This window comes from Diadema antillarum, unplaced genomic scaffold (genome assembly GCF_040938485.1).
Source record: "Diadema antillarum isolate AM-2024a unplaced genomic scaffold, OU_Dant_1.0 seq00000766_RagTag, whole genome shotgun sequence".
NCBI classification, from domain to species: domain Eukaryota; kingdom Metazoa; phylum Echinodermata; class Echinoidea; order Diadematoida; family Diadematidae; genus Diadema; species Diadema antillarum.
Window position 1 is genome coordinate 313,701 of NW_027271656.1, and position 144,179 is coordinate 457,879.

General features: G+C 38.7%; 4 protein-coding genes across 4 annotated transcripts; 1 reads left to right on the forward strand and 3 right to left on the reverse strand.

Moving 5' to 3' along the window:
* Positions 1-20,153: 20,153 nt before the first annotated feature.
* LOC139738734 (exportin-7-like) lies at positions 20,154-59,860 on the reverse strand. The gene is made up of 27 exons (XM_071649375.1): positions 59,842-59,860; positions 57,221-57,364; positions 54,505-54,598; positions 53,701-53,771; positions 52,893-52,988; positions 51,930-51,995; positions 50,602-50,745; positions 49,727-49,853; positions 48,031-48,104; positions 45,352-45,471; positions 44,523-44,669; positions 38,408-38,644; positions 37,531-37,654; positions 33,369-33,474; positions 32,101-32,236; positions 31,566-31,639; positions 30,580-30,724; positions 29,845-30,075; positions 29,243-29,331; positions 28,144-28,334; positions 27,220-27,274; positions 26,528-26,687; positions 25,434-25,572; positions 24,409-24,581; positions 23,455-23,553; positions 22,536-22,663; positions 20,154-21,496 (listed from the first exon to the last, which is right to left on the reverse strand). Exons 1-27 carry the CDS (start codon positions 59,857-59,859, stop codon positions 21,367-21,369), a joined length of 3,318 nt encoding a protein of 1,105 aa, XP_071505476.1. The 5' UTR covers position 59,860; the 3' UTR covers positions 20,154-21,366.
* Positions 59,861-69,430: 9,570 nt separating this feature from the next.
* On the forward strand, positions 69,431-87,891 carry LOC139738736 (mitochondrial proton/calcium exchanger protein-like). The gene is made up of 15 exons (XM_071649376.1): positions 69,431-69,672; positions 71,728-71,827; positions 72,897-73,431; positions 74,258-74,401; positions 75,942-76,085; positions 76,813-77,016; positions 79,161-79,280; positions 80,136-80,267; positions 80,716-80,877; positions 81,927-82,028; positions 82,660-82,785; positions 83,350-83,436; positions 84,296-84,489; positions 85,337-85,478; positions 86,399-87,891. Exons 1-15 carry the CDS (start codon positions 69,486-69,488, stop codon positions 86,576-86,578), a joined length of 2,559 nt encoding a protein of 852 aa, XP_071505477.1. The 5' UTR covers positions 69,431-69,485; the 3' UTR covers positions 86,579-87,891.
* A 14,419-nt stretch (positions 87,892-102,310) lies between these two features.
* Positions 102,311-116,664, reverse strand: LOC139738718 (uncharacterized). Its single transcript, XM_071649354.1, has 8 exons — positions 116,407-116,664; positions 115,191-115,364; positions 113,352-113,745; positions 111,990-112,078; positions 107,729-107,861; positions 104,725-104,911; positions 103,263-103,370; positions 102,311-102,502 (listed from the first exon to the last, which is right to left on the reverse strand). Exons 1-8 carry the CDS (start codon positions 116,495-116,497, stop codon positions 102,311-102,313), a joined length of 1,368 nt encoding a protein of 455 aa, XP_071505455.1. The 5' UTR covers positions 116,498-116,664.
* Positions 116,665-124,337: 7,673 nt separating this feature from the next.
* Positions 124,338-141,229, reverse strand: LOC139738719 (uncharacterized). The gene is made up of 8 exons (XM_071649355.1): positions 141,022-141,229; positions 139,503-139,627; positions 138,488-138,687; positions 136,388-137,689; positions 135,608-135,813; positions 134,977-135,033; positions 128,992-129,079; positions 124,338-127,992 (listed from the first exon to the last, which is right to left on the reverse strand). The coding sequence occupies exons 1-8, from the start codon at positions 141,139-141,141 to the stop codon at positions 125,258-125,260; spliced, it is 4,833 nt and encodes a 1,610-aa protein (XP_071505456.1). The 5' UTR covers positions 141,142-141,229; the 3' UTR covers positions 124,338-125,257.
* Between the last annotated feature and the right edge of the window lie 2,950 nt (positions 141,230-144,179).

Genomic DNA, 144,179 nt, shown 5'->3' on the forward strand with positions numbered 1-144,179 from the left:
CTGCTAATTTCTGGCGCAAAAAGTTACAAATTTATTAACATACTTTTCAAAAAAATTTTGGTGGCCAGAGGCGGGCCACCAAATTTGCCTTTTTTTGAAATTTGGTGGCCCGACTTTCATTTTTGGTGGCCCTGGGCCACCGGGCCACCGTTAGTGTCGAGCCCTGGATACAAACAGATAACAATTGTTCAATGAACAACATATTATGCGTCACAGATTACAGATAACATGAAAATAAAAATAACAACTGCTATATTCATAGTACATCTTACATATCTCATTCAATTCATTAATTCAAATAAATTGTATCTATCATTACATCTCTCTATACGCAAGGCTTCAGTTCAGAAAAGATGAGGCAAACAAAAGAGAAAGAGAAAGAGAAATCTATAAAGAAATGTATTTTTTTATCTATTCCTTAATATTATGATCCTGCTATTTTCCTTGCCTTCACGTCCCACTCTAGAAAACAACTTGCATTCTCTATCTCTTTAGGAACCAGAATATATGAAAATTAATTCATACAAAATGATGTGGCTTTACTACTTCCAGATCTTGAGAAGATGTGTAATGTTTTCATTGCTCTTGCCCCCTGGGAGTACAGCCATAATTATTGAGCCCACTCCAATCTTGTCATCAATTCAGGTGTGCAATTTTGGTTTCACATTCCACTGTCACTGTAAACAACATAATTAAATCTTTATCTGCACAACATCAAAATTCCAGAGAAAAAAATAATATCAGCAATTTACAGAGATTGGAATTATTGCCGCCCATGTATCATTTAAAGAATGGCTCACAATGGTTTCCTTTTAGTCTTTGGCTAGGATGAGCTAAGGGGAAAAAAAAATTAATCAACCATGATATTAGGTGATCAGGGAGATAAAATTGCTATCATAGCCCCCTACAGCACTGTAATTTATTGTTAATAAACATGAGATAAGATATGCCATTAACCAGTGGATCTCTCATAAAATTGATTTCTGTAGACTTTGTCATTTAATGTGAGTCATAACATGAGTTCTTCTTTCCTGCGCTCGCACCATGAGGAATTGAACGACTGTGACACAATCGTATCCGCGCAATTACCCCCCGAGGGCAATAACACCCCCAGCTAAATATTGGTTAATGGTCAGGTTAAAGTAAAGATTAGGGTTAGGGTTAGGGTTATGAATAGGTTCAGGATTAGGATTAGGATTAGGGCCACGGGGAGGGTCCAGGGATATTGCCCAGGGGGTAATTGCCCTAGACCCGTCACAATAGTTAAGACAGTGATCCTTAATCTGAAGCATAGCTAACCTTGAAGATAAGTTCTATGGGGCGGCAAGTGTAGCATGGTCAATTTCATTACAAAATCCCTCATTTCGTCGATGAAATGATCAATTTGAAATCAGTCATATCGTTGACGAAATTTTGTCAATGAATTGATCATTTCGATGACAAAATTTTGTCAATGAATTGATCATTTCGATGACAAAATTTTGTCAATGAATTGATCATTTCGTCAGTGAAATGACAGCTTTATTGAAGAAATGGACATTCCATACATGAAATCAAATATGTAACACTTGGCGTCCCATAGACCTTATCCTTGAAGTTACAGATCACCGTCTGAATAACATACAGTAACTAATATCAACTCTATTAAAGCTACGTCACTTTCCATCGATCAGAAGGGGAGGGGGGAGGGGGGAGGAGGGAGGAGATGGAGAGAAACTAACCGGTGCCATCTGGCAAGGAGGTGACGTACGTCGGCAGCATCTTGATCTTGGCTTCTTCGTTTGTGCTCCTCTTCAGACCCTTGTTCATCTCCCCTTCCAGCCTCTGCATCAGGTCATACTGAAGCTCTCGACTCAAGTGGAATCTCCTCAAGAGAGACTCGACCTCCTGATTGTGAAATGTGATGATGATACACACATTAAGCCTTTCAGGACCACCAGAATGAAACCCCACTGACTAGGTATATCAACCTGCTGCTAACTGGAGTGAAAGAGTTATACATCCATGTGAGAATTCTTTCATCAGCAAACTTTATGAAGGGTTGGCCATATCGTACCCTGCCTGAAAACAGGCTTGTCAATAGGAGTGGCTGAACTTTTTGAAGGAATCAAGACCCAAATATACAAATGTGGCTTGATTGACAGCAGCAATATTGATAGTGGCAGAAGGTATCAGTGAAAGTTTGTAGAAAATCAGACAATCACCTCAAAAGTTATGAATTTTCAAAGTTTTGGTGCCGTCATCAGTGGATAAGGAGACTACTACAGTTCATGACATCATGAAAGATAACAATATGAAGAAAAAAACATGGAAAATTAACATATTTTCATTTTTAGCACAATAAAAGAGCACTTACTTTCTTTTCAGGAAGAAGACAAAATATCATCCATATCAGTAACAAGTCAATGAAAAATATTATTTTCATGAATAATGACATTTTGTGGAATTTTCCTTATATATTCTATTGTTGTCAATGATGACATTGACATGAACTGTAGAAATATCCATATCCAGCAATGACTACACCGAAACTGAAAGGTTTGTATCTTTTGAATAGATTACCTGATTTTCCTCAAACTTTCACTGATCCGTATTCTAATGATATTGCCAATTTTACTCAAGCCACATTTAAATTGTGGTTTTGGTTCCATTCAAAACATAGCTGTAGATGTCAAGGCACTTACAACGAAGCTTACAGAATCTTGCCAAGCTTTTCATCATCACTCAGTAATCTATCCGAACTTCATTCAGTTGTCAAGTAAGCCAACCTACTCAGGTGTAGTCAACATGCCTAATTCCAACATGAATGCCATGTTGACTCCATAAGGATTAGGATAATATGGTAATCTCTGTTCATGTACAATTAATTTTAAGATATTCATGCCAATAAAACAAAGCACAATACAGGTTGATGGTAATATAAAATGAGAGGAATTTATCTTCATTTGTAATATAAAAGAGCAAATCAATGAGAAGATCTTAATAAAACAAAGCACAATACAGGTTGATGGTAATATAAAGTGGGAGGAATTTATTTTCATTTATAAGATAAAAGAACAAATCAAAAAGAAGATTTATAAGCACACAGCAGACATTTAATGAATATCTAGATGCACTCCTTCAGAGTACAAGGCTAATGGAAGATTTCAAAGTTTCACAATCTCTGAAGTTTTGGATTGACTTGGTTTTGCAATCTCACTTTGATTATATATATAAAAGAAAAAAATAAATTAAACATTCCACAAAATTTACTTTTCTAGCATAATGAAAGAGCACTTGACTAACCACTTTCAGAAAGTAGGGGGAATAATTGCTACTCTTATCCATATGTCCTTATCAAGTTGATGGAATGTGAAATTTTCATGAAAGATTAATTTTTGTGGAATCCCTTTATATTTTCTTTATATGGATTAATATCCACGCATAAATCATAACCTCAGGTAGTCGCCTCATCCAGCGGATCCAACACCAAAACTTTAAAAATTCATAACTTTTGCATCGATTGTCCGATTTTCCTGAAACTTTCACTGATGTTTTATGTTGCTGCTTTCACTCAATCAACATTTCTCTTTGGGTTTTGGTTTCCTTTAATCTAGAGAGACACCTTTCAGACCAAAGACATGATGTACCATACCCACTGACATTTTTTTCAGGTGTGAAAGGACCAACAGAGTTTGAAATCTTTCTTGGCACTGAACTACACCGGTACTGGGATTTTGGTCTTATATAACTAATCCGACCAGAGTAGTTAATAATTAATATAAGCCGCCTTGGCTAAAAGCTGATAAGCAAGAATGCACAGAAATCAAGTTTACCTGCTCTGTAAAATCTGGTTTTGATAATGGAATCAGAATACAATTGTGTAATATGTATGAGCACTGTGTCTTATAAAATTATTTGCCAAGTAATCACTCTATATTTAGTGCCTTCATTATGCATAGTAATGTCGTTGTTACTTAATTACTCACATACTAAGGTTACAAACGAGCTAAATGATCAGCTGTCCTGAGCATGTCTTTAAATTCATTTATCACTTTGAGATTGAAATCATGATACTACTGTAAAAGTCATTATTTGCATGTAATTTTTCATGCCCGGCAGGGTATGATGATTTTCACATGTTTTTGATTCTGCACTGTCAAAACATTATAGTGAGACATATCAATGTGCTGTCAATACATGCTATCAATTATTATCATTACACATGCTTTTATTTTTGCACAAGTTTCTGAAAGCGCAAAATGCGCAAAAATTTCAACATTGTAAAAATTACCACTTTTACAGTACATGCATTTGCATAACAAACAACCATTTATCTCTGTCTGTTTCTGAGCTATGTTTCCTTTGAGTCATGGCTGTCACCACTCACTGGAAATGCTCATTTAGGATTGCTCCTTAGTCTGATTATCCCCAAATATATGTGGATTCCGTGAATATCATCGAAATATTCAGAGCATAGCACACAATAGTGAAGCTTTGAGGAAAATTAACATTCCATCCAAAAAGTTACGAATTTTTAAAGTTTGGGTTGACACCCCATGTGCCATCATCACTGGATAAAAACACTAAAACAAAAACAAAAATCATGATGTTACAGTAGGGTAGATATTCATAACATACAAGAGAAATATGAAGATGATTTAACATATTTCCATTTTGCAGTGCAAAAATAAGCATTGACTTACTCTTTCAAAAGGCAGGGGAAATGATATCATGTTAGTAACAATTCGAATGATACATTCTTTTTGGCAAAAAATGAATATAAGTTTAAAGGGATGATACATAGTATTCGTTGAGATGAGTATTAGTTTTGCGAGACACTAAGAAACCACTTAAAATGGAATGTTACAAAGCTCACAATTCTATGAGCTATTCAAAGTTTATGGGGTAAAAATTAGTTTATGACATGTAGCTGAGATATCCATAAACAAAGTAAAACATCCAAGCAATCCTAATGAAAGATGGGTCCCATCTTTTATCAGAACCTTTTTGGTTTGGACATCTCAGCCATTTCAAAACCACTTTTCATCAAATACACTTTGGATACCTCTTAGAATTACAAGCTCTTTCCTATAAATTTCATTAAACGTTTCTCATATTATCTCACAAAAAATAGAAAAACTGAAGCCCCATCTCGACCAAAACTATACCATCCATTTAACTTTTGAAGAGATCATCTGATTAAAACCTTCACTTGTGTGTGTTACACATATTCAAGGATTCCACTTGTAGTAAATGACATCAACTTCACTTTAAATGTCTACTCACTTAAAACAAGAACCAGTACACACAAACACACACACACACACACACACACACACACACACAAACACACACAAACACACACATACTCACAAAGAGGTGGTTTACATACTAGAAATCTTCTGAACAAATCAGTGAATGGCAGTTACTGTATTCCTTCAAGCTCTAGAAAAAAATGTTATATGAACTGTGACAAAAAAAGAGAAAATTGAATAAAAGAAGTTTTACACACAATATTAATTGATCTAAAAGCCCCTGCAAGTGATCAAGGTTCTACTAGAAATGTAAAGGTTCATAGCAAATTCTGATCGTGTGAGGGACAGTGCAATTTTATGTCTTTATTGAGAGATTAAACACACAGTCATTCCTATCAAAAGTCCCAATACTTCTCAATATATGTGATATCTATTCAAATTCTACTGCATGCAGCAGTGATTCCTGCAGGTGATTTCTGAATAAATCAAATGAGTTCAATTTTCCTTGCTCATTGCTAAAGTGAGCCTAGTAGACCATGGTATGAATATCAAATGCCATCCAGGACAAGTGTGCCCTTATCTAATTCCCTGATGTTGATTGACGTTTTGTAGTCCTAGCCAAGTTGGCACATAGTATGAAAGAAATCCTACCTTGTGTAATGTTCAATGGTATGTAGCATCATGAAAGAAAACACTACTAAACACAAGCACAATATGCCCCTCCCATCCCAGCCCCAAGCCCCCCCCCCCAAAAAAAAAAATAACACAAATAGACAAACAATAACAAAAATTTTTTGCATGCTTGATTGCTCTGAATTCATGCATCAGCACCTCACTACAAACATTAACATTTGCAAATAATATCCCACTTCAGCAAGAGGCAATATGAAGAGCATAATTGTGAGCAGGCCTAGCCAAGCCTCGTTTGAATGAGTTATGAGCTATAGTTGTCAAAGATACCCTTGGGCATTAGTCTTCCCCCCCCCCCCCCTCACTTTACAGAGGGGAAAAAAATGGAAAGCTCACTCACTTTGCTCAACATCAAATGCTTTGGGGTTAGGTAATCAGAATCTGATTGCAAAATATATGTATTGTAGTATGAGTCTTGTGAATTTCTTCAAATAGGCCTATACACAGAGTCGACCTCATACGGGAAAACACGTCAGAGGAAAGGGGAGTACTAAAGACCTTTTAAAACAGGTACTGCAATAATCAAACATCAGTGGGGCACAAAGTTGTTCATTTATTTACAGCTTCTGCATATTCAAAAGAGCTGATCTGATTGATGTAAAAACACCAGTGTCTTGTGTGTGTTGCATGTAAATTTGTAATTGTGCCACATGCAGTTTTTCATAATTGTATGGATCAACCCTCCCTTACACAAATCTTTTGATAATACGATCAATCAATCATAAAATAAAATAACTAGATCAACAGCATACACATAGCATTAACTAAATGTGTTGACATTTCTGAAAATTATAAAGCAAGGTTGTAAAAATAGGCACGCAAATATCATGCCAAATTTACTCTCCAAGACATGGAAAATGTGCCTTGAATTTGACTGTGTGGATGTTTTGATTCCAGTGACCAGGAAAAAAGTGATGATGTACCACAGGTATTTATTAGAGAATTCACCGTTATGAGGCTGGCTAAAAAAAATAAATAAATGAATACTAGACCTAGTACCGTAAGAAAAAAAAAAGCCCATCCATGTATACTCGTGATTGTTAGGGTTGAAAACAAAACTAGTAAGGAAATAAAAAACAGGACTCACAGAAAGCTGGTTTAATTCAAACAAGAGGAAAAGCAACATCACACTAAGTCACTGGAAGACTTTAGAGATGTTTTTCTTTAGCTAATTCTGAAGAGATTCTATAGAGAACAAGACAGAAGAAAATCATAGCTGGGTAAATCAATCTGACATTCTGTCCAGCTGTAGGGAACGACCACGTGTGCATAATTTACGCCGAGGGGCGAGTGTAAACAAGGTTGCGTCCAAAGTCCTAAAAGGAAAGAAGAAACAGCATGAATTGTACAATACTGATTGAACACGTACGCCGCGCTGGACAGAGCAATGCAAATGGCACATCAACACTGTTCAAAGTCAAAATACAGAAACGAGATTTGCGGTTCTTTTTGGTCTTGAGTGAACTTTAAAACCAGTTATCCTTACCTTTGAAAAACACTCGCCAGGCATGATGTGCAGATTTCTAGGCAGGCAGATAAGAATACTACCGGTCACACAGTATGCAAAACAGAGTCGGCCGAGGGAGCTCCAGTGAGGTGTTTATCACGCGATCACGGCAGGGAAACAATGAATGGAACTCCAGCCCGTTGCGCATTGGTGCTCAAGATGCCAGATAGATATAGGGGCCACCTCAGCCTAGCTCCGCTCGAACTCCGATTCCAGCTCCGGTTATCTTGATCGCTACTGTTGTTCGACTGTCAATAGTTCGTGTAGGCAGCAGAGAGGGACATGAGGGGCGTTTCTGATAGACGATACAACATGGTGTTTGAGCCCTCAAAACTTTACTGTAGCCTATACCTGGGATCAGTTTCATCTGGGAGGTAAACTCCCTGGTTTCATGAAAGTCTAAACGAGACTTTTCGCTCATAAGACACATTTGTAAGAAACTTTATGAAATTGATTTTATTTCTCTTTGAAAGTCTCTCTTTATAGCTGCATATACAAATGGGCGACTTTGGCCACTCTGAAATTTTGTGTGATGACTTTATGAAATATACCCCAATTCCCAGGTGTGAAAGGGTTAGTCTTACAGTGGGGAGCCTACTCGTTCATTCCACCGTCTATTTTGAGCTGATCAAGTTTGGTTCTTTTGAAGCGAAAAAAAAGAAGTAAAGATGAAGAAATTATGATGTGGTAAAACGACAAGGGAGAGATCATGTAGGAATAACTGTTATTACGAAGAAAATCAATTATTACTATTGGCATTGTTATTTTTTTCCATGCACACACACACATACCCTCCACCTCATTTCCTCCTCTGTACCCCTTTGTTGTGTATGTACAGAAACAAACGAAAAAACAAACAGCACACATCAAGTTGATAATCCAAGCACTATAAATCCCGGATTTTCCACGCAAGATCACATTCGTGCTTATTCAAACTAACGGAATTCTTTTGTCGAATTGTTCTTTTTCTGTCGTGGCTACTATACTAAAACACTATCCATTCAGAGCTTATTTACGTCGATGTTGGACAATTTGTCAACGTTCAGTGGTTAACGATCATTGATTAATTCGTGGACAGGTGGAAACGGGCAATGATAGGGAGCAGCTAAGGGCGGGTCGGTGGGCTCGTCAGGTTTCCAGCTCGCGGAACGCACGTGAAGACTGACTCCTCCGTAAACTTTTGTCCAATCACGAGCCGGCAATTAACAGAGAAAAGAGGGTGTGCAGCGAAGCGTCACACGTGGTGTAGAAATTGAAAAGAGAATTGTCCGAGCGCAACGCGAACATCGAAGTGTGTTTAGCCTGGAATGGTACATGGCAGAGCATTCAACATTTTGCTAAGATAAATTAGAGTAATGCATGTTTACAACATTGTCTTCCCTCGTCGGGCATTATTTTGTGTAATGGTGTACTACGACAGCGTAAACAATGAATGTCACCTGCCGTCAATTCAACATTTTTTCGTTGTGTTTGTAAATAGTAGCGTAGATGTGTCTCTTGAGCTCGTTTTGCTGACAAAACCATCCAGATCCAAATCCCGAATTAATAGATACATGTACTTTACTCCCTCTCTCTGTTTCTTTGTTTCACTCTCTCCCTCTCCGTCTCTATGTGAATTCATTCAAAGGTTTGAGAGTTCATCCTAAACCGTAACTCCGTCCCAATTTCATCTCAACGTGATGTGCCAAAATAGCGGATGAGGAAACTCCATCAACACGAGGAGAGATACCTTCTCGATAAACGTCAGCAAACGCGTGGCTATAAGAATGTTCCGTGCCGCAAGAATGTTGACTCTCATGTACGCCAATCCCTCTCTCATAACATGTCTATAGGTGAGTTATCCTCCTTGGCTCGATGCCATGCATTATGGTATGTACTCGAGGTGGAAGTTATTCCTTTGTGCGTGTGTGGTGTGTGTGTGTGTGTGTGTGTGTGTGTACGCGTTTTGTTCCTTCAGTTTATCTGTGCATATATTGAAAACTATTTCACTTTCGTTATCTTAGCAACCATTGCAATGTATCGCTATATACTGTTAGTTTTTTTTTTTGCTATTATTGTTTTCTCTGTACAATTGTATGCATTGATTTTGTCACTTAAGAAAGTGAGATTTATGTTTGTGTTATATATTGTGGAAAAAACGAATAAATATGAACTTGAACTTGAACTTGAACTTGAACTATCAAAAAAAAAAACATGAATTGCAAGATACAAGTCATGTAAGTAATATCGCCCGAGGTTGTTAAAAAAAAACCCTGCTTATTAATGTAGTACCTTACAGTATACTGGTAGTTTACAGTTTATGTTCTTGTACACAGGTAATTGAATCCCCTTTAGCACTCTCATCTATATTTTGATGAAAATATTGTTATTGGTTTGTCATTATGGACTTCATTTTATGATGGAGAAATGAGATGAAAATTCCTTAATTGCCTGAATGATTAATTGTCCGATAGGTCTGACATAGAAAAAAAAAACTTCTACACTACATGGTCATTCTGAACATCGTCTGTCTCGTTTAAATCATAACTAAATGCATGGAAAATGACACGTCTTGTTCAAGGTTCAAAGTTCTGATTCATAAATATAAGCTTGTCAAGTTTTTATTTTACGTTATCAGGGTATGATTGTCCTCTATTTCCCTGCACACTAAATACTCACTGCCAATGTTATTAATGTCGAATACAAAACGTCGGTGTGATCACTTACACCAAATACGCAAATAGAACATCCCTTGCATATTATATACCAAGTTGCAGAATGCTCATTCGCCCTCCCTGCCGTAAGATCATACCCGTAGATACCCATAGCGGCTTCTGAGAGTGCGGAGATATTTTTAAAGGGAAACTCCACCAAGTCCCCACGTTGACTTACAGCGTATCATTTATTCAGTAAATATAGATTGGTAAGATTTAACTAAAATCAGAAAGAAACTTGTTTTATTGAAACAGTGATATTGTGATAACAATTACAATATCATCAGCTCACAACTTTCAGATTGGTGTGTATATAGATTTGTGTCAGAATTTTTTCTTAGTTAAGACAAGGAGGTGTACCTCCTTGGTTAAGAAAGGACTAGTACAGGCCTGACTGATAGCAATGATAAGAGTGATCAGAATTTTAGCATATCATGCGGTATGACAACATCTCGGAAAGTTAGGCATTTCCCCCTCACCAATACCGAAGGCTACATTTTATTTTTCAGATCATCGTTATAATAGTTTTCCATTAACGCTCGGTTGAAAATTCTGAGAATGATATCTTCCATTTTTTTTTTTTTTTAAATTGATTAGTGCGTTTAGAAAGACGTCATTGCAAACACTTGAAGGTAATGGTGTTGCGCCGAACCTCTGAAATCTATCGTTGATGACTTGTGTTGTCGTTTGAGTCTTCAATCTGTATAAGCCAGCTCTATCTTCTTAAGACTGTCTTGGTGTGTAGATTTTCCTATATCCCTGAAACAGATTGGAAATATCAAAAGTGTATGCTCCTGCACCAATGAGAGGGGCGGAACCAGGAATTCTGTAAAGGGGGGGGGGGGGCGCAACCAATATTTCTGGTGCCACTTCCTGGTCTCACTTCATTTTTTCTTTTTATTTCTTTTGTTTTTAATGATAAATAAAGGGGGCGTGCGCCGGTTGCGCCTCCCTTGGTTTTACTGAGATACAGTAAACTCCGCAAGAATAGGAGCCCTGGGACTGTGGGAAAGTTCTTCGACTCAAGCGATACACCCCCCCCCCCCCCCTCCCTCGCGAGAATCTAAAGCGCAGTGATATGTTCCATTTTTATGCCTCCGCCACGTAGTGGTGCCGGAGGCATTGTTTTGGGGTTATCCGTCCGTCCGTAATCAATTTTGTGGACAGAGTAACTAAAAAACCTTCTGAGGTATCCTAATGAAACTTGGCATGCATGTGTATAATGGAGTGAAGTTGTGCCCATCAACTTTTGGGTTTACATGCTCAAGGTCAAAGGTCAAAGGTCAAGGTCAAATGCTCAAAGTTTCACCATTTCCCCCGTATCTGTGCAATGCCTGAAGATATTTCATTGAAACTTAGTTTATATACATGTATGTACTACCCAATTAAGATTCTCCGGTGAGAGTTTCAGGTCACGAGGTCAAAGGTCGAAGGTGAAAGGTCAAGTGAAAATGTTGAAATTTTACTTTTTTTCTCCATATCTTGGAAATTGTTCAAGGTATCTTCATGGAACATAATGTACATGCACGGACTGACTGGCAGTGATTATATAGGGAATTTGGGGGTCATTAGGTCAAAGATCAGGGGGTCAAAGGTCAAGATTAAGATCAACTCTTCCAACTTTGACTTTTCCCCTCATATTCATGCAATACCTGCAGGATTTTTTTTAATTGTTGTATCATGTATTACCTAATAGAGCTTCTCTGGGAAGTCTTTTTGCCAAAAAGGTCAAAGGTCAAAGATCAAGTGAAGGTGCTGAACTTTTCTTCTTCCTCGATATCTCGGAAGTAGCTCAAGTTGTCTTGCAACTTAGTACATCTTTATGCATATTCTGCCTGACAGTGACTCTCTTATGAATTTTAGGGTCTTATGGTCAAAGGTCAAGGGTCAAGGGCCACGTGAAAATAGTAACAATTTACTATTCAATATAGAACTTGCACTTCTTCTCCATACCTTGAAAATTACTCTATGCATAAACTTATAAAAGGGTCAAAGTCAAGTAGATGTCCTCAAATCCTCAAATACATGCTCTCTCATTCATCCAATTAAACCTACATTGTAGGTCAAGGAAGGGGTACATTTAACACATTTGTGACAAACATGTCATTTTAATATTTTGCCAGTTATGTGAAACTGTCATCAGACATTCTCCACAAGTGCTATAAACCTATTAGGAGAATCATGCATCATGGCGGAGGCATAGCAGTCACCATAGCGACATTTCTAGTTTTTTTTATACACTCTTGTACTTTTTTCTGACTTATTCGCACCGGACTCACTAGCAAGCAATGTAGGCGTCAACGGCTGTTTGGGCATGTTTCATATGTTCTTGTTGATGTAAATTGAATATCGATTTTGTTCTGAAATTGTTTATACTTCCCACAAGGTTACATTGATTGGTCGTTAGACAGAAATAAACTACGACATGTAGGGAACTAACATAGGCCCACTATACAAATACCAGCTAACGCAGATGTACCTTCATCTGCGCGCGTACGTTTGTTCTCATTTTGTTTCATTTCCGCTGTAAAACATCAACATATTCCATACAATGACTGTTTTACATAATATAAAGCTCATGAAAAATATATCAAACGGAGGGAAGCTTATTGTCAGTAGTGGCAATGATTGTCATTTCTCTTGAAAAACAAAAAACAAAACAAAAACAAAAACAAAACAAAACAAAACTTCTAATAAGGTTTTATGCAACATGGCCCTGGTGTTCCATGGGGCCCTGTCTTTCAAGAAAATCATTTCACACAAAATGCAGGGACTGGTGATGTTAGGATGAAAATATAAGACAATCAATCATTGCTGTGCTGCTAGTTTCGACCGTGGGCCTTAGAACCCAAAGAGGTTTCCAGTATTCATAACCCACAATGCAGCCACCATCACCGACTTCGTCGTTTTCATGATTAAAATCAGAGAATGACATATGCAGACACCGTGCAAAGAAACACAGATTCACCAGTTAATGTTATGGATTCATTCTATAAGCATCATTTATTTACATCGAGGCACACGACACACATCACATTAAAACTCCTTTAGCTGCCGTCGGGACTGATGTGCACGTGCAGAAAACGAAAGAGAGCGCATCTGAGTGTTAGTTGTGTCTGCGGCGCTCCATTTCCTGCGCGTTGCGTTGTTGAGCTGGCGTCACCACTGGCCACACTGTCCCGAAATTGACACATGATGGTCATACGAATATGGAATTTTCAATTTCACACAAAGTTTGTCCCGGACATGGTTACAGCTAATCAAGAGACGAAGCAAATACGATTCCTACAGAAGGTCAGATGATGGCACCCAAACCACACTAGAAGGCTGCATGAAGATCTAATTCTTCATTAGGCCGGCCTGTAAATCCCGGGTATAAAATGAACCTTTGCAGAGACTCCTACCCAAAGCACCTTCTAATCGGGAGGTTCTCCCGCCTGAAACCCCTAGCAAACGGGAGACTCCAATTTGATGTGCGCGAAGCGCGAAGTTCCTTGTGGCCGGGTTCCAGGGCCCATGAACTGCCCTGGAAGCTCTAGGGTTCTAGATGCTCTCTCGTGCTATCTAAGGCTTATTTTTCGACATACAATGATATTAAGTAAGAAATCATTTCAAGCGGGAGACACAGAGCCAGGGCGGGAGAAATTAACTCTCAAGCGGGAGAACGGGAGATTTTGCCAAAAAGGGATTTCGGCGGGAGATCTCCCGTCGAAAACGGGAGAGTTGGAGTCTCTGCCTTTGCAAGATCTTTGGGTGGTTGTTGTTGTTGTTGCTGCTGCTGCTGCTGTTGCTGTCGTTGTTCTTGTTGTTCTTGTTGTCGTCGTTGTCTTGCTAAGATTTTTCCGCCGATCATGAACTAACTGCCGAAGCCTGAGAATCTCAAGATGGATTAAGGTGCACTCACGATTTAAAGGAAGTTATATGATCAGAGTCGAATTTGGAAATTTCCTTCATCGTGTGTCCATCTTTACTCAATTTCGGGATAATGTGACGCCTGGAGTAAAGGCTGGCATTATACTGTCCCGAAGTTGACACAAGATAGCCATACGAACATGAAATTTTCAATTTCGCGCAAAGTTGGCCCCGAACTTGATTACAAGCCGATCAAAAGCCAAAAGCAAGTACGATCTATTGTTAGCAGCCTGAGAAACTCCACCCGCAGTTACCCGATGGTTTGAAGATGCCCTCACGAATAACCCGATGTTTACACAATTTGAGCCAAATTGGAACATTTCCTTTATCGTGTGTCCATCTTTGCTAAACTTGAGACAGTGTGACGCCAGCCATAAATTTGCGGGAAATTTGCAGGAAGACTCAGCAACTTGTTTGACTCACGCGATTAAATTCTTCCGTATCACAATAGTGTGAAAGGGACTGGATTTTTTTTTTTTTTCCCATCGACTCAGCAACTTCGACTGAGCCAAAACGTTTGTACATAATAAATGCGTGGGGACTTTGTTTTGTGGGGGGAGGGGGGCTTAATCATACAATTTTTGACTCTTGCAGGACCTATCATATCATTTTCAAATGGTAGAACTCATGGATGAAAACAAAGGAATCGGTATGACCAAGGAGGTATGAAAGACCTTGGTATGACCTGCTACAACATACACACATGCAGACATATAACATACACACACACACACCACTGGCGGATCCAGAGGGAGGTGTACTGGGCACGCACCCCCTCCATATATTTTTTTTACAAAAGAAATAAAAAGAAAAAACAGGGGAGCATGCAACCCCCTTTAATTTTGTAAAGGTGCCTCCCCTTAAAGATAATATAAAGTTTTGGTACCTCAAAAGTTTCCCTGAGTTTCCTTGTCTTAGTTTGTGTTTTACTTTTCATATAACTAACACTGTGAGACTTGCTCGCCCCAAAGTGCTCTCATGTCTTAGTAATCATGCAAAAATGGTTTCGTACAATACGTGTATATTGATTGTTGCGGTACCGCGTCGAGTCAAACTAACGGCTCTTTCGAATTTTTCATAGCCCGTTCTGCTCTGGTACGAAACCATTATTGCATGATTACTAAGACATGAGAGCACTTTGGGGCGAGTAAGTCTTACAGTGTTAGTTATATGAAAGGTACTTTAACCTGAAACACAAACTAAGACAAGGAAACTCAGGGAAACTTTTGAGGTACCAAAACTTTATATTATCTTTAACAAAATTCCTGGATGCATGCCTGCACACACAAACACACACACATGCAAACACACACACATGCAAACACACACACACACACACACACACACACACACACACACACACAAACCCACTCATTCGATAAGTTGAAAAATAGCATGCTCTATTTTCACAAAACACGCTCTAAGAATCAGCACCAGAAACATTTTCTGCAAAAGGCAACTGTTCCTCCATATTTTATTCATATTCTTTTCACAAATATTTGTACAAATATTCCTACAAATCAAAGTATCAAACTCCTTACCAATGTCCCTCTAGCTTTATTTTTCCATGAGAGCGATTAAGACATGGTTTGAATCCTGCATGATAAGTAAACAACACATTGCATTATTACTCCTTTTCTAGTTTTCTGTACAAAGAGACTTACTGTGATAGAAATGATAACCGCTCTGCTATCAGAAGATATCCCTCACACGGTCACACAGAAGCAGTCAACAAAGATGTAGTGGAAAATGAACATATACAAGCAATACAGACATTTTCTCTTCTTCATTCCTTCTTACACAACATCATTCCAGTCGATCTTCAATTACTTGTTACTCTCCGCAATCAAATGTCATTCATCGCAAGAAAAAACCGCCTACAATCGGATTGAACCAGAAATAATGATCATTGGCAAAAAGAGGCTAACATGTTGGTTTTTCAGTGATACGCTTATGTCACAGATTACATCATTCTGATTCAAAAACTTGCCCTCTACACCAAAGATTAAGTATTGAGAGTGAAATGTTTTTATGAGCAAGATCACATTTTGATTAAAATGAAGATATGACACCAATCTGCATTCTTCTTTTCAGAAGAGGTTAATGACCACAGAGATGGGGGGGGGGGGAAGGAGTGGGGAGACACCAACCCCTCCCTCCCTTCATGCAAGATTGTGTTAATGTTGTGTGTGAGTGTGTGTGTGTGCGTGTGTGTGTGTGTATGCGTGAGAGAGTTTGATTTTACATGTATTACAGAAAATGAGTCCTTCATGAATCACCCCCCCCCCCCCACCCCCCTTTCAGTCATGACACACATATGACCCAATATTGGCTGTGAGAGTGGACAAAATGCTCTCCTCTTTTTCAGCTGAAATAATCCAGGCCCTCATTACACTGCGTCAGCTGTTATCGTGTGGTTACAAGCCTCAAACATACATGTATCTTCTGGTGACAAAGAAAACCTGCTAACTTTCCCTTTCTAAAAAGTACATTGTACACCTTGTATGCCAAGTATTAAGGCTGCAAAGTTCACACCACTTTAAAAAAAAAGAAAAAAAGAAAAGAAAACATGTCCTGATCTTCAAGCCACATGCATATTCTGTTCAGGGCATATTGAGACACCTATGCCAGAGGTGGTAATCTTAGCTTACGTGGCCTTCAGTTGTTTTGTTTTGTTTTCATTGTTACCATGGGTCTTTCCATTTTACTCAGAGGCCCTGTGTGTTTTCAGTCTAAATTTATTTCTCTCATAGTAGTGTTTTCTACAAAGTTTGGAAGTAAATCACAGAATAATGTACAACAGAAAGCATCCATGGATGTTTTTCTCTGCTTTCTGAGCTCATGGTAACTAAAACATCTAGTGAGACACCTTATACGCCATGTGGTTCGGTTTCTTAAAAAATACCAGCAGGGCTGCCCTGCAAGACTGATGAACACTGCATATCAGACTTGGCTACAGGATCGGTCTTCACCTATTTAACCCCTATCACAAGAAGGACCCACTGAGAATAAGAATATTACACATACACCACTGGTGTTCAAAATTTAGAGGGCCAATCACGAACTGATATTCTGGACAACTGCTACACACACATGCATAAACAAACACATTGGTGTTCAATGTCAAAGTGCTGTAGTGACACTGACATGCTGGAAAAGGTACGGCGATCTTGGCATTTTACTGTATCATTCTTACCGTGACATAACTGGACACGACATGATCTATTTTGACTTTCATCCTGATTTCTTTCGACTTACTCTTTCCTCTCTTGACTCCTTTTAGTTGGGGCTGGCCATTAGAATGGCAAACAAGATTTCGATATGCAATTGCAGGACATAAGTATGCATAAAACTAATTTTCTCTGAATTAAATTTTCATCACATGTAGTGTCAAAATTGAACATTTTCATCTGGTCTAGCTTATAGAGTAGATCATGTCAAAACTGGAACAGCCCTCTGTACCCTCTGATCTGTTACAGATTTGCCCAATAGTTTCACATTGCTTCAATTAAGGCTTTCACTTCTTTCCCCACAAAGTTCAACTTGTGCAAGATGCCTGTAAACCTCTTTCAAGATTGGAATTTTGATGTTCTGAAGTCAAAAACGCACCCCTCCCTTTAAAAGCAATGGGAATCAACCTGGTGGCATGTAAGTCTGAATCCAATCTACTAAATGAAATGAGAAACACAATTCTGATACTGCTACACATGAAGAGACATGAATCATTATCCCTGCTTTTTGATTCCAGTTAAAATCTTCATGCCTTCTCTTCCATTACTGACAACATATTTTGGTGAGGAAAGTTCAAGTGTCTCCCTTTAACAGGGAAGAGGCTGCATCGTTACTCGGCATTTGTTTGATGCACAGAGGAAGCGAAGTTTTGAAACACAACATGATGCTGAGGGGCCCCATCTACAGAACCAAGAGAATACTTGAATGTTTGTCGGGAAATGTGACTAAAGCAAGTGATGATGGCAGAGTTGGTTAGTACATGAGCTTCGCTACAGCTTTAACGATAACAATACGTGACTGCCCAGCTAAAAACCCACAAAAAGTAGGCCAAGAAGAATTTCCACATTTCTACTAGTTTAACAGAGTAGGCTCTAAGCTTTTAATGATCTATAACTTGAAACTGGACCATTCTAACCCATTCCAAAGATTGATTGAAATAAGAGTGTTAGGAGGTGCAGTTTCATACAAAGGGAGAAAAGGGGATTTTCAGCGAAGGGTTATTCAGGCATGTTGTGCAGAAATGTCGATGAAAACATATTCTATTTCGCGGCAAAAAGCAGCACCTGTCCGAAAAACTATGGTCCCGATGTCATTTTCGTTTTAAGCCGCCTAATGTTGACAGTAGGTGGAAAAAAATTACTCTCCCAGGTATGACAAACTTGTACAATTTGAGTTGGTCACCCCAAATGACACTTTTGGTCTAATACAGAGTCTTAATCTGCAACTTTTTGTGGCTTTTGAGGCGGGCGGTCACAAGTTAAAACCACAGTGAATTCTCTTTTTAGACACACTAGCATAGGCAGTGTCACATCACACCAAACTACGAGGCGTAATTCTGATCAGCCCTCGTTATCACCACCATCTCTTTAAAACTCATCAAAACACTACCGAGTCAAAGTAGCCCCACAAAAGCTCCTTACTCTGGTGTTTTGTAAATACCTGTGCGTGAGAGGAAAACATCCAAACCAGAGTGTCAGCAAATTTTCATTTATCTCTAGGTAACAGCCCCTAGGCAGACAGCATGATCTGTCAAGCCACCAGGGATAATTCCCATGAATCATTTGAATGATTCTAGCTTGAAATATATCTCATGGAGCATGTCATGGCTAAACACTGTTGTTTTTCAGTTGTTTTCATGTGTGCATAGCACATGAAAGAATCTCTACCAAGTGATGTAATGACACTGTCGAACCAGACAAAATCATTTTAAACGGCACAAGACCTCTACGGCTTAATCCATTTACACCTTCAGAGAAGTTTGTGTAAAAGAGTGAATCACACCTACAGAAGAAGCACTCTATGCATTTTAGTAAAAATCCAAGTTGTACCTTTTGACTCCCCATCAGATTAGTCTGCGGCTACTTTGAAACGAATAGGCTACAGCATTCAGTATCAGTACGAGGTCATGCAAAGTTTCTTCAATTTTTTCTTCTTTTTTTTTTGCGTTGAATAATTGCAGCATGCAAGATGATGATGATGACAATAAATGCATATAATTTCAAAAGCTCCAGCATGCAAACGGCCAAGTTAGAAGTAACCAGCTTGACGTGAGCTGAAAAAAAAAACTTCACTCCTCTATCATTTTCTACAAAAGAAGACAAAGCAGGTTCTGAAGGAAGATTTAGGCAAGCAGCATTCTCTATGATGAGAATATTGGCAATTAGTAATAGTCAAAACTACCAATTAACACCATCTGTGACCGAGCAAGACCTTCAACATGCCTGTGCCGGCTCTCTGCGTTCTCACTTTCAGTTCCTTGCTATGTTAAGATCCTTTGAGTACAGTCAACTCTGTGAAAGTCAATGGTGCACAAATTGAGTAATCAGCTAGAAGTCGCTGAAAAAGGAAAGTCATTCTTAGCCTTACGTGTCCTATTCCTCTGCAGAAGTCAAATGTCGCTTAAGTTGATACGTTTACCTCAGTCCTGACACAATTGATTTACGCGGAGTTGACTGTACGTGTAAAAAACATCTGTATGCAACAAATAAAAACACACCGTCCTCCAAAAACCCTTTCCTCCTCCAAACTATGTACAGGGCCTTTATAGAACATAATGGTCACTGGTTACATGATACGACAGGTTGTTGAAATAAGTTCCTCTCCAGGAGCAAATCTTTTATTCCTTGTTCCCGAGCCCCAACAATGAACTGAAATATGATGGCTGCTACCTCAATACTCAACCTATTCATGGCAAACAAAAATCATAGTCACTCCCAAAACACGTCTTGGCCGCAGTGTTTCTGTTTGGACTTTGTGACATGATGCAACACTAGGAACACCGATGAGGCACACTCCGTGTTATTTGTTCAGTTACACTGAATCAATGCAAACCTCAATCAGTTACGCCAAATCTCATTGAATAAACTACAAATACCTATGTAAACAAGAACCAACAAACCACCCTATTTACCATACTTGCATAATTTGTTTAGAATACTAGATTGATGACGACAGCAGCTGTTGAATGCTTTGTAGGTAATATCGAAGACGCACGGAGGATATGCACAACCCCCTTACAAATCAATATACTACGTTTGACCATAATGTTCATGTATGAAAGCTCTGAGTGTGCTTAGAATGGAGCAGATATCAAACAATGGGGATTCATCGCTTCCTATTTCCTTGTGCAAAATTCGGTTATCAACGACAGCTGCACTATCAGAGGGACTGTCAAAATATATCCCACACAATGGCATCGATAAACTCTTCCATTCCCCCTTAAGGCTTAAGACAACCTATCAATTAAACTGCATTGACCTGTCGATTATCATTATTTTTGAAACACAGTCAACCTTGCGTAAGTCGACCTTGCATAAGTTGAATAATCGCCCAAGTCGAAGGCCTTTTCAAGTCCTCAATGTGGATTCTGTTTATATTCTATTGATCTTGACACCTCATAAGTCAAATTTTCTCCAGGATGAAGCTATTTCTTCAGTCCAAATAGATTAAACTTAGGCAAGGTTGACTGTACTCAACTTCCATAACGTATTCAGATTTCTGGTCGACTTGAAAAACACTAGGTGCCTGATGACCTCAGCACCTGCTGCAAGTTCAACAAAGCTAGAAGTGAATATGTGCCATCAGAATTGTAATTGATTACTGCAAAATAATCATTAAAAAAAAAAATGACCATATCAAGCAATGCATAAATAGATATCCACTTATGAAGTGATTGCTAAGCTGAAATATCCATAAATTGAGTCCATTCCCCACACATATTGTTCTGTTTACCTTTCCACCAATCTGATACTTACCAAGTTGATATAGATTGCTACAGTTTCCCTGACCTCAACAACCTTTCTCTAAATGCCATTGTTTACAGTATGCGCTATCTCAAGAAACCCGAGCTTTCCTTTTTCTTTCTGTTCAACACATGAAACACAAACACACACAGAATGCTTACATATGCCCGGTATACCTACAGTGTAACATCCCCTGTTTCACAAGGATACATGCGTACGTATATACTCACTCTCCAAATAGCATATATTACTCTCATTTGATGGTACATCCAGAAGTTTGATAGGAGCAAGCCCTGAAATCATACTCTCACACGCTCTCTCTCTCGCACCAGTCCGATAAATTCCCTTCAGTGTTAACTCATCATATCCACTGAGACTGTTGAGTTGCCCGCTGTGCTCCCGTTCCCGTTGCTTCCCGACGTGTGCGACGTTCTCAGGGAGTCGTTCACATCTCTCCTGAATACCGACAGATTCTGAGTGAACCTGTGGAGTCAAAGAAAATTCAAGAAATAACACAATGTCATACATTCTTGGACACTTTTGCCTTTGTATACTAATAAGAAGTGCTCAACACTACAACATGCATTTCGTTGAGATGGGATTCAAACATTTGGGTCATTTGATTCCAAACAAGATGTAGCGGTCACAGAAACTACTGGTGTTTGCCAACCTTTTCATGTGTATCATTTTGACAAGATATATTTCACTGTAAGTACATTTTACTAGTAATGCATACATAATCAACTGGTATCAATTGAACAATCACTTGTAACTAAATGCAACAGTTGCAGAGCATCTCAGTAAAAAAAGTACTAGTGGCCTTTCTACTCAGAGCTAATTCATACTAAAAACTAGAAATGCCGCTATGGCGACTGGTATGCCTCTGCCATAATGCATGGTTCTTTTAATAGGTCTATAGTACAATGTCTTGACAATGTGTGATGACAGTTTCACATAACTGGCAAAATATTTAAAATGACAGGTTTGTCACAAATGTGCTGAATGTTCACTTTCCTTGAACTAGGTTTACTTGGATGGATGGCTATACTGCCTAAGAGTGCAGGTATTTGGGGATATGAGGATTTTTACTTGTCTTTTGACCCTTTTATAAATCTATGCACTGAGTAACTTTCAAGGTATGAAGAAAAAGTGTAATTTCAGTATTAAATAGTAAAATTTTTGCATTTAAACTTGGCCTTTGACCCTAGACCTTTGACCCTATGACCCTAAAATTCCTGAGAGAATCACTGGGACGGACGTAAGGACGGACAACCCGAAAACATAATGCCTCTAGCTACACTTCGTGGCGGAGGCATAAAAACTACAAAATAGTAAATGACTTCAGATGAGATGTCTGTTGTCATAATCTTTTCTTGCACTCTTCCCTACCAAAATTTTATTTCATTTTTAATTCTTTTTTTTCCAGCTTGAGCAAAACACACAAACTTAACACAAAAGGGCAAGCTGTCTACACATCACATGGGACATAAAAAGTGAAGTATGCACATGTGTCTTGTCTCACCTATCCCTGTTTTTCGTCCTGAGGTTCCTCTCGATACCGTCCATGAGGTTCTTGAAGCACAGCAGCATGTCTTGCTGCTTCTCAGGGGGCTGGGCACTGATCACCGACTGCTGGAATTCTTGGAAATACTGGAAGACACACAAACAAAATATACATCATTGGACAACCTTATGAAATAGATTTTTTTTTTTTTTAAATCATCATTGAGCAGCAACAATGGTATTATAATCTATACACCTTTGAATAGAAAGTTGTCAAGATTATACAGGTCAGACTGTTTCCAAGCTTTTGTTTTTGACAAGAATTCATTCCATGCCTCTGGTGGCATTGGTTAAGGCTGATCAGTCTAGTATTTGCATTGTGGGCTAACTGATGCAAATTCCAGACACACAGGAGGAGGTAAAGTGAAAAAGGTCCATTGTAGTATTCTAAATACAAGATTTATGGTAAGTGTTACTATATCATTCATAACCTGTGTTCCACAGAGCAATGCTTTATTTTCTCTTTTACAAATGTGGGAAGTCCTCCCCTCCTCCCCCTCATAAAAACAAAGCACCTACAAGAATAATATCTGATTTGTTTATTTTGAGCAGGGTGTTCAAATGGCAAACACAACACACCAGTCAGCACAAGCTAGTACAGGTGTAAGAAAAAGATATAAAAAGAGTGAATCAATGACTACTTTTGTTATTTTTATCTCTCCGAAATCTTACAACAAATTAGAAATGTCTCAACATTCATGTAAAATGTAACATTCCTTTTTTAAATCCTAAACTGTTTTTTTTTGTGCCCAATGTGCATTACCAGAGTAATCATTCTTCAATCATGAGTGAATTTGAAACCTTTTCCATGAAATGTATGTTGACACATTTAAAGTATGATTGTATCCTTCAATCTGCAAGAAATACTGATTCCTTACGTCTTCATTGAGAAGGATGAGTCCAAGGAGTGGTCGTGACATGGACCACTGATTCCTACACTCCTCAAACATGATGATGTTCAGTACTGTTGACAGCATCTGGTAAAAAAAGAGAAGTCATGGTGTTAATTACTTGTTTCTACAAAGTTGTCTTATTATTTCTGGGGGAAAAAAAGGTAAACATACCTAAATGATAATTCATTGATATTACTTACTGACAACGGTAGATCAGTCCCGATAATGTGAAATACAGTGGACTCCCTTTATAATGAAAGCCTCAGGACTAGCAGTTTCCTTTAATTATATCTATTTTTTTTATAACAAACAACTGAACAGTAAAAAACAGAGAGCAGATACTGTTTCAGAATAAATTTTTACTTTGTTGTAACAGGAATTTTGTTATAAACGTATTCATTATAAAGGAAGTGCCATGTATTGAACTTTTTTTTTTCACTGTTGTATACAGAAAGGAATTTTTAAACTTGTGTGAGTGTATAGCTAATAACAAGTAATTCATTAGGGTTCATGCACTGCAACAGGAATATGCTGCCTGCAACGGTAAAATCAACTTCATATCACTGATGCCAAAATTTGTAAACACACAATACAAGCATACAAACGTTTCAGTAATTCCTAACAGATATTCCGTTGAGGTAAAAATGTCATATTTGAGTTCATTTTTTGTTTTTTTCAGGGGAAAAGATGGGGTACTGTAAAAGTGGATATTTTTGCGCCACTAATTTTTCGCGCTTGGCAGGTTAAGAAGAGTTTTGCGTGTTTTTAGTTCCGCGGAATCAAGACATCAACTACTGGAACATATGGCAAGCAAAAATATTCACGTGCTTTTATTTTTGCGCTAGCTTTTGGTTACGCGAAATGTGCGAAAATGTCAACACCGCAAAAATTTCCACTTTTACAGTAATCTTTTGTTGCTGTCACTCTGGGGCTGCTGACCTGTCTCAGGAGGTCCCTTGGTACGTCCAGGAGGTTACTAAAGTTCTTGCTGTCGCCGCCGCTCTTGTGCCAGCTGTTGGTGACCCCCGGCTTCCCCCCTTTGGTCAGCTGCTTGAAGAGGAAGGTCACGATGTGATCCAGGATGGCGCAGCAGCTGGTGCACACCATGGTATCTACAAACAAACAGACCAATACATAGATCCCATTGTAACTCTCCCGTTGATCACGCAAAAGGAGTCGCACAGGCCTTCCAGAGAGAAAACACTCGGGGATACAGCCTTCTCCTCGGCTGCTACACGTTTGCCGAGGTCACCACCAATCCAATTTCGGAATTGTGACTACCTTGATACTTTCAAATCTAAAATTAAGTTCTACCATTTCCAGCAACTTTGTGAAATAGAAAAACACTCTGAGAGTGCAAACCTCAGCCAAGCAGCTCATTTCTACCATGGATCTTGTTCTTCAATAGAGATCAGTGATTTCCACTCATACATGCATGCTGAAAATTGCCCAATTTCCCCAATATAGAAGCCTTTTGTCTATTTCATCAGCTTCGCCCAAGCAGAACACATGCCTTAGGGTGCGTATGCAAACCTCAAATACACATTAATTTCTTCATGTTTTGCACAATAAAATGAGAATTATCCTTGATTCCTCTCAAATTTCTTACATTACTTAAAGTGAATCAAAAAAAATCCCTAAAGGAACAAAGATGACTAACGATCATTTTAAACTCCTGTGTTTTTGTGATCTACTGTGTATGCTGAATATTTCGTGAGTCAGGTCCTATTCGCGAAATTAAAGACACACAAAAATATTGACTCTGATCCCGATGTGAATGTGACGTACGCGGGTACCCTTCTCCGTTCAGTGCAGGACTCCACGATCGCGAATTTAACCACTCGCGAAATCGTCGGGAATTCCCGATTCGCGAAAATTCAGACTCGCGAAATACAGGGTGTATAAAGTAAATCATGCTTTGCACAAAGAGGCTAATACCCCTCAGTGACTTGGTGCAGACTGACCTAGCGCTGTGAGGCCTTCAGACACTGAGGAGAGGACGTGGAGGAAGACTTGTGGTTCCAGACTGCTGATAAAGCCCATGTGGTCTTGGGCCAGGCACTCCAGAAGCACATAGTAGGACCCACTCAGCTTGGGGTAGTCCTGGGTGGTGACAATGGCATACGGTGAGAGATAATGTATATTATTCATTTACTTAATACTATTCAGTCATATTTAAACAGCGTAGTCCCGTCAGCTTATCAACTGATTCCCAGGGGAGCCCTATGTACAAATGCATGATAAAACACTAGAATACGATAGACTTCATAAAAATCACAAGCAAGTATAGCACACAAAACAATACAAGCATAAAAAGATAATATATAGTTACAAGACTATTATACAGAAATCAACATACAGTAGATAAAATGAAATATTTAAAAAAAACCATAAACATACAAACTGTGTAATAACCCTTTTGTGCGAACAACATTTATTTCATTTGGTGAAATAGAGTGGTGGACAGCACTGGAATAGCAAAACTAAACATTTGCCTTTCTGCAGTTTATGTAATGAAAGACATGTTATCAATGACAGACTGAAAATAAGTCATTCTTCATGCATGGTATATATCATGAGCATCTTGGAAATAGATAGGCTTATGGCAAAACACAGTTGTCGTACCTCTCACTATTCACACAGCAGAGAAATTAAAACATGCCCAAAATGTAGCAATGGATAAGCCTCCCTTCTAAGCAAGATTGGAACATGGAGACCAGAACAAAGAAGTGGAAATACAAGACATCACACAAATTTTCATTGCAAGAACAGTAAGATAAGGAAATGCCTTTCAAAAATAATGTGAATTTTGGCATTACAGAAAAGAGGCTAAATTCTTTTATAACAGTACCAGGACAATACTAGACTTTGACTACATTATTAACCCTATTATGTGATTTGAGTGCTGATTGGCTACGAAAAGCCCACAGCATTGTACACACTGTCCAAAGTTCCTGACACAAAAAGAGTTAAGAAGCTGCTGCTTATCCCTTAACTTGTGATCTTATATCGCAGAGCTGTATCACTGCAGAAGCGCTTTTCATTCCATTGGACTCACCAGCAGATTGCTGAGAGGAATAGACAAGAGCAGTTTGACAAACATCTGCAGAGCTTCATCGAGGGCGCTGTCACCGTAGAGACGGAATACGCCGAAGTTGACATAGCTGCCAGAGAGGGCAGCCTTGAGCATTGAGAAACACACAGCAATGCCCTTCAGCGTGAGGGGTGTGTTAAGGAATCCGAAGATTTTAATGACAGCAGTAAGTAAACAGTGTCTTTCACTATCCTAAAACACATAAATGCTTGGTTTTGTTCTTGCTTTAGTTTGTTTGTTCGTTTGTTTGTTTGTTTGTTTGTTTTTGAAAATAAGGTTTAGGAAACTTTATCACAATATTAAATAATCCCTTTTTTGTGTGTCAACAGACAGAACATCAATGAAAAAAAATTGAGCCTGTGGACTAGATTAATACACACATACAATATATATTTTGTGCACAGTCACTGTCTTGAAGATTCACTATATTGCACATTTCATTGTTCAAGCAATAACAGCATCATGTCACAATGATTTTTGACAAGTCACTCACAGAATTTTATTTTCTGAATTTGATTATCTGTTGATATGTTATTTCATTTTCTTTTTTCTTCTTTAAAGTTAACATGCACTCATAACAAACATGGTTTATCCATTATTCTCCAAGTCTTCTTGGCTTGATAACTACTTCCATTCCTGTTTCTGGTAAAGGATATTTCATCTGATAGATCTGGTCCTTTGGAATGTCATGAAGAGTAAGTAATCTTGAACCTGTTGATGGAAAAAAAAAAATGCAGAAAGACAGTGTAAGTAGAGCCATGGACTCCTTTAGGAACAAACATCACACATCACATTCTTAATTTTATGTACAAATTACACCTACTCAGTTAGAAACACTACAGATATATGATCCATAATGATTTATACATGTAACTAAAAGAAGATTTATATCACATGAGTGATATTACTCCTGTTTGCATCCTGGTCATTATCCACATGTCATATCCACACGCATGTATGAACCTGTTTGACACAATATACACTTCTTTACACAAAGTCTTCCCACTGTAGAAATATTGCCCATTTTACTGGTTTTTAGCTGTCTGGAAAAGCATCTACAAATGATATCCATCACCCAAAGTTTGTCTTATTTCGTGGATGTGGACCTGTGTGGAAAGTTGACTGGCAAGGTACACCCAGAGATGTCCACTTCTTGACATAAAACAACAACAACAAAACAAAACAGATGGAATATCCTAAAAAATCAGATTTTTGACAAGAAATCAGATTTTCATGAGACCTTGATACTCCCACTAGCATGCTGGCCCTGGGCCAGTAAAATGTCAGCAGAAGAAATCTTTCCCTGGAAAGAACGGGCAAACAAAATGTTGGTAATTCATCAACATTAGTAAGAAAATTGTAAAACATCCACATATTTCCCCGCCCACTTACACTCGTCATTCAACATTTTGTAAGCGTTTTCTGCAGTGTTCCGCAGTTTGTACTGGCTTCATTTTGTTTTTTCCTTTTACTCGAGAGATGAAAAGTTGTACTTTCAAAAGGCGATTTTGTATCACTGTATTTCACTCCTTTATCATGCTAAACACTAAAAAATCGTATTGGTTGATATCTCTGCATACCATATGCAACCATCATCTTGCTGGTCTCCCTGAAGAGGAGGATGCCGTTTGGCGAGGACACGTCAAACTGGAGTCTCTGCGAGCGGTTCTGCACCAGCTCGGCCATCAGCTTGAGGAGGGGCGTGGTCACGGAGGGGTCGTGATACCAGAGCTCTATGGCACTCAGGAGGACGGGTGTGTAGGCGGGGTAGCTGATCGGAGGACGGTATGGTTAAGGATGATGACTTTGTCATAGCAACAAGAGTTTAACCCCGGAAGCCCCTAGACTGTCCATGGCCGTCCCTCTTCAAAAATCACTTAAATGCCAGCAGATTTCCTTATATGTGAATTTGTGTGTAGTGTGTGAAAATGTGTGTCTTCTGTTGCCTGTGTGATTTCATCTCTGTATCATCCTACTTTGCAGGTTAACATCCATAAATACACAATGCCTTTGCCCACACCGATGTGAAATAGTGTGAAATTGACTGCTACCTTTAACAAGTGGACACTAACATTGTAAGAAACCTCAAGTTCAAAAGGGTAATATATATCATATCAACACTAATAAGGAGGAAAAAAAGTAGGCCCCGTTTTATGGAAAGATAGAATCGATTTTAAATTTCCTTACCACACAGGCTGCCATAGACTTACAGTTGAAATCAACTATATAGTCAATTTTAACTCTTCATAAAACAGGGCCTAGACAAACTGAACAAAATTGTTTTTTTTTTTTAATGGAATCAGTATTACCACAAAATTGGCATTAAATCTTGCCCATTCTGAGAGTAGAGGCACTCATTTGCCGGGTAAGGAAGGGAAGCAGGGAAACATGTTGTACACAGTATGTCATTGTGACTTGAACATTATGTCACCTTTTCCAAGCATTTACATCATGAATCTCCTGTAGATGTGAAAAAATGCACAACTTGTCATAAAATTAGCTACCTACCATGATAAAACTTATTTGTGGGAACTTCCGGATATGTTTTTTTTTTTTTTGCATCATCTAAATGTTTTGGCATTTTTTTACTAGGGTGAGCTGGTGACTATAGAAAAAAAAAATGGGTGTTATGAAGAGTCACATTTTAGCATCTACATGCAGGAAATTGTGAAAGGATACATCCAGTCAAAGAGCATCATGTAGCTTGTCTTTGTGTTGAAAGCAAAGGCAATACCTCTGATATCTCGGGCCAGCCCAATCAACGTCCTCTGAATGACAAAATTTAGAAGGAGAAAAAAAAGATTGAATAATAAAGGAGATGCATTATGAAACAGACAATGAAGTGATTTACATTTATCTCTTTCAGTGTACAAAATTTCCAAAATAAAATCAATTTCCTATCCATTATTCGATTCAACTCTACCTTAAAAATGAGATACTACAAACAAACTTAAGTTCGAATAGCTATTCACATAGCTCACAAAGACAATGAAATAAGAAGTAAAGTGGAATGATTAAGTACCTTATCGAAAGAATAGCCTACTCCAACACAAAGACAAGTATGTAGTAACACAGACACAACATAACTACAAACTGCTTTAACAGTCACAAATGTCTCGAAGAATACTTTTATTTTAAAAGCTAGTTTGTCAAATTTCTTGTTTTGTAACTGCCAACTATGAAAGGGCTTTCCACATGTATCAAAATGCAAATAAATTTAGGAAATGAAAGGGCACGATTCCCATATAATTTTAATCACAGCAATGGCGACTGTCTCTCACCTTTGTCTCTGCTTCGTTCCAGACCCCAGAGCCAGTCTTCGCATTGTTCAGCTGGTTGCCAACATACTGGAAGGCCGTGGTCAGTGGCATCATGAATGTCTCGAACCGTTCCTCATCCTCTCCAAGGTCTACTAGCAACAGTCTGCCCAGGGCGGTGTAGAACGTGGACCGACACCTCATGTCGTGCACCGACAACGTCCCGTTCGCCCCGAGGAACGGAAAATGGTCACTCTGTTCACAGACGAAGTAGGAAAGAAGAGAGAGTGATTAAATTTGAATTAGCTGGAACCATATCACGCATTTAGTAATGAGATGCACATTGTAAAATCAAAACGACAGTGGACTCTGTACTGTCATCCAAGGCTGTGTTCAGGCACTCAAAAAGTGAAGGGAATCAAACCAAACCAATGTGTACCATACCATATCAAGCCAGGTTGAAAGAGTTCGAGTGCTCTGTGGAGAAAGCGTACCTCATGAGCTATTTTTGGACTCCAGTTACAGGGGTCACGTTTTGTAGGAACCAACATATTCACCTCGTGTGCCTACGGCACGCTACATACAGGTGTCTTTGTATTGTGATGGAGTAAGTGTTACATGAATTCTTCTCTCGCCAACTTCTGGTGCAGTAGTATGGTATCCTTTCGGAAGGGGTTCACTTTTGGCTCGATATGGTATGGTACGCTTTAGGAGAGTGCTCAAATCCACCATAAGATTCCCTCTTGCTCAAAGACTCACCGTGTGATTTGCCAGCATGAATTGAACGGCTTCCAATTTGACCAGCTTCCTCACGCTGCTGTAGCCCACTGAGAGGTCGTTGAGCAGCTGCAATGTCTTGGATATGATGGGTTCGCTTCTCCCCCAGTACTTCAGGTTTGTGATGCTGGATGAGTAGAGGGCAAAACACAAACCTTGCTAACGCTCATCCGCTAGATATTACCACCTCACTGACAATTATACCACATTTATCCTTGTCCCATACATCGATAATGCCATCAAACTTTGCCAAACGAGCAAATTATAAACTCAAAGGAACTACATAATGTTAGCGCTATATGTACCTGTAACACTTGAAGGAGAGGCATAACAAAGTTAAGTCTGAAAACCCTAACCCATATCCCCCAGACTCAGCACAGCCAAAAAGTCCAGCCTGATTAGAGTTCAGAGGCATTATCAAATGAAACTTAATGCAGCACTATTTTGTTGCAATACTTAGCATATTCTAATTCATATACAATTCTATATGTAATTTCCAATGAACTACCATCTCATAATTGACTGACACCCCTTTTTTACTTAATGCTGTCAAGAGTAATACTGTGTATGTGACAGCTGATTTCACTACATAAATTTGGTATCATAACATTGCCTATCAAGTATCCTTGTTTCTTACTTCTTGTATGTAAACTTCATGCATGCAGGCACATACACCACAACTTACAAACTAATTTAAGCCCAAAATCTAACAGATGAATGGCCTTATATCACTATTTTCCTGTTACAACGTTGGCACCAGTGCATTAACTCACATAAAACAGATATCTGAGGTTCAGTCAAAATTCCATCCTAATCATTTCCTAAATGATCGGCTGCCTAACATAGAATTTTATCAAATTATTTTGAATGATTCTAGCTGATTTGGTGTGGTTTACCACACTTAACAAGTAACTGAAGTCGCTAAAAAGAACATACAAATTGTAACAGGAAGTAGATGGCTTACTCACATTTTGCCAATGAATACACTCAACACCATAGACTCATCCTGAAGACCAAGCACCTGGGACAGAGTTCTGTACAGCTGTTGAAGAAAAGATGGTAAATATTCACTCTTTGACTTCTTCTTATCACACCCTCAAAACACTGACACCCCATCCTCCCTCCTTCACCACATTTACATGGCAAATTAAAAAAAAAAATAAAATAAAAATTGCATTATACTTTTGCCAATATCACAAAAAATATCTTTCTTTCATCACAAATTTGCACAAAACATACTGAGAATATATTTAGAAATAAAGAATAAGGAGCTACACTGTGTTTTCCTTCTTTTTTCAAAGGAGTTTTCAAAAAGGAATGGACACATCACACTTTCAGAGTTTCTGCATGAAAGGAGCTGCTGGACGTGAATATTTTTGATTAAAGTATCATGGGATACCACAATCTGCACCAGCTCAACTTGGACCTACGCCAGCTGCAACTTATGCTACAGTAAACATGCTTCTTCTGCCATCTAAGATGGCATGGTAGGCTGGAACTCACCTTGGATGACTTCTGAATCTGGTGGCCGAGATAGATCTTGGTGAATTGCTCGAAGAAGCTCAGCATGGCAATATCCAGCTTCTCACAGCCACCGTGGGACAGTTTGGCATCGGTCAAGTTCATTAGCTGGAGAACTCTGCGGCGAGAGTAATTGCGTACAGGGCATGGAATGACCAAACACAACTCTGGTAGGGGTCACTCAGCAGGCACAACTCACACACACACATACACACACAGTCTGTTCTTTTGCCTAACGCTCTGACCATGCTGAACAAATTCATATGTACAAAATAAAACTTACAGAGTTATAAACTATGGTATTAAAAACAAAAGGGAGACCTACACTTTAATAGGTCTTCAGTGGTTACCATTTTGATAAGAAATCAAATGCAGTGTGTGTGAATTTTCATCCCCTCAAAAAAAAAAAAAAAATGACAATTATCGTAAAAGCTGTATTGATATTCAAATGTATACAGTATACCTTCAAATATTCAGACTATTTCCTACTTTTCTTAATAAAAACTTTGATAGCTATATCATTCATCATCATACCAGCAATTACACAAATCTGCAGTCTGGGTTGCTTTTTGCAGCCTTTTTTTATCATTTATCGTTTATATCATTATCATTCTAAAAACAGAGGTCACTACTAAACCAAATAATTTTTTAATGATCATACAACTAAAATGTAATCTATAATACAACCAAATGTACATATATGAGCAGAGCAAAAACTTGAATGACAAATATTTGTAACAGATCTATCTGTACATTTTTTTAACAGCATCCTATATCCATATATCGTATATGCGAAGTTTAAGTTTAATTAATGCAGGTGACATGGTAATTGAGTGTTGAAATAATTGGCAATGGAAAACAAATTTATCATCAATAAATGTTAAAAGGTCTATCACCATTCCACCAGTACCAGCATTTGAAGATAAAAACAAAACTCCACAGTACTAAGAAAAAGAATGCTGAAACTAGTTGCATGACAACCAGGTTGCATAATGATATCCCATGTCTATCGCCTTTTCATGAATACGATGTAACACATTGTTCTTTACTTTTCAAATCAAATATTAATAACATGAAATGGACCTAGATCTTATCTTTCTGTTTCTGTTTGTTCTGCCTAACAGCTGGCTGGTTGCAGGAAAAAAAGAAAAGAATGAAAAATGGTACCCAGGACCCTTTCTCCAGTATCGCTTTGATGTACTCTCCATAACAACATTACTGTTAAAACAAGCATACTTGCATTTAGTTACCTGCAGACTAATTCCCCATCAAGCCCATCGTGTTCATCAGCACTTGTGAAAGAGACCCGACCACCGATCACTGCACCAATGATATACACCAGCCAAGTCAACCGACCTGTCCCCGCGGATACAAGAGACCACAGAGGGATGCAGTGAACAACAAACAAGAATCAAGAAAGGGGGGCAACGAGAACTAAGATAAAATGGCGACAGATGGGGTAGAAACAAAAAAAACATATGGTGTACAAAAATAAAGGAAGGGGGTGAGGATGAAATGGAGAGGGAGCAATACTCAGGTGTGAGAAACAGTCATCATAATATGGTAGGATGGAAATAGAAGCAGTGAGGGATGGGTAAAGGAAAGAATAGCATCATGCAAAAGATTTTCAATTGTAGAGGAAATTGAATGAGGTAAGGGGTATTGAGGTATCAGCGAACAGCATAAGCTCACAGCCAGATCATGTCAGACACACATGAGGAAACGAAAATGGAAGGGGGGTAGATAACATGCAGCAGACAAGAAATCAAGAGGATATTGGACGACGGACAAAGATTGGAAAGAGGGCAAAGTGAAGACAAGATGATAAAGCAAAGAGGGGAAGTGGTGTTGGGAAGGATTAAACAAAAGAGTACGAGATGAGGTTATACTTGGTTCAATGCACTCTACTTGCAAAGACAGTGACATCTGAAATTAAAACCATCCAGCATAAAGAGTTCACCTTGACTGGTCAAAAAATATCTTCGACAGCTCTTTCTATGGGTTACTTTAAAGAAACAGGATGATCTATCACTGTTGTGAATACCGAGTACCATATTGCATGCGCATCAAAGACAAGCAGAAGCAGCTATGAACCTAAAAGATGTTCAACATTTATTTGTCTGAAATGATTATCTTGCCAATGTTATAACATCTAAAAATGGGGCTTGTGCTTTCTATTCTGGCTGAATCTTCTGAAGATTCTGCTTGATCAAAAACTCAGAATCTCCTTTGATTCAATTTTACTCCATTGGCTTATGATTGGAATTCACTGTCAGAAAAACACAATTCTGGCATACGAAATAGGGACACAGAAACAAAACAAAATTTATGTTGGAAGAATTGGATTGTCCCAGGAAACCTTTTTAATCAATAAAAACGTTACATTTAAACATAACATTAATATTGCTGCCAGAGAACTCTAAAAAATAGAAAATGCATTCAAACATTCGCATTTAAGACTCTGCATACTTGCTAACCAAAATGATCTGAATCTTGTTTGCATGGATTTGACAATAGATGCCAGCATATCATGTACAACATGCTGATCCTACAGTACAGTGCTTTCTGATTTCATGTTTAAACAGCTGGCATTCCCATAGCAGAGGTCCCCTGTAAGCAAAAGCATATCCCAGCAATTTTAGTATCAATTTCACCACACCCAGGCACCCTTTCTGTCTATTTTCTACATTTTGCCACACGTTTTTCTTTTCCCCATGCCTGTGGGACATTTAACACATCTTCATAAGGAAAAGACCTATATAAAAAAAAAAATAATTAAGGTTATTTCAAATGGATGCCAATCTTTACTGTGAAACTCTCATGAGTAGATGAGTACAATATATATTCTGCGATGTATTATATTGGTAATCATTCAACAATAACTGTTATGTATTTGACACTTTAAGATGTACACAATGCTTATGACATCTCTAAGAATGGGTGGAATGGCTGCCAGTGCATTTACTTCACAATCACATCTAGGTCATATTCAATGCAGTTGTTTCATACAGGTACTGTAAACGTGGAAATTTTCGCGGTACATTAATTTTCGCGGATTTCGCGCTACGTTCGGCTAGCGCGAATTCAAAAACGCGCGAATATATCTTCACAATTTTCTATGCACATTTTGAACGGCCTGTATTGTGTGCGCTTCGTCGATGATACAGCTACGTAGTACAGACATGTTTACGTATATAGCTGTATCATCGCACGCACCGCACGCACCGAGCCCATGGCCGATTGGACGAGTGTGCTACATCCCCGCGACTACAGTACTAGTACTAGTACTACAGTACATGTATCGAGTAAAATACACATGTACTACGTAGTTGAGCGCTTGTACTCGCACTCGCGGCGCTCACTACGTCGCTTATCGTACGCTGGCATCGCTGGATGAAAACAGAGACTGTGTATTAACCCGCTGCGGAGCGCGAATTTAAGAACCCGCGAATATGTTTTCGAGCCGCTCAGCGCGAAAAATTAATTGCGCGAAAACATTGACGTTTACAGTAAACAGTGAGTGATAACTAGTATTCATAATCAAATTATGAATAATGAGCAGAACATTCTCTCTCTCCCCTTTCGTTTTTATTTTTAGTTTTAGGTTGAGGCTTTGCAAGAAAGAAACCAACACTTAGCAGTGTTGATCACGTAAGTTTTATATCCTTGTGCAAGAATCAAATTCACAATGAAATGAAAAGTGAGCAACAAATGCCTGAATATATAAGGGACACTAAATGGGTAACCGATGAAAAGACTTTAACACTTGAGTAGCATAATCATACATTTGTATCATTAGTAAGTGTGAAAAGATATTCAGTACACCATTTCCTATCTAAGACTTCCATAATTGGAACTGGCAAGCATACAACAACTGACAAGTGAGACCAATATCGAAAACGTCACGAAAGAAGATTTATGCATTTTCTATATTTTGTTTCGTTTCTTTGTTTTTTGTAGCGGAACAAGCGAATTGTTGCCAGTGGAAACCCAAGTTCCTGTTGGCATAATTCATCTTCAATGACTTTGAAATTAACACACTAATGGAACCTACGACACATGCTCAAGTCTTCAATTAGACCTAACTGCATCCCTTTGAATGAACAAAGAGAATACACACATACGTACGATGGAAAAAAAATATCATGAGAGAAGATATATGCATTTTATGTTATCCACGTGGCAATAACTGATCTATCATGTGATGTAAATGTTTTAGACCAATTAATATGATGTGTGAGCGTGTGGGGGGTGTATGTGTGCAACAGTTCCTCGTGGAACTTCCAAGAGTTACAATCATGGTGTCAGATTATAATCATATTACCATACAATGTACAACCTGCTAATGAAGCTAGATGAATACGAACCAAACCATTTGTATGCTGGACACCGACAATAACGTAAAATCTTTACTCTTAGGTTACATTTCCTAAAATGAGTTGCAAACAGTCATTCTTCCCGTATCAAGCTATCCTCTATCCAATAGAACCTTTACTTTCCAAAGTTTTTGATTTCTTGATTTGTTTTCTGTTTGTTTGTTATAGTTTTTAAAAGTGGGTAGAGGACTTAGCATGGGATCTGAGATCTATGCCATGGAAGCTACACCACGTCGTTTACTAATGAACACACTGACTGACATGCCGTTGAAAGACCCGGTAGCATAGGGGAATATGGGCGGTATGATCGAATTGATCTTCATTCGTTGCCTACCCGCAGCACTTTCGAAAACTGCACATCGTGCCCATCAGCGAATATGTACTTCGAAATGTACGCCCAGTGGTAACGGTCCACTCCAGTGAACAGTCTTTGGCTGTGTGTGTGTGTGCTCACGCAACGCTGCACGCTGGCACTGGCCAACAGTCCCTGACCAGTAAACATCACTGTCCGACCAGTAACTATTTCAGGAATGGACCAGTAATGCATGGAAAAACTGGGCACCTACTGGTCCGACAGACAGGTTGGACCAGTAGACAAAAATGGGATAGTGTGCAGCCTGTTAGCGAATATGTACTTTGAAATGTTCCCTCATCATTAATGGTTGATTCCAGTCAAGATTCTTAGGCTGTAACAGATCAATGATAAAGCCGTACACAATTTTTGTTACAGGGTTTCTCAAATATAATCGAGCCGGGCCAGTCTCCCCACTCCGTAGTATCCCCATGCTACCAGGTCTTCAGGTTTACCTAATCTACTGATTTAAAAAAAAAGGGGGGCGAAAGAGACACCATGTAAGCTGGACCAGGCAACCAATTGGCATGGCTTGACCACTCTTCATTCTTTGAGCCCCATGTCGTACACGAGTCATTCTGCTCATTACAAAAGCATGCATGTGCTACGTCCCTTCTACGTCAAACAATAAGGGAAAAAAAAAGGAAGAAAGAAAAGAAACGATCTAGGAACAAACTTGCTTACCTTCTTGGATGGCCATATCAACACTGGAGGGCAAGGTCTTCTGATACTCCTGCGCTGACTGGTCAAAGAGCTGAATGAGAAGCGCACACGTCTTCTCATACTCACACCGACCTATCGTTGAAAGCTGCATTTGTAACAAAAGAAATACCCAATGCATCTTAATATGTAGATTTCACATGACTTTTTTTAGGGGAAAAGGAACACAATGCGACTCATCACAATCAGACACGAGTCTCTACATCCTGAATTTTTTATGTTTGCAGCTGGTTTTTTGGTTAAGCATACCACTACTACCTTCTGATTGGAAAGTACAAAAAAAGTGCCAAGTAAATGATAATGACATTAATGTGAAACATATCCAATAGAGATCTGCCTGGGCATTCTTAGTTTACACAGTTACAAGTGTTATAAAATTATTAAAACGTTACAAAAATGGAGGATGACAAATGGTGAAAGATGTTTTACAAATAACATATCGCACGGCAGACGATGGACTAAAATCGGTCGTAACAGCTCACTCCAGTATTTAACTTTAGCGAGCTATAAGCATTGCATCATTCAACACCACAATGTAGACTGATATGCTTCTGCCTACATTGTCGTTTCTAACCATGAGAGTTCATGCGTATAACATAGCTACCATGACAACATCACAAAATTACAGCCACTGACACTTGACCTCATGACCGGCAATATCATCAATTCATCATTTCTACACACATCAGTTTATTTCAATTACTCAAGTCATTCACTTGTTTCGAGAACAAGAATCAATCACGCACAGATTAAAAGAAAACCATCCGATTCACGTAATGCTGTAGGCACTACTACTCTGCCAAAGCTAAAAACAAAGTAATAAGTTTTCTCTTAGGAGTACCTGCTCCAACTGCTGTTGCACCATCCCAGTGTCATCCAGGGGATCTTCGAGCCCATCCCGAATCACCATGGTTACTGAGTCTAGACGAGATGTGATGTAGGCCTTGGAGACCTCCGGCGTGTAGACTTCCAGGAGGTGCGGCTCCGTGGCTTTGACATAGGGTACCGACGCCACCATCCGTTGCCATAGCGTCAGTAGGTAGTGAATACTGTTGGGTGCAAACTGCCACACTGGGGCCTAAAAGAAGATGGGAAGTGACAACTTAGACAACTTTAAAGATAATAAAAAGTTTTGGTACCTCAAAAGTGTCCTTGAATTTCCTTGCCTTAGTTTGTGTTTCAGGTTAAAGTACCTTTCATATAACTAACACTGTGAGACTTACTCGCCCCAAAGTGCTCTCATGTCTTAGTAATCATGCAATTAACTGCGACCAGCAGCCCCATACGCATAGCGACCAGCAGTCCCATACGCATAGCGTAATCGGGCTTCGCATTGTAGCATTCAGGATCATGACAGATTTAGTATCGCAGGGTAAATGTCAACTTCAAATCCCATAAATTCTTCAATTTGAAGACTTACCAATTAAGTTGAAGTATTGAAAACAGGCTTCGGGCAACGTTTGGTTCTGCCTATAGTCCCTTTCTGTTCGAATTGATGACTGAATGTGACTCGGTCGACAGGACCTTAGGAGAGCTACATACAGTACACTGAATACTACAGCCAGTGCCTGCGAACACATCATATGCAGTCCGCACACAAATTTCAAATCCATGAACGGATAAGATGTTTGTGTGCGCATGCGCTGGCCATAGTATCCAGTGTATGTAGCTCTCCCAAGGTCCTCTCGACCGAGTCACATTCAGTCATCAATTCGAACAGAAAGGGACTATTGGCAGAACCAAACGTTGTTCGAAGCCTGTTTTCAATACTTCAACTTAATTGGTAAGTCTTCAAATCGAAGAAATTTTTGGATTTTAAGTTGACATTTACCCGCGATACTAAATCTGTCATGATCCTGAATGCTACAATGCGAAGCCCCATTACGCTCTGCGTATGGGGCTGCTGGTCGCAGTTAGCTATGCGTACAATGGGCTGCACGCTGCTGGTCGCAGTCAGTGGTTTCGTACAATATTTATCGACGCTGGTCAGCGTCGGCTCTGGTACGAAACCATTACTGCATGATTACTAAGACATTTTTTTTTTTTCAATTCAATTCGTTTATTTCCATTTCAATCACAATAAAACAACATGAAGCATTCGGTGTTACAGATGAACATAAACAACAATGACATGTAAAAGAAACCACAACAACATCAGAATTACAGTCATGAATTCCAGAATACAAAAGGCAACAAGTAAAATGGAAAATGGTGTACACATAAAAAGCCAATAAGGCCTGTAGGCGCGCATACACCGTTGTTACAAATCATGTAGAATTGGAATCAAAGTTGTTTTCAAAAATCATAAATCAGTTTTATACAGAAGATACACAAACGAACATCAGACACAAAAAAACAACAAAAAACGAAATGAACATAGAAAGAATTGTTAGATACATCAATGCTATCTTAATAAAAAGATAAAAGATGTCTTTTATACTGCTTCTTGAATAAATTATTATGTTGCTTATTATAATTATCTGGGTTAATAATTGCATTCCAAAAAACTGGTCCTGTATGACGAAGAGTTTGTTTTAATTTCGTACTACGACATTTCCATTGATGAACTTTATTGCAGCTCTGTGTGTTATGAGTGTGTATATTTGAATTTAATGTAAACATATTAATGATGTAAGGAGAGAGTGTATCTGTGTGGAAGCGTTGCATGAAAGAAATTATTTGAAGTTTATTTATATCGTGCAGCTTAAGTGTATTCAATCGTTTAAATAACTGAGAAGTGTGAGCTAAATATGGAGATTTTGTAACATTACGAATTGCTTTCTTTTGTAATTTGAATAACTTATCAAGTCTGGAATTAAAAGTGTTTCCCCATACGACATTACAATACAACAAATGAGGCAATATAAAAGAATTGTAAAGAGAAAATAAAACAAAAGATGGCAATTCAAACTTCAAACGATTTAAAACACCTACAAACTGCGCAACTTTTCTGCATACATTTTCTATGTGTTCACGCCAGTCAATATTTTCATCCAGAATAATACCTAAAAACTGAACTGATTTACATCGAGTTATTGGCTTTCCATATATTTTTATGTCATTTGTGAATTGCACATTTCCCTTCTTCTTATGAAATAACATATAATTAGTTTTATCTACATTTAATGACAGTTTGTTGCACTGAAACCATTTCACAATTTTAAACACATTTTTATTCACAATATCATATAAAATATCTATATTACTATGTGAAGCAAGAATAGTGGTGTCATCAGCATACAAAATGAAATCAAAATCAGGGCAAGAATTAACAATATCATTGATATAAAGCAAAAAAAGCAAAGGACCTAAAATCGACCCCTGTGGGACCCCGGTGCAAATCGTTTTAAAATCAGAAGAAACAGAATCAAAAACAGTATATTGCATTCTACCAGAGAGATAAGACTTAAACCACTTCAAACAAATACCTCTGATACCATAATACTCTAATTTCTTTAATAAAATAAAATGGGAAAGAGAATCGAAAGCCTTTGAAAGATCCATAAATATTCCTATTACATTTTTATTAACATTTATTTCATTGATTATTCGGTCTTGTATTTCAGTAATAGCCATTTCAGTTGAAAAACATTTTCGGAAACCATACTGACTCGGATATAAAACATTTTTGGACAATAAAAACTTATAAAATCTATTATACATTACTCTTTCGAGGATTTTAGAAAAACAAGGTAGAATTGAAATGGGTCGATAATTACTAAAAACTGCTATAAATTGGAAAATGATCTGTCATATCAGTCAAAAAAATTCCAGAATGAATAGATTTATTTACAACATTTGTCATTATATTATCTATAAGAGAAGCAGAGTTTCCTTGAATACGGGTAGGCTTATCTACTAATGGATACACACCGGCTGAAAACAACAAATTAACAAAATCACTTACATAAGAAATATTATACGCATTAAGTATGTTGATATTGAAATCTCCCATAATAAATACAGATTTATCTTTAATAAATTCATGATTTAAAAATGTTTCAAAATAAGCAATAAATGATTGCACATTACATTTCGGCTGACGGTACAAAACTTGAACAATATTATGCTTACAAATTCCAGATAATAATTCAATACAAAGAGATTCAAGCCCTTCACATTTTTGCATTGGTTTACAGACTCTATATTTCAAATCTTTCCTGATGAACATTGCAACGCCCCCTCCTCTACCTGAAGACCTGTCAGAATGTATAAAATCATACCCGTCAATATCAAAAGAAAGCGGCAAGCCAGGAGATATCCATGTTTCAGATATGCCTATTATAGAAAAAGAAAAATCAAGGCACGCAAGAAAACCGCAAACTTTATCAAAGTTGCGTAATAAACTTCGTGCATTTATATGTATAAAACTTAAATTTACATCTACTTTATTTACTTTAACATTAAATTCAGCATCAGTTACATAATCTACACTTCTTACATCATAAATCAAATTATCATCACCATCATATAAGTTAAACTGAAATCTGCTTCCCAGATTGAGATAATCCGTTTCCTTTTCTGCGTGCTTATCGAAATTTACAAACTCCTCATCGCTGACGCCAAAAAATGGTAAATTATTAAATGAATTATAATTTTCTACATAACCAGTACTTGTTTCGTCAGAGCCAAAAAAATCAGATTGTAATGTACTTACTGAGTGTGACATACAGAAACAATACCTCAAAACGTTAGAACAAACAACATCAACAACAGACGAAGATCAATATATCAAAATTGTAATCACTGAAACAGAGCAAAAAGACAACAGAGCATGTACATATAAATGTGAAAAAATAATCATCAAATTGTCACAATGTAGTTTAGCAAAACAAAGAGAAAGCTATCAAAAATTGACCAATGACAAATCGCAATATATCACTTGGCATGTACTTTTTTTTAGTGTAATTCATAATTTGACCAATTCGTCCCTGCCCCTAATCACCTTCTTCACTGACTTCCCATTTGTGGCGGGCAAGAGTACGACAATGCGCCCGTCTGAGGCCCAAGCCTCCTTCACTTTCGTGTGTTTTTTCGCGTCCCACAGTAGCTGCTGGTTCTGTGCCGTGAGTGCCTCGTCGATCCCCATGCCTGTGCCCGCAAGCTTCTTCCGTGCGCGCAGCACTGCCGTTCGTGTTTTGTACGAGTGGAACTTGGCGATGATGACACGCGGACGTGCCCTTGGTTTAGCGCCATCTGCGGTGGACGATGAAGATTTGGCACCAGGCTGAGTGTGTCTCGGAGCGATTCGGTGAGATCGGTCCAAGTCGGTCACAGACAAAGGCACCTTCAGTCGCTGGGATACCAAATTGCAGATGAGATCGTCGGTGCTTTCATTGTTGCCCTCAGGAACACCGTAGAACTTCAGGCAATTTCGTCTAGAGTATTGTTCCATTTCGTTGATGGAGAGCTGGAGGTTGTGGATGGAATCTGCCTGCGAAGCGAGCTGGCTATTCAGGCAATCAATCTCACTTGCCTTGGCCTGAATGGCGACTTCGTTCTCCATTGTGGCACTTTCACTCTTCTCCAGCCTCGTCATTATTTCCACATTGCGTTTCTCTAAGCTCGCTAATCGGTCAGCAAATTTCCCCAATTGTTTGTTGATTCCCTTTTCAAGGGCCTTTTCAATGGCTTCAAAGAATGCATCGCTTTGCAAGTACTCTTGCATGGCATGTACAGCGATAGCCTCTATGTTGGCTTGGGATCTAGTCGAAGCCATGTTAGGCGATGTTCCAAGAAGAAGAATACAAAATATTTCAAGATATGATGATGAAGAAGCAGATAATCAGACAAGCAGAGGGTCAGTCAAAATAACAATAAGTGAAATGTGTGGGTTTCATTCTGCGTCATTGCAAATTTGGTAATCACGGTAATTCACAAGTATCATATTTCACGCCGACCGTTACCACAACATGTCCAAGATGATACATTTCGCGAAGAGATCGACCGATGTTTACCACATAGTTCAAACATGAGAGGGAATGATTCAATAAGGAATAAAATATTGCAGCAATGATACAGTACCTTCTCTAGATAATCAACCTTGGAACAGAAAATGGTCGTAGTATATAGTTCAAGTGTGGGATGAGAAGTGGACGTACGCTGCGCCAGGTGGGACTACGGGGTGGCACAAATCATAGTGGTCACTCTCTGGATCCGCTTGAACGTGCAAGTATTTTTCACAAAGTCGGCATTTCCTCCATGGAATGTTTGGTTCTTTCGTCAAAAAATAACACTGCACTATGATATACAACACTTGTGAAGAAAATGAAGAAATGGACTTGGCAAAAATAGCTGTATTATGATCAGTAAAATGGTCAGCTCTCTATGACGTCCGACATGAAAGCACTTTGGGGCGAGTAATTCTCACAGACAACGTACTTTAACCCGAAACACAAACCAAGACAAGGAAATTCAGGGAAGCTTTTGAGGTACCAAAACTTTTTATTATCTTTAAAGTTTATGAATATATTTGTGCAATTAACATACATTGTAAATACGTATTCATAATAAAAGCCTCATTACATAATGGGAAATTGAAATTTCCCGTTACTTCAAAAGGAGCCAACTCACATTTGTAGGAAGTACTGTATACGGCATGTATTTTGAGGAGTTTATATTTTTCTTGCGCTTTGCCAGTTGGGTGCTATTCATCAATTTTGAAACATGAAAAAAAAATTGCTCTCATCCCAACATGAATGTGAACATGTACAACTCTCCTGCCATTGCTGTACTCCACGATTGCATATTTTAACCATTAACAAAATTGTTAGGAAGTCCCAATTTGCGGAAAATTGGATTTGCTAGATATATAGCATCATATCGTCTGTTGAGAATGATAAGGGCGTTAAGTTGCCACAAAACCCATAGTGTTCAAGACCACTTAACGCCCTTCTCATTCTCAACAGACGATATGACAGTTTAATTGAAGACCAGACTGTCATGAGCAGACTCACCTGCAAACTTGATACAGTGAACTTTGCAATGAGGGCTATGACTTCTGTGTAGTCATCCACCTTTACCAGTTCTCCCAGTTGATAGTTTGACTTTAATCTCGCCAATAACCGACAGAATTCATGGTAGTTGCTTGCTTCTGAAAGACCCTGAGGGGATAAAACAGAGGAGAATGGAAATGTGTTACAATTCTGTAATTATTCTGTTTTGTTTTTGCTATTCTCTTGATATATACAACAGACTTGAGCTTGAAGAAGAAAAAGAGTAATTTGGTTTTAACTGTTAGATGGTGGAGTACACCATCCCACTACAAATCCATCCAAAGAGGAAAATTTCCATGGCGGTTTCATCACTTGTCTGAGATCAGCAAATCACATAATAAATGTGCTGTACCATCATGATCTCACAGGATTGAGCAAAGCAAAACATGCCCCAAGAATTGGATTATGATCAATGCCATGCAACCACTTCTGAAGATGCCAAAGCATGCCAAATGATGGGTGTGCTACAATGATCTTCCTCTTCTCATCCGAGAGAGCCAGTGGATGTAATGTTATGTGGTGCATGGATTTTACGTATGGGAGACTGCCCTGGAGAGTTCTAGATTCAAACAATTATAGCTTACCTTGAAAAAACTAATGATTTATGACCCATCTGCTTTGAAGAAAAAATAACTCACTTTTTAATTATTGAAGTTTGATTTGTGCCACTGGAGCTCCAAACATATAGAATGGGCTTGGTTCTATTAGTCCCAAAATCCACCGACAAATCTCAAATGTATCAGATCACACACATACACACACAGACAGACACACAAACACTATATCTCACCTGTGGGTTCTCCAAAATCCCTCTGACCCCACTAACTAGCTGTGACAAGAACTTTGCCCTCTCTGAATTGTTGAAAAGCGATCTCCTCACAGACGCTATCTGGACAAGACATGAGAGTGCCTGCAAATGAAACAATGATGTTGGAAACACCAAAAAGATTCATAAAACTCACACACAAAAAAGACAGTATCATCTCGTTGCGGTCACTCAAAAACTCAAAATATACTATGTCACAAAAAACTGTATTGTGCGCTTATTTCACATTCCTCCAACCCTGCATAGTTAAACCAGGGCCCCGTTTTATCAAGATAAAGTCAAAGTCGAATGTGAAATCAATAACTTTGATCGACTTAAAATCCGCTATAACTTTCAATCGACTATAAGTTTCCGTTTTACGAAGAGACTTAATAGTCGATTATAGTCATAGCTGATCACCATGATTTATCATTGATTTAGTCAAAATAAAAAACACAGGACGAGGCTGGTTTCCGGTACTGTCTGCTTAAAAATAATACAATACATAAAGCAAAAAAAAAAAAACACACAAAAGAAAACAAAAACAAAACGAATGTACATGATTGTTTGCCGGAAGCGTAGTCGGCTAGTGCGCCGCAATAGTGCTACAGCCGCTGCAATTAAGTACACTGTATCTTTGCAACAGAACCGCAAAATACGCTGTTTTGCCTCGTATTGACGAAAGTAGGTCGATAGATCTAGCACACCTTGAGCTCAACAAAAATCTGTGTACATGCGAACCGTGAAGATCCTGCATTACATAGGGTCTTTGATAATACTACATTATCTAGTATTCATTGATGTATGACATGGATAATCTGACACAGAGGATTTCTGCAGTGGGACTGAATGTGAAGGTCGTGTATGCATTGTTTCAAGTCTTGTGTGTTAAGATTATGGAAACTTGTGAGAGTGTGGTGACTAGGGTTTTTTTTTAACATCTACAGCAGAGATCGGCTTTGTAAAGAATAGATCGCGAGTCTATATGTCGAAATTCTAGACCTAGTGGTCTAACAGTGTATGGTAAGTACAAACGATCCGCTGTAACGTTAGGCCTAACTGTAACTGGTTAATAGATAGATGATAGATCTTAATGTTGTACTCCTTGTACTATAGAATTAAACACTTTATTTTTTGTATAGGTCAACTAAACTATCAATTAGTATCTATTGACAAACTAGCTCTACATAGTAGGCCAACACACGTCAGAAATCACTGGTTTCCTCGCATATTCTTTGGCAAAATATGCATCGCACACAGACGCAGTTCCAGCGCTCGGTTACTTGCCCTTGCTGGCGACGGCTTGATGGGCAGGCGGGCTGAGGCGCCGGGCGTGCAGGGTGGGATTGAGACTGCTGTAGATTCTAGGTGTTTGCGTGCAGCAGTCGCGCAAGCAATGCATGCCAATCGTGAATTTCATGCAAGGAAAAGACCATAACTAGATGAAACAAACGTAACTAAATGTTAGAGAAAGTGAGCAGTTAACATACAAACATTTGTGACAAATCCCCAGCTAGACTAGGAAAGTGTGACTGTCATCTTTCTTCTGCAAAATGTCTTACAATTGAGTCTACCTAAACTGTCTCTACTTATAGTTGATTTTTTTTATCAACTATAAAGTTATGGATTTGGAGCAGTTGTGAAAACTTATAGTCGATTCGGGAGGAAGATAAAGTTGATTTTAACTTTAGGTCTCTTGATAAAACGGACTTATAGTTGATTTGGAAGTTAATAGTTGATTTATGGACTTATAGTTGATTTGGGAGATTAATCATTGATTTTCTGGACTTAAAATGAACTTTATCTTTTGATAAAACGGGGCCCAGAAGGGACAACTCTGTTGAATGGCAGCTCAGTGTCCCTGGTATGGTGCACGAATATGTGGTAAGTGTCAGAATCCCAGAATTCCAAAGCCTTAATCAACAAGCGCTCATCAGAAAGCAAACGTAGTCTCTCTACATTGTATGCTGTGATTCACTTCAAATCTGTTATCATGCTTATCCATCTCCCCAATCCCACCGTTACTGCCCTCTCTTTACACAGTTCTGATTGAAAATTGTAATTGACAAACAAAAACACGTGTTGCTCTTTTTCATTGCAACTTATCGACAAATTACCCTTCAATGACCTAAATAAGAACTGACAATTCACTGTTTTAGCAGCAGCCATGACAAAAAGTGATTGGCATTACATATTCTTATTTGCATCAAAAAGGGGAAATTTGTCAATCACTTGCAACAAAAACAACTTGATACAAGAATTCATTAATTTGAATTGATACACGGTATTTGCTGCTTTGAGGATTAGAACCAGCACTGGCTGTCGGGAGAAATCTCATTAGTCTAGTAGATACAACACCTGTCCAGTAATAAGGAGATCACTGACTGGATTCCAAACTGAGTATGCACGCCCATGTTTTGTTTTGTTTTGTTTTTTTGCCATGGCTACCACTATAACACTGCATAATAGGTACTTATTTATGCTGATAAATGGCAATATGTCAATCAGCTGCAAGTGTTTGCTTTTCTCTGCTGTCTCAAAACCATTCATGATGTCTTCAAGTTGTGCAAGAGGACACAATACAAATGACACAAGTTCCCCCGTATTTCTCTTGGGGTGAACGCCATGCCTGTGCGTTCTACTTAATCATGGACGTCAACTTACTGTGGGAGACAATGAAGATGGCAGTGCTTTGTAGAGATCAAAGAAGAGATGTACTGTACTGAAGTCGAGGAAAGCTGTGAAGAGTAAAAAGAAACAGGTATCATAAATGCAATCAGCATGTTTCAGTCATTCTTTCAGGGCTGTCAAATTTCAGAGGTCACTTAAAGACAGAAAGCGATATGCTCACAGTGATATACCTGTAACAGTATGCCATGAATAAGAGTAATCTCAAAATATGCATTTGTGGATATACATTTCACTTCACTCCAATGTTACTACCACACTAAAATTCATATCATTCATAACTGTGGTGTCAAATTTCAGTTTTGAGAAAACACATACATGCTTTGGTGACTTGCATACAGACGTGGTTCAGGGAGTATGTACCAGCAAATTTAATTCTGGGCCAAACAATTTGAACCAACATCCATGAATCATAAAATTTAGCAGAGTATCATACAATTATGAAGGTCTTGCGAGCGCAGATGCACAACGGAAATTAAAAATGTACCATCGATCCTATCTAAAAAGAAAAGAAAGATTCTGAGAGTAGAACAATTTCGAACAGAATGATAACCCTTGAAACTGTCAACAGTGTTAACTATGTTGAAACTCGATAAACACCTACAAAACAGAAATTTTGTCCAAATTATTCACAAACTAAATGACCTGGAAATGTTTGGATTCACAGGTGGTCCTATCCATTGCTGCCCATCGAGGTACACTTAAAACCATGAGTAGCACCAGTAAGCCAATATGTGCATAGAAGCGTACGCTCATCAAAGATGGTTGACTCCAGCCAAGATTCTTCAGCTGTGTACATACTTTATACTTACACAGAAATCAGTGACAATGCTATACGCAATTTGTTATGGGGATTTTCGAATATATCTGAGCAGTGCCAGCCTTCCCACACCATGGTATCCCCACGCTACAGAGTCTTCAATAATTTTGCCTTATCAGGCAGACATCATTTCATGTTTCTCTGATGAAACAATGAGGAAAATTTTTTTTTTGCTATTATATTCAACATACTAAGAATGTTGCAGTAGGATTGGTCAAGAGCTGATCACGTGATGAAGCGTAGTTTTGCCCATCACATCACCTGAGAAGAAAAGTTCGTTACACTCTAAGTTGATAGTCCCTTTTGTTTCACTGATCTCCACACAGTCCACACAGTCCTAACGCGAGATGAGTACGCGTGAAATAAAAGTGCGTTGCACTGTGGACTATTATGTGACCTAGGTCACTTGATACAATTTGTAGTACACAGTGCAACGCACTTTCACTTCGGTGCCGCGCGGTGCGCGCAACAAATTCATTGTTTTGTCATATACGCGCACACGTAGCCTAAGCCCTATGGAAACCTGAAGACAGCTAAAACGGTTTCAGATGTGGAATAAAATGGGAATTTCTAGGACCCTAGATGTGGAATATAAAGCAAATAATCAACTTTTAGCTTCAGGCAATGAGACAAACTATCACTTCCTTGGCGATCTGAATGTGTACGCTATCTTTCCTCAGCTGCGCTTCGGAAAGATAGCTACATCCAGATCGCCTCGGAAGTGATAGCTTGTCCAATCACCTTCACCAACGTTGATTATTTGCTTAATATCAGTACTGCCATGGACATTTCTTTTACTATCAGAACCATTCATTTGCTTGCCATGTTTGCGGTTCTAATGGCACTATTCACCTGAACGCCAGCCTGTTGGAATTTGCACTGTGCCCAGGTCGTCTGATGACTCGTCTGTTAGCGTCCCGATGAAGTCAAAGATCAGGCAATTTTTAGCCAGTTGGAGGAGTTGGTTGATCACTTGTTGCTGCAAAGAGTATGGAGAAATACATAACTGTTGCTGGCTTTTGTGTTTTCTGCAGTCAGTAATCATACGTACAACAGGGGAAATACCAACACTCCATTCCCATTTCTTTGTCAATTCTGAGATTTTGCAACATGACATTGCAACTGTGAATGTACATTGCTTCGTGCAATATGAAAAATTGAAACTGACACAGGAAACATTCAACACAGAATCAGGACTGACAAAATATAATCTTTTAAATCATATTACCATCTCCGCATGATCCCTGTTGCATTTACACTGTGTATTGGGACTGCATTTCATGAGAAAGATATTTGTTGGTTATAATGTGTATATGCAAAGTGAAATGATTGCATGAAATAAAATTAGTAAGGGGTCGTCAGAGAGCAAGGACCTCTGCCAAGGCTGTACATGTAATGTAATTTAGGCAATATTTCTATATCTGTCGTTTAAGAACAATAATACTGAAGTTTATCATTCATCCATTCTGGAATCCAGATCCAAAATATTGTCAGTATCCAACTCAAATGTTATGGTGATATAAAACTTGTTACATGTTTGGCTTGTGTTTTTTTATTTCAACCACGCATCCTGGGAATTTGTTGAGTTATGTAGTGAAAAATGTTGAAACAGCCCTGCTACCTGCACAGAAATGATCAGCAAAAATGAGTGACTGGCAATGAAAAATAGTTTGCCAGGACAGATGCTGCAGGGACGTTAATCAAGAGTGGTGCCAGTAAATACAGACCTTGCCATCGTCCTGCATATCCAGTCCCCCTTTGGAGGCCTGCTTGAGGAGGTTGCACGCCATGTTGAAGATCTCAAAGAGCATGGTGTCTCGGAACGATGAGGCAATCTTTCGGTGCTTCGTCAAAGGTCGGATGTTGTCAGGCTGGAGGGAGAAAAAAACCCACCAACATGAATACTTTTTGGCAAGAACTATTTGTTATCCCGATGACAACACTGTTGGTTACACTCAACTTTTCCTCTTATTCATCTGTGCTAAGCAAACTGCTTTTCTACACTTGATTAGTGGTCAGTAATCTCTGTGAAGTTTGTAAACAGCATCTCATGTTAATGGAGTTCCCAAATTCCTCCCTTAAAATGAAAAACATTCCAACAAGCAATCAGGGACAAAACTTGTGTTTTACATGCATCTCAATGGGCAAATATTTTCCAAATCTGTGAGCTTTTAAAATAGTCTTTTGTAAGGACACGATGAGATAATTCTATTTTCACTAAGCCTCCTGCAGAATCTGGAAGACTTGGCAGCTCTGATATCAGTAAAGCATCCTGCAAGCAGCAATCCCTTCTCCCAGTTTTACTGACTTTTTGTAAATGCTATCAAAATCATAACATAAACAGCATAATCTTATCCTTTTAACCCTGCTATCAGACCCCTTGCCTTTAAGTTGGGGCTCAAGGAAGCAGAACAAAAGAAGAAAGCTTGCATAAATTCTACACAGGTGAACTTGTTAAGCAAACAGTATTGTAATACAATTATTACATTGCTACATTTCTGAAATATGTGAGCCTCCAATGTCATCATCCTTGTCCAGTGTAATTTGTTTTGGGTTCTTCAGAGTATTTGTTTCTCTGCTTAATAAGGACCACAATAAATTTCACAAATCTATATATAGAGCTGTCGATTTATGTACTACATCATGTGAAATTATGAAAATCGTCTAGACTTCCCCTTTAATCCCATGCTGCTGAAACTGTACAGGACTGTGTTAGGTAGCAGAGGATGAGCCCAATGGCTATTCACCATGGATATAACCGCATATGAACTATTAAGGATGGAGAAACATGCGGATAGACATGCTTTCACAGACCCTGTGCAATGAGACAGAGAATACTGCATAGTGTAAATATTTAATGGAAAACTCCTCTGTTCAATGTTTTCCCTCGTTTATCAATTCATATGGCACATCTACGATCTAGCACACAATGCTGAATTCAACCGTGTCATAGTAACAGGCTCAATATTTCAAGAATACAGATATAGGCAACATGAATAAAGAAAATAAAAAAGCAAAAGCTCGGCAAGTACACACTTATCACCTTTCTACTAACCTGGTTGATTTCACTGACAAGTTGTGACATGAGTTGAACTCCGATAACAAAGTGATCCATCGACCCCTGTTTAAATTCACAATAAATATGCATACATCATGTATAGCAAATCAAATATTAATCACGTACTGCAATTACAATCAAAACTATGGTGCATGAGTTACTTTTCTGACAGCCTCATGTTTACTGTAAAAGTGGAAATTTTCGCGCATTTCGCACAACCAGAAGCTAGCGCGAAAACAAAAGCATGCAAATATTTTGGCATGCCATATGTTCCAATAATTAACTCGTTGAAGACGAGTCCCAAGTATACTTGGGTAGGTGTCTATGAGAAATGCGTGTCATAGCACAATCAGTCCATCCTCAACAGGTCAATGTCCTGATTCCACGGAATGAAAAACATGCGATATTGGTCTTATTCGGCTAAGTGCGAAAAATTACTCAAGCGAAAATATCCACTTTTACAGTACATCATTTTTGCACCACTGACACAGAACACCAAGTCTGTAACTTGATCAAACTATTGGTGTACATGATCAAATAGACGCAAATAGGTCATAGAATGGGAAAGATGTGAAAAAGCAAGTTTAACATTCACAAACAAGATTGGAAAGGTTCCACAGTTTTGTTACAGCCTATTACGTGCTGTCAAGTTTTTTTATGTTCAGTCTCTTTTATTACGGCCTACTGGGTTTCTCAGCAGCACCATGACTGTAGTGGCAAATTTTTGAGAGTTTACAAATCTGACATGGCATCAACGGCCTGTCAGGTTTGCCCATCCCATCCCGTCCCAAGACAAGTAACACCTAACCCTTCACTTCCTAAAGCTCTAATAACTCGAGATTGCGTTTCATAATATTCACAAACAAAAAGCAGCAAACATAACAAATAACTACACCCATGTAAGGTAATTTGCACTATTTTTGCAGGATGCCTTTAACTCACATGAAATATTGGTCTTACCTGGAGGAATTTCGAAACGTCAGACATGACATCTCTGAAGACGTAGTCATCTTTTCTGCTGTCAAACCATCCCAGCTTGGTGATCCGTACGAGCAACTACAGGAAGATTTAAAAGGGGAAATTTGTCTCAAGGTCTAGTACACACAGAGAAATTTTAAAAAATGTAATTATTCTATGCTTTCAAAAAAAATTTAAGAAGTTGATATAGATAAAAGAAGTTTCATAAGCTAACTGTCTTGAAGGTATCAACATTAAGAGTACTACCCAATCATTCTGTAAGTGTTGCGCAACATTTAATAAAATCTGAGTATTACACAAAAAAATAGCTGTCATGTAACGATAGCTATGGGCACAGATGAGCAAATAAGCTATTCTATAATCTTGCAGAAAAATGTTTCCTTAAACAACACCTAAAATGAAATCTGTACCTAGTATTTCAAGCTGATTTTAACTGATTACTCTACTTGGCCAATTATCTTCAGTCATCTTACATTTGGTACTACTTGTTTCCATCTGGGAAAATCAGTCTGTCAAAGAAGATCAACACTATGTTCTTAATGAATGACTTCTACACTAAGGCTAACTCTCAACTTGATTTGGTTAGCCAGGTAGTCAGTGAATCACACTGCGTAAAATGGACAAAAAAATTAATACGCTTACGAAAAACATGATTGAATTCATAATTTCACAATCATTTTGTCACAGGCATACACCTTGCTTTACCTCATCTTTTAAATTTTGTTGCTTATGACATTGACAGAATTGATATATTTCACATGGTAGGCATCATTTTTCATGGAAGACATACCTGGATGAGTGCCTGGGTCACAAAACTCTGCAGTTTCGGGCGATTAGCAAGGTAGTTGAGCACATAGTTCTCTGTTTTATGAAGAAAAGAAGGAGACTTAATCTAACCTGGTACAATGCCATAAAATGGCAAATATGGGTTGAAGAGTTGCCTTAAATCTTAAGTTCTCTATTGTGCTGTGATGATCGTATTGAAATATATATCATCATTATCAACAGAAAAAGAACTCCCATACACGTGAAATGCTCCATCAAAGCTTACTTCTGTAAAGTACATGTATGTGATTGGAACAATTTTTTTTCTGATTTTTTTAAAGAAATTTCATAAAAATGCTTCTTCTTTCAATATATTTAAGGATGGGTGAATGGATGGATGGACAGCTCAAAAACATTATATTTCATGTACCATTAATCAATAAATGCACAAATAGGATTACATTACTGTTACTAAACAATCATAGTGTCATTGCTACCATGATGCAATGCACAGAGATTACACTCATGAACAAATATGTATGTATATGCTGCCCAGGATTTCTATGAAACAAATGAATATAATCAACAAATCATTCTTAAATCCCACTTGCAGAACTCGACATCGTTACTAAGCAATAAACACATTGAGGGTCTATTAGTATTTCTGATTGCAAAATCATCCCCCCCCCAAAAAAAAAAAAGGGGGGGAAAATAAATAAAAGGTCTCTGAAACACAGTCACAAATTCATTTGAGAAAGAAATAATGTCACCTGTGAGAGGAAAGAGTGATAAGGGTGTACAAAATCAGTTGCCACGAATGATTACTTACTGATGTCTATTCTTTGCTCCAGGGGAAGGACAGTTGTGGTTCGGGAGACAAGCTTGATGAGCGATGATGACGCCAACAGCTGGGCATACGCAGACTTGGAAAGCATGAGAGCGTAAAATATTAATGTCAATTTCTATAAAACATTCAGAAGGTTTGGCACGATGCATGATACTCACATGATTTAAATGTATTTTACAAATATACAATTCAAGAAAGAAAAATATCACTACTTTGATTTGCCATGTAATAACTATTCAATAATGTAATGTCAACATTGCCCCTATAAATTTGTAATTAGGAAAAAAAAAATTGATGTAGTTTTGTTTACCAAAAAATTATGAAGTCAGACACATTAGACGCCAGTATACACTGTACATTTCAGTTGAACACACAGTTACGTACTTAAGCCTTGAAGACACCCTGTATACACTGGATGTCAAATATCCTTCTGAAATAATGTTTATTTTGTCATCCTCTTTCCAGTTCTTTGTGATACATTCATTACCTCCGCCAAGGGAGGAGGTTATGTCTTCATTACCGTTGGTTTGTGTGTTTGTTCGTTAGTTAGTTAGTTATTTTGTTTGTCTGTGCGCAAAATAACTCAAAAAGTAGTTAACGGATTGGGATGAAACTTGCAGAAAAGATTGAGAATGACACAAGTAACAAACGATTAACTTTTGGTAGTGATCCGAGAATTTGGGGGGAATTTATGAAGGATTTTTTATATTTTGGCAGGTAGGGTCAATGAACTTGGGAGTTCAGGCTGCGCGTATTTGAGGTTTGCATGTGCGCACTAAAGTGCGTGCTCTAGTTTCTGCTAGGGCCAGGCGCGCCGTGCAGCAGAGGGTTTATGACGTAACAAAGGCTCCTATATTGGGAAGTCGGGCGACTTTCTATGCTATAAGTACGTGTGGGTGGAAATCCTGATATCTCTATGGAAGAACAAGATCAGTGGTGGATATGAGCTGCATGCTTGGCGGAGGTCTGCGCTCTCAGAGTGCCTCTCTAGTTTTTAATGTTCTACAACACTGCAAATCAAGACAACACATTTTCATGGTACAATGTATTTCAAGAAATGTGTCTTTATGTTTATGGGAACATCATATATACAAGTTCATGGAATAATTTTCTTGGTATCGCACAGCAAGTTGCTATGTATTTTGGATATGACTGCTGAACAAATTTTCAGTTGCATAGCTATTTTGTTACAAAGAATTTTAGACCATTTTCTTCAAAATATGTCCATTGACTAAAATTGCTATTCAGTTTCAAGAAGGGAAATTACTCCATGCAAGTCACATCATTAGTCCACTTCTCTATTGTCAATGAAATTAAATTTGCATGGTGAAGAAGCAGTAGTATGCGACAATAACAAAAAAATGACAATTGGTAGTTCCAATGTGCCTCCTCTGTTTATCAGAGGTATGAAATTAAGTTATTCCCAATCCTGAGGGTAATATTTACTCTCCCTTCATCAGAGCTTTGTATATTGTAACAGGGAATAATTTTCAAACTCTTCTGTTGACTTCTTTGGAAGAAAACTGCTACACAGAAGATTGTTTGTGTAGCAGAAGTAAAAGAAAATGCAGAGCAAATTGTGATGTGATAACAGGAAAATTATTCCCTGTGTAAGTGTTTGAATACACTGTATACCAGATAGATAATTTTGCCAAATTTCACCATTTCTCACAGTTGACTGTCTCTAGAAAGTGAGAGGAGTGACAAAGATAAGCACTAGGCAGGAATAAATGAGCTTCTATCTTAAATTTCAAATAATTTCACAACTAGAAAAGCACCCTGAGAGTACAGACCTCCACCAAGCTGCTACTTTCCAGCAATGATCTTGCTCTTCGATAGAGATCAGTGATTTCCACCCATAGGTGCATGCTGAAAAATCACCCGATTTCCCAATATAGAAGCCTTTGTTACATCATAAACCTTCAGCTGCGTGGCGCGCCTTGCCCTAGCAGAAACTAGCACACGCACTTTAGTGCGCGTATGAAAACCTCAAAAATGCGCAGCTTGAACTCCCAAGTTCATTGACCCTACCTGCCAAAATATTTAAAATCCTACATAAAATCGATAAAAATTTCTGGATCACTGACAAAATATAATCATCTGTTCCCTGTGTCATTCTCAACCTTTCCTGCAAGTTTCATCCAAATCCGTGCTCAACTTTTTTAGTTATTTTGTACACGGATAACAGGGAATAATTTTCCAACTCAAATTTGATTAGCATTTTCAGCTGATGAACAATATTTCACATGGTATCCTGTACATTTCTATGGAAGAAAACTGCTACACAAAAGATAGCTTGTGTAGCAGCAGGCCTCAAATTTCACCAGTTTTAGGGACAGGCAATTTTTGGTTTTAGGGGCACTCTCTCTCAAGATTTTTTTAAGGACAGCAAGGAAAAGTTGCAGTAAGCATGGTAATTTTGAGAGAGGCATTGTGGCAAGTAGATAGGGCATTGTGGCAAATTGCCTTTTGCCTCCCGAGTAATTCGAGGCCTGTAGCAGTGGTGTAAAAGTGCATAGCAAATTGCGATGCCATACCAGGAAAATTATTCCCTGGATAAACAAACAAACTACCAATTTACAAACCAACAAACCATGAAAACATAACCTCCTCCCTTGGCGGAGGTAACAATGTGTATGCGTATGGAAAACATGAAACGCATCATTCGTAGACTGGAGTAGGAGACTATTCAACTTACATTGGCCCTCTCCAAGAGCAGCTGGCACTTGTTGAGGTCTGGGGAGTTGGTGAAGTTGACCAGGGCCTTCTCAGCCTGAGTTCGCTGCTCAGCATTGGGGCTCTCGTACAGCTGCTTACACAGCAGCTCAAGCTGAACAAGCTCCTGAGGGGGGACAACAAAGAGAAGAGATTCAAATATTCCACAAACTGACCTGATTGTTGACAATCCGGGGAGCAAACTCGTTCTATCCTTGCCTTATACACTCCATGCACCTTCTACAGCTGATGCGTGCTCATAACTATACACAGCCCAGCCACTGTAAAAACGTGACAGGGCTATACCATTAGCACCAGGATGGTGCACAACAACAAAGCAAACACAAAGCAAACATGTCGATCACGTTGAGTTTTGATACTTGACATCATTTTTGTCACCTCAAACTCATTTAGTCATTAAAGACAATCTTCATTAATCAGACATCATATCTACAATGTATGTTATCGATATTGACACATACATGTACAATTCACAACTTACCAAAAACAAAGATTATGTGTATATGCAGTGTGTGTGAACAGTCTTTCACTGACAGCCATTTTGAATAATCAGGAGTTCACGCGATCAGAGATGCACTTTTAAAGATCACAAGTGCAGCTCCATACAGTCTAAACTCATAGCAAGGATTAGTAAGAGATGGAGTTACAACTAAATTATTTGAGGTATGTGCCAAACTAGGCTGCCCCACAGATAGGAAGACAATTGATTCATGTTAATTGCACAATGACCAGCCAAACTCTGTGACCCCGTTTACAGTTCAGGGCTGGGCCAAGCCGCGGCCGAGCCCAGCCTCAATTGCGGGGCCGAGCCCCGCAATTTTGTCCGTTTACACTGCCAGGCTCGGCCACGCTTTTGATTCAAACCTTTCAATATTTTGTTGTAGTGGCGCTCTGCTTGTAAACAAACGCAATTTGGTATTGTCTGGTTTTCAGACCCTTTGCCAACTGAATTCCGTGGCGACGAAGTCGCTGTTCTTGCAAAGGCCTTTGCCGAGGGAAAAGATCCTTTGCAGGACAAAACCACCTGAAACAATACTAGTTTTTGACGTTGAGGGGGTTAATATCCTGAATAGCGAAATAGTACAGGCTAAGGGTTTGGAAGCCAGACTAAAATTGGCCGCGCATTTGGCCCAGTTTGCGTTTACACTGAGAAAGGGCCGGGCTCGGCCGCGGCCAAGACCACCTCCAGAGCGTGGCCAAATGCGAGGCCAATTTTGGCCTCGCATTTGGCCTTTTGTGCGTTTACACTGAAATGAAGGTGGACTCAGCCGCGGCCAAGCCTCGCACTGTAAACGGGGTCTAAGAAAAACATGTCTTTATGTTGGTATTTACTTTTGGCCATCCCTACTTTTATAAAAGGTGAGCAGTACATAGCCCTACTGAGTACTGGTACAAACACAGGAATGAGTGAATAAAAAATGGGCATTAAAATAACTTGACTTTGCATGCTTGCTGTAGGTGGCTTTCCATTCTGATTGAGGATACAGTTTCAAATAATTTCACCAAAAAAAAAAAAAAAAACAGCTCAGATTTAATACACTTTTGCACATGTTTCTGAATGGGATTAACTTTGGTTTCATAAGCTTTGTCATTCCTTGACATTTCACTTTTTCAACACTGAGCTATAAAGTATAAGCAAGGACAATATGTCAGAGTTCAAAAAGAATCTTTACTGCCACTTCAGATTACTCAGAAAGATGTAGAAGTTTACACTCCTCCTCCTCCTCCTTCTTCTTCTTCTTCTTCTTCCTCCTCCTCTTCCTCTCCTTCTTCTCCTTATCCTTCTTTTTCTTCTTCCTGTCCAGGGCCCCGTCTTAAAGCCTTCAAATCAATCACAAGTCCCTAATTGCAACTTGCATTGCACCTCACAAGAAACTTGTGATTGATTTCTATCACAAGTCTTTATAAGACAGGCCCCAGTACAGTCCATTGCCTTTGATTGGTGTATCATCATTATTACAATTACATACAGTGCTCAGTAACTCACTATAGTATGACAACTCGACTCGAGTCACTGTTTGAGCATTTCGTTAGATTCAGTTCTGGGTGTGCCTATTTCACAGTGACACGCAATGCTAAGTCTGTCATTCTGGGACCTACTGTCTTCTACACATCTGTTGAAAGATGCTGCCCATCTAGAAGGAAAAAAAATATCAAGTTGTGGCCCGAAATCCAAAAGTTGTTCACTTTATTGGCTGAAAAGGAGCGTTCGGACTATGAGCAGTGCCGCACCTATGCACTACGCACTCGTGGTAGTGGCCGTGTGTGTAGTCAGGAACACAGAGCCGATGAGCAGAGCTGCAGAGCCGAGTGCAGCATGTAGCAGCTACGCGCTGGCGCGCAGTACCGTACACAACCCACATCACCGACACATTGGGACTTTACGCATAATAATAGCCAATCTTTCTCGTCATCAAAACATCCTACTGCAAGAGCTGACGAATACAATATTCACATTTTCTTCCTCACGTTACTCATGAAAGATAAGAACAAGCACATTTGGTCCTCTCATTCACCTCTTTTTATGGATAGATCTAACAAGTTAGTTTAGGTAAAGACACAATTGGAAATCTACGATCCTACCTGTTCAGTGTTCGCCATGTTCCGTACAGTGGGATTTTCGCGCTTGATAATTTAGAGCGCCCTCTCTACTTGAGCGAGCCACAAGCTCCGCTTGCGCTTCTGTCCCGTAATCTTTGATTATCGCGTCGTGGTAAGGTACGATTACCATACCTGTCGGGTTTGGGCGATCATGGTTGTTCGGCGGATGTGCTCATACTTTTCCTGTTTTGTGGTAATACACGTGACGCTCTATCATTCTGCCCAAAATCATTCAAGATCGACTACATAACAAGTGTATTACCATGTTCGACTCCCGACTCTATTTCATCTCGGAGAAACATTGCTCCACAATATTATTGCAAAAAGTGCAATATACCGTAGCATCTTACATATCAAGAATTTTATGATTGGTTGAATTAGTATCACGTGACACTCATTGTTCTCGTAGAGTTCATGGTCCCGCATTGTGAAGGCCCCTTTCATCAAATTTCAGTCGTATTTTAATCCCATCCTATACTGATGGGGAAAAAAATACATTTCTAATTCAAGACTTGTTTGATCAAAGTAGTGTATCAAAATGATTTGCTCTCAGATCCACGTGTTCAAAAAAAAAAAAATAGTATTTTTTTTTTTTTTTGGGGGGGAGGGGGGGGCTTGCTTGATATCATCAACAACCCGGGCAGCTATACTATAAGCATAACAGTTCCTCATCTCGCCATGACCAGGGTGCTCCGGCTCGCAATCAAAGAGATTTTTCTCCTCCCCACCACTGGGGAAAATCTCTTTGCTCGCAAAATATCAAGATTTGACAAGTCCACTTTTCTTGGGGATGGGGGTGGGGGTGGGGAGGGGCGTAGACTCAACAGACATGGCCGAATGCAGGCTATTTTTTTTTTTTGGGGGGGGGGGGATGGGACAAAAATCAATCCTATTGGGGAACACGCTAGCCAGGGAGGGTGTTGGGGTCTCCCCCTCCGACATACCGATAGCTTAAGTAGAGCATTCTTAGAACTGAAATTCAGTGATTTGATGCATTTTAGGCGGAATACTTGGAAATTTTTCATCCCAAAAGTATGACTTTACATGTTGGTTAATCATATAAGTTACAAGAAAGAAAAAAAAAAACTAGCAAATTCTCTATGGCATGTCTCGTGATTTCTCATTTACTAATCAATATCATTTGAAAGTATAATATCTATATAGGGCCTGAAAGAGGTACGCAGCGGGGGGGGGGGGGGGGGATGAAGAGAGTATCTTCCCTCCCACACGAGGGAGTTTTTACACTTTACATAACTTTTTAGAATTTATTTCAACGATCTGATGCACCCTTTCGATCAAATTTCGAAATTTTTCATTAAAAAATATAGACGATAAGCTGGGTAATATTTTTTGTTCATTATGCACATAAATGATATACCAATGCTTATCTTTGTATTTGCTGTTTACTCAAATGTGTTTCTTTCCCATTCAGATCCCCACATTTTGGTTGATACGTTAAATTCTGTACTTAAAAATTTATTATGTTGGATAAGGTCAAACAAATTGTCTTTAAGACTTTTTAAAACTAAATGAATGTTATTTAGTAATACTTTGAATAGTCTCTCCAATGATATAGAAATATACTCACTGTAGATGATATAGCTCTATGATTGTTACGTCAATGAAGTTTTTAGGTTTGATTATTGATAATAAACTCTCATGGAAGTCAAAATATTAATGATGTTTGTCACTAGAGACTTTATATCTCGAAACAATCATATCAAGAGATTTAAGTATTATTTCCCACAATCCCACTCTCTTAATATTTCTTATTCAGCCTTAATTATACCTTATCTTTATTATTGTGGTCTTATACACTGTAAAAAGTCCGGTGTTAAATAGTGAACACCGAGCTGGTGTTAAATTTTCGGTGCTCATTTATGGTGTTAAATTAACACCTACGGGTGTCATTTCCAAATTTTAAACTGTTTTTTTAAGAGTTTCTTAGTAACTGCACTTCTTGTTGATTTTTAATTTAAACAAGACGATCAAGAATTTCACATAAAAATACTAGATTTTTGAAAAAATGTGAAAATGAATTTACACCAAAGTAACACCAGCTGGTGTGGTCTCTTATTGGAGCTGGACGGGTGTTAAACCATTGATATTAACACCAACAAATATCAAATCAACACCATGTGGTGTCATTTTTGAATTACCACCAGTACAGTGTCAAAATAACACCAGATACAGTGTCAAATTAACACCACGAAGTGTCAGGTGAACACTTTTCAACACCATCACAGTGCATTTTTAACACCTGTGGGTGTGGTCCTTTATTGAAGTTTGATCGGTGTAAGATTTAACACCCGTGGTGTTAAATCTAACACCCGTGGTGTTAAATCTAACACCGATGTTTTTACAGTGTAGTTTGGGGGGAGACTTAACCCATGCAACTAATCTCGACAGACTGCCCCGTCTCCAGAAAAAAACAAAAATATTCGTATACTCAGTATACATACTTTGCCACGTATCTTGGATCTCACACCGATGTTTTGTTTTCCGAAAACAAAATTTTAAACAAAACCAATCTTTATTATCAATGATCATCTTGGTCAATTTTATGTGCAAACTCAGTGGGATACAAGCCGTTACCGCCCGTTTTCACCACCATGTTTGCGAGAAACCGATCCTTCCATAAATACCCAACTCGTCACTCTGATGAATTTCAGTCGCCTTTAACTAAAACTATCTTTACACCGAATCTACATTTCCTGGACCTAAGTATTGGAATATGATATATTTAAAAGCGTCCCCGCGTTAAAGTTCTTTAAAAATAATCTGAAGTTAAACTATTTGAGAACCTTATTTACTAGAATCTGAGTATCATTACCAAAATTAATGTCTTTCTATTCTAACAACATCATGAAATCGTGAAATTGTGCTAATTCTTTAATGGTTGCAAAAGAACTGGAAAATCTAACTTTATTTTCTGCTAAAATCGAACAATCATTGCTGAGCGGCTCCAACCATCCATTAACTCTCGTCTTGTTATTGTCTTCAATGTTTTATCTTCACACCACGTATTTAGTTTCTCTCATTCCTCCCCTTCGCCCCTCCCCCCCCCCCTCTCGCTCCCTTCTCTCTAATTCCTGCATGACAGCGATGTTTCCAAATCTTAGTTTCTTTTGTGATTCTTATATGTATTACATAAACATTATCAATCATATTATGATTTTTTGTATTTGTGGGGGAATACACGTACCCTACAAGCACTGCGTTTTAGCATTCCTCCCCGTTTCCAGCATTTATACTAAGCATTCTGTAAACTTACCTTTTATACGTATTGTATGTATGTATTCAATTTCTGTATAATATTTATATGCTTCTGTTGGAAATGGAAAAATGAAGGAATGAATGAATATAAATTGCAAAGAGGAAGAAAAATCCTGTCAACTAAATCATGTAAGTACTGTATTGTATGATTTCTCACTTATTGACTAATATATTTGCAAATCTACTATACACTTGGAGAGGGGCATCTCTCCTCCCACATAAGGGAGCTATATTGCATCTTTAGAACTGAAATTCAACAATGTGGTATGCACTGTTGTGGAATATCGAAAACGTTTCTATCAAAATAGAAAGAAGAAGAAATATTCAGGGAAAATATGATTGGCTAAAATAGAGCCGTCGCCTAGCTCTTGTTCTGCATCATCATGTGCGTCTACATTCATTGTGGGTCGCGGAAATGAAGGTGATGGAGGTGGGAGGCGGGGGGGGGGGGGTGATTAGGGGCATTCCCCTTCCCCCACGCACGAGGAAGCTGTTGCATAAAAAAACAACAACTAAAGTTTGAAGATCTGTGCGCACTTTTGTTGGAAGCAGGAAAGACTTTAATTCAAAAAGTAAGAAAATGAATAGCTGAAACATAGTACCTGTCACATTATTTTTGTTCCACGTGATGTGCATCGATCGTCACTAATGGAGACGCTATGCGATATACGTTTGCGTCGATTTGTTTCCAGAATGGGGGGGGGGGGCTATTCTTGCCACGTTTCTTCCAAAATCGGCCGACAAGCCACAAAAAAATAAAACACACACACACACACACACACACACGCAAACGAACGCAAACGAACAAACAATACACAAGTCAGTCCATACCTTCTGTAAAAGTGTGTGTGTGTGTGGGGGGGGGGGGGGGGGGAGGGGGTCCCTCATGGTGTCCAGAACCCCCAAATTACCGAACTAGAAATATTATTATGAGAAACACCTGCCTTTACACAGAAAGGCTTACACTCCTCAACCTACCATCCCTAGCATACCGAAGGTGAAGAGAAGATATGATACAGGTGTACAAGATCATACCTGAGCACGACAGAATAAACCCTGCTGACTTCTTTGTATACTCGCAGATACAACTATACGCGGGGCAGGTACAAACTTTGTAAGCCGAGATGCAGAACATATACATAGGGTTAAAGGGACTGTATACATTACTGATTGAGGTGGGGATTCATGTTTTGAACATTCCTAAGTGAGATAACGAGAAACCGCTTATGAAATATGAAAGAGCATGTAATTTTAAGAAGGATTCAACGTTAACTTTATTTGATGAAAATTGGTTTTCAAATGACTGGGATATCCAAAAAAGTGATAACAATAAAAGGCGACAGGCCCCGCCTTTTTTTAGGATATCTTTGTTTCACCTTGTTTTTTGGATATCTCAGCAATTTCAAAACCGATTTTCATAAAATAAACTTTGATACCCCTTTGATACCTCATAGAGTGGTTTCTGAATATCTCGCAAAACGTTGAAAGCCTTTAAATCCTCACCTCAACCAGACAGAACTGTACACACCCTTTAAGGAGGGGTAAGAGGACTGGAATTCCCTGCCGGAAGATGTAGTGGAAGCTCCATCTATCGATAGGCTTGCTCGGCACTGAGAAGACCAACGATTCCTGTCTCCCTATCCCAATAGTCAACTCTGATCTGTGATGAGCAGTATGATTACAAACGGCCTGTCTACCTTGCCTTGTTTTGAACTGGACAAGAAACCACCCACCATAATAAGTGGGCTGATGATAGAGATTAATCAGATGAGAATAGACCTGGAAGCCCGTCTGTTGCTACGCAGCAATCTTCCATCAAGTATCTTCGGTAAAGTAAAGGTAAAGGTAATAGGCATTATCGAGTATAATTTCGAGTTTGTTTATTGTCCATCAGGGAGATATAGGAATACATTTTGAAGGGCCGGGACCAAATTCGGGCCAGTTTTCACATCCAATCTGCTTTTTGAAAGCATGGTCAAACTTTTTGTAAACTTGACAGGGATTTGCCAAGAATTAAAAATCGGCCAAAACACTGTCAAGCTCGATACTCCAGTGTGGGCCACCATTTCAATCTTCCCTATCATTCCATCACTGATATGACTCTACAGGGCATTGAATCTTTAGGCACTCGTCCAGACACGGTCCGAATCAGCAGAGAGAAGCTCTGGATGAAACGACGTCACATCATCCAACCCCATGGCCTCAATATCCAGGAGGGAAATGACTATAACCACCTATATTTTATCCATACTACATTATTACATTTTTTTCTTTTCAATTATTATTATTTCCATTTCTATTTTAGATTCTAGTTTGTTCTTTCTTTCTTTCTTTCTTTGCGCTTTGTCCAATTGCAGATCATTTTTACCCAATTGATTCCTTCCTCTTGTCAGAGTCTCTTTTATACAGCCTTTTTCCACTTTCACATACACACACTTGTTTTGGTTTGTGTTTGTGTTTACTATGCCCATTTATGCCTGCTTTTCAACATAATATATGTAAAAAAGGGGGACACAAAATCCAAGGGAGGGACAATATTTCCTTCCCTTGGATTTTGTGTCTCCTTTTTTTCCTTATGTGCTTTATTTATTATTATCTGAATTTCTTTTATCAATATCATTATCATTATTGTTGTTTTTATCACCATTTATTGTGTATATCATTATGTACTTTGATGTATATGTTTGATTACTTGCATTTGTGGGTTGACTCTCACTTTCATCTTGTTTCCTGCTCTTGGTACAACTTTTTAGGGCTTGCTGTTTCCTCAGCCCCCCCCCCCCCCTTCCCCTTGCTGTTGCTATTTCACTCTTTTCTTTTCTTTGTCTCTCTGTTGTTCCTTATCTTGTTTGATGTTGCCTCCCTATTCATCCTTTTCCTTCAATGGTTGTTCCCCCCCCCCCTGGTCCTCAGGATCATTACTGACCCTCCTCTGCCCTTTGTCTGTCCACCCTTCTGCTCTAATCCCCCTCCCTTTACCTGTTGGCCTCCTTGCCCATGACCTCCTACCCTCTCCTTTTGTTTTCTTCGTTCGGTGTCCCTAGCCTGTCCCTGACTATTCATGTTGTGTGAAGTCCTTATATGAGATTGCTTTCCCTGCCTGTTTGTCATTTTGCCTCTGACGAAGATTCTACTAGGATCGAAAGCTCACGCCCCTATTGACTCCAAGAATTAAAAATGGTGGAAATGGACACCATGCCCTTTATGGAGATCTCTCAATGCTCCCTAAGCTTGCTATGTCCTTCGGTAGTGCACATCGGTCTACAATTATTATGGGGCCTATAGGAGGTGAACTTGCGACAACCAGGGGAACCCCGGGATTTCGCCCAAACCCTCTCTACTGCAAATATGCTGGGCTTCGATTCAATTTTTTGTATTATACAGTATAATACTACTACAAAGTGATACCAATATAATGCCCAAGGCTGATAACATTGATATTCCAATGTCGCAACAACACAGTGTAATGTGTATCTGGATGTTGTAATAGGGGAAGCGCAACCTATATGGGACAACCCCATCCCTCCTCGAAAGGAAAATCGAAATATGAAAAAAAAAAAATACCCACAATAACATCAACACATGAAATCTCATGACCCTAGCGAGTTTCGCCCCGAGGTTTTTTTTTTTTGTTTTGTTTTTTGTTTTGTTTTGTTTTTGTTTTTTTTAATGGGGGTGCGGGGGGATTAAAAGAAAAGTCGGGGCGAAACTCTCTGAGATTTCATTGATTGTTGTTATGATCCCCAAACCTGCATTAGAGAAGAATTTGCTATATCCCTGTATATTTGTTTTTTTTTTCTCTATGTTTCGGTCATTTTGATTTTGTTGTACCCGTGCTCCTCATCTCGATCTTTAGCTCGATTTTAACTGGAACCTATACGCTCAACAAGATTGCTTCTAAGTAGGCCCTTTAGCATTCATTCTCAGATTCCAACTTTCATAGATCAACCACTATATGTTTTGTAATATCATTGTTTGCAATATTCTATCACCATATATGTCTCCGAGCTGGATATCATGTATTTCATTTTGTAATAACTATTATGCCTCCTAGCTGGATATCATTTATCATTTAATTTTGTTATATTTGATGTATTTTTTCATCGAGAAATATGAAAATGAATTGAAATTGAAATTGAATTGACCATTGACGCTTGACCCAACCAACCACCAACCACGAACACCAACTCCAGCCCGTGATATGGGCTTTTTACACTTGTAAATTTTTGCTTAGCCCCGGACCAACGGTGGGGCTAAGAGGGGGGGGGGGGGGGGGGGGGCTTAGCCCCACCGTTGGTACGGGACTATCCTTAGCCCACTTTCTGTTTACACTCGTTTTTGCCAAAGTGGGCTAGCCCCACCGATAGTACGGTACTATCTGGCCCTGCAAAATAGCAGGGGTTAGCACCGCAATTGCGATGCCAAGCAAGTGAGTGTAAACAGAACGAAAAAATAATCCTGGGCTAAGCGACGGAGATGAAGTCCGACCCTCACTGACCAAATTAGAAACGAGGTAATCAAGTGCTGCCGGTGCGTGCGTGTACGTGTACAGTACACAGCGTAATTATGAATACTAGTATTCATGTGGTTTGGAAAGTCCGGGGCTAAGAAATACGAGTGTAAAAAGGTCAGTTTTCTCCTTAGCCCCGGACAAGAGATAGTACGGGACTAATTGGCGAGTGTAAAAAGCTGAAAAAAATTGGTACGGGACTAACGATAGACCTGGGTCAGAGAAAGTCCGGGGTTAAGAAACACAAGTGTAAAAAGCTCTATAGAGGGTCAAAATCTATGGTTGGGTTGCCAGTGACATTATGCTTCTTCGACGATTGCTCCCAAGAGAGCCCTATCTGCACGCCAAACCAAACATATTCTACCCTCAAACGTAACCCTAGAGCCCTCACAATCCTAATCCTCACCTAAACCTTTAATACGGCGGTGTGTATGTGTGTGTGTGTGTGGGGGGGGGGGCAGTTTATATTTCTGGTGCCATTTCCGGGTCTTCCGAGTTTCAAGAAGCAAAGAAAGAAAGAACAAACAAAAGAAAAAAGGCCCTTCAGCGAAGACTTCTGATTCGGGTGCCACTTCCGGGGTAAGAAAAAAAAAAAAGGGAGGGGGCCCAAAGTGGTTACACCCTATGGTCTATACATTGTGGAAAAAAAAGTGGCCCCTCCCCCCCCCCCCCCCCCCCTTCTGCCGGCCCCTGCGGGGGACAACAAAAGGCAAAAAAATTATGATGGTAATCATATCGTTTTGCCGAGGCCCTGTTATCGACTTGTACGGCAGACATCGAATTTTAGATAATTGTGATTAGGGACACATCGAGTCGTGGAAATGAAAGATACCTTAACCTGACGAAATTCCTGCAACTCCTCAACGACTAACTGGGGCAGTGAAGTCGGAAGTCACTCAAAAGTAGGTCAAAGGCAAAGTGAGGCCACATTCGCTCGTAGATTGACCGATGCGATCCTTTGTATGCGTATCGCGTTCGTACGCTCCGTGTGTGTGCGCATGTATGTGTTCGATCTGTGACGAAATGACGTATACAGTATCATTCGCCGGGCACGTGTACTTGGGTACCACTACTAAAATACACACACCACGGAAAATTTACATGTGTCACATACACTCCTGTATTAGTCGCGATCGGGCACTGTCGGTTCGCGTTCGCATCCGATTGCGATCTTACTGATTGTTGCGTCACCAGGGGGGCGTCGCGTGCATGTACATGTACGTTGTACTGCCTGCGAAACTACTACTGTCGGTCTTGTCGGTCCGCGTTCACATCCGATTGCGATCCTACTGGTTGTTGCGTCACGAGTGCGTCGCGTGCAGAGTGCACGTCATTTGGGTCCTGCATATATGCGTGCATTTGATTATACACCCATCTACATCTCCATACGATTATTTGGTGAACTTGTGCGGCTTTCATATTTCTCAACTAGCTACCAGAGTTCATGGAGAAGAACAAACCAAATTATTCATTAATCATTATTTTTCTGAATATTTCTTATTGTGATTGTCGTGTTGGTCAATGTTAGTGTCCGGCGTCATGACTCGTGGACAGACGATCAGCTTGTGTTAGATTGCTTGGTGCAGTTACCGGTAAGAATCACAGTCACAGAACGTGCCGATCAGCAGGCAGGCCGCCACTCACCAGGCAGGCAGGCAGGCAGGCGCAGCAGAGAGACTCTTCGCTTCGGCCTCGGCTCTAGCTCCGGTGCTCTGCCGTGTCATTTCGGTCGGAGCAGCAGGAGCTACTTCGTTCGACGCTGTAGTGCAACATTCATAGTAACGCTAGCTACGATCATATCATACGTTTATGAGAACTTGCTGACCTTCTCGCAGATAAGATGTCTGGAATTTGTCGCATTTTGGTGTTTACAAGGTCTAACGTTAGACCGTCGCATCAGTCGGACATCGTCGCGAAGGCAAGAAGAGGCATCAAGACATTTTCGCCGACAAATACAATAACTAACGTTAGACCCAGGTCAAGATCAACAACGTCACATGGGTGCAAAATTGCATCAACCCCCTCAGGTAACACAAACGAATTTGAAGAGACATTCGATAGGTATATATAAACGCCTACACAGGTTGGACTTGACTACTGTAAGGCCTACAGTACTGTCTAATTATTATTGTTGAGGGAATAGATTATTAAAGGGGATGGCTAGCAACTGATCAGTGGGAATCATTGGGAATGCTGGGGGATGATTGTTCCAATTCTTGTGGGATTCATTTAAGAGTACATGTCATTATATATCTCTTATTGTCAGGGGTCGCACTTAACTTTTTTTTAAACTATCCAGGCGAACTACTTAAACTGTCTACTTAGAATCAATTTTGACACTGAAGCAATATTTTGGCTAGCCAGACGGACTAGTAACTTAAGAATTTTACGATTTTTAGCTAGTCCGACGTGATTTCGGGTGGCCAGTGGCCAGCGGACCATCGCAAATTTCGAACCCTGATTGTGTGAAAATTACTTGCTTCAGAATGGTCTCATATTCAAGTAATGTGCACTTTAATGTTTCCAGGCTAGCATGCCTGTACAGACAGTGACGGGGCATTAAATTGCACATTATTTGAAGTTGAATATGAGACGGTTTTGAAGCAAATAATTTTCACACAACAATAGACATATTATAATGTACTCTTAAATGAATCCCACAAGAATTGGAACAATCATCCCCAAGCATTCCCACTGATTCCCACCGATCAGTTACTAGCCATCCCCTTTAAGAAACGCATTTGGGCAATTCCGCAGTTAGGTGGACATGACATGGATAAAAGAAATGTGCCTCTTTATCTTACTCTTTAATCTAGGTATCAACTAATGCCATGGATGTTCACCAATCATTAAGGTCTTTCAAATTCAGTAGATTTTATCTTTCGTATTGATTGATTTCGCGAGATCTAAAACCATCATTTAAAATGTACATGTGGGACTGGGGATGCTGAAATTCACTTAAATGCAAATTACAGTGGGTTCCTTTGAAATTTTTTCCTCAAAGTTTTGCTAAAGGGTAAAAGATAAATACATTTAAATACTCCAGAAGTCATGTGACATTTTGTCAATTACAAAAGGGTGAAATGACCTGCGGAATTTCTCCGGACAAATGTAACGTTACGGGGCCATGCTTTTGGGGGTTTAGCTAATAAATTAACAGTCGAACTGCTAAAAATATTTGTGTGAACATTTGTCATGATGCAATAATTGAAATTAATGCAACACTTTGTTTGAAGTAACTTGAATTTTTGCACACTTTTTGTTACAAGACATTGATTTTTTTGTCATATGTCCTTTTTTCGTAACGTTACTAACCAGCCCTTTTAGTTGCCATAGCAATGCAAATATTTCTTGGATTGTATTCATTCTTTTCTTTATCATAAACCTGGGAATGATGAACATGTTTTTGACATAATTTTGGCTTGAAATGAATAAATGGTAATTTAGTAGTAAAAACAAATATCTAAATTTGTTCAAATGTAACGTTACTAACCGCGGAATTGCCCATTTGCATTTGATGTAATTTACAGGTGAATCACCATCGCATAAACATGCAATGCTGGTGATCATTTATCATGGTTCAGATGACAAAAGTTGGCACTTCAACCTTTTTTTTTTTCTAACAAGGAGTCAAATGTGCAGAAATATCAACAGAACATATAATGATTTATAGATCTAGACCTCTAAATAGGCTAAAATGTGTAAAGGATGTAATGGGGAATACAGAAAATTTGCTCCTCTTCTCCCTGCTGGCGCGTAATCCGGCGCGTAAGACGAGGGGAATACAATTTCAAAGAACCACAGCTCAGATGCCTGATATGGGTAACAATAACAATTATAACACGGTGGAGCTCCTGGAAGTCGATGCCATAACCCATAGACAGTCTACATAACTCTTGGGTAATTCCTGGAATTGCGTTAAGATATTTCTGTATGGGGCTTTGTAGGCAATATTGTAGTTGGACACATCCTGTGCAGAGTTTGGCTTTTTCTTGTAACTTTTTTTTTCAGATAAGATACATTTTGATCACTTCCTTGATAATGTTCCGGTCTCTCTGTTCATTTCTTTGTAATTCCTGCAGGTCTGGTTTGGTCTTCTAGGCAGGGTGCCATGTACACTCCAGGTCATGACCATTGTCAAGCTCACAGCAGTAATGGTCATCATTTACTATGCTGTCCAAGGTATGCGTTTTTGTTGTTTGTGTATTGAATATGTTTGTAGTCTCATACTTTTTCAAGACAAATATTTAAAGAGTTATTTTTTATTTTTTAACACCGTTTAGTAATCATGAGTTCCTTGTTACAAATGAAAAGTGTACATTGTAGTTGGTTATTCACAATTTCAACTGAAATACGATTTCGTCTGTCACTTTTATGCATCATAGTGTTATACAACACCTATTTAGAATGTAGCTATCCGATTGGTCGATTGCCCATCACGTGACATTTAGGGAAATGTTTTATTGCACGCTCTGGCTGTCTCAGCCGTGCAATTTTGGTTCGACCAAAATGTTCTATTGCATGCGCTCTGATGTCACAATAAACAAACATGTGCCGCGTGCACTCAACAATTACAAGCGCGCTTTAATACAAGCGCGTACTTTTGTCGCTCATTTTTGTAAACAACTTCATTTCGCATGTACGTACGTACGTACACATGTAGTGTTATACAGTGACTGCGACCGTGAGGCTACTCATTCGTCTTTCACGGAAAATGGTTGCCATTTCTGTGCTAAATTCAAGAATCTGTGAGTACCAAATCTGTTGACGTTCGAAGTGTTGTATAAAACAAATAGTGTATGGTCTTTACACGTGCAATGGAACCAGATTTCGCACTGGTGAAATATGAGGTGCACTATTCAACTCCGCTTCGCCTCGTTGAATAGAGCGCCTCTATCTTTCACCTCTAACGAAATCTTGTACCACTGCACTTGTGACCATTCACTATTTGTATACTATTATGTGAAAAGGGTAAGCTTAATTTCAGTGTACCAGTTTCTATGCACTGAACTTAGGTGTATAGTAAATAAAACTGGTTTTTGCTGAACATACTCATCATTTTTTTAAGTTGTAAAGATACATGTAAAATATGTGGACTTCTTTATCTCTGATATTGCTCTCTGTATTATTTTGATGCTTTAGACACAGTTACAATGTATGTAATTTCTATAACTGTTGTGACAGGAATTCATACTGTGGTAACTGATGTTTTCTTTACTACTGTTTTTCCTTTCCACTTCATGACTTCCAGGTACTACTCAACATGTTTACTACACAGACACCACTTCACACAAAATATTAGTGAAATCTCAAAGGCAACTTCATCATTCCATGGCTGGGAATCCCGGGGTCCAAAGGTCACTTCAGATATTTATTCATCTCATCATGCCAGTTTCTTGGAGCCGAGCCAGCGCCAGCTGTGCGCCCGTGTGTCGATCAGCGTACGAGACTTTCACCAGTCAGCCCAGCTGTACGACTTAGCGGACCCCGAGTCCAAGGTCGAGAAGACGGTGAAGGCGATAAAAGATAAAAAGAAGAAGGAGAAGGAGAAACAGATAGAGGGCGAGAAGCAGCAAATGGAGCAAGCGCCGAGGGTGGAGGAGATTCCAACAATGATACCTGAGGTGATCATGATTCCAAAGAAACCTCTGATGGTCAGGATCAAAGATGAGGTCATGCACTACGTCAACGGCTTCAGGCTCTTTTGGGTTGACATCACCATCGCTTCCAGGCATCTATGGGAGCTCCTGAATGGTGGCTCCTTGTCAAGGAGGGAATACAGACAGGTAAAGTGGTGGAATGCAAAAGATTTGAAAATAAATATTGCATTCTTTGATTGATTTTTGTGTGATTTAGAAGCAGTCAAGTACAGTCAAACCTGCCTTAGTGGCCACCTGTCTGTAGCTGCTACCTGCCGCATGCGGCCACTGATCAATTCCCCAGAGAGAAAAGCCATGTTAAGGACCCTGTGTATAGTGGCCACCTGTGTTACACAGCCAGCGGCCATAAATTTTGTTTCCCGCATTAGATTTTTAAACCTGTCTATAGCAGCCACCTGTCTATAACGGCCACTCTCTTCGTCTCCCTTGGGTGGCCGCTATAGACAGGTTTGACTGTATTAGTTTCATTGACCAGATGGCTACATAAAGGAAATTGGTTGCTGTGGCTAGTGCATTACTTCTGACAATTCAAATGTACAATATGTATGCATTAGGTAGTTTACAACATGATGAATATGAAAAGTTTTTGTAGTGCTTATGAATTGTAATTACAATGTAAAAGCAAAGCTTGCCTCTGTTGGCTCAGAAGGCTATTGACATTTCATTGCAACAGAACTGTGGATGTTGTAATCAGTTGGTTTTAATCACTTCAGCTCCAGTACCACTAACCAGTTTCAACAAAGGAAACTAAAGAAAAAAGAAACAAAAGTGTTGTGAGTCATCTTTTGAGAAGCGTCACACAATATGCCTGTACAATACTTAAAAATGACCGTTGATATCATTCTAGTCTGTTATGACCTAGCCAGACAGTGGCCTGCCTTCTTCCGTCATTTGTTTTTAACCAGTTCTATATTAAGTGTCTTTGTGTTGCTCTTGTCTTTGCATCCCACAGTTCACACGCACTGCGTCAGACCTCTTCCGTCTGGTACCATTCAGCGTCTTCATCATTGTTCCATTTATGGAGTTTTTATTGCCTGTGGCACTGAAACTCTTCCCCAACATGCTTCCAAGTCACTTTGAGACCAAGTCAAAGAAGGTAATCATACTAGTTTCCTGAACATCAGAATCATTTTTTGTATAGCTGCTTTCTTTTGCAGTTAAAAGAACAAAAACAAAAACAAAAAAAACCCACATACAATGTACATAAGCAAATTAGCTAAAGTACTCTTTGAGAAGCTGCGCAAGGTGTGAAATGGTACATAAATTTTATATTGAAGTCTCATTTTGGACTGCAAGCTAATGTGAAGAACCCACCAGCACACATTTTTATGCCTCCGCCAACGAAGTGGCCGGAGGCATTATGTTTTCGGGTCGTCCGTACGTCCGTCCCGTTTTGTTTTTGTCGATATCTCAAGAACCGTGTGGTGGTTTTACATCAAACTTGGTATGAGGGTATATCCTGGGGGGGTAATACTTTGTTATTTTGTGAAAAAAAAGGTTGAAATTTCATGTTTTTCTCCATATCTCGCAAATGGTACAAGGTATATTCATGGAACTTAGTATATATGCATGTACGATGGGCAGTGATTATCTAGGGAAGTTGGGGGTCATGGGTCAAAGGTCAGGGGGTCAAAGGTCAAGGTCAACTCCTCAAAATATCACTACTTTCCTTATATTTATGCAATGCCTGAAGGATTTTTTTTTTTACTTGATGTATGCATGTATTACCCAATATATATTCTGTGGGAAGTCTCTTGCCAAAAGGTCAAAGTCAAAAGGTCAAAGGTCAAGTGAAAGTGCTAAATTGCACTTTTTCCTCCATATCTCGAAAGTAACTCAAGGTATCATCATGAAACTTACATATTTATGCATGTTCTACCTAACAGTGATTCTCTTTGGAACTGTGAGGTCAAAGGTCAAAGGCCAGGTTTAGATAATACTATTTTACCATTTGATACTGAAATTATACTTTTTCTCAATACCTTGAAAATTACTCATGCATAAACTTATAAAAGGGTCAAAAGTCAAGTAAAAATCATCAGTTCCCCAAATACCTGCACTCTGACGTTTTAATCATTCATCCAATTGAACCTAGTTCTAGGAAAGTGAACATTCAGCACATTTGTGGCAAACCTGTCATTCTAATATTTTGCCAATTGTGGGAAACTGTCATCACACATTGTCAAGACATCGTACTATAGACCTATTAGGAGAACCATGCATTATGGCGGAGGCATACCAGTCGCCGTAGCGACATTTCCAGTTTATACATGACTTGATGTAGTCCCTGTGCAATTATAAATGTACCACTCAAAGATCAATCGATGCCATTTATTATACGACCATCCCATGCTTATGTTGGGCAAGCGAATATTTATTAATCTGCAAACAAAATATTTAAAAAAATGTTGTACTATTGGATTGTGTGAGATAATTAAGCAGTGAAGGTGTTATGGAAATCTGTCATCCACTTTTACTGACAGTATACAGCACGTTCCTTTCGATGCAAGTATAGCATGTCAACTTCATTTCACATTGCTGTGATTTTTTTTTATTTTTTTGCGTAAGTGCAATTTTTTTCTGGCCAATGTTTCTACCAGTGAGGAATGCATTTGAATTCTGCTGAATAATTGCAGGAGGAGCGTCTAAAAAAGGAGCTGAAAGTGAAGCTGGAGATGGCAAAGTTTTTGCAGGACACCATCGAAGAGACAGCACTGCACAACAAGAAGGGTAAGAAGTTGTCAGAGAGTGCCCAGCAGTTTGTCCACTTCATGGAAAAGGTGAGCTACACATACTGGTATCTTTCTTTTTTTTTCCAGCTGCATGTTATAATGTGTCATGCAAGTGTACTGCTACCCCTGGAATTTACCCTTTCCCTTTGCTGGAAGATTGCCCAATCTGATTTGTCGGAATGATATGACAGGCTTCTATTCTCTTGTTGCAACAATTTTCTCTTTTTTTTTCCAGATTTTATGACATGTACAGTGGTATGAATTTTTAAAGGTGAACTTGTCTGCAGGTTTTAATTGTGTATGGGAAGACCATACTATGCTGACTTTTCAATTAGATTTTTTCAGATCTGTAGATGTAGACAGACAGCTAATATTGCATATTTTGTGACTGATCGTATATATCATTGATTCAGAACACAGATCAAGCCAGCACAAAGGAAATTTTGAAGTTCTTAAAGCTCTTTGAAGATGAGCTGACATTTGATATTGTAATACTGTAAACGTCTATATTTTCACGTGATTAATTATTTGCGCTGAGTGTCTAAAAAAGAACATGTTTACAGATTCTTAAATTTGCATTGCGCAATTGTCAACCCATTCAAAATGTGCAGAGAAAATTGTAAAGCTATTTTTGTGTGTTTTAGAATTTGTGCTAGCCAAAAGTAACATGTAATATGTGAAAATTAATGCACCACAAAAATGTCAGCATTTACAGCATTGCATTGGTAGATAGCTAATTTTTCATATTTTATGACTGCTGTTATGTCTGTCACAGATTAGGGACACCGGCGATCAGGCCAGCAATGAGGAGATTTTGAAGTTCTCCAAGCTCTTTGAAGATGAGCTGACGCTGGATAATCTGTCTCGAGACCAGCTGAGAGCCCTCAACAGTCTGCTTCGGCTGCAGACCATTGGAACCAACAACTTTCTCCGCTTCCAGCTCAGGATGCAGCTGAGGTCCCTGATGGCTGACGATAAGGTAGGCCCATACCTCACCAGCCTTATTCAGCAGCAATACCAGGCTGTTTAGATTGTGTCGAATACTTGATACATTCCTGTAGATGCAGGGCAGTCAGTTATGCCGTTCTTCTTCTGTGATGATAAATCTGTGAGCTTGAATTTTTTGTTTTGATTTATAATGCCATGTGTAGGCAGTCACAGGCAAATTTTGAAGTCATTTTTAAAGCAATCTATTCAGACAAACATAAAAAGGAAGAAAACGGGTAGAAGAAGATTGTCCGTGTGAAAGTATTGTGTGCCTCCTCAGAAGTCATTATAGTGTATTTTCTCAAGGTTTTTTTCTTTTTTTGCGGCAGTTTTAAATGCACTCTTCTTTAATGGGTATGTATCACAGTAAAAAATCCATGATTGGAGGGCATTCAGAGGTATCATGTGGTAATTCACGTAGAATCAACGGAACACTAATTTGCCAACCATTTGCAAAGATGCGTAAAAAGGAAAGTCAGAATTATGTTGCAAGCTATGGATTTATGTCTACATGATACATTTTGCTGGCAGCAAAGTTTTTGTGATAGATATCAGGATAAAGTCAAAGCTCAGGATTATAGCATGGGACTATTGAACCTCAGTCTAATAATTGTTGATAACATTTCCTGTTTTTTCTCAACTCATTATTGATCAGTTACCCTTTTCTCCATGATTGTGCTAGATATACTTTCATTTCACAAGTGCCACATATTTATGTTATACGCCCTATGAATTTCCTGAATGAGTTAAAAAGTTTTGGTTCCACCCGAGTGGGTGTCTGTGATTATTAAGTACTGTGCTGAACGTCCCGTAATCCTTTGCAGTCAAAAGAGGCAGGCACAGGAGTGTGTTTCGCCCCACTGTCTTTACACAAAGGAAATGTGATGGATTAATGGTTTCTTTGTAGTTTTGCTCCGCGACCTCACATGATGTTTTAGTCTGGCAGGTGTGGCTAGCTCATAAAAGGTCAGCCAGTGTTGACTGGCACTGCTGACAAAAATATACCGATAACAGTGGTCTGGGTGGTGCAGAGCTGGCTGTGCTGGCTGTGCTTGAATTTTGTAATTGTATTGTGAATAATTCAGAATGTCCATTTTGGGCAAAAAGTGGCAGAGGCCTGTCAAGGTTACTGCTATGAGTGTTAAAAGTGACTTGTGCTTATGCAGTTTAAGTGTTGTTGGGAAATAGACAAAAGCAAAAATAAAAATCATTTCTTGACAGCTTAAAAGCAAACACCATACAGTCTTTATGATTTCACTTATAAATCGGAAAGCATTGAAATAAATACAAATACATTGGATTTATTACATGGACATTCATGAGGTCCCCATTTGGTGTATACCCATTGGTAAGTGTGAATTTGCGGTTGAAGATTTACTGGTGCCGCACCATGAAGATACTTTTACATCAGCACATTTATCTTGAAAATGATACAGGATCCAACTGGAAATCAAGTGAGATTATGCAAATTAGAAATGTGTGTCAACACATTTCTTTTCAAACTTTGAGATTTGCAGCTGACTATTGGATTGTATGTGTTGGAATTTATAAAGCAGTGACTGCTTGTCCAAATAGCAAAGAATTTGTTGATAGCTTACTGGTACTAATGAAGTATAAACAAGTTTTTCAGTTCCTTTTTCTATAAAAAAAAAAGTTGTGAATTTGCCAATCACAGATTTACCAAAAGCTGACAAAATTGGAAATGTGGCTGACATGAGAAGTCACGTCAACTCAACTGTCGACAGCTATACATACCGAAGAAAGGAAAGAAAAAAAACAAACAATGTCTTGTTCAGTTCTATGAAAGGTTGTGGACTTTCTTTGTATGCTTTCTCAATGTTCACAATGATGACAATTAGGATCTGGGTTTGCATCTTTTGATCAAGTGACCTCTTGTGGGAACAAACTATCAGCTCTATGCTGTTATTTTGTAGGAGCTTACATGTATTCCTGCGACCAGTTTAAGTTCCTAAGAGAGTTACCTCATTAACACAATGTACTTATATGTGAAGTAAGACATTTTGATTTGTAAGGTAGAAAAGAAAGAAGAAAAAAAAAGATGATTCCTACGCTAAGTTGTTTTAGTACTGAAGATTTGGAATAAAATCAGCATCCCCTTGTCTTACCCTGCCACAGATGATCAAGAAGGAAGGTGTTGACTCCCTGACAGAGGCTGAGCTTCAGGTTGCTTGCCAAGCCAGGGGGATGAGGGCTCTGGGGGTACCCAAGGAGAGACTGAAGTCTCAGCTGGAACAGGTAATTTGATTTCATTCGATGTAATTTGTAATGTGACAACTTGACTATCACTTGGCTTCTTCTGATCTTACATGCTATTGATTCATAATCAAATGAATGTTGATGGTTGCTTACATTTTTCGTGTTGTAAACCTGGTATTTTGTGCCAGTCATTAGACATGAGAGGAAGAACGAGATGACACTTTTGTAAATAATGTGGGACATGATCTGAAGTGTGAAGGAATGATAATTCCCCGGACAGTGTTACTCGAAGCTTGATGATATACAGTGTACACTGCAAACATGTCTCACTACCACTCTAGCTACATTGTATCACCGTCACTGCCATTCAATCTTGTTCTTTGTTATTTGTCTATCAAGTTATGTAACTATATTATTTCATTCAATGTTTCGCCTTGATATGTTGCATATTCATAAAATTCAATAAATTGCTCAGTTTATATTTGTGTAACAATGGACATGAAATGTCTGATTTATTTTCTGTTGTGTACATTTGAATTAGAAAAAAAAAAGATTCATTTGTATGATTATATTGTATTGTGTAAATGGGATGAAGTAAGACCAAAACTTAATGTGGTGGTGGGACTGCACAAGTCACTCTTGTTCGCATTTGAATATAATTTTTCTCCTCTTTACTCATTAGCTTTTGATTCCCATTGTGATTGCACAATCATAAAAACATTTTGTTTGAATATTTGTGTGTTTTTTCTTTCTGAAAGAATAGAGTGTAAACTACCGCCCTCCTGCTTTGTGATTACAGTCGTGGATTTTCTTTTTCTGCTTGTGTTCCTTATCAAGAGTGCCTTCATATCGATGGAAATGTTTAATAAAAAACATACTTACTTGTCTTTCCAGTGGCTAGAGCTGCATATCGATGAGCAGATCCCCACGTCCCTGCTGCTGCTCTCAAGGGCCCTCTACCTCCCAGAACACCTGTCCACTCAGGACCAACTCCAGGCCACTATTGCCTCCCTTCCACCAGAAACGGTAGGAGCACCCTCATCTTGTTGCATAATCATGTTTGTTGACAATATGCAAACCGCGGTAACTATAAGATGGCACCAATTGTTCCATATATAACAGTACATTGACATACCATAGAGGAATACAAATTACAACTGTACATTCAAAATGATTCTCTTCACCCTGTTCTCAGGGCACGTCATTAGCGGTGGCCCGGTGCCAGAAAAAATTAATGTTGGACCACAAAAATTCCAAAGAGGCTATCTTTTGGTGGCCCGATCGGGCATCTTAAATTCCGAATGAATTTGTTTATATCCTTTTATTTTCGCCCACTACATTTCTTTTTTCAGACAACCATAAGTTCAAATTCGAAGATTTTAGAGGCCAAAATGGGCCGCTAGAGCAAAAAAAGTTAGTGTTGAGCCCCGGTTTTGTTAACTTCACTCTTTCATCTTCTGTTTTCGGTATGTAGGCTGATGAGGCCAAGGTTAAGCTGGCCGAGATGGAGGGAAGCAAGATTGACAACACGGAGCGGCTGAAGATTGCCAAGAAGGAGGAAGAACAGATCAAGAAGGAGAAGGAGGAGAAGAAGCTGCGGGAGGAGATGGAGTTACAGGAGCAGGAGAGAAAGAAGGTCAGTGTGGAGGAGGGAAAATATGATAGTGGAACAATGCAGCCAGTTGACATACCAAGAATCATCTCCATCGAGAGTTTCTTGTTCATAGAATTGGTGATCTATCGCTTGGCCTACTCCCACTTTGTCTACTAGCCATTTAGTCTCAACCCACTTGGTCTAATCCTGTTTCATCTTACAACCAGTAGTCCAATTGCCACTTAGCCTCTTTACCAGTTGGTCTACTTCCAGATGGGCTATGCCCATTTTGTCTAATACCCACAGTTTATTAGACAAAATGGGGACAAAAATCCATGGAGAAAAAATTGCAATTAGGCCATCTGGTCAATAAACGAAACAAAAATTAGCCAAACTGGGCATTAGACCAAGTGAGAAGTACACTGTAGAACAAACAGGCATTGGACAAAATTGTTAGTAGACCAAGTGAGTTTAGCTGTAGTGGTGTGAGACAAACTTGGAAGTAGACCATCTGATTGTAGACCAAGTGGCAATAAAACCACAAAATCAGAAAGGTGCAATCATTCAACATGGCATTCCTATGGATTCCTTTCAGTGCCTGTTGTTTTGTGTGACTTTAACACTGGTTGTGAAAGTATTTTGTTATACTTTCCTTTTACATGAACAGTCAGTGATTCCACTTTTTTTCCTGAAGAAAAGACGATGGGAAATTATATCTCGACGTCGAGTTTACATTATTAGGAAACAACTGAGACAGAGAAAAGTTATTTCCTTAATGCAAATTTTAAAAAAAAAAGATATTTTGGTCGTCTCTGTGCTGTCCTCTCTACAAGATCTACCAAGTACAGTGTACTAGTATGTTGGTTAGGGCATATCTTTTGCAACAGAGCAGATCCATTGTCTTTTTAAAAAAATGCAAGATGAGTAAAACATGCAAATTGTGTCAGTTGCATTATATGACAGCAATTTTCTTGTAGTGTCCATTTCTGATTTCTTAACATCTTCTACTGTCAACACAAAGGAAGAAAAGTTAGCATTACAAGAATTAAATGATTTCTGTGTGTTTGTTTGGTTGTTTGTTGGTATGTTAGGCTGAAGCAGAGAAGCTTGAAGCTGAGAAGGTAATTCTGGCAGAAACAATGGTGGACACAGCACCAATAATTCAGGATGCGGCTCCGACAGTTGATGAACAGGTTAGTTCACTTTTTGTGCCCACCTCATCTTCTGCAGCACATCTACAATGATTCCATGAAGGATTTGATTTAAGAACATATTCATTCATTGATTTAGTTTTCACAAAACAAGCTGTGATATGTCCATTTTTGTAATTATTGTTGACTCAATGATTTAGTGAATAGACAGAGATTGTGCTTATTTTTTCATCATGATTGACTTAGTTTCTGTCCCTTTCAATATAGTAGTCATTAATATGTAGATATTGCTGGAATATTGATTTGTTTTCCACTTTTATGACTGAATACATGCATACGTGTACAAATATATTGTGTGATAATAGATGACACTGGATAGAATAAAAAATGCGCGTGATTTTCAAGTACAGAAGCAGGGTTTATAAGGACAAGCTAGTGTGTTATTCCCTTTGTTTAAGCATGTGGATGCAGTGCTTAACTGTATTATGTATCAAAAAGATTTTTTTTTTTTTTCTGTTAAAGTGTATGTCATTAAAAAGATCATATGAAAGACCACATTTTGTATTACTTTTATAATTTGTAGGTTCCATTGTTGGTTTAAATTTTGTTGCTATCTTTTAAAGACTTTGGGTTACTTAATGGACTGTGTGGATGATTGCATCACTGTCTGCAGGTAACCAAAGAGGACCTGGCGGACTTGGGTGAAGTCTTGACGGAGATCGCAAAGGAGAAGGACGCCCTCTTTGAGGAGAAGGAAGATCTGGAGGAACTGAAAGAGGATGTGGAAGAGTACAAGGAGGTGAGAACCATCTGTGGTCTACTCTGAATGAATGGATGAAAGGGTAAAGGGTCTGCAGGGAGGTTCAGAAAGGAAACCAAACCAAATTGTCCATGGTATGTTTGTCCATGTAGGGCTACAAATGAAATATGTGATATTTTCACTTTTGGTGTTAGCATTTTTATGTGTGTTTGTTGGTAGGGTGGGGTGTCATTTCTTTTTGTAACTCTCAGGCAATTTTGGGTGACAAAGTTTTTGTGTAAGCCTTTGCAGTGGAAAGCCATTCAGAGTAATGCTGTATTGAATGGTTATTGCATCTTTAAACTCTCAGGCAACTTTGGGGACTACATGTAAGTCATTGTGTGGGCCTGTGTAGTGAGAGGCGTTATGAGAAATGCTATATTAGATTGAAGCTGAGCGGAAGGGTGTATGCAGCAGCAATTATTGTCTTGTTGCTTCGTTAATCAAGGACATCCTTTCAGTGATTGTTTTTATTGACCTTGAATTTTCTGTTGAACATCTGTATATATAGTTTCTGTGCATTCTCTCATTGTCTTTTTTGGGTCTTTATTAACACTTGACCAGGATTTGGAAGACTTGAAACGTGAGACGGAAGAACTGGACATGCCAGTCCTGATGGAGTCCAAGTCTTCAGTGCGACTCGGCAAACAGGTAAATGCTTGTCTTATTACAGAAATGGCATTAAAGAAAGGCTTCCAATATTACATCATGTATGACAAAATGCACAAAAGCATTCATTATGAATTTGTTTTGTGGCTTTTTAAACACACACACAAAACTTACCAAAGTACTGAAGCATTTCATTGAAAAGGCATATTTGCATAAGACTGCTTATTGAGACATTCAAATTAAAGCAGTTTAAATCTAGTCAATATGATTATCATTCTTGGCAGCAAAGATATACCAATAAAGCTGTTTGTATCTACAGCATGAATCGAATAAATGTTTAGACTGTAACTGATATGTGATAAGAAGAATTTTAAATGCATGTACTGTACACATGCACCCTAACTGACAGAATATGTGTATTACAAATAATTATTATCCCTTTCTGTGCCAGTGAGTCAAATGCTCCCAAATTTAAACACACGGCTATGGATGAGAGATTAAAGGCATAATTGATCATTTGCAGATGAAACAAAAACCCAGCAGTAGTCCTTTAAAATAGTCATAAAATGTGAGTAAGGGATGCAAATAACCACTGTAAATATTTGAATATGTGCAATTGTTGTTAAGTATTGTTAAATATATACAAATTGTGAACAATAGTTATTGTAAGAATGTGTCCAAACTAAACCATCTTCAGTTACGGTTTATTGAGGAAAATACTGATATCTCCTTATATTTTAGGCTTTATTCCAAAAATTTCATATGGTAGGATGTTTTGTGATATACATATGCGTCATATGTGATATTTTGAACATTTTTTAAATCACTGCTACCAAAGATAAGCAGTACCTTTAATGTAGCACACATAGAGTTGAAAAGTTACGCTTCTTGTGTGCTTTAGGTGGGTCGTATGATGAACCGTCTGGAGAGCATCGTGTCCCAGCTGGAGACCCAGAGAGAGACACTCCATGAGGAGCACTCCATGCTCCAGGAAGACCTGGAGGCCAGGAAGAAAGAGCTGGATGATGCCGACTCATCGGAGGAAGAGAGGGATGCCCTCGAGGCCAAGATGCAGCAGAGCATCTCCAAGAAAAAGTAATCCTCTCATTCCTTCATTCCCTTATTCGACAGCTGATATCAAGCCATGTATAAAGTGTTATCACACTTGAGAAATGTATTCTTCTGGAACAAGGAAATACTTCTAGTACCCATTTGGGAAATTTAATTTTTGCTTGTGTCTCTTACAATGTTTGTTTTTCAAGAAAGTTTACAAATTTCTTTGTGAGCACATCTCAAAATTCTCTCAACCTCTGCCCCCCCCCCCCAAAAAAAAAAGTGATATAGCAAAACTGAAATATGCTTTTGAGTGATACAGACAACAAAAACCAAAGATTTTGTTTGTTTGTTTTGTAGAATTTCATAATACTGTAAAATGAGGAATGTTCATGTGCATTTTAATTTCGTGAATTTCGCGAGAGCCAAGATTCGTGAAATTGAAATGCACGCGAAAGTTCTTGTCTACACTATATGCATTGAATGTTTGAGGCAACTCGCGAAAATTTCATGCCGCAAAAAAGGCCGTCGGCTCCAATTTGCAAAAATACCATGCTGCGAAAATATTGAGTTTTACAGTATATGAATGATGCAAGCTGGTGTAACTTTGGTTGTCTTTGATATTGCCTAGAAAGGATGGAATCTGTAGTGCAGCATAGTGGAGTATGTATCCAGGAACAAAGTTTACTTCTTCAATGTCCAAATGTAAATCTTAATTGGGAATGTACATATTAACTATCTAGCACAGTTTCCTTTGCTATAACACTGCAACTCTACTCCCGCTTCTCCTGCCGCATAAAATCCATCTGGCAGTGATGCCTCGTAAATTAGGGAAACCACCCTCAAATTCTTGTTCTCTTCGTCTTCCATTGATAATGTACACATCCAGGAAAAATATGATCCGCGTTGAGGAGCTGCTGGATGCCATGCGAAAGTTTGGCAAGGTTTCCGATGAGGAGAAGCTAGAGCGGATTGCCGATGTCCTGGACGAAGACCATGATGGTGCTATTCAACTGCAAGATGTCCTCAAGGTTGGTGTAACCCCAGAGAGAAAAAAATTGTCTTCTGGAAATTCTATTCATTGCAAACTGAGGATCTATGTCTGTTGTGAAAATTGTGGAATTTTAACCTGTTGAGGATGCACTGATTTTGCTGTAACACGCATTTCTCATAGACACTTGCCAGAGTGTTCTTAGGACTTGTCTTGAACGGGTTAAAAGTCATTTGTCATTGTCATGTCTATTTTCTATTCAAATATGTGTTCTCATAAAATTTGGACTTCTGTGTTGACTGGGTATGGTTGAGAATGCTTAAAGTGATTACATAAGAAGGTGAAGCTTTTGTAAACACAGAGTGTAATATTTAAGGGCTGTCATGATTGAGATAGTAGTTTATATGTCAGAGATAGATATGGCTTTAAGGGGACATACAAAACTTACTTGCTGTAAAGATTGTTATTAACATATTGATGAATATTAACAAAATCTATGTATAATTTCAAGTATATCCCAAAGTTTGGTGAATGTTTTTGTTTCAGTGTGTTTTCTTGTACCTGAAAGACTTTTTTTTTTTTCGTCTCTACACTGTACATGTTGTCAATTATAACTGAAATAAATGTTATGTGTTGAGTGTTGTGTCTCTTAATTTACCCAATTGTACTGTTATATGTCATATATTTTGTGAGATATTTATTTTTACGAATTTAGTGAGTCAGGTGCTAGACTCAAATTCAAAACCATGCGAACATGAATATGATGTGCATGCATACATTTCTCCATTCAGTGCTGTACTCCACGATCGTGAATTTAACCACTCACAGAAATTGTCAGGAAGTCCCAATTTGCAAAAAATAAGACTGCTGAATATAGGGCGTATACAGTATTCTAAAGGATACTTAATACTACCACAGTGTACATGTAAAGAGATGTTGTCAACTGTGTTTTTCCTGTAGGTGATAGAGACTATCGCCAAGGAAGACATCGCTCTGAACACGAGGCAGATAGGAGAGGTCATGGACCTCCTCTGTCGGGAGGAGATCATGGAGGAACTCGAGAAGGACATGGAGCGGGAGGAGAAGCTCATCATGGCGGAGAAAACCGACGAGGCCGAGGCGGGGAAGAGTTCGTCGTAGTCCGTCCGTTGCCATGGCGATCTGAGGGATGCTGCAAGTGTTCAGAGGCCTGTGGCCTGCCTCGATGGCACCAGGCCTTTCACATGTCAGCTGCAGCTCACCATAGAGAGCATCTCTGCCCATTGAGACAGTGACCCCAAATGGTTGCCATAGTAACAGCATCATTTTGTGACATAGATGCAGAGAGGTGAAATGAGTTGTGAGTCATTCAGTGTCACTAATGGTATAGTCACTATTTTCCCATGACTGAGTGACAATCGGTTCTTGCAGACTGCACGGAATGCACTTTGCATGTTCAGGTGTGGGGCTATGGTGCAATTGAATCTTGAAGAACTGTCACTAGTGCTGCATATTTTACTCAAACAAACCCTTGTCTTTGTGCAGAATCATGACGGAAGCATCTTTCCCAAACCGTTATGTTTTCTTTAGAAACAACCATATTAAACATTGAAATGGCAAATTCATAGAGAATTCTGTCTACTGTCTGTGTTAAATAGAATAATAAAAATAAAAAGCATTTATGAAGTATTTTAGTGTTTAAAAGCTACCCCAAAAGGCGTAGAGAAATGTTTTTTCCACATTTCTCTGTATTTCGCTTAAACAAAACTTACAGTGTGATATGTTATACATCAGAGTGAATTGACTGTTTTCACTAGAAATTTGAATATACCATGATATCAACAATTTCTGTATTCTACCACAGTTTCAACATTTTTCATTCGCAAGAAGGGATAAAGATGAGGGGGAAATTAGGGTGGGGGTTGTGCCTTCATTGCGATGATAAATGCTGAAGCTTGTGTAAATTATCAGGGAGAAAGTTACACCGTAGCCCTGCACCTGTATAACAAGATTTATTTTTCAGTGAGGGTGTACTGTATGTAGCACTCCGCTATATTGAGTGCAGGTCTACAGGGAAATTTGCTGTACCAAACACAATTCATCCATACCCATATATAGAGTATGGTAGTAGATGTTTCAGTACAATACAAAGTCTGTCAGGTGTACATGTACATCAGAGACTGTACTTTTGATGTGCTGTAAGATGTACAGTATTTATGACTTGTGGTCATTACAGCTTGCACGGCAAATAGCCAGATGTATCTGCAATAGTAGAAGCAAGCACTGCAAATAAGAAGAAGTTTTATGATATGTGAATGGGGTCCTTGCTGCAGGGAGGGTAATGAGATATAGTAAGATTCTATGTTATCTATGTTTTGAATGAAACAGAAGCACAGAACTCACAGTAATATGCCATAGTTTATCTTATATTACCACGTTGCATGGCATCCTGAATTAATTTGCAGTCTTGATTGTTAGACGAGATAAGTTGGTCCACAAAGTGGAGATCATTGCATAATCACACCTTTAACGTTTTGTTGCGAAGTCTACACACAACATCTGTGTACTGAGGGCAACAACCACATGAAAATTTAATTTGTGTTATGAGTGCCGGTAACCTTAGATGTAACCATGTATTCGAAGTCTGCTGCATTTTTCCTTTCTCACATGATTTTTAAGGATACCATATTCTCAGAACTGGGGTATTGCCAACAGAATTTGTTCCTTTTTTTTTGGGGGGGGGGGGGGGTGGGGTCTGATGGTAGAAGACACACATTTTCATTAAGGCTTGGGTAAACTGTGTTTATGTCAGGGAAAATGATGATGCTTTTCTTTTCCATGTTTTATCAATATAGCAAGATCCAAATTTGTAGAGGTGTCGTAATACTTTCTTCCTTGTTTACCAGTATTGACCTGGTCGCAGAATGTTGCAAAACTGTGTATTCCGTGGACGTATTTGATGACTTCATATTTTTATAATGTGTATATAATAGTAAATAGAGTTTTATGGGGAAATCAACAAACAGCCAGAATATAACAAAATCTCCTGAAGGGTAATAAAGGGAGGATAAGCTGTAAATTTTGGGTGTTTGTTTTATATTTGTCTTCACTTAAAGCTGTGTGTACTCTTTATACATACAGATCTACAAAGTATCCCTGATTCTGCAGAAGCGTACATGAAAGATCATTCAGATCTACAAAGTATCCCTGATTCTGCAGAAGCGTACATGAAAGATACATTCAGATCTACAAAGTAGCCCTGATTCTGCAGGAGCGTACATGAAAGATAAGATTTTTTTTTTTCTCCATGTCCTTACCAGAGAATATAACAGCCTCCCTTATTTAGAAATCATTTCATCCTTTTGGCCTGTTAGATGTATATATCACACAAGTATCTACCTAATTGTTCTCCAGAATCTCCCTCGATTCAAAGGAAATGTGATTGTTGGCAGCCATTGACATAAAAATTGCATTAATGAGCCCAACATTGGATTGTGTAACAAAGATAACATTTTTCAATACAAGCAGATGGAGTGAGACATATATGTTTTTACAGTGTTGAGAGAATCAATAGGAAACATACAAATGGCATTGTTTGATGACTGTTGGTGATTGCTGCTTGCAATCATGTAACACAAAAGATATGAGGACTGTACAATGTTTGAGTATATGGTAGAAAGCAATGAAGTATGTAGTTAGAGCTGAATAGTAAGACTGTATTGACGATGCTTTAAGGGGAAAATAACAGGTTGTATTCCTGAAATATATTAGACACCATTCCCAAGATACTGTATAAGCTGTTATTTTTCGCGTACAGACATTTTCACGAATGAGGAGGTCACAGACATTTTTGCGAGATGTTGTTTTCGCGATTTGACACCGAGGGTATCACAAGTGCATTATTTTCCTAGTGTATGGTGACATTTCGCGTGTTGTTATATTCGCAGTCCAACATCGATTGGCGAAATTTACGAAAATTAAACCCTCGTGAAAAAAGCAGCTTATACAGTAAATTTGTCCACGAGAGACTCTATATTAAAGGGAAGCATCAAATAATGTTATTGTTTTTGTTGCAGCATCATAAATTCATATTACATTTTGGCTGTGTGCATTTTTAAAAAAAATGAAGACGTTTTGAGCAGTCTTCTCAAGAGTTTATGTGCATTTCTTGCACTTGCCATATTTATTCTTTCGTTTCCGTTTCTACAATGTCCTCCAAGTTGTGTGTGTTGTAAGTATTGCGTTCTTTCTTTACAGCATCACCTACAGCAGCTGGCTATGTTGTGTGAAGTGAATACCAACGTCATCTCTGACAGTATATGACAGAAACTAGCAGGCAATCTGTTGTCAGTCTTGCTCAACTTGCAATCAAAGTATTCACGTATCAAATGATCAGAAAAAAAAACACCAATGAACTGAAATATTGTGATAGGAGATATGATTGCATAAGCAGTAAACAGTGAAAGCCGACTCCAAAGAGTGTGTATAGATATATAATAGCAGAGCCATCTATTTGATGTTAAACTAACAAATTCATGTGCTGCATTTGTGACTTTTTTTGAGATGGAAGGCGTCGGTAAATGATGATTGCCGTCTGTTGTTTTGTAATGTATACATGGCATGGGCTGATTTGGTTGCCAGTGCTAGTTTAGTTATACTTGTGTCAGATGTGTGTTGGATTCTATGGTGTAATCGGTAGTGCTGCAGAACTTTATCATCTACTCAAAATCCGAAGGTTGGAGAGTGAGCAACTCACAAGAGCTTTTGGTGATGTCATCATCTACAGAAATAGTACCAAGGCGTGATTTTGACCTTCATGTTATGGAGGTTGTGAGGAAAGCAGAATGAAGGAATTTTCATGGGATAAATTTGTTGTACATGTATATTGATTAATTGCTTGTATCCTATTTCAAATTAGGTGTATATTCATGGAAATAGTCTAAAGAAAATCAGTAATATTTGAGAAGTGCTGTGAAAATTATTGTCTCCAAAAGGAGTGTTCATTATGGAATAAAGTGAGTTTATATTCAAATTTCTGTGGAAACCGCCTCTAGAAGCGAATTCATATTATTTATAGTTTAGTTTTCTGTTATTTTAACAAAAATAGTAGAAATGAGAGAATATGTTTATTATCTCTTGCCCCTAAATTATGATTTATGTTAAAAAAAAAATCATTTCTGTCTCTTGATAAAATGGCAATTAAATCTGAATGTGTGTTGATGGTTATACACTGTATCTACAAGATCTTCCCATCTGATTGTATAACATGGGTGCACAAAAAATGACTATGCCAGCTCAAGCAGCTGTAACGTGGGTGCATATAGATTGACTATGCTAGCTCTAATGTAGGTGCAGAAAATTGACTCTGCTAGCTCCAGTAGGCTTACGGCATTACTTGAAATATGACGTTAGTCGGTCTGACCCGTTATGGAAGCATAATTCCCCCCGGTTCACCTGCTTATCCTCCATTACATGATCTCTTTGGGTGTATGTGTGAGAAGCTTTTCTGTGTAAAGCCGTAATTGCAGCAACCTAGATGCGTTGTTCCCTTTTCAACTCGTATAGTTTGTTAGACGCACTTCACGTTTTAATCAGTTAATGACAGCATGCTATCCTAGACATGGCTCAGATTACTAGTCTCCAGTTTAATTATGGAAACTGTGGCAGCCGTTTGTGCAATCGCCTTCAGTCATGGCCATGGTCTGTATGTTGAGATGTTGTAATCATACCCGTCATTGCTGTAGCAGTTTTGTACAGCTACTTTATTTTGACACCATATCATATTTGCGTTCTGGTACACCTACCTGTCTGAGTTTGACTGTATTCCTTGTTTTTTATATCAGCTTGCTTGTTTGCATTTTATGAATGCCAGTCTTCAAAACGGGTTTAACTATCATCTGAATTATGAAGGTAGAGAAGAGAAACTCCCATTTCAGTCTTGCGTATTTCTGCCTGATATGTTTTAACATATACAATGTGGTATTGTTTCTTTATGCAAATTTACTGAAATAGCTGAAAAGTGACAGTTATTATGATTGATGTGTAATTGTACACAAATGTTTGAAATACTGTACTTATGATTTTACTCCATTTTTTTCTTTCTGTAGAATGCAAACAATGTGGCATTAATGGAACATGTAAGTTGACTTATGGATTGCCTTGAAGAGGTATCGAGGGTGATTTAGTTATGTCTTGCATCGGCTCGGGTGTCATTCCAGATTTGGATGCGGTGCTCATTAATTGTACAGGTATACTGTTGAGGGAAGAAGAACAAAATTTTACTAACAAAAACCAACTATCATATATACCTTTTAAATTTGCTTCATAGATGTGTGATTAATTATTTTGTATGTGAAGGATTTGTAGTCTTCTTTTGCAAACCCTGCATCCTTGAACCAATGTGCATGCATCCATGAACCCCCAAAAGCAATATATTTGTAATCCTGTTACTGATATCAGTGAGGTTATCTTGCCATGATGGTTGGCCAGCAGCAAAAGGAGATTTTCAGGTTTTTCCTAGGGCAATTGATTATTATCGTATGATACAAAACATGTGAAATGGAATCAACAGTCAAAGAATATTCTCTTGTCGTGTTTCTTTATTGCGCTGTCATGTGTTGCCTTGCTGCTGGTGAGGAATGGTTAGGGGTGTTTTGATGTTGATTTTGGATGAAACTTGTTCATGATTTGTGAGTGTGTGTGCTTGTGTGCATATGATACTGTCACATCTGTCTGGAGTGCCCGGCTTTATATCCATCATTAACTTGCTCCATGCAGTCACTACAAACTGCCTGGGAGAGAAATTATGTGTGAAAGACAAAGTTTACGTTTTCTCTTTGGGTAGACATACAGACATGGAACATAAATGTATAATCTTTGCAAAAGATTTTCCTGCGCTGCAATCTCGGTTTTCAGTCAATTTCAAATACTGCGAAATATATACTTGTAGTAATCTTGTGGTGGAGTCTACAGGTGTTGTTACATTTTAATCAACTTTGATATAAATGCAGATAGAGGTTTCAGTGGTAAGGAGGGCAAAAACTTTTGTCAGAATGGATTTTGTATTTGCTGAGCATGATTCAATGTGTGTATATGTGTGTGAAAATGAGCTTGATATTGAATATTCAATTAAAGAATACCCTTTTTTAAGTGTGTGTGTATGTGTATTGTGTGGATGTGTCAGTAATAACTGCCACACTTGTACTCATCTGCCATTCATTTACGCATTGCTGAAGATAAGACGGGTTGTTCTACCACAGACTAGAAGAATCTCACTTATACCAACAGAGCTGCAAAGTGTCACCACGACGTCTGGAGGTAGCTCCCTGAAAATTTAGATCATATGTCCTGACAAAATACTGTATATGCCTAATATCTTATTTTCACAAATTTTGCGAGTAGGGTGCTATTTGCGAATTTAAAAACACCAAAAACTATTAAATCTGACCCTGACATGAATGTGACGTGTACGCATACATTTCTCCATTCAGTACTGTACTCCACAATCGCAAATTTAACCAACAGTGCTTGCAAAATTGTTGAGAAGTTTATTTCACAAAAAAAAGAACAGAATTAGACTTGCTAAATGTATAGCAGGTATACTATGAAAATGTTCATGCTACAGAAATTATGTTTTGCTTAATGCAATCCTTGTAACATCAAAGAATCTTCCAGAGTGTGATCTGTGAAGGTTGGCAGCCCTGTTACACCTCTCTGTGAGTTTTTAGATGCATAACACACTGTTCCAAGTCAACACATCATTCACATCAGCATACGGAGAAGACGATGTCCAACGTGTATCATGTGGGTGTTGAAAGTGTTGCCATCTACAGTAATCTTTATTTGAAAGTATTTGTAATTGCACACACGCACATACACACACACACACACACACACACACACGCACTGCGTCTGGCTTTTCCCATGCGGCCACTTCATAGTCTGTATCTGTAAATTTGCAACATTTTGAATTGAGCTTTCATTTTCACGTTCATTGTGGCTAGGACAATGTGTAGCAATGTCTCAACCACACTCTCCCATTTACATTCATTAAGTCTGCCAACACTGAGGAGGCGAGAGTGAGATATTGTAATTAATGGCTATTTGTGGTCAGCAATGTGGATTTTTTATTAGGTGATTTAAAGAAATGTCCTGAAAAGTAATACTTTTTTATTAAGATATGTTCCTTTTGATTAGGTGTCACTATCTACTGTACCATATATATTTTTTTCTATTTATCTTTTGCATATTGTATCCTCTATGGCACTGGTTTAGTATCACTGCATACACGTTAACCCGTTCCTTCCGCAATTCTCTGAGTGCCTTAAAATGCCCCCAAACGAGATTCTTTTTGCCCGTCAACAGAGAACAAACAGGTTGGTAATCCACATGTGTGAAGGCAGTCAAGCGGTATATGCATCCCCTTACCACGGTCAACTACATGTGCTATCAAACAATGAAAATATCGATCGGGTGTGAGGTATGAATAGAGCTTGCGCTGAAGAGATCACAGACTCTTTTGTTCTACACAAACCAGGCACTTGACTGGGATGACTGGGGTCAGCGAACACAGAAATCTACTCAAGCTCAGCTTTGATCGCTATGTACGTGTATGTATCTTTTTATCAAACCCATTTTTCTGGGCATTACAACACAAAGAAACATGAATTTAGGCCACGAAAGTGGGCACTCTTGCCTTCATCTTGGGAACCTGGTATATCAGGTTCCCGTAAGGAACGGGTTAAGAGCCATTCCTGTAGAAAATAAGGGACAGTATGATTTACAGAAGTGCCCAGAAAGTGTACATGTAAATCTTTCTGATTAGGTGCTTCTTTTCATTGCTTCAGGTACCCCCCCCCCCCCCCCCCCCCCCCCCCCCCCCCCATCATGAGATTTTCAGCAAACGGTCTCAGAGTTCATGTATCAGGAAATATGCATGTGACTTATCAGCTCTTTTCCATTCTCTAATCAAAACTTGTTTGAACTCTGCAATTGCATGGTTTCCTTACATTCTTTGTAGTTGTACTACGTAATGATGAACCCACAGATCACAAAACAACATCGGAATTGTAATGAAAATAGTTTTTATTAGAAACAACATGTGTATAACAATACAAGAGCTGAAAAACAGAATGATCATCCACATTCACCTCCCGCTAGAAATTGTCCTGTAAAACTGCAGTCCAGCGCCTTCAATTTCTGGATGCTCTAGATGCTACAGTAGGACTACATGATGACAGAAGAATAATTATGAGCAGTGATGTTTGGGTCTGGGCAGAGCACATCTCCACCCATACCTGGATAAAACAAAAAGATATTGCAGGATTTTTTTTTTCCTGTCCGGGTAGGAAGAAGAATGGAAATCAACAATCGGACTATAGCAAGTATGTTGCACTCACAATTATCACTTTCGTGCAAACTTGCAAAAGCAAGACAAGGGAATGTACATGTACCATATGGACTACTTAATGTGTCAATGTTCTATCGATTAAATTGATTAGCAGTATTGATATACAGAGTGCACATTAACTGATTTGCTTTTAAAAAAAAAAGCATTCACACAATCACATTGTCTTTTTTCCTGTCACCGTGCAGGAACTTGAAATATGATCACACGCACATGATCCACTGGTTACCACAAACTGCACATCAAAACTTGGGTTTCTGCCCCTATAATGATAATCCAAAGAGGATGTCTGAATGTGATGAAATGACTGTACAAGCTAACCAAGTACACTTTCACACCAGTCCTGCAGTTTTAAATGTTTCACAGGACAACAGGAAGACAAAAGATGCTTTTCAGTACATGTATAGGCAAAATCCACTGTATAACAATGTCTGATGAAAACTATTATGGCTGGATAAAACTTGTAAGTACAATATCTCGACAAAGAACCTCCCTTAAAATTCCATCTCGGTTTTAGGGTATGATGGAACATTTATGATGAAATATGTGTTAAAATATACTCTGAATGTACAAACTCAACTCTGCAACATGCTTGTTTGATGATTGAAATGAACATGTATAGCTATGTACGTGTACATGTACATACGAGAGCAATAATATCATGAGACATTGTGGCATAATCTATTTTGCTCAAATTCATTTCACGCTGCTAATACAGGTATGGACATAATTATAATCCACACACCCCACTGGTGTAGCACCATCAGAAATCTGCCCTGACCGGAAAATCTTTAAACTTTGTACTGTCTCATTCCAATATCGTGACATGTCGATGAAATTTCACTGTATGATGTAATTGAAATATGGTACATTGTAATTAGGCTCCATGGTTTGGTCAAACACCAGCATGGCATATTTGTTCTACATATTGTAAAGAACAGTAAGGAAATGCTTTGTAATACTCAACGGACAACACAGAAAGTTCCGAGCAGGGGGGGGGGGGGGGGGGGGGGGTGGGGGGAGAGAAAATACAAACTTCTCGTGCAGTAGATCATTGTAATCAATTCAAGTTTTCTATGGAAGTTCTTGGAATATCTCGTTAGATCAAGGTTTAAATGGTTTGCTTAACCCGTTGAGGACGAATCCCGCTTATACTTGGGCATGTGCCTATGGGATATGCGTGTTGTATCAAAATCAGTCCGTCCTCAATGGGTTAAGTGCTTGGGTGTCACAAAAACTTGATCACCTCAAGTTTCCTTTTTGTCCTGATTCCATATATGCTCTTCTTCCATGCTGTCACTATTTGGTCTTCCTTGCTTATCACGATGTCTTGATGACTTGCCTATCACGATGAAAACGCTGTCACATCCAAAGTGCTTGACACATGAGATGAAGAGTTTTTTTTTTTTCTCAGCAGATATTCAATCTAGCCCTTTTCCACCCAACAATGAAATGATTCAAAGTACAATGTACCCCCTTTTTGCCACATCTCTTCTACACTGGTAACTCTTAAAGGTTTTCTGTATTTCGCATTTTACACACACACCTGACCTGCACTATATAAAGTAATCTCACAACTTAAATGCTCATGCACTGATACATGGTTATACACACTGTGACCTTAATTCCGCCTTTAATGTTCACAATATACTGCACCTCAATTCTGTACGACGATGCAACACCCATACATGAAACAAAACTATAGCAAAATACATATTACAGTGCATTCCCTTTATAACGAACACGGTTACATCGAAATTCTGGTTACAACGAAGTAAATATTCAGATTGCAACATTATCAGCTAGATGTTTCTTATTGTTTATTTGTTCAGTTGGAACAAAATTTCCATATGTAATGAAGGAAAACTGCTGGTCCCAAGAACTTCATTATAACGGGAGTCCACTGTAGTTGATAATGATCATATGTATGCAGTTGAGGAGATGAACATTTGACATTTGTGGTTGCAATATAAAGTCTCATGCAGTGGGGCACGAGAGCACGAATAGTGCAATGTACATACATTTCTTGTATGCTTTAACAAGACTCTCTGCGACTACTAGACGTCACCACCTTACACTTTCCTCGTCACACTAACAAAACAGTGGAAAAGACAGCTACAAACTTGAGGTAGGTATGATAAGAGTCTATTCTGTAAAATGCATCGGACAAATTGATTTCTCCTCCACTTTATGATAGACTCTGTCCCTCGTCAGTTGTTCACCTTACAAGTTGAGATTCAGAAACTTCTCCATGAGTATCGATGCGAGAGTAGCCTGCCCTCCCCCACCTCATCCCCCCACTCAGGTGGTCATCTGTACAGCATGCATGTTCCTGATTTTTCGGGAAAGGGGTATATTTTTAGCGCTTATGTTGGGGGAAAAAAATCACAAAAATTCATTGAAATAGGGGTCTTTTAGTATTTTTTTCCCCAAAATATTTTCAATTAGGGGTAATTTTCAAATCTTTTCCAAATAATCCTAAAATATGGTTCTGAAGGGTTTCAAACCCCTGAAAAATTATGAAATTGGGATAGTGGGGCTTCTGGGTGCTTGCCCTATCTCCAAATGTGCTTAAACAGAACGTACTGATGTGTACGTTTTGCTGCACAGCATGCCGCGCCAGCCTTCTCTTCGCAGGACACTAATTTTCACCACACACACTGCACATGCGTCATGCTGCTTTGCTAGCTTCCCTTCCAAAAACCTTGATAGGGGGAAGCTTCCCTTCCAAAGCCTGTGATAGGGGGTCAAAATCCTACCCCCTTCCCATCCTTAAGGGAGTATCTCTAAAAATCTGGAACAAGCATAAATACATGTATGTGCATAGTAGCCCGCCTGAGTGGAAAGGGAGAGCAGATAGACACACATGTGTGCACACGATACTGCCACTTTTACATGGCACATGAAAGAAAGCAGTGCATTGCCACACTAAGTCACTTCACTCAAGTGTGGAGGTCAAAGATGACATGGTGTTGGAGATTGTTTGCTGAGGAAAGCTCATAAATAAACCACTGTATCAAAACACTTTTGCACGTGTAAACTCTCTCTTAGGCTATCACTGTCAAGTGCAAGAAGAAATACGTTTTCTTTCCCCCTATATCAAATCAGTATTTTAATTCATCCATTGAGAAACATTCTTGCAATAAACTCTCTCAGGTTACTGTTGCAGAGTGCATGAAGAAACACCAATTCTTTTCCTCGTATCAAATAAATATACAGATTCATCCATGGAAAAACATCCTCGTATTAATAAAAGATACGTTTAAAAAAATCATCCTCAGATACATTTCAAACAATGCAAATATTGTAGGCTAACAAGAATACATACAAATTTTGTTGGGGACATGTGTGCTTTACATGTACTATTCTTATCAAGTCCAACACGACCTTTTTCAGCTCCTATCATACTTAAAAGAGTTATGCAAATAAAAGATCTCTAAACTCTGTTCTTATCTCACATCAGGATGAGTAGAATCAGTTCCTGTACTGTGAACGTCATGGAGTGTAAAGCACCTATTACACGCACAATTAATGTGTTTTTTGTTTCGTTTTGATGTCAGTTTCAACAGACAGCAGCTTTAGCTGACAGGAACAATTAGTAACTGGTAATCTCTTAAAGTGCCTCATAGACCATCCCCATTGCCTACACATAAATGCTTCTCGTTCACAAACTGTGTTTGTAATGTACATCTATAGCAGTAATTTTATAGCCACTATAACTATTCTCTTCGATTAAAAATATCTACGTACTGAAATGAATATTATTGCCTTCCTGACCCTACTAAGACAGTGCATCTTGGGCAGTGCATGATGACATATCCTTCAATTACTGAAGAGACTGTAGACCCATTCTATTTTGCGAATATCTTGAGATTTAAACTCGCAAGATATCACTCCTCTGTCAAAAGCCACTTAAGATATGTCTTCAAATGTCTTCAAAACCTGCGGAATGGTGGGTATGGTGGGTATGGCCGTGCTTGTGGATCCCTTGCATGCTGCGGAAATTTACAGCGTGTGGGAGCCCACAAGCAGGACAAAGGTAAGGCACGTTACACACACCTTTAAGGACAAGTTCACCTTCATATACACCTGGATTGAGTGAAAGAAGCAATATAAGTGGAAGACATTAGTGAAAGTTTGAGGAAATTTTGACAATCTGTTCAAAAGTCATGTATTTTTGAAGTTTCAGTGACGCCATCACTGGATGAGAAGACTACTACAGTCTGTGATGTCACATGGGTAGTGTAGTAAAAAAAAAAAACTGCTGAAAACTGCTTATCCAATAGTGGCGAGCCAATGGAGTAAAATGGAGTCAAAAGGGGCCTGAGGTTTCAATCCTAGCAGAATCTTCGTCAGAGGCAAAATGACAAACAGGTAGGGAAAGCAATCACTTCTAAGGACTTCACACAACAAGAACAATCAGGGACAGGCTAGGGACACAGAACAAAGGAAACAAAAGGAGAGGGTAGGAGGTCATGGGCAAGGAGCCCAACAGGTAACTGACTGTTCTTGTTGTGTGAAGTCCTTATATGTGATTGCTTTCCCTGCCTGTTTGTCATTTTGCCTCTGACGAAGATTCTGCTAAGATCGAAAGCTCAGGCCGCTTTTGACTCCATGTCACATGGTTAGAACAAAAAAGAAAAAGAAAATAAAGAATATTCAACGTATTTTTACTTTTCTCGCACAATAAAAGAGCACTTGACTTGCCCTTTCCAGTGGTGGATCCAGACAGGGGTGCACCCATAGTCTTCTCGTCTAACGAATCAAAAATTGAATTGTCTAATTTTCCTAAAACTTTCACTAATGTGTTTTATTGATATTGCAGCATTTACTCAATCCACATGTTTTTGAAGGTGAACTTGTCCTTTACAGGGAGCCTATGCCAGCTGCTGAATGTCATGTGAGTAAAAAATGTGAGTAAAAAATGTGAGATTTCACGCTACCAGACCCACACTCTGGAAACTCATGAGTGAGAACTTCCACAGTTTCACAAAATCACTACAAAACTTCGAAGTTTGAGTCCACATTGGAAAAATGCCAATGAAACAGACCTGGCCTTTGAAAAACACATTATCTTAGGGTAAATATCAATGCCCCACAGCATTACTATATATGTGTAATGTTTTCTTAAAACATCTTGTCAAAAAGGAGCTATGATTATACATGCCAGATGTTTACATGCTTTACAATTTAGCTAACATTGCTACAAATGTGTCACCCAGTTAAGATAAGTACCAGTGAGCGTGAGGTAATATCTTCTTAAAATGTGTATAAGGAATGAATTATAGAAACATTACATTTACAGAAATTTGTGACAAAAATGACCCCCACATAGGTATTCACACTGAGTCTGAAAGTTTCTGGATCGGAAACTGTAGATTACTCTTACAGTGAGCATGGTACAATTTACTTGGAATGATTCGAATCTCAGAGACTACCAAGTCCATGCTACAAAGTTTGAAACTTCAAGAAATGACTGATCTAATCCGAATGCCCACTCTTACATGCTATGACTATAATTCTTGCTCCTCCACAACATGAAAGAAGAAGAGGATGAATTCGTAAAAGAACACATCAATTCTAACATTGCACAATTTCCATAAATTTTAATGCCAATATATTTTGCACATACGATTTGATCAACCCACATCTATAAATAATTACAGCAAAAATATACATCTATATGATTCGTTGGAAAACATCTATACACAAAAGTAAATTTAGAGCACTTCTATATAGTTATATACGTATATAAATCACATGCAAATAGTTACTGAGATCTGATAAAAACAAGGTACAAATACTCTTTTCTTTAAAAATTTAGCTGTTACAGGAATAGGTCACAGACACTACAATCAGCTTGAATCCTTTTAAATTGACCCTGATTAACAACTGAGCGGTGCTTCTATTACTAGATTTTTTTCTTGTAGTTCCGACCAGACCAGAAGAGAAGCCTTTTTTTTTCCACATGAGAGATAGAGAAGTTAATGGAACCAAAAGAAATTTACAGGTAGAATGATGATAATGTTTATCCCTTTAAAGATCTTTACAGGCAGTGTTTATCACTTCACAAATGTACCTTTGAAAAGGTGAGACTTGGTCTAGAAAGCATGTATTGTAATTTCCTTGATGAATATTTCATATTTTATATCTATTCATTTAATTTCCAGGGACAAGACACTTCCCAACTCACAGAAGTTATTTTGTTTGCACATAGTTTGTCATGCAGGCACAGATATGCAACAAAAAAGATCTAAAAAGACCCAACTTTCAATAAAAAAGAAAGAAAGAAAGAAAATGATATGGAACCAATGACACTTCAAACCAGTTAGCACCTACAAAAAGAAGGAAAAAAAATGTCTTGGTTCATAATGCATACAAATTTTGGATTGCCTTGTGAAAAGTGAAATCCATTTTGATGGTGACCTCTGGCACACTTAACACTGTCTGTGATTTATTCAAATACAACAGTCTCTTAACTGATTGTTTTGCCTCTTTTCCTCTTTTTTTTTCACAGAGAGGGGGTTGGAGTTGGGGTTGGGGGATTAGAGAAACATATGCAAAAAGATAATGAATTTTTGGTTTGTTTATATTTTTCTTCAGGTTTAAACCACCTGCACCACATATAACCCTTTACAATGAGCCTGATTAAATGTTTTTGTGTTAGTGTTGTTGATTTTTTTTTAAATAGTATTTGAGTACAAGATAAGATTGAATTGCCTCTAACCTCATACATGTATGTAAAATAGAAGAGATCACATGAAAGATGGCAAATACACATGGATAGCCTCAAGGGCCAAAGTCAGAGATGACCAAGGTTCTTATCAGCTCCAATGGAAACAGTGACGCTTGGTCCTTGGCCTAATTAGTCCTGTTTGAGTCCATCTGACAACTGCAGGACAAGGTCACAAATATAAGGTGGACATTAAACATGACACCACACAAGACTCTAGATGAATGTATGCAGATGCCAAACACATTAAACAGTGGCTTCCGTCTGTGTGTAAATGACTTCTTTGTCTTCTTCTATCATATGACTCGTGCTCAGGTAAAAGTTATAAACGAGAAATGCATGACTACACACATAGATGTAAAAATATATTGCTCACGGCATCGTTCTGTGGCGCAATCGCAGCTAGTCAGAGTCTGCGAAGATAAAGGATTACACCTTATCCTCGAAGACAGCCTATAAAAAGAAACAGGCAACAATTTTTTTAAAAAAGGTGGAATTTAAGAAAAAAAAAGGCTGCCAATTTGACATTAAATCTGGAAGACAAAATGGATGCATCCTTCTTGACAAAGCTGCACTTTCAATTTCTCTACAGCTGTGACCAACTTGGCGCAATTCCAGTACTTCATTCCTTTCTTCTGTCCAACTTCCGGCACCAAAAATTTCATGGCATTCGATAGCAAAGACCCGCAGCGTCCACACATTATCCAAAGACAGTAAGCTGTGGCGTCTTGAGGGGCAAAATAAGAGAGAGAGTTTAGAATCCCTGATATACGGGCTCCTCGGTGGATCTTTGGTGGGAGGAGAGTAGCCTCTCCTCCTCCTCTGTCCGTGCCCTCAGGTAGTGCTTTCTGGACCGGTACCTCTCTAAGAGAATGAAGACTGCCACAAGGGTCACCACCCCGATGGCAGCGACAAGGCAGTAGAACCCAATGGTTGGCACACATTTCTGGAGAAAACAAAATAAAACCCATGCACATAAGAGTCTTTTGCAGTACATCTTCCTTTTTTGGGACTCTCCAATACCATTTGACATATTCAGTTAAAAGACTATTAAACAGCCCTTACTTTCCTTTGTTCACTGATTGGCAAGCATGGTGGAGTGCATTCTTTGCCAAGTGGCTCTGAGGCTTGGGAACTAATTGTCGATGAATTATCATTACCTAATCCCCCTAATCTCTATTCATGTCACCATGGCCACCCTGTTGGACTGATGCACACTGCTTTACCCGAGTGGGCTTGCTTTTTTTAAAACTAGGTCAAGTTTGGATGGATTACTGAATGTCAGTGAAAACAATTTGGTGAGTTACAGTAAAGTGCTTGGCACATCAGGAGTTAATCACTTCAATTTCTTATTGACATGTTCCTATGATTCGGCAACAAACTTCCTGAATCAAACTTCCTCAATCAGAACTAAATCAATTTCCGAACAGGATTCCACTTTCATTTTGAAAATATGAACAAAAATAGTGCGTCTTTGTTTTTGAGGTTTCCTTTTATTCTTATTAATATAAAAAATGCCACACAGATGCTTCCCTTTGACTCATTTTTCCTGTATCGTTATATCCCAATGAATATATCACACTGCTTGATTTGATGGTTAAAAATCTCTCTGTCAAAAAGTTGTCACAATTGTCACAATTCTTTACAACAGCGATCTAGGATGTGCCATGATGCATATTGAACATCTCTGTCCGGACGAATCTCACCTTGTTTTTCTCGCTGAAGAGCGGGCCGCAAGTTTGGTACCTTGGCTCAAAGCTACCCGCAGGGCACGAGGCTTCCGGAGGGCAGGGCTTTGGGTCGCATGAGAAACACTGTCAGAGGAAGCACAATATAAAACAATGTGTGAAATTGATGACATTCATTTGTTTCACTTACTTAGCCCAATACTAATGGTATCCCAGGTCTGCCAACATTCCCACATCCAAATTAGGGAGATTCCACACAGCAATCAGGGAGATATCTGTGTGTTACATGCATTTCAATGGGTGAAAATAATTCCCAAATCAGGGAGATTTTAATATTCTCTTATTCAGACATGAACAGATTTTGGCATATTCAGGAAGACTCCTGCAGAATCAGGGAGACTTGGCAGCTCTGGTATCCCTGCCCCAACCCTGCGTGCCTAGGCCAAGACAAATTGCCAGTACTTACAAATCTTATCATTGGACTTTGATACAGATTGCTATGAATTGTAGAGTCATGTACAACACACAAGCATATTTGAACTAACGGCAGTCTATCTACAAGGGAAGAGCACAAAAGCAAATCATCACTCTAGTAACTACCTCCGCAAAGGAAGGAGGTTATATTTTCATCACCGTTGGTTTGTTTGTTTGTTTGTTTGTTTGTTTGTTTGTTTGTGTGCAAAATAACTCAAAAAGCTGTAAATCGATTTGAATGAAAATTGCAGGAAAAGTTGATAATGACACAAGAAACAGATTATGAAATTTTGCTAGTGATCCAGGAATCTTTAGGGATTTTTGAAGGATATCTTATATTTTGGCAGATAGGGTCAATGACCTTGGGAGTTCAAGCTGCACGCATTTGAGGTATGCATCCGTGCTCTAAAGCGTTTGCTCTACTTGGGAGAGATGCCGCATAGCTGGAAGCTGATGACGTAACAAAGGGCTTCTATACTGGGATATTTTCAGCATACAAGTGTGTATGGGTGAAAATGAACTACTTAGCAGAGGTCTGCCCTCTCTGAATGCTTTTCTAGTTGTGTATATTGCTCATAAAAAAAAGGAAAGGTACATGGCATTGCACTGGTTTAGAGCACAACAACAATTTGGCTGTAGTTAACCACAAAGTACGGCAGTGGAAAAAGGCCTTCTTCAGGAAAGTCAAAGTACAGTCCTTGAAAGACAACAAAAGAATAAAAACAGTACTAACTAAAATAATGAAATAACTGTTTAAACAAGAGAGAATTGGATGCTACAAGAGATAAAATGTTAAAATGCTTCATTATAATTTTCTGGAAAACCCTCCATTGCTAAATGAAACTACAAGAAAGAAGTACACACTAAGTATGCCACCATGCTTCATACAATTTACTTGTAAAACTTCCTTTGCTAAAGTAGAGTACTCTTGACTTCTCTGAAGAGAATAAAAAATTAAAAACTGATGAGAATGAGAATGAGAATGTTCATATTTTACTTGACTCACCGCACAGTAGAAGCCTTCGGGACACAGAAGGCAGGTCAGCTGCCCCGCCTGGGTCTGGTAGTAGCCCTTGGCACACTGGCTACAGAGACTGGTTGAGGCCAGGGGCTTGCTGAAGCCGGGCTCGCACTGGGTACAATTGTATGCTGCTCGGTGCCTGGACTCTCTCCCAGCGGGACACTCGTCACACCTACGTGGCGAAAACACCTTCATTAATCATGTGTGTCAAAAGAGGAGATTTAAAACAAAAAAGAATGTGCATAAAAGAATAACCACTAGGCCCCGCCCCTTCTTCCTACCCCTGCAGGTGCCAATGCAAACCGTCACTGTCACTGCCTAAAAGAAACTGTATTCTTTTTCTACTGGAGTATGATGTTTTTGTTACGGGAGTAGCATGTGAGGTCATATTCAATTTGCCACATGCATGAAATTCCATAAAATCTGTTCTTTTTTTTTAATATGAACTTTAAATGACAGAATACATTTCTTCTTTTCTTTTATTCAGGGGTCTATAGATAAACACATTTACAAAGATTTTAATTATGGTGCAGGTACGATTGAATAACTACTTACAGATGGGAAATTAAACTCTGACTTATATTACAGTAAATGGAGGAAGTTCCCATGTGACAACACAGAATTGCTACTTTGAGTTATTCACAACTTTACAAAAATCATATCTTTTTCAGTGTCATCAGTGAATTTGCTCAAAATGTCACTGTCCAGTTCCTCTCATTTCCCCTTAAGATGAGAAATTAATCTTTCTTTGTCCCCCTAGAGACACATTGTCAAGATATCTTACAAGAAAGACAAGACAAATGGGAAAAATAAAACAATTGCAAACTAGAAAAGCACTCTGAGAGCGCAGACCTCCGCCAAGCAGCTACTTTCCAATGATGATCTTACTCTTCCATAGAGATCAGTGATTTCCATCCATACGTATGCATGCTGAAAAATCATAAATCCTCAGCTGCGCGGCGCCTCGCCCTAGCAGAAACAAGAGCATGCACTTTAGTGCGCGTATGAAAACCTCAAAACTGCGCAGCTTGAACTCTCAAGTTCACTGACCCTTCCTGCCAAAATATCGAAAATCCATCATAAAATCCATAAAAATTTCCAGATCACTACCAAAATTTAATCATCTGTTCCTTGTGTCATTCTCAACCTTCCCTGTAAGTTTCAGCCAAATCCGTGCACGACTTTTTGAGTTATTTTGCACACGGACAAACAAACTAACAAACTAACTAACAAACAAACCAACGGTAACGAAAACATAACCTCCCTTGGCAGGGGTAATAAAAATTAAACATTGGTGATGTGTATGTCATACACATTCATGCACTGAGCCATTTTAGCTCTGAAAGATTTCTTCTACTTGTGCACCCATATAAAGTGAGAGAGCTACAACTTTGGTTTTCAAAAGAAATAATGACTGGTGTTTAATCTAGCTACACAATTATTTGTCAAATCCAAGGCCAGTCAAGGCTTTAACAAACAGCAGGAATTAGCCCGCTGTAGTCTCTGACCATTAACTAGCATGAAAGGTCAGTGGCAGTCACGTGAACAGACCCTATGACTGTGTGACAAAGGACACCACGTGTCATTTCATTGTCTTTTGAACACAATGGGAGAAAAGCATTTGCAGGAGCTTACAATAAAAGGAGAGAGAGAGAGATCAATCTCGAGCAGACAGCAAAAACAAACAAAACAAACAAAAATTTAACCCATCCATTGCCAAAGACTCTGGACAGTGTGTACAATGCTATGGGATTTTCTGTGCCAATCAGCACTGAAAGCACAGGAAAGATTCACAGACGAGGAGGTACATGCACATTCAGGTGTAAGGAAGCTGACTGGTGGCTAGATTACTAAACTTCCTGACATGTGACATATGTGCATGGTTCTTCCAACTTCTCAGTACCATGTCACAAAGTATCATCAGAGAAACAATAACAAACTGCACTGAGAGTCATACATTTTCCAACTAACCCAGTACCTAACTGGTAGACAATGTATTATTTTGTACTTCAGCCAACAAGGTAAATCTACATCCTTCAAAACTTTATAAATTTTCCCATCAATAGCTGAAGTAAAACAGACACAGTACTCACTACAAAAGCCAGTTCAGAGTTGCAGTCTGAGCATGTCCCTACAAAGGCCACTGCAGACCGTCTCTTCTTTGAAGTCAAACTTAATTCATTCAATATTCTGTATGGCCAACAACATTTTGTTTGTTTGTTTTTTTAACACACACACACACATACAATGTCACATGCATATACACTGTATATTGATTTGAAAGAAAAAAATAATAAAATGAATTACGGCCCTTTCAAAGAGGGAGTAAACCACTTGCTACAATTACAGGATATAAATTGCTATGATGTGAAACAGTGGAAACCATTTCAATCATGATATGGATAGAAGCTTCTTTACTCAGCATAGATACTGGTATGTGAATCATGCAATGGCATTATCATATCTTCATTACTTACACACCCAAAGGCATTTATTGGGTGTGTACGTAACTCCTGCCCACAAAAAGAAAAATAAAATCAAAGGAAACGAACACAAATTATCTCTCATACTTGCAATTTCTTTTGATATTGAATGCCAGGTTGATGTCAACATGAAACCCATGCCATACTTAGAAACCAAACCTTCAGCGCAGAATCTAGAAACAAGACAATGTCCACGGCACTGCTAACATACTGTAAAGCGAGGAGACACACTAATCCCCACTGCTCATTTGTTAATTTTCTTAATCTTTGCTCCTTTTCCATAAAAATCCACTTCAAGTTCTTCCAAAAATGTAACAGACTCACGGCATGAAGAAACCCAAACCAAAGTATTGCTTGACTGTTGATTTGAGAGGCCAGCTAGATAGATAGAGAAATATAAAATAGAGTGATAAATACATGTCGATCTAGATACACATGATAGATCTGTGTCATATACCCTATATAAAAATGATATATGATCCCTCTTTAATAGGAAAGAGACTTACGCTGAGCAGCCAGTGCGGTTGCAGTATGACCCAGCGTAGCACGGCTGACACTCTGTCTCACCAGAGAACCACTGGAAGTAACCTATTGGGCAGCTAGTGCAGTTCACATCCCCTGGCATACTGCTGACTTTACCTGTCTCAGACACACATACAATGAAAATACATGAGATCAGGAACACGCATGAATCGAATAATAATAATAATCATAATACAGAGGGAACTCAGTATAACAAGATCCTGGGGACCAAGACAATTTATTCTTTCTATCAGATATTTTGTTATACCAGTTGTCAATAGTCAATACAATACAAAGGAAATACATTTATTGAAACAAGAAATTAGTTTATATCAGGTATTTTGTTATATCAGATAGAATCACTTTATACCAAGTTTCTACTGTACTGCATTTATAAAGCACATAATCAACACATGCTTCTCTATGCACTGTACAATTCAGAATATATATTTTGCTTACATACTATGTACAGTAGGTAAATTGTAGACAAAAGGGTCCATATTCACGAAGGTGGTTTATATCAAGTCCATGGTTTATCAAATGCAAATTCTGTGTGCGTAAATGCGTTTGAGAGATTGCACATGCCAAAAGATATCTAATACCTAGTAATAAACATGTGAAAGGTACGCTTACTTCACACTTATTTTAGTCCATGGATTGAATCTAAACCATCTGATCATTTTACTTTTAAACCATCTTTGTTGTGAATACAAGCCAAAGAGTTGTGAATGTCAAAAATTCATGATCATGAACATTTAATTGACTTACTTAAGAATTCTGATGCTTTCAAAATGTCATCCTTACATGCTGAAGGATAATCACAACAAAAAGCCTACATACCATGAAAAGATAATCTGGGCCCTGTTTTATGAAGATTATAATTGATTATATAGTTGATTTCTGTCATATTTCTATGGCAACCTGTATGGTAAGGGAATTTACAATTGATTATTCTAAATATCGCTTGATAAAACGGGGCCCTGGACTTATAACACTCAAGTTACTCAGCATTCCTTGATAACCAGTGACAGAAGAGTATTACTTATGTTAAACAAATAATTTTTTTGTTACTTAAATCTGAGTAAAACAAAATCATGCAATACATGCACTGTGTATCTGTAATTCCTCACTATTCAAAAAAGTATATGCACCCACCATAACAAGATATTTTCATATTGACCTAAAACCAAAGACAATTAGGTGTCCCCCCCCCCCCCCCCCAACACACACACACAAAAAGATCTGTTTAAAATAAAAATTAACATTTTCATACAGTCATATTCGGACTATGTACATTAAAAGAAAGAGACGAGTATGCAACTGTTGTATAGAAATACAAGTTACTATCATGGTAACACTATCAGCATTGACCAGTAGACCAATGCCCTCATGTTGATACTCTTAACCCTTGTGACATGAAAAATGTATCTACGAATGCATACTTAGTACAAGTACAAGGGCTTTAACCACAGCAATGTTTATACCCTGGTGTCATAGAAATCATATAGACTACAGCACAAAATTTTGTCAGCAATAAAGAGCAATGAAACTGTTTACACAGTTTGATCAATACACAGCAATAATTCTGAATTGGCCAAGTTTGGTACCTTGGACTTTCCACAGTGGATAATGAACTTGAAATTTCACTGCAGTTTTTTTCTTATTTTGTTTGTGCTCATGAAGTGGTATCTTTTTTTCTCCTTCATGCTGTAACTACAGTACCATATCGACGTGACAGGTTTTCACAAAATAAGTTTTATCTATTAGTCATGTTTGTGAATAATAAATATCTTGATACTAGACCTTCCAAAAGAATGGTTTGCTTGTAAACAAACAGTAAGAAAAAAATGGGGGATGTATTCCCAAGGAAATACTTCAAGGAATGAACATTTCTTCGAATTCTATGCTTAAGACACATTTTATAATGAAAAAAGAAACACTCTGTTTTGATCAACCAGAGATCGAAACTCACATATGTAATGACTGTTCGATACACTGTCTTCTTCATTTCCGTTCTCTCTACCTGCATTATATTTCTACATCAATTTCACCCATAAAGTTACTTGCTCATCAAATCTATATTTGGCTGAGGAAAAAAAATATCTTAAGGCTGTTTTGTAAGATCAATTTAATCATCCACATTTCAATAATGCCTAGTGATGTTCCAAACAAGGAATTAACTGTTTCACCACAATATTTCTTTGTCCTGTTTTGGGTCCTGTTTGTTTTTTCCACAATGGTGTTGATTTTCTGTAATGCTGGTATTTGTGGATTTGATCTCAGCATATTTTTTATAAATGTTACATTAAAAATAAGTTTCAACAATTTTTAAAATGTTTTGGATATAATACAAACTTACAACCTTCCAGTAAATTCTTTGAAATGACTTGGTCAAAAGTCAAGACATAACAAGTGAGGATACCTACATCTTTCATAACCATCAGGAACTGAGTGTACAAATATGTCAAATTGAAAAAAAAAAAATGTGTTAAGTTCACAGTTTAGAAAACTGAAATTAGAATTATGTGTATTTACCTTTTTTTCATGACAGAAATATATGGTGCTGCAAATTTGCTTCATATACAACTATCATAAAATCCCAAGTCAACCATTCAGTCCTTCATCAATACACTTGTATGTAACCTGTTCAAGAAGATGTGACCCCAACAGTTTGTGGGTTATCAATGCTTACAATTTTTATTTCATTCCACCATAATAGTGAGCACAGATATGCTTGAAGGTCACTGTGTTTAGACCTGTCTTGTTACTTGCTTTGAGAAGAGTGGCCTGAGACTCATAAAAATGGTGTCAGTTCCAGGTATCCTTGATGACGATCGGGGATTCTCACAATATATGCTACAATTGTACAGTAGTCTCTCCATTTTGGAGAAAAAAAAAAATCTTCGTGGAAATTCTTTTCATGTGTGCTGTGGGGTCATGCTGGCAATACATTTGGGTTGAGATTATTTTGCCAGTCTTCATAGGGAATTTTACCTGAAATATCATCTGAATTCAGTGCATGCACATAAACTCGTTTTTAAGGCACAAGTTATGTTTGAGAAAATTTAGAAAAGGCATTCTGAAAGAGGTAAGTGAAGCGATCTTTCATTATGCTAGCAAGATAGAAACAACTGGAACCCTCTTAATATATAATTTTTATACATGTATAGTTCGACTGCTAAGAAATCACAAATTGCTGAAGTCTTCTAGTCTAGTGACGGCAGCACATGGGTTTATCAAAACAAACAACTATTCATAAATTTTGTAACAACTGCTTATTTTCCTCTGACTTCCCTGATGTGTTTGACTATTATTTCTGCATGAACTGAATCCACATTTAAATGTTTGTGATAAATTTCCAAAAAATCATACAGAAATCACAGAATATATGGCAAAATGCGACAGAAATCATAAATATAAGTATAGTCACCCATTAAATCTAGTATTGGTGAGGACCTTGCAGAAACAAATACACACAGAGATGTCATTACACCAATACACACAATGTAAAATTGCATATCAATGATAACTAAAAGAGTAGCAGAGAAGAAGGAGAGATACAGATAACAAACAAACAAAAGTGGAATGAGTTCATTAAGTATTCTCATCTGCACAAGGCTCTCTAGACAAACAGCCTTTGTCTTGTGTTACGTCACTTCACACAAATGTCATTTAAAGAGAACATATCGCAAAGTCAGGAAATTCATCAATTACTAATAAACATCGATGTATGATTATTAAGAGCAATTTTGTCAAAACCTTCCTGATACTGAATGATGGAGTAGTTTGGGAATTTCATGTTACAATTGCAAGTGAGACAGTAACAACTTATAAAAGGATATGAATTTGACATTTGTTTTGACAGAGATTTGTACACTAATCACACACATTTTGATTCCTTATTCCTTAGTTGGGATGTAATTTCATGGCATGGGATCAAGCAAACAATATAAAAATGAAATGCAGAAACTACAGCACTGTGCATCGACTAATTCCCCTTTCAAGATCCAATGCACTGCACAGGAAAATTACACCAGTGACACACACAAAAAAAGTTAAAGCATACGACATAAGAAGTCAAACTTGGCTCAACTTGATCACATGAGTGTCATACGAGTTCACTTCAAGAAAGGACATATAAGTAAGCCTACACTCATGCAAACATGTACACTCACACACACACACACAACGAACCTCAAGAGATAAACATCTCACAAGGCTAGTTCATTACATGTATAACCTCACCTGGTGGACACGGAGTGCAGTATTTGCTGCCAGACACATTGGCAAATGTTCCTGCCTCACATTCGGTACACTGGGGACTTCCTGGCACACTGCAGGAAGAGGAACCACTGGCATTTATACAAAATATACAGAATATGACATGGAATACCACTAAATGGTATAATCAATGGGGCCATTACTCATTTATCATACAGAAAGACATAGTAGACTTTTTGTTTTGTTTTGTTTCATGGGTTGTGAATTCTTTGTTCTTGTGGGGGGGGGGTTCTTTACTGGTATTTGTTTGTTTGTTTGCTATTTTGGTTGTGTGTGCAACCAATTTTGTTTCATGCAAAAATATTCTGAAATTCCTCTTGAATGTGTACATGACAACCCAGGTTCAAATCAGCAATAGGTAAAAGAAATTGTACATGACTCAAAACAGAGACTGATAAGTCACTAATTAATATCATAATTCATATCTTCACGTAGCTCTAACTCATCATAACCTTTTCTCTTTCTATAGAGCATTTGGCCTTTATAAAACCAAGAAGAAATATGCAGATGACCTTTGATTGAATCAGAGCCAAACATGATGACATTATGTGTTTTGCTTGTGCCTTTCCTACCCTGCAAGAGTCAACAAAGAAAGCCCTCGGTGCGTAGCACTCTTGTGAGCTTAAAAGGTAACTTCAAACTTTGACAGTTTCGCTGTGGTATCACTCGAGAGTATGAAAGTAACTTAATTGTAACTACCTCTTAAAGGGCAGTACACACAGTAATTACTCTGTACCTACAATGTAAAGTGTCAAAAGGCATCCCAGCAGAACAATACTTAGCTGCATTACTAGATAGAAAACTAACAGTTTTTATGTCGCATCAACTTGTTACGACCTTGAGTGAACAATCAGGCTATTATTGCCTCTGTCATAAGCAAACACTTGAATTTGTCTTTATTACCTCATATTGTATCTTAATATGAATTGGCTGTGTGAATTCTGGAGCTTGAGATCTCTAAAATTTAAACAGTTAGGAGCCTTGACAGTCACCTGTACCACTTAAGTCAGTTTTGCAGCTGTCACCCTTGAAAATGATTCCTGCCGCAGTCAGTCAAATGACCACTTTTCTGATATTGATAGGCAATGCGTTCAAATTAAATGATTTTATATCGCTTGTGTTCAATAGTTTATTTCTACTTCAAAGGTGGAGATAACCTAATTCAGACAAAAACTGTCATTGTCCATAGTAATGAATATGGAATTATATAACCAGTAGACAGCAAAACAAAGCAGGGATGCTATTCCTTGTCAGACATTTCCTCCTTGCTTGCTGGGATATCAGTGTACAATTGTTGACAGCTCTTCTTGGCGTAAATCCACTTACCTACTGGCCGACCCTGGCTGGCAAAGCTCACACCCGGTCGCTGCTAAGTCCGGCTGACTCTGACCAACTGGACACTTTGTGCAGTTGTGGCTACCCGTGTGGTTGGAGAAGCTTCCACGGGGGCAAGTGAAGCACTTTGAGAGGCCCGTCTTGTTAGAGAAAAAGCCCTCTTCGCAAATGTCGCAGGTGGCGTTACCCTCCCCGGGCTGGGCATACCCCTTGGGACATGGCGTGCAGCTCATGGCTGATGTGGTATTTGAAAATGAACCTTTTGGACACAAGAGGCACTCCGTTTGGCCGGATTCAGGCTGGTACTCGCCTTCACCGCATTGTATACAGAGTTCTTCATTTGTACAGGAACCACTCTTGTCACAGCACGCACAGTCTTTCTCACCTGAATAGTACCATGAGCATGCAAAAAAATACAAACATATTTTTTTTCTTTTAAATTGAGAAAAGACCTTGGACAATACCTACTCATAACAGCTGTATAAATTCACTTATATATCAATGACACATATATACAAGTGTATCATTTCATCATCAACTCCAAATTTTGAAATTCCACCAAGTATTTTCATATACCGTATAGAATTCACTCATGACAATATCTTATAGTAGTGCTGTAAACAAACAAACTGCCTCGCTACTGTACATTGCCTTTTGATTTGATTTGTATTCAAATGTGAACTTTGCCAGGGCTGTTTGATGAACTCCGCCTCCAAAACTGATAATGCTTGGGTCCTCACATACCCAACACTGCATGAGTAATATTCCATGGGCCATACTAATCCTAAAAGCACCATGGTGTTTACACAGCACCCTGTGCACACCCTCTACCAACCAGAGTACTGTAACATTTGAGGCCAAAGGCCAAGAGTCCTCGAACTCAATCTCAGCTGTGATACAATTGTACAATGATTCACTGGCCACTTATGACATGATTTTGTACCCAATTCACGATTACACAATGGCAATATTAGCAAAGTCAAGAATAAAGTTGCATATTTTTTTTCTTGAACACAGGTGAAACCATTGGCTGAAGATGTTTTTTTTTCCTCTCCTTGAGCACATCGATGATTGCCACCTGTGGCATTCTAAAATGCACTTTCACCAGTATCTTTTAGCACATTAATTTACTGGTGCAAAGAAGACATAATTCATACAACCATGACATACAGCACTTGACTGCCTGTAGCACACAATGCACTGTTGAGAATCCATATTCCATATGACTTATCAGGTTAACCTTGGTTGGGCATGGCCCAGGGCTATTAAAATTTGCTGTCGGGCCACCAAACTTTACTGATCATACCTTTTGGTGGCCTGATCAGGCAACTAAGATTCAATGGAGTGAGTCCCAGTTTTCCAAAAATATACATTTCAATGGAATCGATGAATTCTTGGAATTCTTTTTTGCTGGCAAACTTTAAACAGTAATTTGGTCATAGTAAGCTACATTTGTATATCCCCCTCCTCAAAAGAAAGTAAAATGATTTAACAGAAAAATATATCGTTGCTGGGGCGACAAGACCTCGTATCTACAAAATGTCAAATGTTCAGGAGAGCCCAAAAACATGGCGGCCAGAGCACTGTGGCGAATGGGATAGCCTTTCGTTCGGACACGCCGTGGTAGCTTCATTTTTGGAGTAAGACAGTTCGGATTTGGACAGGACATCACTTAACCTATTATTTGACCATTAATCCAAAGAAGTCATTTTCACCAAAATTGCAGATACAATGTCTTGTCACCCCAGTGGCAATAATGTATGTGGCATGACACAAGTGCATGCCAATTTCTGATTTGACTGCTGCACCTGTACAACAATAAGTACTCACCTAAATTGGCAACACTCCCAGGATCACAGGCAGAACACTCCTGGGTGAAAGAAGAACAGTTGAATTCCAATACCAGGGAGCCATCGGGTAGGAGGCTGCCAGAATTGTGGATGCTTCTCCTCAGTCGAGCCTCTGTGAACCACGACGTCCAAGACAGTGACCAAGAAGATCCAACTGGTGACAAAAATTCAGGGACATATCAAGCAAAGAGAAACTTCTTGAACACATAACATTGGTGGAGATGAGGATTAAGCTTTTGACTCTTTGCGAGATACCAAGAAACCAATGTGAAATGTTACAGAGCATACCAATCTAAGAGGAATTCAAAATTTATTTGATGAAAACTGGTTTTGAAATGGCCGAGATATCCAAAAACAAAGTAAACCACATTGATACTATTACTAATAAAAGGTGGGTCCCACCTTTTACAATGTTTTAGTATCAGTTTGTTTTGGATATATCTCAACCATTCCAAAACCAATTGCCATCAAATAAATGTTGAATTCCTCTTGGAATTACACGCTTCTTCATATATAATGAGACATTTCACATTATCTCACACAAAAAAAAAGAGTATTTTCTTAGTTTAACCCATTGAGGATGGAATGATTTTGCTACAACACGCATTTCCCATAGACACCTGCCCGAGTATATTCGGGACTCGTTTTCAACGGGTTAATGGATGTAGGCAAAGTTTGCATTTGAAAATGGATTCACAAGTACAATTGTAGGTCTCCATTGAAACAGAAATCTTCACAGTGGAAACTTGTTTGCACGCATAAAAACAAGAAGTATTCATGGGTGGTAAACATCCCTCATAGAAAGTGATACAGATCACTTGATCTTATTAAGGAAATACTTCATTACTAGTTTACATTACATTCAGGCTAGACCATACTGATTGTGACAAGTGTGTAGCAAAGTTTCTAAGAAGTGAAAGAGCCTACACGGAGACCACTGTAGGACAGAAACTTGCCTATAGAACCTCGACCTTATTGCTACACAATCAGAGTCAAACTTGAAATTGTAACAACACTTCATTATCTAATTTCCTTTCTTTTTGCTTCTAGACATAGTTTATTTAAACCTACATTATGTATGTATGTAACATACGGTGTACTTTTGTACTTGATATGACTACAATGGAAACAATGGAACATATATCAATACTATGTAGAAAGGATGAAGCGAAGATAGACAGGATTAATTTCATTACCTAGCATCAGCAGGAGGGCAGTCTTCAAGATCATCTTGTACCAAGCTCCACTGTACACATGATATCCACTATCCTTCCACTCCTCAGCCATATTGCGGCATCCTACACACAGCTTTCCTCACAACTGACATGCGGAGTTAACACGATCACTGTGGAACGATGTGGTAAATAAAACAACAACAAAAAATCATATGTCAATATCAAATGCCAACATACATAAAATTTATTCAGGTGCAGTATGGCCCCCAATTAGGCATATCCTCACTGGTCCATGTATTTTGACTGTCCAGTAGACATCTTCTATTGCAGTCTGAAAACTGGTAAATGACACTAAAAACGTCCTGACACAGCGCAATACACTGTAAGTCCCTTTTGCAGTGGGTTGTGAGCAGAAGCTTCTGCAGCTAACTCTAGAGGCATTCTAGGGATTCAATATAAACGTAAAATTTGAAGTTACTGCTTGGAAAACTTGCGTGTTTCTGACTCAACCAGGTCTGGGTGAAAAAAAAAAAATGTTTGTGTATTCAAATCAGTACAATCTACATCCTGTGAATTAATTCCGAGAAAGCATATTTTTTTTTGACATGGACATTCTTAGATTTATCTTATGAACTCACATCATGTATACATACAGAACATGGGTAGTTTGCTGAGATACAGTAAAACTACACACACAAGCTGTGAGCTCAAAATAAACAGAGGGTATTGTATGGTATGGACAGCTCAATTGAAATCTAAAGCTCTACAAAGGTGATGTCATAGATACATGTACATGACTAGACAGTACACAAGGCCTCACAATACCTGTACTGTAAGTAAGTCATACCAATGAGTGGCACAAAAAAATATATTGCATGGTGTGCGACAGCACTGAATATTTGCAACACTCGTTACATCACTGGTGACACATCTAGGGCATTGGGGTACTACATGTATTTTTTTTTTGTAACTTCACTGCACCACTGAATTTATGAGGCGATGCGTCAGGTGATGTTAAACAATTTCCTTATTACGTGGAAAACTCCTTTTGTAATGCCAGAACTTCCAGTTTCAGAGTACTTTCTCGCCTGGCTTTTTCTGTTTTATCATACTATATCATATTACATTATTATATTAATGATGACTGTCTTTAATGAGTTGGAGGTGACATAAAATGATGTCAAGAATCAAACTCAATGCTATTGTGAAATTCGCTTTGTGTTTGCTCTGTGTTGTACAGCGACTGGGCTGTGTATAGAGGTACAACGTACCTCCTTGATTTTCCTAGTGAGAGAATGGAGGAGGGCGTGTGAGCATGAGATGAGGTGCCGAGGCATGCTGCGGCGGAGCCATGAGACTTTAAATTGTTACTAGGTCCGAGTATATAAACTACTAGTACTAGATAAAAAAATCTGTCTGTCCGTCCGGAGGGGTCATTTTATATTATTGTTGACTTTACAGCTTCTCCGTATTAGGAAGGGATTTCGCGAAGCCAGATGCAGTCTCCACAGAACATATCCCTGACGACCACATACAGACCGATTTTTCAGTCAAATAAACTAGATCTACCTGTGATTTCAGTGCAATTCTTTGGTGCAGTGAAATTTGACTTCTCTAGACAGTAGACCATTCTAATTAATGATATAAAATTAACTAACAAGTTAGAGGGGTCTAGTCTTGCTAAAAGTAAAACCAGATTCTGCATGGTATGTTGATATGACAGACAGAAAGGAGGTTCTATAAAGTTACCACAACTACCCGTCTATGATACTCAATTACTACGTAAATTCACTGTTTCTATTTTTCTATTCTACATGTTCTAACTTAAAACTGTTAAATACTAGTAGTAGGTAGGTCGTGTAGTACTAACCACGTTAGTAGAAATTTTCTATATCACCTGGCAACAGTACACATTTGTGATCACAAAGTTTTACATCAAGAGAGTTTGATCCGTGAAGAATGTGCTATTAAATTTATAGGCAACATATTGAATAGCGCTGTATGTTCACTCCTGGATTAAAAACTACCTTTACCTTCGTATGTATGAAACTGTAGCCTAGCTACTTTATCAAATGTGTACTTTGGTATACAGTACAGATCGAGCATGCATATCATGCACATACATTTATCTATATGCGTGGAAATGAGTGTTTATACAGAGATGACAGCGGCACATGACTAGATGAGAGGGTGTGCAGTGGGCAGTATCCCTCAGTCGACTGCGTACTGACTGTGGTACCGACCCGGCCCACCCAGTCGGCCTGCTGGTTATGGTCCGACCAACCCCGTAGAGCTTTGCAGAGGAAAAGTCGCAGCGCCGTTCGCGCTATGCTACCACCTAAAACGACTTACCACCATGTCCATGGCGCAGTTGTTCGGGTTTTTTTCCCCCGTTAGATTAATAAATCACAGTTAAGATTGTAGAAATGCGGTGACTTTCTGTTCCTTCCCGTATGAGGTGTACGGCTTGTTGAGCAGCAGAAAAGCGTTACGTTTCCCGATCAGCACAAGTCAGACAAAATTTCACATTGAATCCGAATACGGTAGAGTACTGTACTGCCGTTAGTACGGTACATTTGGAGCTAGCCGAGGGCTGCTGAAGCAAGGATTTGGCTGAACAATCTACAGTACACACACTGTACATAGTGCGTGCGTGACACACACTGGTACACGTACACTCCCACTCCAGTCCAAAGAGCGTACAGCTCTTTGCTCCAGTCGCTGTACCGACAGCGTCTGGTCGCGCTACACACCACCACCAGCTACGTTCGCAGTGATTGTCATAACATTTTTTTTTTTTTTTTTTCTGAAATCTTGACTGACGTCTGTCTCGGGGATGTGAATGTTCCGGACTTTCCATTCAACTTTGAAGCAATACTTTTTTTCTTTTTTTTTAAACAGTTCACACTGCACTTATAAATGTAAAAATGACTGTAACCACTATTCTCTCTCAACATCATGTCATACGAGCGTCTGTCTTGTGACTGAAGTAACAATTACTAAGGAAGGTCATTTTGTTTACGGAAGGACATTGTTAAGACTGAAAACCTAAACATTTTTTTTTTACAATAAAAATTGGATATTGAAAAATGTGAGAAAGTTGACAGTTTGGACATAACAGTGACATCATCTGCAATCACATGAAATAATGGAAATAAATGCAATGTCTTCACTCTAGAATACGTTATATCTCTCCCTATCGCTATCTATTACACATGCATACACACATATATAATTATATATGTACATATTAAAAAAAAAACAGAACTCAAGAAATGTACAATGTGGTTGATATTCCATACCAACAGTTTCTTTGAGGAACACACAAAACTGCAGGATCCCTGGCCTTTTTTTCAAGTGATTTTGATTCACTGGTTTCAAGGGTAGGAGTCTGAAAATTTGTGTTCTTCAAATATACTGATTGGTATTGACAGAATGATACATTTCTTGAGTTTTTTTAAATGTTTATACAGTATAGGTATATACGTGTATACTCATTGTATCAACACACGGACTACAAATTACTCTACACACACACACACACACACACACACACATACACACACACACAAACATATTTACAGTATGTACTGAAGCTGATTAATCATATATTGTATCAACATGTGGACTATAATTAATTACTCTATACACACACAAACACACCCACAAGCACTCACACATATTTACAGTATGTACTGAAGCAGATTAATCATAATATCAGAACTGTCAAAGACCCTGTATGTGCATGGCTATCAAAATGAGTATGTTTTAATTTCTTTGGAATTGTCAGGTGTGTGCTGTCTCTTCTTCAATCTATAACTCTCCCTATCAAAACCTTCACAAGTGAAAGAAAGAGAAAGATATGGGAGAGTAGAGAGCAGCCAACTTTACTCACAATGTTCGAGTGTGTGTGTGTGTGTGTGTGTGTGTGTGTGTGTGTGTGTGTGTGTGTGTGTGTGTGTGTGTGAGTGTTTGTGTTTGTATGTGTGGTAATCATTCCCTGCCCTCATGTCCAAGAACATTGAATACATGACTACAGTCAATGTGTACATACACAGCTCTCACAGAAATCTTTGCCTGAATAACAGAACAGTGTACATGAACCGAAATGAAATATGATTTTTCCTTTAAGTTTGCAAAGCAATTATAGTATTTTCCAGTATTTTCCATAAACGACTGTTTATGGCCATTAACTAATGATCATACACTGTACATACCAACAAAACAGATATCAGTAGGTGTACATGATGAATGGTTTATTCTTTTAAAGGATATCAGAACTCACAGTATGACACTCAAAAAAGCTTTCATTGCATACAAAAACAGGCCTTTTAACTCAAATTAAGCTGGTCTATCAGCCACAAAAATTGCCATGATATCACCCAAACTCATAGCACCACATATACATACATTTGTAAGCTGTCAAACTCTGGCATCTATTTCAATTAATAAGATTAACATCTTCTTTTGCAGAAATGTACTGTATTCCAGCAAATTTCCATCTGGCATTAAAACATGGCAGTCGAGTACATACATCCCTACTTCAACTTCATGACATTCAAACCACAGCCTACCATGTTGATCATTTGATCTTTCGTGCATTATGTAATCTTGGTACATCACAGGAAAGTTCACAGAAATTTCAAATAGACAATTAATGCATGTACAGCATTATTTTGAATGAACTGGTCTCAAACACAGTCAATCTTTTTATACAAAGTGTACATCAAGAAAATTACAGTTTACCATGTAAGGGCAAAGATGTTAATAGTAATAATGGATGCAAACATGAGTCATTGAAACTGAACATGAAGGGAAATTAGATGTTATTATATGATTCAATGATTAGCAGAGACTTTAAAAAAACACCTCCTTGCATTATATGTTGATCACTGATGTATGACTTTTAATGCTCAATATGTGAATTTTGTAACCACAAAGACAGTTATTATGTACTGCTGTAGCCAATTGTGTAGCATTTCAATAATGCCCAACTTGCACTGTTCTCTGGAAATCCTATACAGTGCACTCCCGTTACAACGAACACGGTTATAACGAAGTAAAACTTCTGGTCCCAAAATTATCGCCATTAAAGTCTATGGTACAAAATTTGGTTATAACGAACACGGTTATAGTGAAATTTTTGTTATAACGAAGTCTTTTCCGAGCACCACTGACAAAGAAAAACGAAAGAAATGTGCTTCGTTATAACGAAATGCGGATGGCTTCCGAAAATATGTAGCGGAACAAGCATTTATATATAGCGTCTCTGCATGGGCGAACGCGTCACATCACTTTGTGTTCGCTCCGTGTGTAATGCAGTTTCCAAGGGGAACTTGCGTTATTGTATTACAATAATCTGAAATTGAATAACTGTTTTGTTTTATTGTTCAAAAAGCTTTCCAATGTATGATGAGTATTCAACAAACAGAATATAATATGTTAGTGGCTTCCTTGTTTTCGTTATATATTGTATTTGTTCGGTTATAACGAAATTTCGTCGTAACGAAAGAAAACTTCCGGTCTCGAGCATTTCGTTATAACGGGAGTGCACTGTACCGCATTTCACAACTCCCTCTGCTTTTCTTTCTTTTCCCATCTCCCTCTTGGTTTCTCATCTCAGCCCTTCCTTCAAAAATATATCGTTTTCACTTAATATCTGCATATTGTATTCTGTATTGTTTATCAATTCATTTTATTATCATTATTTTTTTTTTTTTTTTTGGGGGGGGGCCTTGTTTAACATGCTGTGATGTTTGTTTGTTGTTGTTGTTGCTGTTTTGGTCCCACACAGCATTCCATATATATACATTAACCTGTTTCAATTTTGTAATTGGCATGCATAATACTATGTATTCAGTAATACATTTGACAACTTCGGTAAAGTTCCATAACATTACTGAGTATGTTCCCTTGGATCATTATCAGCACTAGGCATCACCTGAACAATTCCTAAAAATACACTGTACTTCAGCCATAGGTCCTATATATCGATAGGAACAGAAAACTCAACCTAAAATGTAACTTAATACTCCTCATTTCCTTTCTTGTTCTGTAGTTTTTACATATACTCTTGAGAGTAAACTCAGCAATAAAGTTTGTTTTCTGATGCTGCAAGCTTTCTAAACAATTTTGATGCAATCCACCCTGTTTCAACAAATATCCATGCAATGAATTCTCTTATGACCAATACAGTAAAACCTTGCATAAGCTGATCTTGTGTAAGTCAACGAACTGCTGCAGTCAATACAATGAAGAAGTGCCGTCTTTTCAAACTTAGTTATTTTACACAAACCTTTTTACACAGGTCAACATCTTTAAAGTAAAAAATCGCATAAGTTGACATGATTTAATGGTCCTGACTAAGGATATCGTACATCAATTACCTAGTATAGGTCAACAAATATTTATTTACTTTATGAATAAAAACATAAAACAGGACAAGAATGCTTGGCATGTGATTGTAGCGTTTTTTTTTGGTCAGTTTGTGAGTTCGAGATAGTGTCTAGTGCAGGTGTAGGTGTGTTCGTCATGCTCCTTGACATGTACCGTCTTGTTGGCTGTTACTGACTGCTTGTAAGACTGGAGAAAAACTCTCCCTATCTCTTTCATTCTATATGCCCCTAAATACCTGCTACAGTGACAGCCATGGTTTTATGAGGAGCAATTTACGACCAGGAGAGAGATATTGTGCCTGAAGTGTTTTGATCACAGTATTATAAAAGGATGTTCACATAGCTGAACACACATATTGTCAGCTGAGGTCCAGACGGGCGTTATCACATTCGAAGATTTGAGCGTGAATACAAACGAATCCATCAATTTTTATGAAACAAAAAGTAAAGTGGGTCGATTATAAGCATTGTTCCAAATGTAAGGTAGAATAGCACCCACACGTTTCCAATACTGAACATTTTACTGGAAATAGATTAATTCCAAATTGACAACGCAATGTAGAGGAGATCTAGCTCTACAACATGATACTAATAAGCTAATACCACCCTCCCCCCAATAAAAAAAAAGGATAAAGTCCTGGTTCTCAGCCAACAATATAGGCCTGTAAATCCATGTACATGCTTTACTTAGTGGTCTCACAGCTAACATTGCCCTTCACTTTATTTCAGAGGGCCTCCATCTTGAAATATAAAGTATAGGGTATAAAGTTCAAAGAAAAAGGAATTCCAAGGGTTTATTGATCAGCAGTCAATTTCATAACATCCTGCTATCACATGTATACGTGACCTAAAAGACATTGGTCTTTACCTCTGTGTAAATGACTAGTTGCAGACAGTTGCATATCATCGACTTTGTTCGCTTTAAGTCAACACACTTTCTCTGGTTCTGTGTATGCCAACTGATGTGAAGAATTACTGTACATATTTGTTTCATACCAACTCAATGAAAACACAAGTGTTGGAAAAGGAATTTTAGTACAATCTGAGAAGCAATATGGCCTTGTCACATTACATTTTGCCTGTCAATGGTTCAAAGGCACATTCCATCATGGTGAGAATACGCAAAACTAAATAACATCTAGAGCAATAATTCAACCTTCAATGTGTGCAAAGAGTTTTCGGCCACATACATTTGACGACACCAAGGATGAATAACAGTGGTTGACTCTAGCAAACGACATACAGACAAGTCAGCCACACTGAGATGTTAGGATTACCTCGACCATAAAATCAAGCCATGCATTCAATACAATCCACCACGATCAGTAGGTACAGCCAATGACTGTGTAAAATGTTCATTGCATGAATACACATGCCTGGCACTGTGCCTTTAATGAATGCAGCACCCAAGTAGATGTGAGCTACAGATGAACAGGGCATTTCATGGTTAAAGTATAACATATACTGATATATCACAAGATATCTATCTGCAACATAACTTTGCAGTGCAGGGTACCATGATGTAGTAAAAGAGTTGTTTGTTTTTTTGATTGATTTTAAATGCATTCTTTGGTTTACATATCTTTGCACACTTGTCTTCTCTATCCTTTTAGATATATGTAGAAGTGAAGAAATGTGACCAGATATCTATCAAAAATGTAAGTATGGTATCCATGGTAATGGGAAATGGATCTTTGTAAAGCTTTGGAGAAATATACCTAAAATGTTAGCCTTGCAAATGTACTAAAAGCTTGTGCCACACATATTCCACATTCAGATACAAGAGCAACCTGGGCATTCTATGCTTCATAAATGGCTTTTCATTTATTCTTTTTACCTCCTCGGGAAGTACCAAAAAAAAAAAATAAAAAAAATTCGTTGCAGATTACACTTGTATCACATCCAATCGATTAAATGCATATACTGTATTTGGCAGAAACGGTTGCACACATGATGGAAATAATGACAACTCATATGTTTAGTAATGTCTTTTGGGGCAAGTATATTTCCTAACTGTTGAGTACCAAACTGTTCTTCACATAAAGAGAGATGCTACCACTGGAGTTAAGATCAAACTCCAAATGCTGTTACCACATACAAAAACTGCAGAAAAGAAGCAAAAAAAAAAAATTAAAGGACTCATGGAACTTCATTTGGAAGTATAAAGATGGACCATTATAGAAGATAGTGCCACATTCATCAACTAAAAATATCCTGGATCATACACGAGAACTTGCATTTCCTAGACAGTTTACCATTACACATTGCTCTCCAATCATTAATTTGCAATGAGGGCATAATTCCAAAATAAATGTGCAGAATTCAACAATTACATTCTGCAAATTCGCATCTGAAAATAAATCCAATTGACATTGACACATAATCATGCTAACTCTTTGATCACAAAAATAACTTACGGTTGTTTTCTGTTTTAATCTTTTTGAGGGGTGTTTGAAGACATGTACATTGTACATATCTTATCTTTTCCTTTTCCTTTCTTCGGTTGAAGTCCTTTTCGTGTGCTTGCCTGTAGCAGATGCAGGACTGGGATTCGTGCGAGATCGCTTACTGTCGTAATAATACATGTCCTCATACCGGTGTGATCTCCTCTCTTCGTCCCTGCCACTCATCCTCCGCGTGAAATGACGATGTTGCTGAGGCTGTGGGGGTGGTGTGGTCTCATGTCTCGCAGACGAAGGTGGAGCAGCGGGAGGCGGGCTTTGTCGGTGGCTTTTCACCTTGGGCGGCACTCTCGACTCACTGGGGGAGTACCTGCGGGGCGGGGACACTCTGCGGGAGAAGCGGGATGATCTACGCTCCATCAGGGCGGATGGCACACGGCTACCCTCTGGTTCCTTGCTGGGGCCAGCTCCTTGCATATCCTTGTGCAGAGCGCCGCCAGACCTCGTGCGCTTCCTGGTGGCAGGTTTTGCTTGCTCCAAGTCTGGATCTGACGATGGCACGGACTGGGTTGGTGATGGGGACTGGTGGCGTGAACGCTTCATTCGACCATAGTGGAAGTACTCGTCTTCTTTTGATAGGTGAGGGGAATATGCTCTCCTGCGGGACTTTTTCCCATAGTCTCCTTCCTCTTCTTCCGCTTCCTGATTCCCCAACTCCCTGTAACCTGACTGACTCAGGGATTTTCTGTCTTTCTCATCAGGCACTTCACCCTCCTCCATGTCTGCATCTAACTCCCCTTCTTCAATTTCTTCATTCTTCCTTGTTAGTCTGCTGGTCTCCTCTCCTTCCCCACGTTTTGGAGTGCCTTCCCTCCTCCTTTGTCCATCGGCATCACTAGGGGATTGGGAAGAACTTCCATGGATCACTCCTCTGATGGAGCCACGACCACCTCCCTTTGGACTGTGGACAAGGACAATGGGAATAGCTTGCTGTCCATCACTCCTCTCATCCTTGAGTCCTTCAAACTCGGTGGGCTCATCCATCGTAGGGGTAGGAGGGTTGGCCATGGCTGGGTCATCAGACAGTTCATCTCCAGAAATATCCTCTGTCACCTTTGTAATTGATTCTTCATGCAAGGGTAAAACATCTTCTTCTACTTCCCCTTCTGAAGGAGCTTCTTCTCTCTGGTCCCTGGACTTCTTTGAGCTCTGGCTGGGTGTAGTGATATCAACAAGTTCTTCATCAGATGAAATGGCTTCTGTTTGCTGGAAAATAGATGACAGGGGTAGGGGCTTCCTGCTGGCTGCTGAATGGCTCTCTAGATTTGTCTTGTCAGACTCCTCAAATTCACACTCATCACTTGATATCTCTTCCCTCTCTAATTCCACAACAGATGCAATCCCTGTCCTCTCCTCTGCTGTGGTCAAACTTTGAGTTTCTGTCTCATTGTGTTCCCCAAGCTCTGCTCCTGTCTCATCCTTTGGCAAAATTGTTTTGCTACCCTCACTCTGCTCCTCTTCAACTTCTTTTTCCATAGATTGTTTCATATCTCCAGATTCAAGAGCCTCACATTCTCCAGTCTCTTTCAATGTGTTTGCATCCATAGGCTTTGTAGCAAGTTCAGCAGTTTGCTCTGTAAGCACACTTGAAGGAGAAGCAGGTGAGAGCTCCTTAGCCTCTGGGACATTGGTTGTTTGGTGTGGGTCAGTGTCGGACGCATCATCTTTGGGCTCAACTTTACAGACACTAGGAGGAGAAGTGGGTGAAGACTCCTTAGCTTCTGAGACATCTGTCATTTGATGCTGAGCAATATCAGACGCACTATCCTTAGGCACAGTTTCTTCAACATTCGGTCCTTTTTCCACTATGGCAGCACTGCCCTCAGAACTAGGAGTTTCTTCTGCCACTGAGTTCTCAATCCCTTCTCCTACTGTCTTTGAATCATCATCCACACCAGTATCAGATATTGGCGAACTCAATGATTCTACCAGAATCTCTTTCTTTTCCTCACAGGGTGGTTTCTCCTCCACAGGTCCCGTGTCAGCTTCAGCCGGGGAGTCAATCTTCGCACCTTCATTAGTATCAGGGAAATCTGTGATAGCTTCTTCTTGCAACTTTGATGATTCACCAACATCAGTCCCTATGGCTTTTCCTAAAAGATTTTCAGCATCTTCCTGCAATATGCCTGTCTCCATGTCAGCAACAGATGAAGACTTTGCATGTTCAGAGGGGATAGGGCTTGTGCTCTGTTCAGCTTTGCTGGCCATGCTGTCATCGGTCATAGCTGTGGCAACTGGGACTGTCGTCAGTAGCTCCTCCTCCTCCTCGTCCTGCAACCGTTGTTTCCTCCTGGAGGATTCCTCCCTCCAGCGCGGCGTTTTCTTCCCCTTACCTGTCGCAATCTGGAACGAAAACCTGCAGTACGTCTTCTTGCCATCTTTCTCCTCCTTGGATCGTGAGAGGAGCAGCTTGGCTCTCACCTGGCTCTTCTTCAGCATCTGCTTCTGGGTCAGGTTGAACGAAAGCAGGTAATGGAAGGGCACCAGTGCCTTCCTCCTCTCAATGCAGAAGATCCCCTGCCTGAAGATCGGCGGCAAGGGGACTGGCACCTTGCTCTGTAACTCCCCATCTGTGGGAGACACCTCGGGCACCTGCTGGGCATCACTGGCGTCACTCTGCGAGAGGAGGCTGCGCTGTCGCTTGGCTTCGCGCCTCTTCTCCTGCAGCTTCTGCTCCTTGAGTTTTTCCTTTGAGAGTCTGTTGTCGCCAGCCTCTTCCTCAAGCTTTCCTTGCTTCTGCCTTCGTTTTTCTGGAGAAACAAAAGAACATGTATAAGTTTTCATACACAATTTGTAGAAGGATAACTGACTTGAATAACATAAACAAAATGTTTCAACAAAAGTATTCAAAATCTTGAATTCAACTCCTAGCAAATACATTTAATATTCTTAGCAAAATCCCAAGTTTTTACAGTTTCTTCCAATTTCATCATATTTACCATGGCAAAATGTCTAGGCTAGGACAAAATAGCCAAACTGAGATCTATTACAAAGAAAACTGAAATGACAAACAAAATGTTAACCCCAGCTATTCAATTGTTTATACCCCATATGACCTTCCATTATGACAAATTTATACCTTTGACCTAACAAAAGAAGCTGCAATCAGCTAACCACATCTAAATGGTTATCCATGTCAACAGACAAATGGACAGAGGACAAGACAAGCAAAGATCATAAAGCCTACGGTAGCCTCAGTGTAATGGCATTAAGAGAGAGCTTCATTCACATTCCTGAAGCAGTGATTCTTTCATATCCCACACAGGAAAATTTGCATGATAAACACAAGCGAAGCACTTTGTAAAGCAGGACAGATTTGATGGGGCAAAATTTACAAATTGCTGCACTGTATATATCATCAGGAGTGCTACTGTAGTATTCACAATTTTCTGTATTTAATATCAAGAAGCAACATTCAGAGTGTGATTAAATTCTTGATTTATACACGAAAAGTGTGCAAAGGCATCAAACAAACTGCATGTATCAGCAACTGCCAACTTCAATAACTGCCTATATGTCACTTCTCGTTTGATTTGAGCTGAAAGCAAGCCACACTATGCTGTTAATGTTTGGGTTTTTTTCATTTATGGACGAAGTACTATTTGAAACTCTCCACTTCTGAGTGTTTTCAGATCTAATTTTTGGTTAAGGACCATTGGTTGAATACATTGACAATATAAGAATATCAATCCTCTTAAAATACATGGAGCAAAGTGTCTTGACTACCAAATGACTATTAAAATGTTGACCTTGTTCTGTGGGGCTCTCTCCATGTTCCTTGTCTCTTTCTTCTTTCATCTGCTGCCGACGCCGTGCTCTCTCCTCTTTGGCCTCAGCCTGAGACATCGAGACAAGAAAATGAGAAAAGAATAGAACATTTAAAGGACAAGTTCACCTTCATAGACATGTGGGTTGAGTGAATGCAGCTATATTAGTAGAACACATCAGTGAGAGTTTGAGCAAAATCGGACAATCCGTTCAAAAGTTATGAATTTTTGAAGTTTCTGCTCAGTCAAGGCTGGATGGAAAGACTACTATAGCTTGTGATGTCACATGAGTACAACGATATAAAGGAAGAATAAAGAAAATTCAACATATTTCCATTTTTCTCGCATAACAAAAGAACACTTGACTTCTCTCTTTCAAAAGGCAGGGGGAATAATATTACCCTCAACATATATCAGTAGCAAATGAAAGACATGTGCACTTTATTCAAAAAGTAAAGTTTTGTGAAATTCTCTTTTTATTTTCCTTATATAGTTGTACGCATGTGACATCATACACTGTAGTAGTCTTCTCTTCCAGCAGTGACTGCGCAGATACTTAAAATATTCATAACTTTTGAACGGATTGTCCAATTTTCCTCAAACTTTCACTGATGTGTTCTACTGATATTGCTGCATTCTCTCAATCCTTATGTATATGAAGGTGGACTTGTCCTTTAATGCTTTTATATCAATGGCTATGTATTACATAATCACAACTAGCAATGTAAAACATGCAAAAAAGCTACATGTATGTTTTATATTTTGCTACCTTATTGACATCATTTGAAAGAAAATAGAGGGAATTAATGGCAGAAAAAATATAACATTTTGCTGAAGATACTATCCTCAGTATTGCTTGAAAAAGTCCAGCTACATTTTATGTCACTAGGAAATGTAGAACTTGGTCCTCAGTGTTCATTTCTGCATACAGTAATTGTTCAGCTACACTTAATATCACAACTCATACTTATTTTGCCTCCGTACACAGGAAACTCAATCTCTGCATTGTTCCTTCGACCTTGATAATTGTTATGGGATATTTGATAGACAGAGTTCAAAGTTCAACTGTGCATTTATGAAATCATGACTGGAATGCAAGGCGAAAACAGATATGTGGAACATGGAATAAAATAGACATGCGCGGCAATAGCACAACGTTTGTCTTTCTCTGTGCTTGCAAGCTTTTTCATATTTTGTCCCAAGATGGCACTAAGTAACTAAAATATATGTTACATCGCAGCAACAGCATTTCCTAAATATTGCCTTTTTATATCTTGTGAATGCTTTATACATCCAACAGTTGCCATAAGATTACTTCACTATTTTTTGAGTAAATGCAATATACGCAAAATGAAATGACAGTTATATATTTTGTCGCATGAGCTCATTTCAGGCCGGAATGATCCAATTCTGAGACAGCCACAAAACTTTGCCCCCAAAAAAATTACTTCTACCACTTGAATTATTGATTTGTCTATGTATCCCTTCAAAAGGCTTAAGAAGACTAATAACCCCACCCCACCCCCCCCCAAAAAAAAAAACAAAAACAAAACACACACACACAGATAAACGAAGAGACGTCACCTTCCTACAGTCAAATGCAGAGTGAGGATAAATAACTCTGATTTTTATGATTTTGCTTAGAGAAAATTTGTGTTGCCCAGGAAAATACAACAAAAACAGAAAAATATGCATCACTCTCGCATCTTTAAGATGTTAGTGACATATGATCATATTAGTCATCATAAAATACCTGTCATGACATCTACATTTTTAAGTTACTCTATGACACTATTTTGCTTTAGGTAACTTTAAAAAAAAAATATATACATATAATATAGTTTGTTCCTGTTGTTTGCTGAAAATGACAGTAGTGCATCTATTTTGATAACTTAACCAGACATTGACCATAAAGTGACAAACAAGAAACAAAGATGTTGGAGCCACATTTCAAACATGAAGTCCACATTTGTAAGGCTCTTTACATCTTTTTTTTTTTCTCCTGTGTGCAAGTAACTGTTGACATCAGAACAGTATGTCAAATACCAGCTTAAAATAGCACCACTGATGACCAGTACAAATGTGCATTGCTCCTTGACGTTGATTTTCTTTTAATTTTTGAGGCATTATTTAGCCGATGGATAAAACTTTGTTCCCTGAACAGAAAAAAGAATATATTGTTTTATTGGTACAAATTTGTGATGTTTTACCATGTACAAATTGTAGTTGAAGACATCACATGTAGTGTCTGAGTATTTGCTGAAAACCTAATATCTTCTTCTCTCAAGATAACCTTTTATACTGTTAAAAGAAAGTTTTTTCTATCATTGTGTAACCTAAAGACCTCCCTTTGGCCATGTTTGATTATGATTTACACAGTCAAGGGTAATTTGCACTACAAATATACAACAATGGTTTCAAATCTCAATTACAAAGCCAAAGCCAAGTATGAAAGGGTATCGCCTTAACACGCTGTAGCAGCCTGTCCTACAGCATTGTATTGTTATGATTTTTGTACTTTAAACTTAAAAGTGAATTATCAAATGTTGCTTAAAACAAAGTATCATTCACAAAGGATCATTAGAAATTTACACTGTGAGTGGCTTGAGAGAGAGTGGATTAAAAAAAAAAAAATTATGCATTTAGTTGTATGCAAAAATGACATAGACAACAATAAAAAGACAAAACCTGTCTTATTTCCCCGTTTTCGAAGGTATGACATGATTGGATAGCACTATACAAAAGCAATCATTTCCTCAAATGCCATTAAATGCCATAAAACAAACATACGTTTAAGTTCTAAAGAATCTAGGTACAGTAGGCTAAGACAGTACTTATTACTATCAAAAACTCAATCCTCACACACCCCCAGTAGACAACACAGCTGCATGTGCATGTCACGCTTGCTCTTCACTCAGCTAGTAATTTCACTCAAAATTGCTATCAATGTTAAAATACACAGCAATTCGTCAAAATGTGGGGACGAGTATGTACGATATTCAAAGGAATATCAAAGAAATCATCTACGCCAGGATATCAAAGTGAACAGAAATATACCCAGTAATGAAAAAGAAAAGAAAAGCCATGGAAATGTAAACGATAAGCAAAACACAATGACTGAGTGAAGGATAAAAACAAACAAACAAACAGTGAAGCTGTTAGAGTGGAATAATAATAATAATAATATATATATATATATAATCATGCATAAACACACACAGTGAGTGACACTGCAAAAAAAAAAAAACAAACAAACAAAAACATTTTTTTCCATCGCCACCTTTCCTGCACTGTGCAGCAAATGGCAAATCTAAACCATGCTCAAGTTGGCAGTAATATATAGAGCAAAATTAAACAGGATGGCTACAAGTTTGACCACCATTAACGGTTTCACTTATTCTTCTTGGGTGCAACAATTTTTATATCTCTGCAGAGGCCAAAAACGTTTACTTCATTAAAAATGCAAACAAACAAAAAAAGTAAGTGCAAAAGAACCCATTAAGGCACAAATTAAGAAAAAAAAATCTTCTTATCTATAATTCCCACTTATTCAATGAAATATGTAGGGGTTTTTTATAAAGTGAAGTACATCGTTGTGCACATCACAATTTGTTTTACAGTTTATCAAAGCAAATTCTAAAGGTTAGTCTAGCCGTTCAGTAGCTGATGATAAAACATGAAATTGTGTGGAATACTACTTTAACAGCATTGACGTTTGCAAAAGAACAGAGCTAGTGTGACAAAAATTGAATCTACCGTATATGGTAATGTTCCATTAAGAATGACTTTAATTTGATTCTTGTGGTATTTTAACTGAATTTTGTTGCACATGCACATGAAAGCAACTGGTGATGTAGAGAATGAAGAAATGTCTTTCACTAGAAATGCCACAGTGCTTTATCCAGCTGAGACAATGCTTATCTATGGATGAGATTTGTATTTTGAGCACATAACTTAACGTGAAAAGCCACTTCATGTTTAAGTTGACTATAATAAATGGAGTAAAATCAAATACACGGGTCAGTACAAGTTTCATTAGAACTTTATAATGTGATGGAAGTTTAGAGCTTTATATCAAAGATAATGATCATAATCCAACTATTCAGAATTAGACAAGACAATGTCAGTGCTTTAGATGGCTCTCCAAATGGTTAATTGTATAAAAAACTTTTGCAAAATCCATCTTTGGGTCAATAATTCAGCAGCCTATTTCATTACGAAATGACTGATTTCGTAACCAAATAGGCCATGTGACACTTGGCGCTCCATACAAATTGCCCATGGTTTAAACCACAGTTTCATTTATACCTCCTTCGTGAATTCGGGCCATTGAATCTAACTTTGCTGTGCCATGTTATCTTTGTTTGATTTACTCTATTTGAGGAGGTCAATTTACAAATTTGGGGTTCCACTTTAAGACATAGAAATAACAAAAAATATAACTACCAAGCAGACATTTCTTTACAAAAGTAAAATGTGCATCCAGTCACACGGAAAACTTAAAGTTGCGAATCAGCAAGCATACATCATGGCAAAATGTCATTGTGTCAAGAGGTTTTTTTTTTTTTTTTTGGGGGGGGGGGTGATATCTCATTTGCCTCACTATTATGAGACACGCTTTCAAGGTATTAATCTAAGGTGCACCATTGTGTCAACTTTTAGAAGATGTTTCTGATACTTAAAGAAAGGAAAGTGTATATCATTACACTCCTTCATGAGCATCAATACTTCGTTTCCTTGCTGAAAGGGAAAATCAAACCCAAATATGTGGATTGAGGGAATTAAGTAATATCAGTGGAACACTGAAGTTTGAGGTAAACTGGACAATCAAATGAAAATGTATACATTTTGAAAGACTGAGTACTATTATTGCTGGCTGAGAAGACTACATTTTCAGACATTTTGTTTGGACAATATGGAGAAAATATATTTTAAAGAAATTAATAATATTTTATGCTTTTCTAGCATTTATGCAGCACTTGGCTCTCCTCTTTCAGAAAACAGTGGGACAATAATACAATTAACATATGACAGTAACAAGTCAAGGAAATATGTACTTTTAATATAAAATGAAACTTTGTGGAATTCTCATTATATTTTCATTATATCATCGTCCACATGTGACATCAGTGTAGAAGTGTCCTGTCACAGTGAGGGCTGCACCTAAACTTAAAAAACGCATGGATGTTTGAAGGATATTCCAATTTTCCTCAAACTTCACAAACATGTTCTACTGATATTGCTGCATTGACTCAATCCACATGTATATTTGGGTATCATTCCCCTTTAACTTTATCTGTTCTGCATCTTCCCAAGTCCTGTTTGTGAGTAGTTGAACATCTATTGACGATTAGGCTTGGATAGGGGAAAACCCATCACCTTCGTAATATCTCTTTCCTTTTGGTATAGAAGCATTCTATGACAGTACAGATATTTGAATCTAGGCAGGGGGGAGAAGCCCTCAAAATAATTTCAGGCACCTTGCAAACTAATTGATGTTGCAACTATTTTTGAAAGCTGCCATGACAGAACAACGATGACGACACTTGACGAAAAACGGTTCTTTGACAATATTTCCACCAAAAATAGAGAAAAAAATGCAAGGGAACTGTATTGAAATGAATACATCACAGAGCTGAATGCCAAGTAAAAGCGAAATGCTGAAAATTGGTCTCCATTTGAGATGTGTCCCATAGGAAAGAGTGCTGGAAGAGCAAATTGTTGATGCAGATGTATGTGACAACAGAGTATATAATGCCTGATTCACACCAATCTTGAAAATATATTCCCTGCTGTTAAAGAAATTTTTTGATGACTGACAAAGTGGGTGAATTGAATGGGAAAAAGGAGAAGAAAAGAGAGAAAATTTTAAAAAAGACTCATCCCAACCTTTAGGGTTGCTGAGGTTGATTAATACAAACTGCAATTTCATGTCACACGTATTTAGGAGAAGGCGTTAGTGAGCACCTTCTGGGCTTTGGCTCCATGTGAACTGTGGTGCTGAGCAATCCATGCTTTGGTTTCCTGTTTCACGACACAAGAGTATAAACAATAGATGTTGTGACTTGAGGATTCACCCGAATAAACTCCCTCCCTATTCCAGCTCACTGCTCTTACTTGGAGGATCTAAAAATGTCATTTTTCCCCCCACATGATCCCAGTTATCGCACCCGTGTAGGATGTATATATGTGATGAGATATGCAAACATATGAGAGCACTTAAACCTATGACCAAAAAAATTATGATGAGCAAGCTGTGAAACCAGAGACAGAATCTCAAACCATAATGACCAATGGGAGTTAAAGTAAAAATAACCATGCTCTAATCCCCAATCGTGCATACATCTATCATTACTTTTCTATGAGACACTTGCTCAAATGACAGGGACCTTCACTGCTGTTTTGGTCTTTAATACGTAAGGGACAAATAGCACTACTTTCTACTGAAAAAAAAAAGAAGAATTAAAATCTGACCTGCTGGGATAGGATCGATTCTACATAGGCACAAAGAACACTACAAAGGTATGTGACATGAAGGCAGCCAAGAATGGAACATGAATGAGCATAATTTGTCCAAAGGAAACTGATTGCTTCTTACGGCTTTTTTCCTTCTCTCTGCCTTGGTGGCTTCGTCTTCGCTGTCACTCATGTACTGCCTCTTCCATCTCGCTTCTCCAGGGCGAGGTGAGGATTTCCCGCCCGATGAGGCAGGGGAGACGCTGCGCTCGGGGTTCGTCTTCGATGCCAGCAGCATAGTGATGGACTTTGGCACACTGTCTTTGGTCTCAGCCTCTGGCTTAGCTGCTGCTGGATGAACAAGTCAAGCAGCACAAAACTCAGTTTTCACAGTCAGCAGGGTTTCGATATATCACACGAGCAATTACTTTTCACATCACACATGAACTCAGAGCAGCCTCCCCCCCCCCCCCACCATAAACCACTGACAATAACTGAATAAAAATGTGAGATATATACAAATATCCACGTACAAATATCCATAGACATACTTCCATATATCTACGGATGCACATACAGTCTGGCTAAACAAACACATGAATTCATGAATTAATCATTAAAATCAGCCTAATAGCAATCTGAGTAATTACAATGGAAGTAGCTTGTGATGTTAATGCCAAAATCTACCACTGTTGATACCTCTGGTTTACCATGAATTTTCTACTGAATTTGTAATCAGCTTCATCTATACCCCTTCCTTGCCTACAAACTTTTGCAATGTCACTAACAGTCTGGATGTCTAAATAATACCCAGTGCATCAAAAACAATGCTTACCATGGAAAAAGAGAATATGAATTTCACAACTCTTCTCCATGTTTCATTCTCCCTGATAAACAATGAAACAAAGCTCAAAGTGCTTACCTTTTTTCGCACTGTAATCATCAGTATCCTCTCCACCACTTTCGTCACTGCTGGCAGATGAACTCGATGAGGAGCTAATCTTGTCATCAAATGATGACAGATCACTGGTGTGGACGGAACTGACGGTCACGTCCGACACGTGGCTGTCTGAGTCAGACATGTGGTCAGGGATGTCTTCAGGGAAGAAGTCTCTGCTGTCATCATCCTTATCAACGTCTTTTGTCTTGTTTTCATCATCCTTATCAGCATCTTTCTTCTTGTTTTCGTCATCCTTATCAGCGTCTTTTGTCTTGTCTTCATCGTCCAGTGCCGAGCCTGGTGAGGACACATCTTCAAGATGCTTGGATAACAGGTCCTCCTCCCACGGAGTTTTCTCACTGTCTGACGACATCTGCGTCGACAGCGTCTCGTCTCTGGAGAAAATTCCCGACTCCTTGAGTGCTGACTTGCTTGGGGGTGGGGAGTCAACCTCACTGGCAGTTGGTGTCTGATGACCTGCTCTGTCTAAAAGGATGCCTTTGAGGCTCCCTGTGCTTGAAGAATGCTTCCTCTTGCCAAGTGTGGGAGTGTATTCCGGACTTGGAATCTCATCAGCGGGGGAAATCGATTCCTTTTCTGGATTCTGTTCTCCCACAGAATCCTTACTGCTTTCATCCACACTAGCGACTGGTACATTTGACGGAGAGGAAGTTTTCCCTCTGGGCGTGCTTCCTTGCTCTCCTGATGCTCTAGCTGCGGCCTTCATAAGTAGCTTCTTGGCTGTAGCTTTGGTTGGGTCCATCCTAATTACCCTGACAACCTTGGTGCCATCAGCTTTCCTAACCACCACCTTCTTCACAATACTGATTCTCTTCTTTAGCGGGGGTGCCTTTGCTGGCGTTGCTTTTGCTGGAGGTGTAGTTGTGACAGGTTGTGCCTTTTCCTCACTTGCTTTTGGTTTCTCTGAGAGTTGGCCATCATCGCTGTTAATGCTCAGTGGGCCGGAGGACACTGAATCCAGACTTGGGGTTGATGACACTGAAGAGGTTCGCCTCCTTTCCGGGACGATGCTTGGTGGAAGTGGAGGGGGAGAAGCTTCCTTTGCTTTGGGAAGAGGAGGTGGCTTGGGCTGCTCCTGAATAGAACTCGTCTCGGGCAGAGGTGGAGGGAGAGGATGATCAAGAATTTCACCGGGAAGTGGGGGTGGTTTTGGCTGGGAAACTGGGGTCTGAAGAGGCGATGTGCCCCATGCGATGTGGGGGCTATCAGCTGGGGATCCCTTCACACCAGGAACTACTGGACTTGAACTTTGGCCACTGCTTCCTATAGAAACAACCACAGATAGCAAACATACTCTACAATACATGTCTTGTATGTCAAATCTATTAACCCAACATTGTACCATCAGGGCACTTTACAACTTATATGGACATTATATGGAAAAATCAGATTCAAACTCAGATCCCTGTGGGAAAAAAAAAAGTTAATACAGTTTTCACTCAACCAAGTCATGATGATTTGAGGTTGACTTGATGACTTGCTGATACAAATCTTCTTTGACAGTGCAGAATATTACTCGACATGACAGATTTATGCATGGCAGTTGATGACGGCAGTCTTGCTATTCTATCCTTTTTCTCACTGACATAAATTGTACTTCAACATTACAGTTGACATCATTCATACCCTTGTGTAAATAACATCATTCTATTTGAGAGTAATCTTCAAGTTACAAAATATGCAACATTTTGTTTAATACAAAACTGGTGTGACAATTTCTTGTTATGGTTAATATGTCTATTTAGCAGTGTAAATTTCTTGGCAGAGGTTTTTTTGTTGTTGTCTGTTTTCACTTTCCAAATGTACAAAACAAGATGTCTTAAAAACCCACATTCAGCTGCACTATCATTAAAATAGTGCTGCTTCAACATTACAGATATTTTCGCGGGCTTTAGAATTCGCACTAGCCAAAATTAGCGCAAAATAAGCGAAAATTAATGTACCACAAAAATTCAAATGTTTACAGGAGTTAAAGGTGTAGTCTTATCTACCTCTGGTACTGTGTTGTCATGTTTTCAGCTCACATAATCCCTATCCTAACGGTAATCCCAAAGTGCTCACCTGGCTGAGGGGTGACAGAGCTGCCATCCACTGCTTTGAAAGTCTCCGCAACTTTGGGATCACCACTGGTAGAAGATTTGTTGTCACTGTGGAGGTACTCTTTGACGACTGCCTCTATGCGGGGGAGAAATATGTGTTGTACCTGGGCATCCACAACTTGTTCAATGATTCTCTCGACTCCCGAAGCGAGCATCTCTGATCTGAAATTTAATCAGCACATTATTTCAAGGAGTTTTTAGTGTGAAATGGTAACATGCTATTTAAAGCTGTGAGTGAAATCCTAAAAAGCTGTGTGAGATTCTAAGTGTGATAAAAAAAAGGTACATACTGATAATTAAACCTCAGATGTAAGTCAAACATGCGTTTGCCTCAACACTGTACTAAATATACTGGTTGAAAATTTATATCTTTGGATCACAGCTCATTCAATGTTTTATCAAACGTTAAAAGGTCAGCCAATATAGCACCATTGAGAACATCTCGAGCCTGAAGTTTTCACAGCCCAATCTGGCAGCCAGGGTCTTGCGTGAATGTGTGCACTTCACTTGTGATATCGCACAAGTGCACACATGGGGTGCAATATCTTATTTTATTTATTTATCTATTTATATATATATATACAAAATTTGTATATATATATATATATGTTTTGTTGTTGTTGTTGTTGTTTTTTTTTTTTGGGGGGGGGGCAGGGTCAAGGTATTTCATTTTATTTGCGGATGACCCCACTGCAAAACATGATGGTATACCTTACCCAGGACTGCACACTCACCCATTTTTTCTTCTAGTCCGACCTGTCTGTTAGATCAGTAGGTACCTAATTTTCCATCTTTTACCAGTGGTCAATTCCCAAAAAAGTTACTGGTCCGACAGCGACTTTTACTGGTCAGGGACTGTCGGACCAGTGCCAGTGTGAAGCGCTGCCTTACCTCACTGGGGAAGATACAAAATGTACACATGCAGTTTTAAATCACAGGCAATTACACACATTAAACAGTGTATCCATTCCACTCACTCAGTGATTTGTCGTCTCAGGCTGTTCCTCAGATGGTTTTTGTTCATGTCAGGAGTCCATGTGAATTTTGCTAGGAAAGTGGAAACATAACCTTCCACCCTTGATCGCAGGTTCTGATATGCTGGCTGCAAAGACAGAAAAAATGACACTATCAAGTTTATTTAGAACTGACAGATTTGAAAAATGGTATGTTAGTAATGCAATTGACACAACATTTAACAGGCCTAGAATAGTAATGCTACTTTGACTCAATAATGAAATGACATTAATGAAAACTTGGCAATATTTGTTTTTCATTGATAAGCATACATTTGCCATTCAATACTTGACCTGTTCACAAATCTAGCATTACATTTTTTAGCTTCTTCTTTCTTCTGGAATTTTGTTATCAGCATGCATGGGCCCCATTTGATTAAAAGTTGATATGATACTAATTGGATGGCAACTCTTGCTGGAATGGCAATTGTCATGGTATGGACAAGAATCCAGCTTCCTGAGTGGCTGTTGTTATGGAAAGTTATCACTCCAGCAAGAGTTGCTATCCAAACATCTCATGAAAGGGGGCCCACGCCCAGGTACAAGGTTGAAATCCAATCCCTGAGCAAAACAATGTCCCTCAGCCCTCAGGCTATTGACCTACAAAAGGTGTAGAAATGGGCATTTTAGATTATTAGTTAATTGGTTTCCACATGTAGCAGGCGGTCGACTTTTGGACGGTGTTGTGGTCGAATTAATTATTAATGCCATGATGAGCTGGTCCTGTTTGCATTAGATCTGGGCCTACTACTATTATTAAAACTCCTCCAAACATTGAAACAGACACTAACATTTTACTTTTTACTAGAATCTAGTATTGTAGTATTATGTCTACTTTAGACTTCTAACGTTAGTAACATTAACAAGACAGATTTTTCTGCCTAACTGCACGAGAGCGGCATAGAACTCTAATCATCGAACCAGGCCAAGTAAATCTTTGAGTAAGAGTATTATGTGAGTAAGACTCAAGAGCTGCGACAAGGGATTATTGCATCAAGAGTCAAGAGGCTCTCACACCACACCAGCACACTGCACCCAAAATGTCCAAGTCTGGCAGGATCACATCAGCATTGTCTAGTATTAAAAAAGTGCAGAGCCGCCAGTGGCTTGTGGCAGTGCGGTCATTGTGCAATGCGTGGTGGGGAACATTTTAACGTATTCCCACATACTCACTACCGTGTGGGTGTTTATGTTTGCGGCCGGCCTCGCACATATTTATGCCTCGGCCTCGGAAATTTACTACGTAGTCGTGATCGTACTAGTACAAAAGGGGTTTTCGGTTATTCCTAAAATGCCTCCAACCTGATCATGAGTCAGATCATTATTAGTACCTTATAATAAATTCATTCTCTGTACGGGCCCACTTGCTACAGCCTGGGATAAGAATAAGATGATGGTCTATGGACCAGCAGTGTCAGTGATGGACCCAGTCCCAGGTTCCATCTCATACACGATACACAGCCCACGGCTGAGCTGCGCTTACCTTTGTGTCCACATCGCCAAGGCAATCACGACGAAATTGATCGAAAATTCCTTGGGATTTAACTCTGTCTACAATCCTGGTAACTAGCGCAGGATCAACTCCATTCGCGGTTGCCGACATGTTGGACTAATGGAGGTATAGGCCAAACAGATTCAGATGAAAATGCTTTTCTTTGGCTTTGGCGTGGCCCCAAGATCGCGCTAAGTCGTTCGCGATGTGGGGTGTATTCATAATATGTATGTACAAGTGCGCCCGCTTTTGGCCATGCATAGCATTCATCACTTTCGAAGAGGCTGACGACAATAATATTTACTTAGGCCTCCATGTAGTACAATAATTCTCTACAATATTTAGTGATACATTTATATTCATTTTGACTTGTATTTTGTGAATTGAGAGGACTGAAACAGAACTCATGTCCGGCGGTATGCCTCTAATGCACTAACTGTGTAGATTTCCCCAGAGTAGAGATAACAAATTACTCATTCCTGCATCCATTCAAGAATGAAGTAGGTCCCTATGGGCATACATGTAGATGTATTCATAATATTCATTATCTCATCCTACAGTCATGCCTACGGAATTAGTTTGCCAACATTGTATCATCGATGATTTCAGCATTGAACTGATTTTTTTTTTAATGTCTATTAAGGCATTGTTCCGTTGCTGTTTTCCCCATCTACTTTGCTGTACCAGTAAAGCAAGAATATGAATTTCAGTCAAACGAATGTATAGGCCTATTTCACAGGTTTGATAATATTAGGCTATATGTAACGATCAACGCATAGGATTATTCATTAGCCAAGGCTTATGGCTCGGTCACACTGCCCAAAAGTCGCGTAAACGCATGAATCACGCAAGAAATTTGGTTGTGCGTGCTTGTCCGTCGAGAATTTTCGCTGATTTACGCAATGAAAATCACCGATGAATTGCCCACGAACTATATGGAAAGATCACGCAAAAATAACTAACAAACCACGCACTTTCAGCGCAAAGGCACGCAAAGGCCCCAAATAGGGCGAATACGTGGTTATGCGCGACGACTGAGGTCCACGGTAAACCCTTGGAATATCAGTGATCGTTCGCGAAAATGTTGCCGCTATCGCGTCCACCGACGACTTTCCACTGACGATAAGCAGACATTATATGACGTATGTTTCGCGCTTATAACACCTACGTATCACTGAAAAATCACTGAAAAAAACAAATAAGCGCATGTAATACTTATGAAATACTGATGATTCACTGATGTATCACTAACAAGTCACGTATGATTGGCGCTTTATTAAAACGGCCATTTTATCATAATATCCCGTCAGGCCAATTCCCGCTGTCGACGGGTGCACATTAAACCCGTGTTTTGCGTGACCTTTCCGTATATTTCTTGCGCAATTCATCGGTGAATTTCATCGCGTAAATCAGCGAAAATGGTCAAATTCTCGACGGACGAGCACGCAAAACCAAATTTCTGACGTGATTCATTCGTTTACGCGACTTTTGGGCAGTGTGACCGAGCCTTAAAGGAGATGTGAACACAAATTTTTGGAAAATCTATCAAATTTATATACATCTATTAGAGGCAGGTATGATATTTCAGCTTGTCATTGCTCTCCTATGTTCCACAGTGTTCACATCGATTCTTTGATGTTACCTCGATCTTTGTGTAATATCAGCTGACAATGCCTATAGTGTTAAACTGACATTGTGTAGCAGCTGCTTTATGTATCAGCAAACTAGGCCTTTCAGTTTTCTATTCAAAACAATTTTTCTTGCGTTGAGTTGTTTTTATAACAAATCTCCCCGAAGATTTCAGTTGCAATAAAACAAAACAAATAAAGAAAGAATTTACTCACCATGGCGACCAAATCTGATGATAGCTCATGGACGTCTGCAGTGCACGTGCATGACGGTCGAACGAGACAAAACAGGCTAAGCACAATGCCGCTGCAAGATGAAATTTTAAGAATTAGAATGCAAAAACTAACAACTCAACTGAACTCGGTACCTCTTTGACAACACAAAGACACACACACGCACACACACACACACACACACACACACACATACACACACGCACACACACGCACACACCACGCACACACACTTTTTTTGGTACTCTTTCTTCGAATTTTGTTCGCTAACATCGAAACTACACTTATTGGGCATTGTCATCAAGTGGTCAGTGTGTGGCATTCGTATGAATGATTATCAATCGTGTCTACCACCTTAATGTATCTATGTCATGATTCACCAATCTTCAGTCAGGTAGAAGTTTAAATGAAAACTGGATTAGGACATTTCAAAAAAAAAATTACACTGGAGGTCCCTTTTCCACTTGATGATGTTGTTTTTTGGACTGAGAAGCAAAGTATACGAGATCTATTCAGCTGCATGTATCAACTTTTGACACACTGAAGGTCAATGTGCATGTTTCTCTTTTGTTTCTCCTTTTACCTCCCCTTCCTCCCTCTCCCAGTCTCTCTCTCTCTCCATCTCCCTTTTGTCTCTCCCTTCTTTTTTTTTCCTCTCTCTGATGTAGAGAGTAATTATTGACAATTTCACTTTCTTGTCGTCACGGTCATGTATTCCTTAAAATTCCCAAACATGTCTTAAACTTTATTCAACAGCACACGCAGCTATAATAATAATAAACCATATTTATATGGCGCATATCACAAAAATAGATTAATGTCTCTATGCGCATTGAAGGTAAGGAACTAATAAACAGAAATAAGGAAAATAGACATGTGAGAGAGAGAGAGGAGGCAAAACAAGATGAAAAGTGACAGAGCTGTGATAAACATTGCTTAGTGTTAAACCTGGTCCACGGACATGTTAAAGAGATATGTTTTCAACAAACGTTTAAAATCATGTACTGTATTAGTTTGCTTAAGATACGTGGGTAATTTGTTCCATAACTCTGCTGCTGCCAGTTGAAAAGATCTTGCTCCATAAAATTGTGTTGATATTGTGGGGGTGTACAACAGAAGTTTGGACTGAGAGCGAAGATTCCTTGCTGGACGATATTTTGTTATGAGCTGTTGAAGGTAAGTAGGACCTAGTTCTTGCAAACACATAAATACCATGATTAAGATCTTGAAGTCAATCCGTTGCTTTACTGGCAGCCAATGCAGTTGTCATGTTTTTCTTTTGTCATG

Coding starts and splice junctions, on each gene's coding strand:
- LOC139738736 (XM_071649376.1), top strand. CDS start 69,486: ATGTCTGGAATTTGTCGCATTTTGGTGTTTACAAGGTCTAACGTTAGA. Junction 69,673..71,727: donor AATTGCATCAACCCCCTCAG/GTAACACAAACG, acceptor TAATTCCTGCAG/GTCTGGTTTGGTCTTCTAGG. Junction 71,828..72,896: donor CATTTACTATGCTGTCCAAG/GTATGCGTTTTT, acceptor CATGACTTCCAG/GTACTACTCAACATGTTTAC.
- LOC139738718 (XM_071649354.1), bottom strand. CDS start 116,497: ATGGCTGAGGAGTGGAAGGATAGTGGATATCATGTGTACAGTGGAGCT. Junction 113,746..115,190: donor TGGGAGTGTTGCCAATTTAG/GTGAGTACTTAT, acceptor GGTACTATTCAG/GTGAGAAAGACTGTGCGTGC. Junction 112,079..113,351: donor CAGCCAGGGTCGGCCAGTAG/GTAAGTGGATTT, acceptor CTCTTCCTGCAG/TGTGCCAGGAAGTCCCCAGT.
- LOC139738734 (XM_071649375.1), bottom strand. Junction 44,670..45,351: donor GGATTTTGGAGAACCCACAG/GTGAGATATAGT, acceptor TTATCCCCTCAG/GGTCTTTCAGAAGCAAGCAA. Junction 31,640..32,100: donor AGATTCAGAAGTCATCCAAG/GTGAGTTCCAGC, acceptor TTTCTTCAACAG/CTGTACAGAACTCTGTCCCA.
- LOC139738719 (XM_071649355.1), bottom strand. CDS start 141,141: ATGTCGGCAACCGCGAATGGAGTTGATCCTGCGCTAGTTACCAGGATT. Junction 138,688..139,502: donor CTGAGACGACAAATCACTGA/GTGAGTGGAATG, acceptor ATTAAATTTCAG/ATCAGAGATGCTCGCTTCGG. Junction 135,814..136,387: donor TGATTACAGTGCGAAAAAAG/GTAAGCACTTTG, acceptor TTCATCCAGCAG/CAGCTAAGCCAGAGGCTGAG.